The sequence below is a fragment of the Plectropomus leopardus genome, chromosome 3, assembly GCF_026936395.1.
Source record: "Plectropomus leopardus strain MGB_pleo_1.0 chromosome 3, ASM2693639v1, whole genome shotgun sequence".
Classification (NCBI taxonomy): Eukaryota; Metazoa; Chordata; class Actinopteri; order Perciformes; family Serranidae; genus Plectropomus; species Plectropomus leopardus.
Window position 1 is genome coordinate 18,057,337 of NC_142178.1, and position 144,179 is coordinate 18,201,515.

Genomic DNA, 144,179 nt, shown 5'->3' on the forward strand with positions numbered 1-144,179 from the left:
CGCTGATTGTTTTCTATTTACAAAAGTGACTGCACAAAGAAGCTTTGCCTCAAAAAATCCTGCACAGACCACTAAATCAAACCCACCAATTAATTATGAGGGAGAGAGAGGGAGAGGGACACAGCAATTAATTATGCAAGCGAGAGAAAGAGAGAGATGGAGGGAGAAGTATGGCAGAAAATGAGACGGGACACACGGCAACTAGTGTAGAAGTTAATAAACACAAACCATGTCAAAACAACAAAAACTGAGCATGGTTTATTGTACAAGTTCTACGCCACAATTTAAAAACAGTGTCACAACTTCAAAGGTAAATACAACACAAAATGTACTGCTTGTAAAATATACTGACAAGTACACAAAAATGATAATGCATTTGGAGAGTTTAAATAACAAATCAGCAATGAAAAATATATTTCATTTGGACTTGTACTCAGCTGGAAAGACTTAGGGTATTCAGTTATTCATTTCAGTCATTCTTCATACAAAAAATGTCAATCACGCTCTCACTCTCTGGCTGCTCAGACATTTTGCTGCTTTTCTCTGACTTGCATCACTGCGCATTTTTAGGATATTTCATAAATGCCAAGCCTAATTCAAAAATATAATCGTCAGATTAAAGGTCCAGTAAGTAGCCTTTAGGGGCATCTATTGGCATAAACTGAATATTTTAATAATAACTATGCTTTCAATAGTTTATAATAGGGGTCGACTAGTATATAGTACTTAACGAGATCGATTATTTCTATTCGGAGATATATATATATTTACATTAAAAATGAAAATATTTCTGTCAATATTTAGAATTTGGACTATAAAAATCTACAACACAAAACTTTGTTTAAATGCCCTTCGCAAATGCTGAAAACTTTTGACATCATATACAGCCAGTTCCCAACAACATGTTTTTAAAAAGTTCAGTGAAAATATTAATTAAAAAGCTGAATAAATAAAAATAGCTCCCTGAGGTTTGACTAAGTAAAAGTTTCTGCCATGATTACACTTTCTGCGCATGTATTGCAGACCTTCCCTGGTGTTGGTTGAGTGTAATACGCACACTTTTTCATTCTTTTTATCGGTGATCATTAAAATAAAACGCAGATACAGATAATCTGCAAAATGCCAAATATCAGCCTTGATAATCTGCCAGGCCGATAATCTGTTTATAATCTAGTTTATAATCCCCTAAAATTTAAGTACAGTTGTGTTTTTGTTACGTTACAATTAGCCATATGTATATCTACATATGGAGGAAATGCTTTCCCACTGAGTCCGCCATATTGTTCCACGGTAGCCCAGAATGGACAAACTGAACACTGACTCTGGCTAGTTTCAATTCTGCAAGATGCCACTAAATCCTACACACTAGACCTCTAACAGAGTTTTGAGAGATTTACTCTGAGAGGTCTGGAGTTCCCGCTACAGCCTGATCCCACACTGGATTTTTGAGGATGATACCGATATTAATTTTTGAGTTAGAAAAACCTCATAATGACATATCAGCTAGCATTTTTATATGCATACATTTGCAAACTATCTCAAAACATGTTTTGGCATTTCTTTACATCAATTTTTTGTTACGCATTACCTGACCCTAAACAGTGATACCTATGTAACTGTAATAACCAAATATCAGTTTATATATAGTTTCTATCCTGCCAGTTTGGCAGCCTAGCAGTAGTTCCTTTCATGGCAAAGAAGCGCACTAAAAACAACAATAGACAAAAAAATCAATGTCATTTTAGTTAAATAACCTCCTTTGCTTTGATTTCAGATCATTTACTTAAAGTTCTAGTATAAAGGATTTGGTGGCATCTGGCGGTTAGGCTGCAGATTGCACAAACTGAAACTTTTCCCTAGTAACAAGCGTGTAGGAGAGCCATGGGACTGACACAAACACATGAATGGCCCTCTCCAGAGCCGGTGTTTGATTTGTTGGCTCCTGGCTGCTGTAGAAACAACATGGTGGACTCATAGAAGAGGACTCGCTTCATTAGTAAATACAAACAGCTCGATTTAAGGTAACAACAATAACAATTGTAGGTCTTGGAATTACAGTATAATCAAGAAAATGTATTTGTACTACTTTCAGTGTAAGTATTGGGAGAAAATTACTACATGCAATAAAATGCCCTTTGTGACTAATTCACTGTTATATACTATATCATTACATATATATTATTGTATTGTTGTAAAATCAGGATTTTAGCGTAGTAATTGGTTGTGGTGGAGCTCATCTTAAACTGTTTACTAATGATTATTTTCATGTTCTATTATTATTTTATCATTAACTGACAGACTAATACAAAATAATAATGATAAAAATTGTGAGAATGGAGGAAAATGCCATAAAAATTGACCAAAACCCAAAGTGACAACTATCATTTTTGTCTTGTCTGACAGTCAAAACTTCAATATTATTACAATGAATTTAAATTAGCAAAATTAAAAGCAATCCTGAATGTTCTTACAAGTAAAATTACTCAAATGATCTAAATAGTTAATTTTTGGTGAATCAACTAATCAACTGAGTACTTGTTTCGGCTGTACTTGTATTTTCCTTCCATCTTTAATAACAAAATGTCATACTTTATAAGCTCTTTGTATGTGTTGTGTGCAAAAATTCTGGGGTAACTAAAGCTGTCAAATAAATGTAGTGAAGTAAAAAAACACTATATTTCTCTCTGAGATGTGGTGGAGCAGCAGCAAAGTACAAATACATCAAAGTAAAGTACAAATACTTCAAATGTGTACATGAGTACAGCACTACACTGAATTATGGTAAAAAAAACAAACATATAATCTAAATTCAACTTATCCATGTTTTTGCAGAAGTACTGTCTTTTTTTGTAAGATGTTAATTATTTTGTGCACCAAACAGCAGCTGCAGCTGTTACAGTCAGACTCTTTTGTACTGGACAGAAACTAGCCTGAAAAAAAGGACATTTTTCAAGTCTGAGTAATTGATATTAGCTGTTACCGACTATAAATTACATTATTATTGCATTGCATTATTAAAATTGACAGAAATCGTGAATGAGATAACTTTAATTTATGTTTACCATATACAGAGGGTGCTGTTGACCGCAGTAAAACAACAGATGCCGTTAGATAGTTTGATCTGTAAATGGTAGGTGCCTGCGATGGTATACTAAACTTTTTTCAAATTAAATATGACATTCAAATGACTTTTTAGATGTATCTGAGTTTCATGTGTCAGAGGTATAAGCAAATGTCTCTGATTTTGGCAGCTTCCCCTCCGTCTGTCGTGTTATTCTCATAAAACCAGACGGCTTGGTGGCTGTTTTCTCAACTGATCAGTCAAGCTGCTCTATTTAAGCACAAAAGCTGTTCAAAATTTCAGGAGCAAGGACACAGCAGCAAACTATATGGCAAATAACAATATGTGTTGAGTAACGGCTGAAATCTAAAACTAATAAAATATTAATATCTAACTGTTAAGGTGGCATTATCAAAAACACCAGCTACATCAAAAGAAAGTCAGAAGCAGCAGGTTATCCGAGGTCTCGTTATCAAAAACTTGCAGCTTCTGTTTTTGGATATTGCACTTGTCAGAACAGTGCTAATCCAGTACTCTACATATGCACATTATCTTGAATATACGAGGCAGTATTTTCACACTGTTGGACTTTCATTCTGTGTCAGTTAACAAGGAATATTTCTCCCCCTCCTATTAATCTGATTCCTCACCCTCCTCTGAGTCAGGGACCCACAGTCCAGAGTCAATACATTTCCTCAGGATTTGTTTTCCTTCCTGTCAGGAGAAACACAGTGAACAGTTCAAGACAGAATCAATGCAATTAACAGACATTTTTTGCCAAACAAAGACACCTTCTTGCTTTAAATGACTGAAGATTCCTATTTTAGGTAGTTACAAACTCACCTCCAGACCCAGCTTGCTGATAGCTTCCTGCAGCATTTGAATGTTCTTCTCGTCAAAGCTTTTTTGTATTTCCTATAATACAAAACAAAAAAAACCGGCTAACATGGTCAAATAAACACAATGCACTAAACTGAGCACTGATGTCTCAGCACTGAAACTGAGTTAGTTTAGTGAGGGAAATACTTTTATAGTCACATTTGAAAATGTTTACTTCTACAATAATCCATACCTTCACATGCATGTTCCAGTACTCAGTTTTTTACAGTTCTACGGATTTAGGACTTCATTTTACTTTCTTGTATAATAGTAATATTTTTCATGTGACTAAGGAGAAACAGAAACACTACATGTGTAATCATACTGAAAGTAGATAATGCTGTTTACCTCACACACAGCTCATGACTGGCTGACTGGTGGTGTCCACTCCGCTGAGCTGTGTATTGACTTCTCTGATTATCCAAATGGCAACACGCTTCATATCGATAGAATTTGCAAACAATGACTTCAAAGTCTACAAACAGTTTTCAAATCTGTGGAAAAAATGTAGTCTCTTGCACCGACTACACGGCCATGACAGTGAAATGATACTTTCACATAGCTCATGTTAGGAGCTATTAACTGGATGTGAATTATTTATGGAAGAAAAACATATGAATAAATATATACAAATAAAATAAAAATAAAACCAATGTAGAAAACAATAGCGGGCAAGGAGGAGGGGTGGCATGAATCTCAATTCCTTTCTTCTCCTGCTCAGTATAAACAGCATACTTACCACTATGCACACTATTTTATATTAAAAACAAGGTCAAAATAATGTATTTTTCTAACACCCCTAAGTATTAACAATGAACAACATATTAATTTGTGGCCATAACGCTCGGCTTGTACAGGCTGATCTGCAGCAACAAATTTTGGCTTGCAGCTTCAGCTGCTACAGCAAAACAAGACGGCCATTGATGCGGTGTGTAAAGTGGACGAAATGGGAGATGCTCTAACAGGCCTGCTGTTTTCTCTCACAGCCCCGGGGGATGCAAAGCAGGGCAACAACCACTTTTTTAGATGCACTGTAAGGTTATATCAGATATCGCATTGAAAACATCTCAAATGACAGTAAGCATGGAAACCTCCTATTTTCTAAACAGACTTTGTTGGATCTCCAGTCAGGAGTAACTGATTGGGTTGTTTAGAGACCCTTTATTGAATGAACATGATCACTTGGCATCACTGTCACATACTGAAGCAGAGCAATTCGCTCAGTTCTGATAATTTTCTGAAATTCATTCCTAAAACTGATTTCTAAATACTGTCAAAATTAAGCACCAGATATTTAATGCAAATTTATCAAGAGGAAACACAGTGGTAGGAATACCAGGGGCACAGCAAGCAGCAACTATAAAACTGAATGTCATAAAACCTAATTGGAACAATCAGCCTCTCCCATAAAAGGCTCTTAAATGTGCAACCGAAATAAAATTAAAACAGGATATTAGGATTTTTAACAAAAGTGTTAAAAGTTTAAAATAGTCAGTTATTCCACAAGTAAACAAACATTTGCTGATCATCATGATGACTTTCTCCCTGAAATACCCAGGACTTGTGTATGCTTGCGTGTGTGTGTGAATGCTTTACCTTTGGCAGTGATTCATAGACCTCTACAGGGTCTAAACCACCTGGGCCCAGTCTCTTCTGCCTGTCTTCTTCCTCTAGTTCCTTCATAGTGCTCTCAATACGCATCTGCGCACAGCTGCGGATCCGCTCCTTCAGCAACTCCAGCTCATGGTCGAACGCATCTTGGTATGGCTTGTCTGCAGTCTGACATGGAGACAAAAAAATTTAAATGGCCAAATCCCCACAAGTACACCAACACAAATAACTTTCCCTGTGGAAAGTGCTTATATAGATGCAAGAGAGCATGTTTTTTTAACTACGCACCTTGATCTTCGAAAAGAATTGTCTGAAGCAGCCTCTTGGGTCGACCTGAAGCGTCCGAGCCAAATCCAGGATGAACTGCATGACGATGGCCTGGTGGGCCACCTGCTCCATCAGCGCATGTTTCTACAAATACAAGGAGAATTTGCAAGGCTTTACCTGGCTTTTTTTTTAAAAAATTATTGTTGTTATTTCTTAAACCCAGAACATGCATGCACACTTTACTCACAGCACTCACCTCATCAATCTCAAAGTCAATACAGATGACAACCAGGCAGTTAGCCGTCTCTTCACACACCAGGTGTGGGTTGTCTGACAAATACTTCTGACTGTCGTCCCAACGCCGCAACATACCTGGTGCACATACAAACAAGTCCAGTAAAAAGTATAAGGTGTATTTTTGGCATAACATGGATGCTTTACGCACATCTTCATACTGGCAACACAGAAGAACTATACAGTCAAAACAAGTTTTACCAGTTAGTGTCACCAGGTCCGTACCTGATCAAACGTCTCCCATTCTGTTTCTGAGTTATGGCACATTATTATGGAACAGTAAAGTTGACCTTTGACCTTCTGGATATAAAATGTTCTCACTTCATCATATTATGCTATTACACATTTGTGGTAAATCTAGTCAGTTCATCATTGACACCAGGTTGTAAATTGTACCAAATATGAAAAAAAATCCCAGAGATATCAGAGAGAAATCTTGTCCATGACAATGGAACATACATACAGACAGACGGAGAACCCGAAAAACATCATGAAGATTGCAGGTTTCATGTACCACTTCTTAACAATCTTGGTGGTCCATCATTTTTGGAGTTCTACCCATACTAGAGACTTAAAGTCACAATGTGTTTTCTGCTGCTTTGAAAGTTTTTTTTTTTGTTTTTTTTTTTAAATCTGTCTCTTTTGAATCCCCAACAAAATCGGAGCACACCACTCAGTTGCCAGAGTAATCCTTTAAAAACATCAGCATACACCACAACTTATTCATTTGTAGCTGTCAGACTAACAAAGCCATAAATATCCCACCATATAGTAAACTTGAACTCCACTTGAAAAAATACACAATAGACATGTTGAACTCATTTGACCCCTACATTCTTGTGTCCAAAACTGTTGGGTCGTGATCACTGTGATTCACGTCCAATCCTCAGTATATAGTGTGACTGAAGAATCCCACAGTTTCACCTAAAAGCAGTATACAATTTATGAACACTAACCAAGAGCTACTTTCCACTATAAGTTAAATACACAAACAAAAAAGGGAATTTGAATGACTAGAATGGCCAAAGTACTGACCAAAATATTTTTTTCTGATTTTGCCATTTGGCCCCATCAGCATTGAATTATCTGTATAATGAGGGTGGAACAGTGAATGAGCAAGAGCCCACGAGGTGTTTGGTGGCTTTAAAACAATGTGAGGGAGCAGAAAGGCAAAGACAACAAATGCAGTCAGTCACATAAATACTTAAGCATACCAAAGTGTTTGATTTCCTTTGCGTACTTCTCCACAAATGTCTTGTGCTTCTCCACCTTTTCCTCCTGTGTTTCCTCCTTTGTTTCTAGTTTTACGTTGAGTACACTCTATAAAACAAGATAAACAGATAAATCAGGATACAGACAAGTCACCCTGAATCTAGCGTCCTTGATGCCACGCTTTACCTTGCTGAATCCTTCTTTGCTGATAGTGTCGACATTCCAGGCCCGTCTCTTTCCTTCTCGCCGGTGTTCTTCGATCATTTTCTCAAACTCTTTTTCATCTTTCTTCAGTTTTCTCACCTCAGCCCGGACTTTCTTTAGCTCAGCCTCTTTCTCCTCATCCTGCTGTCCATCGTTTATTCCTTCTTCCAACTCTTTGACTCGTCCCCGGGCTTCCTCTAATAGCGTCTTGCATTCTGCTAAGTTACACTCCAGATCTTCTCCTCTCTGCTGAAACTCAGCCATTTTCTCCAGCCGGTTCTGTCATGGCAGGCCAGAGTGAATAAGAGTTAAAAGATGAATGAAAAAGAAACATAAGACACAGATAGGGGGAGTTGAGGAGAGAGTGAAAGGGATAAAGTAAGAAGAAAAAGCTCACAAGTAAAATGAGAAGAAAACTTTGAGACAGAAGTATAAACAAACATGCATGAGGGAAAGAAAATGCACATGCACATGCCTAATTACCACGCAGCTACATTTTTCCGATCTTTTATTTTAAAACAATGATGAACCAGTCCTAGATGTGGGAGAAGGGTCTGAACTCTGGGTCTGGAAAATATTGGCTGAAACCACTAAACCTATTGCCGTTGGGAAATGTAACACATTAAGGGCATAAATCAGAATGATTTCTCCAGTTTCATCTTAACTAAAACATAAGTGGCCAAATCTGAGGTTAAATTAGTATCAAAATACCAAAGTACCAACCCATAACAGTTCAAACACATTAACCAGAGCTATAACTGCAACTCTCCCACACCTTAGCGAGTTCTGATTCCCTACAGATGTCAGATTCAAATAATACTGGCAGTGATAACAGACAAGGTAAGCCAGGGGGATGCTAGCGACAAAAGTCACTGACATTAACTAGTTATGTGACAACTCCAGGCACCAGCTAAGCTCATTACTTACATAAATCCAGAGCCATACAAACAGAGTTTGACTAATGCAACTGGGAGCCAGACTAGTTTAGTAATTCCTTTAATTTCAAGTGACTTGGGATTTTACACCTTACAGTTTGATGTTTATCTGTGGCAGTTGGGTTGGGAACCCTCTAAGGGCTTGCGAGATAAATCTGTGGGGTCGTAAGATGATTAACAGAATGGGAAAAAAGAAAGAAAATGTATGCAAGTGTGGACAGCTCAAAGAGGTCACGAGCCAAAAAGGTTGGGAAAGAACGATCTATGGTGACGTGAATGCTGTTAGTTAATGTTATTTCTAGAGCTTAATTAATACTTAATTTTTGACACTCAATATTTCAGACTTTTTAAAGAAATCTGACATGATATTTCAACCAATATTTATTTTAACTAAACTTCTAGTAAATATTTTATATGGATCCTTTAGGCTTGGTTGTTGTGACTCGGAAATGTGCTGACAGGAAGATTTTACTCTTAAAAAACAAACTTGTCAGTACCGTCTGATGCACAAAGCGTGACGGCAACACAGAACACTTTGACAAAATAATCTCAGCTAAATGTCCACTTATTAGCTTTATCCACAATTTCCATCTGCACTTATGCATTTTCATCAACAGACACCAACAGGAGGATATTTATGTCTTAGAGATGTGGTGGAAAACTCTAGAAAAGGCCCCGCTGATCATGTGATGTGGCTGTGCGTTCTGGAAAGAGCCGGTAAGTGCTTAAATCATTTATTTTTCTTGTGTTTTCCTTGGCATCCCTTCGATTTTACACCTATAGAGATGTCACTTGCACATGTATTTTGTCTCCGCCATCTTCCTCCCGTTTCTTTTCTTAAACCTGTAAATCCTCTTGTTATCTTTGTTTTCAGGGAGATCTGCACGCTACACATGAAATGTTTCAAATTTCTTTAGTTAGCACATCATTTGTCACGAAATCTGAGGGGTCACAGTAACACCTGTTGGTCTCCTCTGGTTGTTGGTTGTAAACTAAAGTGACTTCTACTAGTAAAACTAACCAGGTACACGACTCCAAACGTCACTGCTACCACAAGTTTCACTGCTGACCCGGTGCCTCATCCTGAACAAGCTCGGTGTGTCGACAAACGGACTGGTAACATCTTCATCGTCCGACACGTAGATGTGATCCCAGACGCTGTAGTCGATGCCGGATCTGGTGCTCATATCTGCGGCTCTTTCTGTCTCCAAACTGTGGGTTTTCCGTTTCAGTTGCAGAAGACGGACGCAGCAGATTAAGGAGGGGCACTTCACCGAGAGGGCGGCAGCAAACAAGACAGAAACTGACAGTTGACAATCCTCTTAATCGAGCAGCCACAGCCACAAGCTGTTTACACATGTCCCTGTCAAGTATCTGATCCGTTTCCATGGCTTCGCCTCTACCCGATCTGTTGTGCGCATGCGTAGGCAGTCATTTTGGACAGGTACCTACGGCAGCCTCACTTGGACAAACAGCATTTTTATCATGTTTTATACATGGATGTAGACCCTGCGGGATCCGATCTACGCATGCGTGGTCGAACTACCTACTTCAGCAGAGACTGAGGAAAAACCATCAGACCCTTGGCTTGTTTAAACGTTGTAGTATCCTTTTGAACATTTTGCATGAATTTTGAAAAAAAAAAAACCTAATTGTTAGTTGCAGACACAGAGACAAATGAGACTGAAATATCGTAGGAACTTCTTGCATTGTTCTATTCATGTGTTTATAAATATAGTGCAATTTATAACTGAGTTGAGGTTGTTTCAGTTATTTCAAATAGCCTTCATAATACAGAGTAAGCTACCTGCGTAACGCAGCCAGAATATGCAGACTTCTGGTTTAAAACATAAATTTGGAAAATATCAGAAATGGATTCAGCATCTACAATAACCTCCAAAAGCACCCAAAAATGTCAAAAATTGGTCAAGCAGTTGCTGATGTACTGTCAATATATGATATATAATTCGTATAACAATATGATAATAATAATTATATGTTTTTCTTTTATATATATATATATATATATATATATATATATATATATATATATATATATATTTAATTCCATGGTTCTGTTTCTTGCACTGTTACACTGTTACTTGTGTTACTTGTTTTGTTTTGCACTGCTAGACTCGTCCTTTTTATATTTTATATTTGTATCTTCTATTTTATCTGGTTTTTTTTGTTTGTTTTTTTCTCTATTTATGTTGCACCAACCCACCAGAACAAATTCCTCTTATTGTGGTAACTATACCTGGCAATAAATCTTTTCTGATTCTGATTCTGATATATATATATATGTATGTATATGTATACATACATATATATATATATATATATATATATATATATATATATATATATATATATATATATATATATATATATATATATGTGTGTGTGTGTGTGAGTGTATATATATATATATATATATATATATATATATATGTAAGTGTATATGTATATATATATATTTCTTGTCTGCTTGTTTGTATAGTCATTTCTCTATTTTCTTTCACATGAAATACATATTAAATATAATAATAATAATATGCACTGTGGAATGGAGTGGAGTAAATTTATTAAATTATTGTTTATTGTGTATATATATATATATATATATATATATATATATATATATATATAGCCTTCTTGTACTTCATCTGTTTATTTCTATTTTGTGCTATTTTTTACCCAAATTCTACTCTACTACAATCACTATTTCAGAGAGAAATATTTACTCCACCACATTTATTTAATAGTTTTCCTTAAAATAAACAAAAAGAGAACAACAAAACACTGTTTACATAATATTTATTAACATAATTTATTGCTTTGTCTTGAACAGTTTTTAATCTGATAATCTGTAGAATGATGAACATTTAGGACTATATCTTTAAGAAATCAAATTTAGATTTAGGCAACAATTCTCCACACAAGATGGATGTGTGATGAATAATATTGTTTATTCAGTTTTTAATGGGTACTTAAACACACTGTTATTATGTCACAGCCGGAGTTTATTTGGTCCACTTTTCACATCCAGTTGCCTGTGTGTTGAGGAGCTCTAGAAAAAAATTTCATTGAGTGTAAAATATACAAAAGACATCAAGCGTATGAAACATCACGTTTTCAAAAGTCTGCACTTGTGCAATTGCAAACATGGAAACCATAAACACTGAATTCTGGGCAAGAGCTCCGGACCAGTGTGCACAGGTGTTTCCTCTGGAAGCGTTTTCGGTTTGAGGGGATTGTGATCATGTTGTAAATATGCCCACAAAAAATCTATGCTGCCATTCATTTTCACTTGGGTTGTTATACACATGAATGTAGGGGACTAGTAGACTAAGTATGGGCCTTCTTTTTTGGCCTATAAGCAAAATGCATGCCGTAAAATGAGAAAAATATGCAAAATCCATTAATGCTCATAGTGTGTAGCCTACATGAATAATAACAGAGCGGGTATGATAATGCAGGATGTGTTTTGACCAACCCAGTCTGGTATTTGACGAGTGCAGAGCGAGAATGTGTTGCTTGATCAGTTATGCCAAGGGTACTTCATCAGCCGTTTTTTCAAAGATAAAGATTTTCATTTCCTCCTCATCCTCTTCTTATCTCCTCCAAGTTTCTTTTTCCGTAAGAGAGGAGAAGAGCGGTATGTAAAGGAGGAAAAGAGTGAAACTTTCTGGGATGCATTTACTCACTCTGCCCTAAACAGAATCTTTGCTGTGGAGTTTCTCGTAAAAGCCTCAGAGATCAAAAAGCCTCCAGAGTTCAGAAGGGGATCATGCTAACTCAGCCATAAGGAATCTTATAAACAGGAAATCGACAATTACATTTTTTTAGTTCTTTCAGTATTTTTCAGTAAAGTACAGCAATTTCTTGTCTTTGCCATTTAGTCAAACTTCTATTGAGCTCCTCTGACAGTCCTTACCATATAAAATGAGACAGATTCTTCCACTGGATAACTGGAATGCAGGCCAATCTGTGATTGTAGTACTTCAACATAATTATGAACTATAAAGCTGATAATGTAGTAAAATAAGAGGAAAACTTTTGGCCAAAAAAAAAAAAAATGGCACAAAAAAATCCAAGTCCAGGCACTCAAGTGGGTTTGAAAAATGTAAAAGGCCTTTAATTTAATGGGCTACATTCATTAAAATTACACCAACGCGTATCGGCTTGCGCCGAGTGAATACAAGACAGGAAGTACAAACATGAGATCCTCCCATATGCAACATTTTTTCTCTCTAGCCTCTAGAGGCACCAAACAGAAAACACATAGAGAGAAATATGAAAAAAATAAATATAAGAACAAGATCCCTGTAACAACACAAACCCTGTTAGGGATGGTGTAGGTAAAGGAGGATAAAATCCACACTAGGAATTAAACATTAAAGTACAGCATTTAGCATTAGTGAAGACATTATGGCAGAGATAATGAAAAGTTGCAAAAGTAGTAAAACTGAGGAAACCGCTTCGTAGCACATTTAGAAAAAATGTTGAGAATATCTAATCCTTAAAGGAAAAAGCACATCTATACAATAGGACTGAGGCAATGACTACAAGAAAGATGTGAGATCAAAGTCTTCATTGAGGCCAGGGTAACTGGTGCCTTTAAGGGCATAAATCCAGTATGCCTCCCTTTGTTTAAGGCGTTTGATTTTGTCCCCACCCCTGGCATCAAAGCTGATGGCCTCAATACCTGACACTCTTAGGGTTGCATCACTTCCATGTTTGGCCTCCTTGTAGTGTTTAGCCATTGGATAATTCATGTTTCCACTGCGAATAGCATACCTGTGTTCAGCCACTCTGTCCCTCAGCCTCCTTTTGGTGAGGCCTACATAGAAGCAGCCACAAGTACACTCAAGTCGGTACACAACATGGGCGGTATTACAGTTTATGAAACTAGTGATCGGATAGGTTTTGTTACTGAACACATCTCTAAAGGTGTCTGTTTTCATCATGTTTTCACAGTAGTTGCAATTACCACAGCAGAAATTTCCTTTGGGTCGACGAAGCCATGTGTCCAGTTTAGGAGCAGGGAGATAGCTCCTAACCAGTTTATCCTTAATTGTTGGGGCCCTTCTAAAACTGACCCCCGGGGGTTCAGTGAATATCTCCTGTAAAGAATGATCACTCTCAATGATGTCCCAATTTCTCTTTATGATGTGCTTGATCTGAAGAGCCTCTCTGCTATAGTGTGTAACAAAGTAAGGTTTGTGAGTTTGCTCTTGTTTTGATTTAGGACTGAGCAGTTCCCTCCTTTCAAGTGACAGAGCTCTACTATGAGCCCGAGTGAGAGTCTGGGGTTTGTACCCTCTCTGTTTAAAACGTTGCTGCATATCCATGGATTGAATGTGGAAATCCTGATCAGAATCACATATGCGTCTAGTCTCTGAAACTGTCCATAAGGGATATTCTCAATAAGCCATGGAGGATGAAAGCTGTCTGCATGATGTAATAAGGTATTACGGTCAGTTGCTTTTCTGAAGATGGAGGTATGTAAATATCCCTGGTCATCCTTTGAGATACGTAAGTCCAGAAAATTAATAACTTGTTGATCATATTCCAAACTCAACTTAAGATTTTCATTTAGACTGTTTAAATAGACATGAAAGTCCAAAAGCTCTTTTTCTGTTCCTGAAAAAAACAAAATGATATCATCAATGTATCTGCCCCACCAAACAATTTTTCTTTTAAATGGGTTGTTATCTGAAAAAATATGTTGTTCCTCCCATAGCCCTAAAAACAGATTTGCATCATTAGGGGCAAAACATGCACCCATAGCTGTCCCTTTTTCTTGCTTATACAAATTGCCCTGAAATAGGAAGACATTGTTTTTGAGAGTCCACTCTGTAAGTTGCACAATAAAGTCACTGGGAGGCATAAGGTCATCAGATCTTGACCCCAAATAGTGTCTCAAGGCCTCCAGGCCTTCATCATGTATAATGTTGCTGTATAGGGACTCAACATCCATAGTGGCCATGATGCAAGAACCAATGTTCTGTATTTGTGTTATCTTCTTTAGGACCTGGGTGCTGTCCTGAATGTAAGAAGGTAATTTTTCAACAAAGGATTTAATGTGATAATCAACAAATTTGGAAGTAGGTTCTGTGATGGAATCATTCCCACTGATGATCGGTCTGCCTGGTGGATTTTCCAGGTTTTTGTGGACTTTTGGGAGCATGTAAAAAGAGGGAAAGCGTGGGTGTTGGCATAGTAAATAGTCATATTCTTTCTTAGAGATCCAGTCATTGTTTTTTGACATGTTGAGTAGCATTTCAAGTTCCTTTTTCATAGAATCCGAAGGATTTGATAGGGGCATAGAGTAGTACTGGGAATTTTCTAATTGGCGCAAAGCCTGTGATATATATTTCTCTTTGCCCCATACACAAACTGCACCCCCTTTATCAGCACTTTTTATGATGATATCATCTCTGTCCGATAGCCATTTGAGTGCTGCAGATTCTTTTTTTGTTAAATTATATTGTCTGATCTTTTTTTGTTTATCAAACAACTTTTCTACCTCATAAGACACCTTTTTGGTAAAAGTAGTGAGTGCGGAATTTGTATTAGGGGGTAGAAAGGTGGACTTAAGCCGAAAATGGGAGTTATGGCTTGTGGAGGCAGAGCGAGCAACTGTATTGTGGGTGTTTTGATGATACCAGACCTTTAGATGCAGACTTCTGTAAAACCGAAACAGGTCCACCTTAGTGTCAAAGTCTTTGGCTGAATAGGTGGGAGAGAATGAAAGCCCCCTGGAGAGTACAGAGATGCAGTCATCTGAAAGGGGGAGGTCTGAGATGTTAATCACTGCCGATGTTTTGAATGGCTCCTCGTGGACGGGCACGGAAAAGGACGTCCGTCCTCTCCTGCCCCTCCGCGTTTTCCTCTTCCTCTTCTGTGAGGTTGATTGTACTGCCTGGGATGGGATTCCAAAAAATCTATTTATGGGTGCATGTTTTGCCCCTAATGATGCAAATCTGTTTTTAGGGCTATGGGAGGAACAACATATTTTTTCAGATAACAACCCATTTAAAAGAAAAATTGTTTGGTGGGGCAGATACATTGATGATATCATTTTGTTTTTTTCAGGATCAGAAAAAGAGCTTTTGGACTTTCATGTCTATTTGAACAGTCTAAATGAAAATCTTAAGTTGAGTTTGGAATATGATCAACAAGTTATTAATTTTCTGGACTTACGTATCTCAAAGGATGACCAGGGATATTTACATACCTCCATCTTCAGAAAAGCAACTGACCGTAATACCTTATTACATGCAGACAGCTTTCATCCTCCATGGCTTATTGAGAATATCCCTTATGGACAGTTTCAGAGACTAGACGCATATGTGATTCTGATCAGGATTTCCACATTCAATCCATGGATATGCAGCAATGTTTTAAACAGAGAGGGTACAAACCCCAGACTCTCACTCGGGCTCATAGTAGAGCTCTGTCACTTGAAAGGAGGGAACTGCTCAGTCCTAAATCAAAACAAGAGCAAACTCACAAACCTTACTTTGTTACACACTATAGCAGAGAGGCTCTTCAGATCAAGCACATCATAAAGAGAAATTGGGACATCATTGAGAGTGATCATTCTTTACAGGAGATATTCACTGAACCCCCGGGGCTCAGTTTTAGAAGGGCCCCAACAATTAAGGATAAACTGGTTAGGAGCTATCTCCCTGCTCCTAAACTGGACACATGGCTTCGTCGACCCAAAGGAAATTTCTGCTGTGGTAATTGCAACTACTGTGAAAACATGATGAAAACAGACACCTTTAGAGATGTGTTCAGTAACAAAACCTATCCGATCACTAGTTTCATAAACTGTAATACCGCCCATGTTGTGTACCGACTTGAGTGTACTTGTGGCTGCTTCTATGTAGGCCTCACCAAAAGGAGGCTGAGGGACAGAGTGGCTGAACACAGGTATGCTATTCGCAGTGGAAACATGAATTATCCAATGGCTAAACACTACAAGGAGGCCAAACATGGAAGTGATGCAACCCTAAGAGTGTCAGGTATTGAGGCCATCAGCTTTGATGCCAGGGGTGGGGACAAAATCAAACGCCTTAAACAAAGGGAGGCATACTGGATTTATGCCCTTAAAGGCACCAGTTACCCTGGCCTCAATGAAGACTTTGATCTCACATCTTTCTTGTAGTCATTGCCTCAGTCCTATTGTATAGATGTGCTTTTTCCTTTAAGGATTAGATATTCTCAACATTTTTTCTAAATGTGCTACGAAGTGGTTTCCTCAGTTTTACTACTTTTGCAACTTTTCATTATCTCTGCCATAATGTCTTCACTAATGCTAAATGCTGTACTTTAATGTTGAATTCCTAGTGTGGATTTTATCCTCCTTTGCCTACACCACCCCTAACAGGGTTTGTGTTGTTTCAGGGATCTTGTTCTTATATTTATTTTTTTCATATTTCTTTCTATGTGTTTGCTGTTTGGTGCCTCTAGAGGCTAGAGAGAAAAAATGTTGCATATGGGAGGATCTCATGTTTGTACTTCCTGTCTTGTATTCACTCGGCGCCAAGCCGTCTGGCGTTAAGTGTAATTTTAATGAATGTAGCCCATTAAATTAAAGGCCTTTTACATTTTTCAAACCCCCTTGAGTGCCTGGACTTGGATTTTTTGTGCCATTTTTTTTTTTTTTGTTTTGGCCAAAACCTTTCCTCTTATTTTGGACATTTTTCCCTTCCATGAGCACCGGTGGTTTGAGGGACACCAGCAGCGCTCCAGTCTCCTCTCTCTCTGATAATGTAGTATTTTAACATACTTGTACATTGTGGTGTTTTAACAGTCTCCATTTAATTGACACTACCTTGTTCCATTTATTTGCAACTACTTTAAAATGCAGCAAAAATATCTATGAAAGAGACATAGATGCATCACATTTTATATACAAAGTGATAATTTATTCACATTTTTAAAATAACGGTGGTCAAAGCATTTTCTTCATTAAAGTTCGAATGAGCAGTTCATTTTTATAGTTTTGCTTAAAAATTTTATTTTCAGTGTCACTAAGTTACCATATCAATAGAACACACACACACACACACACAAACACACACACACACACACACACAGACATACACACACAGACATACACACACAGACATACAGTTTATACGCAGATGTACATGACAAATACATGCACACAGAATAAAACAGTAAGTAGCTGTGCGTCAGAACAAAGTCAGGCTCAAACTTTCAGTGGTTTAACACTCTGCTGTGAAGTTCGTTGTAAGCATTTTCACATAATACTAAGTTTTATATATACACAGCACATCTCTAAATGAAGCTATAAAGTCATCTGCAGTAAGACAGACTAAAATACAAAAGAGGCAAACAGTAAAACACTATTATCAACAGCTATACTGGATGTTTCAACCCAGCACCCAAAATAAGCACCTCATTATACTGACTTATTAACATGTATTTAGTTTCTCATTTCCCTTGGCAAATGACAAAATATAAAATTGTTTCTTTTTTTTAAATTTGATTGCTCTAAATTACTATTTTACTTTTGTAAGTAAGAAAGACTTTCTTGCTTATGAACTACTCTCACTTTTTGGCCTTGCATAAATCATTTTACAATATTGTCTGTATACATTTAATATAAATTCATATCCAAATATTAAACAATCAGTATGGAAAATACAATTTTGTCTGATAACCCTTAACACCCATAACCACTAGACTATAATTCTGCAGAAGATTGCCGCTGCACTACAATTGACAACATATTTACAGTGACTGTGACATTTTATATTTGAATATTTGTGTATTTTAGGACTGCACACGTTAATTAACATTTCTGTAAATGTGCCAGAGTTTACAAGGCAGCCAGTTTTCAGCTGCAGTCCTTTGTCAAGATGATTTAAAAAAACAATTCAGTAAAAGTTTAAGAAATGCAAGCAGAGCACAGTGAGACACTGAACTGACAACAATAGCAACAAAATGAATTTGCATGGCAATTATTCTTTGTGTATATCTGGTAAGTTACAAATTTGTTGCATGAAATGTAACAGAAAAGCACAATTACAAAACTAAAGTAGTCCACAGGGTGGCTTACACCCTTTACCAATACTACAAACTATGAAAAAACTTTCAAGAGCTGTACACATGTATCCTGATATAGTGCAGCACTGTGTAAGTCAAATAATGTTTATATCAAATACAAAAAAAATGCAACTAAAATAGTTTCTGTAAGCTATTATGACATGATCTTAGTTTTTGTACAAAACCAGTATTTAACAGCAATTTACTGTAAATGAAGTTTCTACCAGAGCAGTTAGGTGAAAGAGCGAAAGTGACTTGCTCCTTTCAGTATTAAACACACACAAATTAAAACGTGACTTTAACTCCCTTTTTTAAAAAAAAAAAAAAAAGTATAATTTGTGGTGTTTTATGTAATTTTAGTGTCAGCAGGGAGACAACAGGAAATGAGGCAGAGAGATGTAACAGGGGTCCGTACACATTGTATGTCCTCCGGCAGACTTACTCTGCAGTTGGCACCGTGGAGTGTCGTGTGTGCAGACGGAAAACATCCTTCAGGTTGTACTGTCCCATTCGACTAGGCTTGTAAAAATAGAAGTATCCAAGTAGACCCAAGATGAACAGAACAGAAACAGCAACTGCAAATGTCAGCATTAGAATTTTTCCAATGTCAACTGCAGGGAGTGGGGTGAGAGGTAAAAAAAAAAAAAAGAGCAGAGAATATGAGACGTCAGACCAAATACAAAAACAGCCACATAAAATTCCTTGCTAAAGTCAAGTGTGTTAGAATCAATTCTCAAATGCTGTGAGAAAACAACACTGAAAGCAAGGTTGTGGTTGCACTCACATTCCTAAAAAAAGTCACAACCATGAAGACTGGACAATTCTTAAAAACTCACCTTGGACATCTACGACAAACTTCCGTATATCATTCCCTCTGTTGTTATGGACAGAGCAGGTGTACACCCCTTCATCCCCAAAAGTTACGGAGTTGATAGTGAGAATGCTGCCATTGAAGGGGGAAGGGTGATCTGATGGGAGTTCCCAGGTGTAGGACGGGCTGGGGTTTCCTACAGCTGAGCAGTTCAGTTGTAGAGGGTTTCCTTCTGTGACAAATATCGTACTTTGTTGTGCTGATTGTATCTTAGGTGAATCTGTATGTTGATTGAGGAAGAAATACAACACATTATTACAGTAACATGGGAAATTTTTGAAATTTAAACAGATTATTCATTCATGTGAACATACAACACATTGTAAAAGAGAAGAGGTGGAAAGCACCTAACTATTTTCACCACAGTATTGTCCCTAAAAGGCTGACTGTTTCACTTTCAGTTTCTGCTAATATGCACTTCTACTTTAAAACATCAGTGAAACTATTTCATCTTTTAATCCACTATCTTAACGTGCAGGAACAACTGAAGTTATGATAATAATAAAGTTTGTTGCAGATTTATGCCTTAAACTTAAATGTATAGTAAAAATACTAATGAGCTGGGAAATTTTAAAAAACATTGTTATTACTCTCACTGTGTTCAGATAAGTTACACTCACTGAGGCTGTATGTAGGCACAGCGGTGCTTTGAGTTAAATGTAAACATCATTATGCTAACATGGTCACAAGCATATAAATTAATACATAGATTTTAAGGAAATGGGTTACCAAGAAAATTGGGCAAAAGCCACACAAGACAGATTCAGCACAGTGACACATGAAGAGTTCCTGGTCAAAAAAGAAAAACCTCCACAAAACAATAATCTTAGGTGCTCTTTAAAATATTCAGCCCTGGGTAAAGATTTTGAAATGATTATAAAACATTGGCACATTTTGAGCACCAATCCACTTCTCAAAAATAAATAAAGGATCAACCCAAACAACGTTCACCACCAAGTTGGAAACTTTGTTTGTTCTTTGGTGCTGAGCAGGTAGTGAACAGTGAGATTTTTAAGATTTTTTAATGAAAGCGGGCCAAAGAAAGCGATGACACCATGCATGACCCCTCTCAGCGACAAGTAGTCATGTGATATATTACAGATACAAAAATATTCATTAGCTTTAAGTAAAAGATGAAATTACTTCTTCCATCACTGCAAAACTTGACTCAGCTTGACTCAATGCAAATTCAAGGAGTATATCACACTCACAGTACACAGTGGCAGGGATTTTTTTTGACATCACCACTGGAGGGGACTGTGGTCCCTCAGGTCCCAGTTCCAGCTTTGCTTCACACCAGTACTGCACTCCATCATCTTCCTTACTGGACGTTATGTTGAAAAGGAAGTCCTCAGTCACTGGTTTGTACTCTTCGTTGTCTTTGGGCTTAAGGCTACCCAGTGTTGTCTGTCCTTTGTAGAGGGTCACAATGAGGTTTTCAACAGGAGCGACATCCTCGACTTTACACTGCAGAGTGTACCGATGACCCTCAACCATCGGCCCACTGTGATTAACAAAGCTGATGGACACATTATTAGGAGGCTCTGTGGAGACACGGAAGACGATTAGGACAAGCTTGGAGAGGCACACACAACTAAGCAGGTTGTCAACAATTGTTTGTGACTCAGTTGCTTTAATTAGCAGTCGATCTGATTATAAATGATGAACCAAAGAGAACATTTACTTACGGTAGACAGTGATAGGCAGTTTGGTACAACACTGATAATTAGTAGCATTGCTATAAAAGCACGTGGGTAATAGGCGCCATTCAGTCAGGCTGTCAACAGTCCATGAAATTGTGGTTCCATTTCTGACCAACTTTCCCACAGGGCTTTCCACGTCAAATTTGCTGCCTATGGAAGCCTGCTGACTCACAGAGCAGGTGGCGAGGATTGGGTCACGATATTTCACTACCAGTCTGGATGGAGTGAACTCAGGTTTATCTGCACAGTTTGGATCTGTAACACAATGACAAAAAAGTCAGATTTCCATGTCTTTTGTTTTTTTAATATAAAGGAGGTATCGGTGCTATATTAATACCATGAAAGACAGAAGGTGAATACAGGTATATTCAGGCAAACAGCATGAGTAAAATAATGTGTTTTTTGGAACATTAAACCATGTAAAGAAGTTTTGATAGGAACCCATAATATAAATATGAACCTGAATATGAGCATAATATATGAAATAATATTGGACCTTCAAAAGTTGTGATTTTAATTAGCCCAATGCCACCAGGTACAGTTTTAAGTATCTAAAACTGTCATTTATAACACAATGCCAAACCAAAAGTTAATAAGTGCCAAGTTTCTTATAACAGTGCTTTCATGTGCCAATTCAATATATTCTTTTCTCTTTTTTTTAATCTAAATACAAAAACTCTGTCTCACTGTCTCTCCTTAGTTACTGGTCTGTACACATAACATTTATTTCGGCTCATACACTTACAATTTCGTAATTTTTATCATATATATTTGCACATCTACATTTCTAGCCAGTCACTAAATAAATCAATATGGTTAAAGTGTATGAGACTAAATGGTAAAAATCTACACTGTGAGTAAATCAAGTTTGGCTTCTCGAAATTCATATTTACTTTATCGGCATGGCCATAATTATGCACACAACAAACATGATTGTCCCATTTTACCTGAACATGTCATTGGAGTGAGATAGGGGTTCTCATTGTGTTTGAAAGTCTAAAGTTTCTAAATTATTTTACTTGGCAACATATTTTCTTTGTACAAATAAAGCAGAGATGTATAACATGCTCTAAATGTAACACTTAAGACATTAAGAGTATTAGGTGGTTTTCTTGCACCCCGCCCCAAGGCAGAGGGGCCCATACAAAGGTCTTTGCTCCACTGGTGGTGCTGCAGTGGGTGTGATGGGACCAGATTTAGAAAATATGGCCCCCCTGTCAATAGTTTCTATTGGCTGACCACTATCACAGCGTGTGTGTATCACTATCCACTATACAACAGAGGCTATAAGACATACGCCTTTTCTATTACAACTATATTACGATAATACTCTAAACAATAATGAAAGAGGAAAAAATAAGTTTGAGCGAATCTGGGGGTTATTACTGGAGCAATAACTGTCTTTATTTAACGAAGCTGTATCTGATGGCGCATAAATCCCACTAACGATAAAAGTCCTCAACTCAGGGAAGGAGCATAAACCCGCCCATAAAATCACAGACAGAAAAACATGCGGAAAACTCACCACAACCGGACACATGGAAGTCCCGCAGAAAGTTCATCAAAGACACAACCAACACTATGTAAGAGATAGACATGGTCTCCGGTGGGTCTTGACAGCAAACCGAGTTTTCCGGTAATAAAAACGGTTGAGTCGAAAGATGGGCAGAGAAAATACGACCGAAATTAAAAGTACAGCGCAGATAAGCCCGTGTCCACCCTCCTGTTTTCCCTGGGAGAGAGTGAGAGCGGTGGCAGAGACAGCCCGTTTCACGTGGGCTGCTGACGGTTTCCAGTGACTTCATCAGACTGATACCGAAATCGAAAGTTTCGGGAAGGATTTCTGAGGCAGTTTTGGTAAATTCCGTTACTATGTTAATAGAGGATGACTGATGCTCTGTGACCGTGAGTCAACACTAAATGATTCAGCCGCACAACAGCCAGCCATGAAGTTAAGATACCCAACATATACACAAAAACATAAACAGGTAGGCTTCACATAAACAACAGAGCTGCACGATTACCGTGTGTGTGTGTGTGTGTGTGTGTGTGTGTGAGGAATGTGCTCATGAATCAGTCCTCCCTAATCTCCTTCCTGTAAACCCTTTCTCTCTTTAGAAGGGGAAAGTCATGCTGAAGAATCTCCCTTCAAATGCACAGCATGCAGAATTACTGATCACCTTTACTATCACACGTTTCTATTTCCTCACCCCGCCCTCCCTTCCAGATTTCTATTGAATTTCAATGTTTTGTTTTTTATTCCTTTGTCTCCAGTTATTTTTCATTTCTGCAAACCTCTCTAATGCTCCCACCCACTTCCGCTTGTACATTTTTTAGCAGGAGGGAGGCAGGAGTTCATATCAGAGGGCCAGATATTTTAATGGCACTTGTTGAGGTGTGAGGTAAAGAGCAGCAGAAATACAGCTGCAGTGGTGAAAGATATTTTACTCAAGTAGAAGAAGCAATACAACAGCAGAGAAATACTTTGTTAAAAGTAAAAGTCCCGCATTCAAACTTTTACTTCAGGAAGAAAGTAAAAATATATAAGCATTAATTATACTCAAATATACTCAAAGAACAAAAAGTAAAAGTAGTCCTCATTCTGAAAAGCCCATTTCAGAATATTTCATAGGCCACTGGATTTTAACTATTGGTACAGTAAATGGTAACTGGACTTGTATTTTCAAATACTGGTGGCCGAGGCTACCATTCAAGATGCCACCAGCTACTACTTTTTGAACCATTCACGTGCACATACACATCAAGAAATTTCAGCAGTTTGGGGTTCAGTATCTTGCCCAGGAATACTTCAACATGCACACTGGAGGAGCAGGGGATCAAACTACCAACTGACCGATTAGTGGACAGCCAGCTCTACCTCCTGGGCCTCAGTCGTCTCAGGGTACTGTAGATGAATTAATATGAGCATGACTGTAATTTTGCAGCTGGTAAAGGTGGGGCAATTTTTTTAGTATATATACTACTGGTTCACTTTTAAATTTCACCCAGGGAATCAATAACATTTTATCGTTATCCATATAGTACATCATAATTTGTCTGTTGATTCTAGTTTTTTTTAAAATAAATAATCAGAATCTGCAAAGTGACTAAGTACAATACTGGCATCCAAAATGTAGTTGAGTAAAACTATAAAGTATCAAAAAAAAACATCAAATAAAGTGGAGTTATCTCAAAGTTGTACTTAAGTACAGTACTTGAGTAAGTGTGCTTAGTTACTGGAATAGAAAACCACTGCAGAACTGTATTATACTGCATGGCAGCGAACTGAACCCCCACATTTTCATCGACAAAATTTCAAAAAACTTCTCCATGACGTTAAAGATCCCACACTATTTTTATTTTTAGTTTTGATTTGATTTGATTTTAGTTTATTTTTTGCTATACTTGCCTAGTGTTTTTCAGATATATTAGATTCACTCTCTATTCAGACATAACTTCAGCTAGCAGGCTCACATGGAAGGAGAGACAGAGCGTGGGGAGAAGATGAAGAAATGAGCTACATGCATAGACAGCTTCAGAAAATACATTTGCTGATATGTAACATTACATGGAGGTTATCCACAGAAGATTACTGTAGAAATGTCATTACTCACTCAAAAAGAGACAAAAACTTTATCTGATTTTTACTAATTCCATGATGCCTGAAAATTGAATTGAATTTTCATACTGTGGAAATCCTGTTTACAAAAGATTATTGAATAGTTGTGCTTTATAGGTCAGTTATAAGCCATTAATAATTATCTGGGTGTGAAAAATGCCTTTCATTTGTTTGGATTCATTTCTAAAATTAGAAAACACACAAATTCATACTGTAAATAAGCTGTGGTCTTAATAAAGTAGGACTACCGTACAACAGGCAGTTGCTACACAAAACTCCATTGCCAACCTCAGTTTTTGTTATTTCATTGCTAACTGACTTAATTTAGCTTGTCTCAGCATGTCTTTGAAAAGCTAACTGGCTGATGTTTTGGGCAAGTTCCAGTGAACAGTGATGACATAGTCTGAGACAGGGAGCTATAACAGTATGACGCATAACAGACGGAGACGGGCTAAACCTGGACCTGCCCTATGTATGTCTGACTCCATTATCGTCACAATTCTTGTGAATTATACTTCTCTGTGTAATGGCAGTGTTGAATTTGATATAATTGACCTTAACTTTAGTCCTCACAGCGACATAACCGTGTTTATAGATGTCATTTGATATAAAACACACCAAAAATGAATAAATCCACTTGAGATGTATCTACACCACCTCATTCCCTTATGACGTCCACTCTTTATCATAAAAAACCCTGAGCTTATTTAAAGCAAATGTTCCATTCTGCAAAGATGAAGTGAAACACAGAAGTATATCAGCTGAGGTTTACTGAGAGGAAGTTGACCTTAGATATCCCAAAAGGGGAGTTCATTAGAAGTGTTACTAAACTTCATTGTCTGAACTTGACAGGAAAGCAACATCATTCATTGATGTCATATACTTTAGTCATTAGTGCTGCATTTCAAAGCTATACACAGAATCAGTATGTTGAAATTTAATGGGAGTATACAAATACTTTTGTACTATCAGCTCAGTTAGCTTGTTTTTATAAAGCCAGCTGAAAACTCGTTTTCCTGATAGCATTTTAATCTCCAGCTAATGTGGCAATGTACATCTTCTCATGGCTTTTTTAAAGAAATAATCAATGAATGACAGTTTACATGAATTACTCAGGTTACATGATTTTTAATATGATTTGCACTGTGACCATATTGACCTTACCTGAGCACATTTTAGCTGGCGAATCCTCACTACTGCTTTTAGTATGTCTGCCTGCCCACGCACTGTTTTTGCTCAGCATCACAATTTATTGATTATACTCAAGTTTTGGTCCCTCTGGACCTTGACTGAGAGTGTTCAACACAATTCTTTACAACACTGATCTAAACTAGATATGCCCATTTCATGTCCACGGGTGTGTTTGTCAGTGATTAATAATGACAGCAGCATATGTACCATCTTTCACCTTAAATTCCACACATAATAAAGGAGAAAATAAAATAGAAAATGAAAAAACAGCACTGTGCTCCAAAATGACCATTACCAAATGTAATTGTATTGTTATTACTACTAGTATTACAGTGTACTGCAGTTCTACATGTGGTTTGGGCAAGTGGCGTTACCGTACCGAAGCAAAAGTCATTGTGCCAAACACTGTACTGTTTCTATTTCATTGCTATCAAATTTATTAAAATGTGGACAACTGGAATGTGATATTTGTGTTATGCAGCCTATATCACTTATAATTTGTTATAGATTTTGTAATCAACCAAAGAGTCATGAAAAACTCAGGTTGAGGTCACTGTTCCGGTTTATTTTTCTATCAAATGCTTTAAAATGGTCAATTTAGCTGTTAACTTTCCAAAAAAATATTGTCAGTTCCACATCTAGTTTTAAAGGTTATAGCCTTTTGAATGCTTTGAGTTTTGAGATTAACAGTATTTTTCTCTCTTACCTTTCTACTGTTTGTGTAGCTGTTGATCTGAGTGGTGACCTACTGCATACAATTGCCTTTACAAGTCATGACTGGTCAACACTGGCAGTTAAGGGAGGAGGACTCAAACGCAAGTGGGATAAAAGGAACATGTTTTCATGTTGCCAACATTATGAAAGTACAAACAAATCTAGGAGCGCCACCATAACTGAGCAGGTTGGGAAAGTAAAACAGGAACAAACAAGAAAAGAAACAGATCAGGTAAAGGGATGGGTTCAGATGGAGGAAAAACAAAGGCATAAGCATAATGAATTTTTCTTTTACATTTATTCTCTCTCATTTTTCTCTCATGTAACACTATAGTAAAGCATGAAATTGACAATTCGGTCTCAAATCAAAAAGACATATTTTTCTTTTCACCTGTAGGGCTTATCAAGCTAGATTTGTTTTGGTGTGAGTTGCTGAGTGTTGGAGATAGAGATGCCTGCCTTCTCTCCAATATAATAGAACAAGATGACACTTGGCTGTTGGTGCTCAAAGCAAAAACCAAACAAACAAAAAAAGTGTGAAATGCAAACTTTGTGGAAAAAGAAGTTGGTGTTGATTTTTTAAATGTATCTTGCATGTAAATGTATCTGGCACCACAAATCGAGTACAGTCCAGTTCTATTATAATTGGAGCAAAGGCAAATATCTCTACAGCTGATACCTCTATCAGTCTAGATTGTTTTGATGTAAGTGTTAAACAGCACTGCAGCTGAGAGCAGAAATATGCATTTTTGATTTGGGTGTGGACTATTTTCTTTAAAAGTATCTGCACTGCATTTCACTTCATGTAATGCATGTGTATGTAAGAAATAAAACTTTTGAATCCATGAATCATTACATAGCTTATTAATCACTGACTTTATTTTGTGTCAGTCAAGTTTACACAGCTGAGAACTGTGTTACAGGTAAGAGGAGTAAAGTCTGTGCTATTTGCAATCTGCCCATTTTGCATTTTACACTAAATTCACACAGACGTTAATGTCATATGATATTCAAATATGAGGCTAATATTGTTCCAGGCTTTGATATCAAGTCATTTAAGTATCGAACTTGTCAGAAGTTTTTACTTTTTAATAAAAAATGATTTAGTGAGGGAAAGACTCCTTAAAATTAAAAATGTAATTTACAAGTATAGCACACCTCCTTTATTCCTTACTGAAGACATCAGAAAACTGGTAAGTGCGACGCCTCCCAGTGGTTGTCTGAATGAAGACACTGTGACAGACTGCTCTCTGCTGTTTGTGGGGAGGAAGTTATGATATGAACGATGTGTTTACTGATAAACGAATTAAACAGTATGTGCATTAAACTGTGGAACAAGCACAAAATCCTGTTCATTCTCTGTCAAGCCTGTGAATAGTTCAACCTTTCAATGGGAGGAAATTTGCTCGGAGAATTGTGTGACTGCACACAAGTTAGGCCTATGCTTTGCCGGAAATCTTGACTCAAGAGCGGAGATTCATTCACATATAATTCATATTAGCAGTTGATTTACATAAGTGGTTCTTTAACTTTATCTGTCGTGCCCCCTTCAGAATTGTTAAACATTAACAATAATTGGCAGAAATAAATCAATAAAAAAGGAATCTGTGTTGAATTTTACTTGAATAAAAGTCATTGGTATATAGCAAACACTTGTTTATTTATTTTTCCTACATAAATTATATTTATTACATTTTCTTTCACTCCATAGTGTCCCTCTGGTTATCCACCCAAATATAATGTATTAAAAATATTGTTGTAATGTATTGAAATACTGTAAAAAACTAGAAAAAAAAACAAATATGGCAATGATCTATATCCTTTTGTTTATCTAGTTTACTTTAAATTATTTATCCATAAATGTTCTTTCCCAATACAAATGTCTAAATTGTGTTTTTAACATTCTCACTACCGACTGAAATATCTGTTCCAACAAGTATCACAAACAGAATCATATAGATAGTGTATGTCAATAGAGTGATCTTGAATTAAGATTAATATAAATTAAAAGCTTTATTCCAATGAATTATTGAAGTGCATGAGCACAAAATGATCCAAGGGAAAGAAACTGTAATGAAAGCCAGTATGTGTTTTATGTGATTGTAGCATCTTTCAAATTATTGTTAAGGCATAGGTCTTTATTAGTAAAAAAAAAAATTCAAAAAAGAAAAAGAAAAAAAAGCCATTTGTATTTCAATTAAACTACTGGGAGATGCCAAAGCATAAAATTTACTGCATTAAACTTATTTACAACTTTTTAACAACATTATTTTGCCAGGTTAGCTGTGTTGCTTGAGAAATGTTAATCTGTTGTTCGGTTCACCACTTTGGTCACTTTGGACAGAAAATCTCAACTTTTGTATGAACTGCTATGAAATTTGGTACAGACAGATGAATCCTAATCATACTGTGACTTTTCTTTTATATCTAGACATCGATTGGCAAAAAAAATACACACAACCAAAAAAAAAAAAACATACATAATGTCTCCCCCAGAATTGATTGTAGGACTGATTACTTTGGTGAGCCCGTTACTTTTTATCTACCTGCTACATTACAAGGGTCCGTTTCTAGAGTTATCATCAAGTTAAAATTTGCCAGAAAGCCCTTCTTGTTTAGGTTTGGAGAAAAAGATCATGGTTTGGGTTTAACTTTCTGCCCAAATACCTGCAAAAGTAATGACAGTCCTATCAACTTCAATTTTACTTTGTGTCTATTGTTAATTATTATTCTAACACACTAAACTAAGACAATAAACACAGTGAACATCTCTACAACTAAACATTAGCATCTTAACATTGTCACTGTGAGCATGTTAGCATCTAGCTCAAAGCACCACCTGTGCCCAGGTAGCCACATGCAGACTAGCTTACTGGTTTTATTCCATGTCATTAAAACATAGCAACTTTAACTGATCAATTATGAACCTATAATATATTCTGCTTATGCAGAAAAGCAGTAATCATTCAAACACTGCATTTAATCACTTGTCTTCAAGTGGTTAAATATAAGTTGTGCTCTCACACAACAGGCTGCCTTGTCAATGCATTAAGAGAAATGATTGTATTCATGAGCTATAGAGGACATGGGATAAAATACCTTTAATTGCTCATTTATATTCTTTTATGGCAAAGCTATTGCAGGCTACTGTTTTAGAAACAAACCCCTTTTTACGTTCTCTGAATGAGCTCAAACCAAAGTAGAGAATAAAAGCATGAGAGACATCATGAACCCGTGAAGCAGCGTGCTGCTGCTGGTGGCGGCACTGTTTGGGGTGGTTGCTGTCTTGGCCGTTGTTGTGGTTGTAGTTGTGATTGTAGTTGTGGTCGTTTTGCTGGGAGTGGGTGTTGGCAGCAGTTGGGTTGAGGTTAATACTACAGAAAATAGACAGTTGTTTAGATATTCTGTCAATTAACATTTTAATATAAGAAACTGACATCAGCCTCTTTTTTTTTTTTTTTAGATTGTTTGCTTCTGATTGGTCAGTATCCCACTGATGGAATATCTAAGACACATACATATTTACACTTTTTCAGCTGGTTGAAAAAAAAAAACAAGACCTTTTTTCATTGAATGCCTTACGCCAAATCAATTAGGCTAATAACATTTTTTAAAAATAAAACTTTATGTACTATTCCATCTTTACAGATAGTTAATCATTTATCTGATCAGCACATCTAGGTTTCCTAATCACATCTCTTTCTTTTTTTTTATCAGTCCCCGTTTTTCACATACACAGAAACGTTCATTTTATTATCCTTAAAAATTAGAAATCTGGGGAAGTGGGGAAAATTGGAAATACATAAAAGACACACATACAAAAATGTAAAAATAAAATCTCAAAAGTTAGTATTCGAAAGGTAAAACGAGACAGTGAGAGAAAAATCGTCGAAATCAGTTTTATCTCATTATTTTTTTGCATTACTCCATAAAATTATCTAACTAACAGTATTGTTTATTGGTGTATTATATTTTTGAGTCGTGATAATTTTTTACTACCTTTTGTCAACTTTGGTGCTCAATATATGTTCCATATATTGCAAATAAAATCTAAATTCTGAAAGAACTACAGTATTATAACTTAATAATTTAAACAACAAGCAAAAGTTAGCTTTTAGTCTGACTATGACATATGAAGAATATTGCATTTGCATATGGTGATGATGAAGATGAAGATGATGATGATGGTAAAATAAGCATTAAGTTGACTGCAAAAAGAGTCATAGCAGAATTTTCGGTCAAGCAAGAATTAACAGTTTAAGTCTGAACTCACCTTGTACACGCACAATAAACACCACAGTGTCAGTCCCCATGTTGTTGCTGACAGAACAGGTGTACGATCCTTCATCCGCAGAAGCGGCAGAGCTGACAAAGAGAACGCTGCTGTTGGAGGTTGAAGAGCTTCGTGATGGGAGCGTCCAGTTGTAGGAGGGGCTGGGGTTTCCTACAGCTGAGCAGTTCAGTTGTAGAGGTTCTCCCTCTGTGACGGTGATTGTAACTGGATGGGGTGGCTCTTTTATCTGAGGCTTATCTGTGTGATAATTGAGCAAGCAAGAGAGAAATAGGCAACAAACAATTAACAACAACAAAAAACAAACAAGAAATTTTTAATATCTTCATCACACAAATTAGAAATATCATACTGATGCATTGTGTTTGATAATTTAGAGTCTATATCACATAACATTTGCTCAAACCATCCTAAGTGCCATCGGACCTTGTCTGTGTGTTACTTAAGCATTATAATATGTAACTAGGAACCAGTGACATTACACGCAGGACAGAAATGTAATACATCAGTTATCAGTGTTGCAGGACAGCTGCACCCTAGGAGGCAAATTTAGAGAAAGTGCCCTCCTTAGTGTCAGCTGCTGAAACAATTGTTGACAGTCTGAAGGACAGTGATAAGAAATGACCTATTGGGGAAAAACAGCTGAAGAAAGATAAAATCAGCCCTGCAGAAATGTGTAAAAAGCTGCTGGAAGAATGAGACGTGGCTTCCACAGCAGGCATTGTAGTAAAACTGAGGCGGACACTCTTTAACTGTGGGCCTTTTGCTGCTAAACGTTCCACCACAGTCATTAAAAAATACTTTGGCGGGTGTTGAAATGTGCTTACTTGCTTTCTTTCTTATTGTGAAATAAGAGACAAGCAAGCTGTTTCTCCAATTCCAGTCTTTATGTTAATCTAAGATGCCAGCTGCTTGCTGTGAACATGAATATGAGTCTCATATTTACTTTTAGACATGAGTTGGTATGTGGTTTCTCTTTTAACTCTTGGAAAGAAACCAAATGAGCATATTTCCCTAAATGTTTGACTTATCCTTTAATGTGGGTGTTGTAGCGTTTAAGGCCTGGATCTTCAACAGACGGTCCTCAGAGTTTCTGCAGGGGGTTACAAATTTATCTAATAAGTTGGGGTTTTTTTTTCTTCAAAAATTAGAATGTTTCTTAAAGTCTTAAAGTTTCTAGTCCAGGGTTCCTACACATTTTTAGCAATACATTTTAATAATTTCAAAACTTTCCTCGCAGTTTCATGACTGTGGGAAGCCTGCTATTCACTTAAAAAACAAAATAAAACTGTTACCCATAAATCCTTGTGTTATCATGTGAACTGACTAACCATTATGCAGCACTTACCAATAACGGTGAGGTGGACTAATTATATTTATTCACTATTGAAACTATTTGACCAATTGGTTGTATTATTATTCAAAGTATACACACATGCTTGTGAGCCACAATAGATCATTTTGTAACTGTTACAGCAACAGACTTTGACATACTGTCTAACTCAGAAACCACCAACAAAAGTGCAGAAGGTGAAGCTAACACACCTGGCCATGCAATGACTGCCCCTAACTACGCAGCTACAAGGAAGCCCAAATGATATAAGACATGAAAATATTCAGAGAATTATCTCAAGTGCTTCTTAGTTTTATGCAGTAGCGGGTCCCTCTTTCAGCTAAGTGGTCCTTGGTCTTGGTGTTTAAGACCCCTGGTATCAGCAAACAAGGTGACCAAAGATCAACAGTTTGACACTAATGTTTTACTGCGTTTTTTTTTTTTTTTTTTTTCAAACAACAGCAAGATTTCTGCACTTGACTTAATGCAAATTCAAGGTGTGTATCACACTCACAGTACACAGTGGCAGGGATTTTTTGTGACATCACCACTGGAGGGGGCTGTGGTCCTTCACGTCCCAGTTCCAGCTTTGCTTCACACCAGTACTGCACTCCATCATCTTCCTTACTGGGCGTGATGTCGAAAAGGAAGTCCTCAGTCACTGGTTTGTACTCTTCGTTCTCTTTGGGCTTAAGGCTACCCAGTGTTGTCTGTCCTTTGTAGAGGGTCACAGTGAGGTTTTCAACAGGAGCGACATCCTCGACTTTACACTGCAGAGTGTACCGATGACCCTCAACCATCGGCCGACTGTGATTAACAAAGCTGATGGACACATTATTAGGAGGCTCTGCGAAGAAAAACAGACACATTTAGTAACAACATAAGAGAATCTTAACCACCTAAATGAACCATGTTGTTGATTACAAATGATTTTCTTTGTTTACTTACCGTAGACAGTGATAGGCAGTTTGGTACAACACTGATAATTAGTAGCATTGCGATAAAAGCACGTGGGAGACAGGCGCCATTCAGTCAGGCTGTCAACAGTCCATGAAACCACGGTTTCATTTTTGACCAACTTCCATCCCACAGGGCTTTCCACGTCAAATGTTTTGCCTATGCAAGCCTGCTGACACACAGAGCAGGTGGTGAGGATTGGGTCACCATATTTCACTACCAGTCTGGATGGAGTGAACTCAGGTTTATCTGCACAGTTTGGATCTGTAACACAGACATTAAAGGTTATGAATTTAAACAGCTTGATCTAAAATTAGCAAAGCACCTAAATCTACCATAAACCTTTCGTACTACTATTACATACATACTATTACATGCTGTAGTTATGCTGAGTACATTTGTATTTGTACAAGACATCTTCTTGTTTTTTATCAAATAAATAATAACACTTATAATGATGATCAGGGTTGTAAAGTAATGTACTATTTGGGATAAAAAATCCTCTCTCTGGGTAGTTGCATTCGATGTTTACACACACTGTTTACTTTTCCAGTAATGACACTATATTTCATCAGCGTTAAGTGTGAAGTAGGTTTATTGTGAGTCTTCAAAGGTTACAAACAAAAATACCTACATCTGCTTTTATGCTATTCACATACTCAGCCCATCTGTCGTCACAACCTCTGATAAATACTCCCTACTTCTGCCACATTCTGCTGCTCAGAACACACTGTTTATGTAAACCTGTTCCTGGCACCAATGTTTCTCAATTTCTGAGCATGATATCTATCTCTGAGTGCAGATGCAGACACACACACTGACTTGAGTACAGTCCATGAAGGCATATACCATTATTTTTTAGTGCTCATCAAGAGTAACAAAAAATATATGATTAACACTGATTATCTATTTATTAATTCTGCTAATTAATTTTATTGATATATTAAATTAAGTAAAACATGGGTGAATATTTCCCACAACTACATGTTATTAGTAGGAGTTTAATGACATTTTGCAGTACGTCGCCAGTAGTTCACCTACATTAAAATTTACATAATTATTCAAGTAGATTTTTTTTTTTAGTTAACTATTAAAACTCTTAATTTCTGACCCATAAAAGGAGATTTTTTTTTATCAATGCTTCTCTACTGTAGTGGAACCCCTTTCAAATACAATTAGTCATAAACATTGATTATTGCTATTTATAACAGGGTTCTTACAGTTAAGGCAAGTTAGAATTACAACTTTTTAAGACTTTTTAATGACAGTGAGAATGAACTTTGGGGACTAAAAACATCAACCAAAAACCTAGGGTTATGTACAATTTTGCCCAAATCTTTATTGTTATACAAAACATGACTCTTTTGGCTGAGAAAAAAAACATGATCTTCTAGAAATGCTGAAAAAAGATCCTTTTTTTTTAAAGTTTAGTAGGAGTTTAAACTGTTTTTTTTTTAAAAGTAGCATTAGTTAACCAAACTAGATTTCTTTTGAGGGTATCTTTGCTGTAGTTAAACCTCTTTCACTGTTCAGTAATTTGTAGCTTGAACTGCTATGCTTTTAAAGTAACTCCCCCAACACTGATAATGATAACAGTCATAACAACCTCATCTGTTCTGCGTTGGACAAGAACAAAATGAACAAGTACTTATCAAAAGTCAAATATGCTTTAGAAATAAAGGCACTGGGCAGTAAATGTAAAACATAATAAAACACCAGAAAACCCTTTCATATTTAACTACGTTCTGAAATATAAGGGTGCTTCGGAGTTTGTAACATAAGGATTTGCAGAGTTCAACAGTAAAGTAAATTGCTATGAAACAACCAGTACAGCAATCATAATCATAACATATTCAGGGAATAGTCTGATGACAGTAAATTCCTTTTTTGGAAAACTCTTCACTCACCACAAGTGGATACAAGGAAGTCACGCATAAAACTCATCAAGGACACAGCCAGAAGAATAAAATGGAAAAACATTATTCCAAGCTTTTTGTGAGATCAGTAATAAAAACTGTTGAACATAAAACCCAAAGGTGGTCAGTAGGCAAGTGAGTCCATTGTGTCGGAGTCTTTGGGTTTTCAACAGTCAACAATGTTGGAAGTTCAGCCTGTTTTGACACCTCACATCCTCTCTAAATTTTCCAGCCATCCTGTCAGACTTTAAAGTGAAAGTGTGGGATTGCACAGTCAACGGTCTTCAGGGGTGGTCCAGGTTTTATACAGCCCCCCTCCCTACAACACCCTAGATTCATTTCAAAGGGAATTTACATTATCCAAGTGATTCATCTATTGTAATTATTGACTGCTCTGACTCATCTCTTATTCAAGCCTATTACAAAAATAAAATGTATCTAAAATGAGCCCTTTACTTAGCTCATATTAGTTACGCATCAGTAATAAATTGGCAGCGCAACCCGGAAAAACAGGGTAACGGCCGTAGAATAAAACGTCATTACACACATTGGAGAAAGAATCCACAGCATGCAAATCTATATCTACAACTACTACTTCAACTCTATATTTAGAGTCAAATAAAGAAAGCATATGGTTTTAATTGTGAGTAAGTAAAACTCCATTCACCTTCATTATAGCCTGTTGAGGAGACAGCAAAAATCTGGAAAAAATTGTGTATTTAAATTTGGAAAACAGACCCTTAAAGCCAAAGTTTTAAAGGGATAGATCATTTTTGTTAAAGTGAGGTTTTATGGGGTTCTGGTCCATCATCAGCATAATACATAGATTACGCATCACTTGACACGCCCCCAGTTTGGAGAAGCGGGCTTAACTCCAACACAGAAGCTAAGCAATGCATTGATGTGGAATGAGGTCAGCAATAAAACATGTTTTTGCCACCTAAAAAAAAACAATATCAGTGTAAACGTATCCTATTCTGAGAGTATTTCCACTGCCTAACTTGCGGTCAGATAGCTCGCTCCAACAGCAAATCCCTTAACAGCTTTAGTTCCCCATCTATGCTCTCATTAAAGCCACCAGACTCCACTGAAAAAAACTGTAACTTTAGCTCGCTGATCACTGAATCTGCTGGTGTACTACTACTTTAATCACTTAGGTACTTTAGTGTTATTGTGTGCCCTTGGTGAAACCAAACTAACCCATTTAAACACTGAAGTCACACATTCACACAATCAAACAGTTTGAAGCAAGGGTAGACCAGCAGCTTCCATGTTCAGTGATGGTAAATTTTTCTTAATAGAGCCTGCCTTTGAGGAAAGCAATATAACAGCTTCAACCATTGAAACCATTGTCTGAAAGCAAGGTAAAGTGCAAATATTTTTAATGATACGTACAGTTATACTGATATTGATTATTTTTTAGGAGAGACTTTTTTAGTAGGATACAATTCGTCCTGCTGCTGGCCTTGCCCACAGCAGTACAATACATAGCTGTCCTGTCGGACTCCAGCCTGCTTCTCCAAACTGGGTGCGAGCCGTCTGACATACTGTATATATTATACAATGTATGGATAAGTAACATATGGAATCCCACTTCAAAATATCTGAACTTCCCCTTTAATTTGTTTCAGTAACCCTTCATGCTTTTTTTCTAAGGAGGGTGGAGAGTACAAAAGCAATCTGCAACACCCTTCCGCACTTTTCACTACGGGTAATTGTGAAACTTAGGACCATTGTCTGAGTTAGTAACTAAATCCCACATGTACAGACATGTTGATCTTCACACGTAATATTTGTAGGCCTTACCATGAGGAACAAAACTCGATGTTTACAACTTCAAACAGGCTAGAGGAAGTCTTGTACTCACAGTTCATTTGGAGACAGTCTTGAAAGCAGAACTGGAAGCAAACGTTCCTCTACTTCCTGATGATCTTATCACCCAGTTTTCCTGAAAACACTGCCACAATATTAGGGCCTGTTCAAGTACCGCTCTACAGGTCTCTCATTTACACTTTATTAGTGGTAATACACTATCAACTGCATTATTTTATTGTTTTGTTTTTTTTTTTAATTTTTTATCCCTGTTCTCTGTGTTCTTCCCTGAATGCAGAACCCCACATCACAGGAACAAATTTGGAGACATTTAGGTGTGAGTCCTTGAAAAGAGTAGCAGAGCAACACAATTGAAACAATAAGACGTGTCATACAGAGTCTGACTACAACTAACTTAATAAGTCATCAGGGAATTGGAGGATATTGCTGTGTGTCTGTGATTACAAAGGCAACCTGGCTATGAAAACAAGCTCTGCAGACATTAACAACCAAACATCCTTTTTCCCTTTTACACACAAAGGGAATTGATTTATAAAACAGAACTCATGCTACGCAATTTTAGCTCTTCCTTTGGCCAAATTTGGCCCTGCTCCTTTTACCAAGTCACTGTATATGTAAACCGATTAGCGAGACAACTGTTTAAAGTTTAAATGTGTTTAACCCTCTTTCCTTGTGCATAAAGTAGCAAATATATTACCAAGACTAAATTTGGAGCCAGAAGTGACCATTTTGCGGATGAGAGAGTGGAGCTAAACCTAACACCAGCTGCTAGCATGATTAGCACGGTGTTTTTACAGCTATGGTTAACTGTGGTAATGCTAAGCCTGATTTTTTTTGTGAAATAAAGGTGTCGAACCATTAAAACGAAATGCAGTTACTCGAAAAACTGAACATCTGACTCTTTAGAGGGTGTTTTGGTTCAACCAGTGGAAACAATGCACCTATGCATGAGCTAATGGGAGGCCATTAATTTCTTAAATGTGTCAGCAATTTGGGTGCAATATTTACTTGTAATACATGACGCTGCTCTTGAATCTGAAGTGGAATAATCAGGCAGAGATTCCTTTCTGGCACACTGACAACTGTTTTAATACCTTAACGCCGTTCTTCTCACTGTAGTTAATTTTTTTACCAAACATGCCCACTGATCTGCAAGACAAATATAAGCCAGTAATTTAGAACATATTTTATTAATTTTAGCATAGAGAAAGGTACAACAAAACTACATTTCGTGCAAAGACAAAAAAAAAAAACATGAGGAAAACACGTACAGAGAAATCCCTGTACTATAAAAAAAATCAAAAGGGAAATCTGTCAAAGAATATCATTGCAACAACTTTTTAGGCTAAAACTTAAATAGCCTTATTATGTACCTGATGTGATACCAGGTCAGGTCAGGCCAGGTAAGCTCTGCGATCATTTTTCAAGGTAGGCAACAGTTCCAGTGACGTTCGTTGGGTAACATCTGACAGAGCCGAAGGCAGCAGCTGATGGTGGGCTCATAATACACCGCATCCGGTTCCTCAGTCTTCACTTTTGTCTCACTGCTTGTCTGATGCACAGAGCGGCCAAAAAGTGAGGGTTTAGGAGTTTTAACCAAAGTCTTCTTTGTGACACAGCCAATGTCAATGAGTGCCTGTGGACGAAAGAGAGAGAAAGAGAGAATCATGGTAATAAATCAGCTGCAAAAAAAAAAAAGAAATCTTAAAACCTACCTTTAAATTACACACTATTATACTGCATTAATTGCCTTTATTTATTGCCTTTAAATAAATAAATAAATGATGGCTATGCAGCTCCATCAGTCCCCACAGGAGCTAAAGAGGGGAGGATTGTGTTAAATGATCGGCAGGTATGGCTGCGGAGAAAGCAGGTCCCCTCTGCTGTGTGACTGTGCCTACGTGTTATGCTCTTCATTTCAACATGTATTTACATACATTTTTGGACTGTACCACAAAAACATGGCAAAGTACGTTGACTGTGTACATGCCACCACTTTAAGTTTAAAATAATTAAAAACCTTTCAAACATGGCCCAGCCATATTCTTGGTTTTGACCTAACCTTGTTTTAATTCATGTAGTCGTCTATGGGCCCATAGTTGAGTACAGTCTCACTGGTGTGAGTTTATCAACTAATAAAAGACCACCCAATGAGCCAGCTTTTTCTTTTTCTGTACGGTCATTTGTCTGGCATCATTGCATGAATTGCATTTTGCATTTCCCATTTTCTGTTTACCTGCACCAGGTCCAGCACGGCCATTGGCTGCAGCACATCTTTGTAATGCTCCACCAGCGACTGCTGAGTGAGTCCGGGTCTGAACATGATGTGGTACAGAATGGCTTCCAACATGCCTTTACACACTTGCCGGTTCAGATTGCCATCAACCATGCGCCACGGCCGGCTGATGAAACTCACATTTTCACTGTGAGGATTAGAGGTTGGAACAGAAAGAAGACAGAGATGATGAACAAGAAAAGGAAATTCATAATTACCTGCAGAACGAGAGTCAGTACTTACTCATTATCAAATGCAACTGGTGTTGGAGAGTGTGCTTCTTTATCTCTTTCATTGTCTCTAATGTCTGCTCTAGCTTCATTATCTTTCTTTTCTTCCTGTCTTTTACCAGTTTCCAACTTCTCCTGTCCTGCCTCTTTCTCTCTTCCCTCTTCAGGGTGTTTCTGCTTTCCTCCCTCCTCTTCCAAGTTCAACAATTTGTCTCCACTTCCCTCATCTGCGCTCTCTCTCTGCCTTTCCATCTGTTCCTTCCCATGCTGTTTCTCTCTCATTACATCACTCGATGACTCCTCGATGTCCTGTCCGTCCACACTCTCTTGTCTGTCCAGAGCTTGTTTTTTTGCTGCCGGTTCCTCCGGGTCCCGTCGGTACTCTCGTCTGGTTCTTATGCGCATGAAGGGGATTTTGTGCTGTTTCTCCAAAAAGGGGAGTTTGTTAGATGTGAGCCTTGACTGGGACCACTGCTTGGAGTTCACAGTCAGTAGCCACGGATCAGCGTGCTGCATGAGCACCAAACGGGCGCCCATACTCCCAACTCGTAACACCTGGCCTTCTTCTTGTAACTCCTGGGGCGAAAAAGAAAAATTAAACATCAGATAGAAACAGAAGAAGATCAAACTAGAATAAGAGAACCGATTGCCAAATAGCAAATGTACAACCATTGATTATAACTGTAACTGGGTTTTGCCGGGCTTCAAACTCTCAAGCACTGACCGACATGTAACAGCTTCTGTTTTACCTTTATGTACTGCATTAGGCTCCTGGTGCGTCCGGACTGTGGCTCCTCCAGCTGTGTGTGAGTCTGACGGAGATCATGTACATCCAAGCCGCTCTCACCAGCTGCATCTAAGCTCCGCCTGAGCTGAGCACAAGCTTCGATGTCCTGAGGAGTGTAACCTCTCTGCTCAATCAAACGGCTGTCACACTCATTCACACTGTTTGGAGAGGAGCTGATGGAGTAGGTGAGGATGGAGGGCAGCAGGGACGGACCACATTTAGTCAAGTCCAGTGGTGGAGAGTCTAAATATTGACAAAAAAAGGAAATGACTATCTGTAGATGAAGATGAAGTGTGTGTGCGTGTCTTACTTAAGCTGATACTTACTCTCAATGCTGAACACGTGGTGAGCAGGTGTGTTGCGCAGCTGCAAACTCATAATACACGACTCCACCACGATGTTATCATTGGTGTTCAGGTTACGTACTTTTACTAGAAACAAAAGAAAAATCATTTTGCAAATCCGTATCGGGCTGCAGCTAATTATTATTTTCATTATGGATGAAACTTCATTTTATCAAATAATTAATTGTCTGATTAATAGTCCTAAAAACAGAGATTACATCTATAATAACATAAAAGAGAGATAAGCATTGATAAATGACGGTTGACTAATTAATTCATATTTAATTAATTTGCTATTTGTTTGAAAAAAGTATGTAAGTAAAAAAAAAAAACTGACTCTACCTATGCCAGGAGAGCAGTATCCTCGCATCATCAGGTAGTTGGTGTGAGACGCTTGACTTGCCTTCACCTCCAGTCTTTTTCTCCCCTCACACTCTTCACCGTCGTCATCGTCGTCGTCCTCTTCTTCCAAAGCTGCCATACTGAAAAGTCACAGTTTACCTCAACATTATCATAGCATAAAATTATCAACTAAAGCACTATACTTGAGTACAATTTTGATGTACTCCTATTAACTTCAGTATTTCCATTTTAATTTTATTTATATATTCAATATTGTACTTTGTTGGGTTTGATTCTGGCCTCGGCCCATTGCTGCGTGCCTGATAATCTGTCGACCCCTACTTTGGCTGATCTCCTCTACACAGTGGACACAATGACATGTGGTGATGTGTGTACACTCACCTCTTGACAACATCGTTGTCCACCAGGGTGCTGTCCACCACCACCATCTGTTTAGGTATGGAGATGTAAACACTCAGCAGTCCCAGAGACATCAGGCTGAGAGAGACGACACAGGCTCCACCAGGAGAGTTCATAGTGAACCGCATCATGTCCGACGCATCTGGAGGCTCCTCTGAAGCTTGAGGTGTTGCGTTTGAGTTCGCGGCCACACCTGATGTCAGATGATTGTCTGTCTGCGCTCTGCTGGACAGATCTTCACTGGAACCAGCTGTGAGACAGTCTTCTGGGTTTTTCTGTTCATTTGCTTTGTTTGTCGCCTCAGTTTTGTCGTTGCTCACCTCCATCGACAACTCTTCTCCTTCCTTTTGACTTTGTTCGATCTCTCCTTCCTTTGCAGAGGCACAGTGTGCTTTCTCTGGTTCACTCACTGCTCTTCCTCCATCTTCCTTACTTTCGCCTTGCCTCTTTTTCCTCTCTGATCCCGTTCTTTTTACTGTCATTTCCTCCCCGTTCTCTGACCTGTTCTCGGTTTCATGGTGGAATGCAGTCATGGGTCTGTCGTCACTCGTCCCGTTATTGATTAGACCCCTCAAGAAGCGGAAGGAATCGGTGCACAGCGAGTGAGGAAAACGCCATGAAAAACACCTGTCAGGAGAGGCGTGGTTAAAAACAATCTAACAGTAACAGTGAGGAAACAAATAAAACACAGGCTACTAACAACAGACCAAAGATTTTGACTAAATATTCCCATGAATAAAACTCATGTTTGTGTTTACATCTCATCTTTGCATGCAAAGACAAAACAATATAATGGCAAGGCTGGGAGGCTTGAATCAATATTATAAAAGAGAGAGTTGCAACAAGAGTTTGAAAATACCAGGAAGGCATGTAGCACACTTCAAAAACAAGAAAGATCTATGTGTCTTTGGTTTACTTGGTATTCTTCTTCTTTCATACATCTGTTTGAAAAGTTGGCTACATAAACTAATGTTTGAAAAATAAACAGCCCTAAAATAAACTCCCATCCCTAGTCCTTATAATGCTACAAGAAAAATCTGGTACTTCGCAGTTTGAATGTATAGACCAGTGAGCAGTGAGCAATGACTGAATAGTATGTGATCAGTTCTGCTAATGGACTGTAAATTTAAAGTAGATCTAATCTACAGTAACTCTGGCACAACACACCTTCAATATAAATTATAATAGCCCAAATACAAATTTCTAAAAACAATTATTAGTACAGCAGTCTTTTGAAAGCTACAGTGATACATTTCGGCAAGGCATGCTCTGTAAATATGATCATGTATGAATACATAAAATAATAAAATATATGTAATCTGAGTATTCAAAGTAGTCGGTGTACCTGTAGTAGGACTGGGACAGCTGGTAGGACATGGGCAGGATGGGCAGCGCTCGGTTCTTCTTCGGCCCAAATGGCTGATTGATACGACGGCGGTTGACCAGACCCCTCTTCCTGCACTGTATGAACACTTGGCACAGCAGCTCCTGGTTATACTTACTGTACATGTGGAAGGTCTGAGAAAGAGGACAGGTGGACAATCAAGAAATGTTTGCGTCTTCTGTATCTGTGAACGTCATTTTGTACAAAAGGCACTGTGTAGACACCGTTACAAAGTAGCTCGAGACCCTGCTGTTTAGACTTGCTTTTGTGTTATTTTTATTGATTTATACTTTATGGTGTTTTTACACTTGTATTTTCATGTCTGCTGTCTTTTTTAAAAATTATTATTGTGACACTTTGTGAGGTTCTGTTCATGAATGTGTATACAAATTCATTTAATATACAAAAGGAAGTAAATTAAAGCTCAGATAGGCAGTTTTCTGGCAAAGGCTAACTAAATAAATAAATAAGTAAACAAACTTGAGGAATTTTAGAATACAGCCTTCCTCTCTCTACCCTCTACATGCTTCATACAGTGACCCAAACAAGTAATTACTTTAAATCATCATGAGCATGATTTAGATCCTGATGTTTTTATGTAGCGACAATGTTAGGAGATGTACCGCCTGTCTCCATTTTTTGGATTATTCTGCAGTGCAGGACTCTCCACCATCAAATCAGGCGCACGTGTGCATTCGTAGAACAGCCAATAGGAACGCCCTCTCTCTGAAATAACCTTTAATTTGCCAAAGTTACTTGTAACAAATACATTTTCTAGAGACTTAAAACAGAGCTAAGGTGTAGAAATCTTGTGCTCCCCCAGACCATTTGAATTACAATAAGTTTAAAGTTATTTTATGGTATTGTTGCCAGGGAAAATAAAGCCGACTACCCCAGCTTTAATGACAGCCATACCTGAAAGGATCTGGATGACTTCATCTGATTGTTGGTCATGGCCAGAGTGCTTTGGATCAAGTTATGTAACACTATGGCATGAATATCATCAGTGCTGTAATGGACATAAACAAACAGTTAACTGCTACCGTAAAAACTGTAAGTTATTCAATAGATGAAAACCTAACTGAAGCCTCACCAGCTGAGAGCGTCTCTCAGTGACAGCTGCCTGGCATTCTCTATTGCCGAGACCTTAAACCTGTAACACACACATACAGAGTCATTTTAAAGTCTGCACTCAGCCATCACTGCTTGCTTTAGCAAGCACCTCAAATATCTTTCTTTTGTTACCGTGAGAACAGCTGCTGTTTTGTGTCAGGAATGATCGCTTCATGAGTGCTCAGGAGAACAGTGCTGAACTTCTGTCTGAGCAGCCTGGCGTACTCCGAGAACGATTTACCACAATCCTAAAACAACACAGGCAAATAAATAAGAAATGATAATAAGTCAACTTCAGCCTTTCATAACAAAAAAAGAGCAAAAATAACACAACAACAAAAAACAAAAACAAACCTCTGCATTGTCTGGATCAGCAGGTTTCTTCTCCTCCAGCAGCTTCATCAGAGGTTTGTCCTGGTACACCTCGGCCAGACAGATCCTGCAACACACCGCTGATGATTAAAACTGCAGCTTTGTGTTTGATAAAATGTGTGCGTTTTCATCATTTATACCCACCTGTAGTTCAGAAGTGTCTGAGGATTTTTGAGGATGTATCGTGTACGACGCCCGACGGCGACAGATGTTTTATCCATCGAGATCTCAAACTCTGCCTGGAGCAGGTCTCTTACCACACAGTAAGGTACGAACGGTCTTTTTAACTGCAACAAATCAACAACACAGTGAGTATGTTTACATAAACTAAAAATTCTAGTTTTTGCCCTTATTCCAGATAATAAGATAATGCTCCTTCTTCGCTGTTCATCTCCATACAAACAAAACTTAAAAAGGATTCAATGTCTACTACTGATCCCTTGTCTCAGGTTATGCTTTCATCTGGACATGACTTTACAGAATGTTTCCTTTTGAACGATTTTCAGAGGCCTGAAAAGATAAAATTATCCAGTATTTCATTTTTTTAAAAACTGTTAAAAAATAAGAAAAGTACAAGTACACAGACACACATTTGTGAAGCATAAATCTGTATATATTTCTTTCCAATTCGTTTGTGATCGCTCAGATGTACGTACCTTGCTGTTGAGCAGGTGTGCGGCTACACTGCAGAGCATCATCAGCGAATCTTCCTGTATAGACCAGTAGACTCTCTGTCGGGTCATTCTCTTCAGAGCTCGGTGGTCTGCCTCGTCGTGGGCAGGGGTGCGTTTTTTTGGCTCTTTTAAGAAGCAATTGCCAGAACTTTAGTTTAAAACATTCAAAAATTACCCTACATTAATTACAAGAACTTACAATTTTGACATTATGTCATTTGCAATGTGTTGCAGAGAAGAAGAAGAAGCATCAGAACCCTATGATTAATTAAGGAACTAAATACAATCCCTTTGCGCCTTACTCTGTGCCCAGATTATGCGTCATTCAACTAGCAAAAGTGGAATTGGACAGGCACTAAATACACTTGTGCCATGCCTTTAGACCATGCTACAGATCTTTTCACTGTCATCCATTTTTTTTTAACATCAGACACGTGCATGAATTTAAGCTCATGTAGTACCTTTCTTTTTCTTGCGTGGGGCCTTGACAACCTCCTTTTTGCCTCTCTTCCTCTTCTGTCTCTTTCCGCCAACCACCTGCATGTTTCTGGAAGCAGACTCAACACCCACCTGGTTACAAACATACACCAAAAGGAAACTTTGTTTGGAGCTGAACTCTTTGCTCTCAGCAGAAATGTTGACCACAACATCACAAACACCTGAGTCTAAACTAGATTTAAGAATCAGTGAAGTGTATCAGCAAGCAACGTTTTATACTGATCGATGGGACAATCAGCTGTGCTTGTTATTGTGCGGTACTGATCGTAATGCAGATATGAGGTGATTGTGTCAGATGTTTGACTGAAAGAAGCATTTTGACAATCATATCAAAAGCTCCAATGACATCATCAGTGTGAGGGATGTAAATCACAAGTTTCATTACAAAATGATGTTAGATAAACTATTTGTACAACATTTGCTTTCAGTTTGATATATGATCAATATGAGTTGTTAGCAGTAAATATCCTCATTGTTTTTTCTAGGTGATTGTCTGCCTGACACTATGCCGCTAACAGTAGTAGTAGTTAAAGAATGAGGTGTGCTTAGATGGAAATGGCGACACAAACGTGCCATAGGAATTTCAAAAACACCTACTGCTGACAGTAGGCATTGGGTATTTTCACTTTGCATCAATGATACTGGATTATTGATTACTGAATAAGATATATTGATCCAGATCGATGTAACATCACACCACTAGTCGTTGTTTAATTAATATATATAATATAATATTAATATCTAATACAAATGTATTAGGTGCTAAAGCTTGTGCAGTCTAATACAGGTGTTTCTATTATTTTGTCCAGCCCATTTACATCAGTGAGGGTAGGCTAAGTAACAACCAACATCTCTATGTGAAACAGCATCACAAACCACATCCTCTAAATGATCACGCATTGAATCAAACATCATAACTTGTATATCGTGTATATAAAGACAATAAAATAAAAAGAAATGGACACACCTCAACAGTTTCTACTGTCAGTGGTCGCTTTGACGTCAGGTAATGAGGTTTAGTAGTTGCACCTGTTACACACAGATATAAAGTTTATGTTAATTCTGGAGGAAACAGAAGGTAGTCAGGCCCTAAAAGCTACAACATATGTCAAAACTGACAGCAACTACATCACAGGGACTCATATAATATACCCATATCCTTTCACTTGTTTGAAAGGGATTGTTAATACTGAACAAAAACAAGAAAAATAAATAAATAAATGTATTTTGTTCCAAGCAGCAGCTCACCAGCTTTAAATGCAATCCTAAGAGCATTTTTACTCAGCAGGCTATTCAGCCTGATTTTGTTCTCCTTTGCTTCTAAACCACTTGGGACCTAAAAAAGACAACAACATCACAGACACAAACATTAAGCCACATTTTATATCAACACACAGAAAAAAGGAGCACACTCTAAACCGCAACTGAAAAACTTTTTCAGGTGCATGACTCAAAAAGCAATGTACGAAAAAACCTGTGTCATATGTTGTGTTGGAAAAACAAAGAGATTTGAAAATTTGTATTTCTGAGCACAAAAGCAGCATTAGAAATAAGGATGAAAAATCATCAGTAGCGAGGCATTTTAATGCTAAGGGACACAAAGTTTTCTCAACATAAGTCCTAAAGGACCTAATGAGGAGCTACTATTGGAGTTATGTTTTGCGAGTAACTTTTTTCATGATGTATTTATTCTGATATATTTTTGCGTTTTATTGAATTTTTTACTAATGGTGTATATTTTTTGGTATTTATTTGTATTGAATGTATGGTCTATCTGGTCGGAACCCCCACCTTGCGAGACGTTTTTGAAATGGTGTTGAATGTTAAATGTGTTTTATTTTGAAAGAACACTTCCTGTATGTAAGGGGGTCGTTTCTGCCTGTTACGACGCTGAAGAAAACTGTTGGTTGAGACGCATTCATCGTGTTGCTGTCACAGGCCCAGAATTAAAAGCGTCTAAAAGTCACATTTTTTATCATCCTTAATTTAATGCACTTACATGCTGTTACATACCGTTTTGACAGAAAGAAGGTGACTGGTCCACAACCAGTTGCGTTTAAGATGAGCAAAGAACTCAGAGTCCAGCCCTCCTGCTCCTTTACCGTCTCCTGGTATCTTCCCATCATCACACACTTCTCGACTGCCCCTGTGTGTGTGAGCATATAAATATACATGTGTGCTATTTTAACACATTCATGAATTGCTCATGTTTTTCTAGTCTGTTTTTTTCCCGTTTTAGTAAAAGCTTATATTTTTATTTGATTTTTCAAAAGAGTTGTTTAAAAAGAAATCTTTTTAAACAACTCTTTTCAATGTCCGGTACGTAAGATTGTCAAACATCCGAGTGCTCATGAATCCCTGAGCTTTCCAAACTGCCCACTCGCTGGAATCACAAGGTACTGCTCACACTGCCTGCTATGGTACGTGAACGAGAAGCCATTGAATCAGACACGAGTCAAGACCACCAGCCGAGGCCTCTGATCCTCCTCTGATGTTTGTTATTCTGACTTGGGTGTGTTCATGAGTTTAAGTTGTAGGTGGAAACAACACAGATGCTACAAAGAATATGACTTGTTTTTAAATTGCTCTAAGCATTTAAACAACATGTTGATGACAAAAAGCAAAAAATAAATAAATAAATAAATAAACCATCAGGAGAGCCATGAATTATGACTGTTTCTTCAGATTATTTCAACACCACACCAATGCAGCATAAGGCTGCAGAGATAACCGGGACATCTGCTTCCTGCCTCTCAAAAAATGACTTATTGTTGGTCAGAGACATTTCTTTAACACCATGTTGAGCTTCCATAGCACAGACAAATTAAATGCTGAATCAATGCATCAAAAAATTATATTTTGAGGGTTGAAAACCACAGGAGTGTAAGCAACATTTTGGGCAAAAATGAGTTATAAATCAAATGAAGGTACTTGAGAAGCTCTTTCTAATGCCAAAATGGTACTTGTAAATTATAAACCAATCCAAAATGACTGACCAAAAACCAAAGGACTAAAAACCTAACTTTTTGGGGCCAAAAAAGGGTATTAGTAAACTTTTACAATCAATAAATGTTGAAATATTGTTTAATAAGTATATGCCATCTAGCAAGATGTTGAAACATCTTGCAAACAAACACAAAAACAAAAGCAAAAAAGTATTTAAAAAGGTATATTGTCATCTACATGTTCATGAAGTTCAAATATTAAAGACTAAAATCGGCCAAAATTGGCCAGCACGTACTATTTGTTCATACATCTTGTGCTGTAGCTGCACTGTAAATTTTTATTCTATTTCTGTATTTGTCTTTTTTTTTTATTTGAGCATATTTTATGTTAGTTTAAAGTCTATTTATGAGTGCCTTTTTATACTGGCTTGTGTTTGTTTTATGCCTTTCTGTCTTGCTAAAGAACTCTGAATTGCTTCATTATAAATGTCCTGTACAAATTAACCTGCTTTGTCGTACAGAGAAATCATACTCCACTTACTTTAGCAGGTATGACAGTCCTGCAAACACGTAGCGTTCTTGCACAAAGGGAGGAGCATTTTCCTCATCTGAGACATTTCTCTTATTGCGGATTACACCTAAAAAATGAAACCAAAAACAAACAGCACCTTTAATAAAAAGTATGAAATATACTTTTTCATATGATTGCCTGTGCAGTGAGTTATTCTGCTTTTATGAGTGTGTTTGTGTGTGAGTGTGTACCCAGCGGTGTATTGAGGCAGACACACATAAGGTCAAACCAGTAGTTTTCTACGTCTTCAGCAGTGTTAAATGTGTACTGGCGTCGATCAAATGGTTTGTCGGGTGACTCTGAGACCAGCCAGTAGTGAGGCTCAGCGCTGGTGGTGTCAACAATTGTGGCATTGTGCCTCAGGAACACAAACACCTGGATCAGTGCAAATATGGAGAGGAAATATGAGATATGAAAAACAAATGTATTCATTTTTAACCTTTGTTTCCTGGTATGACATTCATGCTTTATGGAAAACTCATTCATAGCTACATTGAAAAGGGACCGCCTCGTCTACTCCCCCTACTCATTTGTTGTTGTTTTTTTTAACCTGTAAGGTACCATTTTTTATTTGCAATTTTGCTTCTAGGTGGATTTATTTTATTCGGTCTGAAACTTTGCTTAACTCCATGCCGCTTGTTTGTCTATGTTTACTAACAAAAGGGGAAAAACATATAACACATGATCTGTACCATGGCATTATAGGTGTGTAAAAAGAAAGTCTGGCCTGTGGGGTGTTACGTAGTCAACCCATCTTTCCCAGCGTGAAATGAATAATTCCAAGTTATTATTAACATGCGCTGTGATCTTTTCCATTTTATAAATCCATATATTTAAGGTTGGGCTCTCCTACAATAGCCATTTCCTTGTAAGGGCCTTTTTACTTGCTACAAGCAATATATTAAATAAGTATTTGTCTCTTTTTGCCCATTTTTGAGGCATGAGTCCAAAAAAAAAAAGAGTTTTACTCTCCAGGGTTAGTTGACATCTGAAAATATCTTGTATTGCATTATGTATCTCTTCCCACATTTTCTTAATAACAGGGCAATCCCACAGAACATGACAGTGATCTGCATTTAGGTTTCCACATTTTTTCCAGCAGGCTGTTGAGTCATTGTTTCAGTGGGATTTCTGGGATGGTGTAATGAAAAACCTTGTCAGACATTTCCAACTAAACTCCCTCCTCCTTACCCTCTTTTAAACACACACACACACACACACACACACACACACACACACACACACACACACACACACACACACACACACACACAGAGAGTTTATTGAGGTCACTGGCACTGACAGACTTGACTGTGGTTACTGTGTACCTGGTCTTTCTCCTTGAATTTCTCCACAGGACCAAACTGCAGCACACCCATATAGACCAACCTCTGCAGGTTCTCATGAAACGAGAAGATATATCTCCTGATAATAAAGCACACATAAACACTTCATTTAGTATAACATGTACAAGGAGACAGAGAGAGAGAGAGAGAGAGAGAGAGAGAGAGAGAGAGAGAGAGAGAGAGAGAGAGAGAGAGAGAGAGAATCACCGTTTAAAAAGCAGCTGTCGTCTCATTTTGGCAGGCAGCGCTCTGATGAGATGATGCTGTTTCACAGGGTCGTTTAGATATTCCTCCAGTCCGTCCACCTGTGGACACAAAAAACACTTAAGTGTTTTTTTTATGCACAACATGTGTCTTTATTTGTGTTTTACAAGTTGAGCTGTAAGAAACAGGACATCAACAAGATCTCACAAATGTCCACATGTACCAGTAATGAGACATCATGGCATCTACGCTCTGTTGGCAGCTTATCAGCTCCACCTAAAGTCAGGGCTCCCACACATTTTTACTGCGCTCATTCAAAGACTAGTTGTTTTTTTTGTCGATGTGAGTATCTTTATTTTATCAAATATGTATATTTGATTGGATCACCGGGTATTGTAGGTTTATTGCTGTCTGTAAATAAACTCACCTGTCAATGGCCAACTGTTACATCTTGACTGATATTTAGTGTAAGATGACATTCTGATGCTGTTTTACTGTATGGTTGTACTGCTGCAGCTTCCTACTGTTAGCTTTCTGTCAGTAGTAATTCTCACCAGCATAATTTAGAGATTAACCACACTGACATATATTATGCTCTTTATGCTTCACATCTCAATGTGAAAGCCTCAGTCAACTAGTGATGTTTCAATGGCCATGCAGTGAAGAAATAAGTTACTAGATCAGTGATTCTGGAGGTGTATTTCATGTTAAACACATCTGTGATTTTTCTGAACATTATAAACAACAGCCAGAAATAAAGGTAGATTCAAAATTTAAGTTAACAACACCACATTGCACAGAAGGATGGACTGCATTAATCCTTTTATACAAAACTCTGTTTTCTCACCTTATAATTGATCTGTATGACCTGAATGAAGATAGAGAGGGGCAGGCAGAGGAGCAGGTCGCCGACCATCGCCCAGCCACTGCCGAACTCCTTGCGCACACGGACAGGAGGCATAAACCTCCTCCACGACTCCTCGTCAGCATACACTATCAGAGACAGGCAGAAGATAAGAGAAATATACTGTAAATGTGGTTAGTTGGGAAACTGTTTATAGAACCTTCCCTGAAGGAGCAATCTCATCCCTATAATTAAACAACAACAATACGCATACCTATATTCACTAACAGCATGCAGAAATCATGCACGCATTTTGGCACAAACAAGTCAACTAATTAAGAAAAAAAACATGCACAGATGACACACACACGATGCTCTCTCACCTTTAAAGTCAGACTGAGAGTGGCCAGGCGTTGATTTATCCTTCAGCCCCTCCTCCTCTTCATCACCTGACGACGATGTCGCATCCAAGTTAGTCAAAGCAGAATCTGCAGTTTGAGGATCCGCAGAGTCTTTAGGATTAGTATTAGCACTGTTCAGGTCTGCTGGTGTTTGACTGGCCAGGTGAGAGTCGGGGCAGTTGTTTCGGAGCGGATGCCCGTACATCAGGTACCAGAGGAAGTTATGAACAAGACGGAGACGATGCATCTTGGGCTGGAAGCCAAAAGTCTTCCCCAATCCTCGAACTGTAAAGACAGAAATAGAGAAAGGACAAAGAGCGAAACAAGGAAAAGTGGACAAAGATTCAGAGAAGAACCAAGTCTGATCTTGAGGATATCAATACAGAGCATAAACTGTTACTTAAATAGAGCAGCAGGGGGCAAAGTTGCACAATCAGAAAGCATTTTTCCAACTGTGAATTCAAACTCAAGAGCGCTCTTTTTAACTGGCAACAGTTTGGTGTTATATCCCATTCTGCTGCTTTTCTAATATTCAGTGAAACTGAACCTGGTGTGGGCTTAAACTCGGTGGCGTCACTGCCCATTCTCCTCTTGTCCTTCCTTGGAAATATGCCAGTCATCTCCTCCCACTCTGTTCCTTGTTCTCTGGCTTTCTCTTCAGCAAGCTGCAGACTGAGAGACATTGGGGGAAGACCAAAGTGCCAGACGGAAAGACAAAAGATGTATAAAAACATACTGTAAGGTCACCAGATGTGTCAGAGCGATCTAATGAATTGAATCCAACAGTAAGTATTTGGTTTGTTCTCACCGTACAGCCGTGTAAGAGCTGGAGATTCTGAAGCGGACCTGTTCAATGACTCGGCTCACTATGTCATCGTTGGGCTGAACGGACGGATGAACGACCATCTCAACCTGCATGAACAAGAACATCAGAAAGAGAGAGAGAGGTAAGTAATAGTGTGGGGGTATCAAAAATTAACAAACATTTGTATCTTTATTTTCCAGTTTGTCCACTTGTTTTCCTTAAGCCTAAAAAAAACCCTATTTGATCAGTGTTTCTGGGTCTTCTGTTTCTCTGCGTCTCTTTGCAGCTGAGAAATGACTGCAGCAGATAGTAGCAGCACTTTTTCCCATGAAAAATCGGGAATGAAATCTTCCAACACACTGGACAAGTTTTGGTAGTAATATCCAAAATCAAGGAGAAATTTACAACACCAGCAACCAAGTTTACATGTGTTCCTGATATTGGCATGTAACTACATGTTGCAGTGTAGGCTACATAATGTGAACACTTGAAGTAATGTATCTGGAGAACCCCAGTAATGAGTCCTAAAATCCAGAATTCAGTTAGCGTTTCAGCACCTCTGGTTCCCTGTCTCAAAGTCAATGTTTTTTTTTTTAATGGATTTTTGGTTAAACTCCTGAAGTAACATCTATGGTTAACACAGGCTTAAGAGACTTTTATGTTTGCTCTCTACGGCATAAAATATGTCAGTAAAATAAGTCTGAGAACTTTGAAGCTTTTACGTGTCTTAAAAAAAGCAGCTGCTAACAAGTGGCTAAATGAGACTAAAGAGTATTATCACGCCACTTAGCACCAAACACGGCTTTACAGCCTTGTTGTGGGGGCAACGTTAAGTTGTGCGACTGTGGTTTAGTTAGTTTATAGCCAAATGTTAGCTTTTTACTTTTAGCCATTACATTTAGGCTTCAAAAATCCTGAAAGTGGTGTTAATTTATGAAGAAAAGATGTAAGTAACATAAGCGTTTGTTTGCCACAGAGTTTATTTTTTGCAGTGATTCTAAACCCAATGGAAAAATCCCATAGACCTTTTGACCACACATTATTTTGAAACTGCCAAAAGCATAATAGGTCCACTTCATAAATTTGAACAAGACTATATGGGGGCTTCCCTATAAAATATCAAACAGTTCATTATGTGTGGTAAGTAGTTTTATTTAAGCAGTGGATGAAATGAGGCTTGAAAACAAGCATCAGGGTGTGATGTGTGTCACTTACATTCTTGGTGATCCCATCCTGTACGACGGTGGTCCTGTAAAGCTTCAGTAAGCCTTCTCTGGACAGACTGTCGACGAGACGTAAAATAGTCTTCCTGCAACACTTTGAGCTGCTTCCGTCCTGCTTCTCCTCATCATTGATGATCTTTTGTAGCCTGGAGAAACACAGCGTGTTGACCTCATTGTTACCTCTCTTACTGTGCAATAAAATGCTTTGAAATTAATGAATGACATCCGTGACAAACTGACGGGAAAAGACCCTCAATGATTTTTAAGCTTTGGACCGCCTCTACGATCAGGTTCTTCCTCCTCAGCAGGCGGTATGTCTCATGAGACCTCTCCGAAGCCCTTTGCGATTTTTTACGAGGTGGGCCCTGAAAATGGTGGATTGTGTTACCTTCGATACTCATCTCGAATAGCTGGAAAAACACAGTGAAAAAAAAAACCCCTAAAACCAACTTCTTAGACTGACCTGCAGTTTGCAAACCTCTTCAACAACCACAATGTTGTTGTCCACTGGCTTACTGGCTGCATTGAATGACTCACTCTGAGGCAGAGTGCTCGCAGGATTTGAGTTTGAGTCCCCCTCCTGAACTCGAGCTTGTTCTGATAGAAGAGATTTTGGACAGAATAAAGGGTGGGAATCTCTAGGCATCTCACAATTGGATAATACAATACAATACAATACTGAGGGATATGATGTGATTATAAAATGAGCGTACTGTGGACAGCATGAGAGAAAACAAAATGCAAACTTACCTGCTCTGGTAGTGGACACACTGGTCATGGATTTACTGCAGGTTGGGGTTTCACCTGACGTAAGATCACAACAAATATTGCAAATTCAGCCAGTGAATTCTGCATGTCCTTACAATTTCTTCCAGTATTCACTATTTAAAACAAGCAAAATCTCACTGCATAATAGAGCTGCATGCAGTGAAAGGATTGTTAACTTTTGCTAACTGGGCAGAGGAAGCAGGAGGAGAGCGGCTAATAGAGGTGGTCCTTATGCGCTATATTGAATGGCAGCAACTGTTGATTGACTCTGATAATCTGTTAAGAATCTGAAGAAATATCACAACTATTACTGCATTTTGACTCCCCCCTTCCCCCAATTTTATTGCAAAAGAAATCCACGTATAAACACTGCAACATGCATCCCAATGTCTTACAAAAGCTGCCATGAAATCAGCCATTTCAGGCTGCAACAGTGACAAAACAGCCAGCGAAATTCTGGGGGACAGCCTATTAAACCAATACAGTTGCACGCACACAGTCCGTTGAACACTATATGGCACTGTCCAGTGGCCCAACACTAGTTAAGAATGTTCATTTTGGTTATTTTCAAACATGAGAAGATATGGAAAAAAATGTAAAACTACAAAAATGTTATCTTTTAACCTTACTCCCATTATACTTTTTTTGTAAATGAAAAACTTAACAAAAATCACATCTACTTGACCTGGATACACACGATCCCTATGAGCAGTTTCCGCTGTATTTTAGTTATCAAATGTCACAGTTGGGATGTGAATTTTAGCTTCTTTTTTTTGGCTGTTTTAAGTAATGTCTGTTGTGAAATGTGCAAAGTTTTAATAAGTACTCACTTTTTGCTGGTGTGGGTTGTACGACGGGGACATCAGGCTGTATCTGATTAGTTTCCACACAGCTTTTCTTCCTTGCTGTTATTCTTTTTACTCCATCTTCTGCATCTACTTTTCCATCACCACACGTCTGCCCAGCCTTCTCTGCATCTTTGTTTCCTCCTCCACCTGCTTTCCGAACCTTTGTTGCTGCAGGAGTTGTGGTGTTTTCTTTGGCTGTCTGTGTTGAGGTTGATGGTGTTGTGATGTCTGCATCTGATGTCTGAGGTGCAGAGGAGAAAAGAATCTTCTGCCGTTCCTGCTCCTTAGCAAACAGCTGGAGCTGATCACTCACACCAACGCACCTGAGCAGAGACGCAAGCAGAGTTATGGGATTTGTTATGATAAGGTATTTTAGTAAGAATTTAGAAAGCTACACTTGTTTAAAAATACATACTTATGGCTTATATATTTTGTAGTCCTCTGTCGCCCCTCGTCCTCCATAAATCCCTGCAGGGTGGAAGACATCACGCATATTAAACTATTGGACAGAAAAATAGAAAATACCTTTCCAAAGCAACATAATATGCTATAAAATGACCATGAATCTAGATATCTTTATATATTTTAATCATCCAAATTTGGCTGAGTGGTTGATAAAATATTTTTTCTGTCCAGTGATTAACTCAGAATATATATTTATTTTGTATTACTCGGAAAGAACATCTGGTTAGTCAGTATGTTAGCATCAGCAGCCTTAATGAAGATTAAAATGTTACTGGTGCATGTGTGTTGACCAAACTTCACCACAAAAAAACAACAATACAATTTTCCACAAAAAAAAAAAAACATATCCATATCCATATCATATCATCATCATCTCTGGTCATCACAGCCTTTCAAAGAGGAAATGTTTTCTTTGTTGTTGCTGACCTCTGCTGGAGGTTATGTGGGTGGGAGGCCAAAACATATCCGACAATTGAGAATGTTCTGCTGAGGTAACTGCATTCACAACACAACATCCCATTATGTAAGACAATTTTCCAAACTCTCTAATTGCACATTAATGATTCAAACAGACTTCACTGGATTAAATTTAATTGCATTTTCAAACAGGATTTGAAAGGAAGAGGTAATACTAGGGATGCATCGTCTTAAAATTCAACAACTGGATTTCTTCAAGGTAACATCTGAACACGTCGTTATAAAATTATTATGTACCTTATATTAATACTCATTTTTACAAAACAGTTTGTATGGCCAATAAATCTGTGCATTCCTAAGTAATAACTACAAAAAAAGTATTTTTGGTCGGGAGGAAATTTATGTTGCTGGCAAAACAAATGTCTCTATTTGGGAAATGTTGAATCTAGAGTGTAAGTCTTACCTTTATTGCGCCATCCCTCTCAAGCCTTCGGCAAAGCATACGTGCCTCCAGCTTACCGACGTTCATCCTGGATGCGATACCACGCTGAGGGATTCCCTTTGTGCCAGCAGATAACACTGCATAACGACAAAAAGACACAGGCAAAAAAAAAAAAATGTAAGTGAGAAAATCTCCTATCAGGTAGTTAGAGTGCAGTCAACAACTTCTCAGACTTTTTTTTGTCGTCTGTGTCCTCCAAATCACTGGATCTAAACAGCAGGAATATATATATAAACAAAAACATCAGACTTTACAGAATTCACTAAGACACTTCACACACTGTAGGATAAAAACAGGCAGTAAACTCTTTAATAAAGACTGAGAAAGGAGCTCTCTGGACTGCAGTGGAGTGCTACGAACTCATTTCAATATCTTTATACAAAAACAGCAGAATGTATCCATGTTATTAACCTGACACACAAAATCTATGAAATCTGTTTGGACAGTGATGAAACGTACCAAGATGATAGGCTTGTGTAAGGACATCGGTCTCCATGATTCGCCCCTCCGGAGGGAGAGCTCTTCCTCTCGCTCCAGTGTCATCTTCATCGTCATCATCGTCATCGTCATCATCCTCAGTGACACCTTTCTTTGTGTACGGCTTTAATAGTTTCAGACAGCGCACCATCACTTTCTTTCCTGGAGGACAAAGTGAAACGATGAAGTGCAGCTGTTGGGCGTGCGACTAATACAGAGTTGAATATCTTCACCACAACATTAAAACATACAGCAGCTAAATGTGATTTTTGCAATGACAAAAACATCTTTTGAATACGTCACTTAATATCTGTTTTAAGAAGCTTTTAGCCACTTTGTGGAATTTGGACTGTGAGTTGAAAGCTCTGGAGAAAGCTAGGAAGTGGTCATTGAAATAATACTTTTTTTTGTCAAGATACTATTTTCATGTCAATTCATGTCATGTCATGTTATGTTATGTCATGTCAAATTTTCAACAGTTCATTGGACAAAACAAACTATTCAAAGATGCAATATTGGGCTCTGTGAAATTGTGAAAGGCAATATGGACAATTTCATAGTCTGTTTTTAAACAATTAATCAAGAAAACAATGAGCAGAGTAATCAGTAATAAAAAAAAAAAAGCGTCCATGTTTATGTTCAAGTAAATTATAACATGATAATAAGATGATGAATTTTATAAATAATCACTTTTGTTTTTGGTATTTTACCAAATTTTCTGACTAAAATATTAACAAACTTTTTAAAAATAGTTTTAATATACTCTTTATTTAAGATGTTCGGTCAGTAGCTTCATTTAGCAATTGAGATGAAACATTAGAGCTAAACTAATACATCAAATTATTTAAGCAGCAGGAACTTGGTAAATGTAAAACAAAAAATGCTTACTATAACAATCACTAATACTGTTAATAAAACCAGAAAATAAATGCATTGTTATATATCATTTCAATTAAATTCTGATACTGTAATGACATACTGTTCTAATACCATATTGTTATTTGGACATATCATATTTATGTGTGTAATGTACACATTTACTTTCATGTTGTGTATATATGTGCTGAAACTTACGTGGCACATTACCTTTTTTGTTGATGCAGGGACCGGCGTCAGGATCCAAGTCCTCCAGAGGAAACTGGCAAAACTCAACCAGCTTGGCAGATCTCATGTATTGAAAAACCCGTTTTCCAGTACCGTCATCCACATTCTGCAAGAAAACCCACATTGAAAACAACAAACGGGTAGACAAACACTGATGAACACTCACAGAGAGATACTCACAAGGTGGTCTCTGATTGTGGCCAAAGTGGCAAACTGACCAGGTGACTGCTGGAGGAGGTTGGACACGTACTCCATCAATATGTCATACTTAGTCCTCCTGAGAGAGCAGGACAGGTTAAAGAGGAGTTTCTCCAACAGAGAGACAAAGACAGAGAGTGACAGAGGCTACAGACTAAAGATGCTCCTGCATCTTTAGATTTGTAAAATCACAAACATTGTCTGTGTTCCTCAAAAAATAAATAGAAATAATATCCTAAAAATATAAAAAGATTATGCTGAGTGGAGTAGCATGTTTATGATAGAGAAAAGACACCTTAAACTGAAAACTTAACTAAAAGTTGTCGTCAGCATTTTCACACAGTGCTAACTGGATATTTATTATGTTCACCAACTCTGTATATCAAAAATACTTTAATGATGCCTTGAGGGAATTGGGATAAGTATAGGATAGTATAGCACAGTACAGTACAGTACAGTACAGTACAGTATAGTATAGTATAGTATAGTATAGAGGTAGAACCAGGGCATTGTTTTGCCAGTCACTTGTAAGTGTCAAGTCTTTTTAGACTCAAGTCCTAAACTTTGAGTGTCCGGTTCTAAACAAGTCAAAATTAACTTTTCATGAAATGTAGTGCCATTTCAACAATAGAGTAATAATATGTTCTTTAAAAAAAAAAAAAAAAGATGGGTGCTTTTTAACATTTGTATTTTTTGTTAAAACAAGTTTGCTGGAAGTTTTTGCATCTCTGTTTTTACAACCTGCATTTTTTCCATACTGCAGGTTGTTTTTTTATGCAAACAAAAACATCTTTGGTATAATTTATTTTTCCTGTAACATCATGTTATTTCTTAATGTTTCTTTCCTGCAACTTTACTGGATGCTGATGGACTGGTTCAAACAAAAGTGGATCTGCAGAACTAAATGTGGACTTGCTGGGAATATTAGTTGCCTCAGGAAATGAAGAGACAGGAATTGATTTGTAGCACATTAATCTTTGGGCTTGAGGAAAGGTATCAAGTATTTACTCTATAAAAGGCTCAAATCCTAGTGAAATCTCACATCACTGTTGTTAAACTCCTAGTCAAGTTACGAGCTACTTTTAAGTCTAAAGTCATCATATTTGTGACTGGAGTCTTATTCAAGTCTACATCATGTGACTTGAATCCGCACCTTTAAAGTATATGTGTAGTGTATAGTATGTATAGCATGTAAGCTTGCTGACATCTTCTTATCAACTCTAAACACGAAGTACAGCTTAAGATGATGCTATTAGTTTTGCAGGCACTTAGTCATAAACCAAAGTATTAGGTAATTTTAAGTTTTGACTTGATGGCAGTAAATTAAGAGTTAAGGGATCAACAAAGTCAGAATAAAATACGTCCTCTGGACACTATAGATCTGAACCAAATTTCATGGCTATCCATTCTATAGTTTTGAGATACCCGTATGTCACTGAAAACCACAAATGTCAACCCCATGGTGGAAAAGTCTAGGAATCATCATTAGGCTTCATCCTGTGGGAACCATAATGCAAACCATCTAATATCTGTTGAGGTGTTGCAGTCTGGATCAAGGTTGTGGAGTGACAGACAGATCACACACAGACCTGTTTACATGGAAGCGATTGAGCATCAGGAGAATTGAGTGTTGCTGTTGTCCTGACTTCATTCGCATGCAATGGGACTGCATGCTGACGAGTCCATGTCTGACAAGAGCCTTCCTCATGTAGTGCAACTTTCGGGCATCGGTCCTGTTACAGCACAGCAATGACTGTCACACAGTGAACATCTTAAGTGCAGCTTGTGACACAGTTAACACAGAGCAGCAACAGGACTGTGCTAAATGAACATGTATGCATACTTGAAAGAGCTGCCATGCAGATCTCTTTGTAGCTCTCCTTGCCATCGCGCTCGGCCCACTCGTTCCAACACACAGTAAGAGTCGTCATTCAGTTTCAAATCAGGGTCACTCTCAATACCAATCAGGGTTCTGAATCGCAGCACCTGAGATGCCACGACAACAAGCTTTCGGCCATACCTGAACAGATTCGGGTAAAGAAGGGGGAAAATTATACAAATGTAGAGCTGCACTAAAATCTTCTAAAATAAAGTCGAATCACTTTTGTGATTCAAGCACAAATATTCGTTTTAGTTTTGAAGTGAAAAACACAGCAAATATGTGTTGAATAAATAGTATCAAACAGACTTTACGCACCTTTCAAGAGCCTCCTGCAGGTTGAGTAATGGAGTGAGGGTCTTGGAGCGGACACGTTCAGTGATGTCTTTCCTCTCTTTGAAGAACACACATGAGCCTTGTATACCATTCTTGTTTTCTAGAATAATATGCACCGGGTAGATGTCTTTCCGTGTGTCAGTAAACTTCTGTGTTTTTTCAATGCCCGTGTCTGGGTCGATATCTTTAAATCTGAAAACACAGACATGCACAGACACTTAAAATCTACACCACGGCATCAAAACTCTAAAATAAGAGACACGTGTGTTGGAAGTTCCTTTATTTCTTATGTTGCAATTTGGAACATAAGAAATACTCGACAAAGTCCTCATTGACTCTCCTTAACTTGAACTCTCAAATCAAGAAAAGGTGCAATTCAAGAGCAGCACACACTGCAAAATCAAAACTTTTATTGAGGTATGTTTTATTGCAGGTTCGTTTATCAGACTGCAATAATTTTAGCTGAATGATCCTTGTACATGCCTTTTATTAACGCGTAGAGCCCCTTAGTGGTTAGGGTTACGGGTTTAACAGGGTCTTCGACATCACATTTTTGTATGCATACACACTTTCACAGCTACTTCACGATAAGCAGCGGGATGGACGCACCTGTCAAACAGCACAACATCTTCTCTCTCCTTCGGGAGTTCATAGACTCTCAGCTCTGTGTTGTTGATAATTGACCTCCAGATGAGCTCCTTGGTGCAGTCGTCGAGCTTGAGGGGAAACTTGGGCTTTCTACTTTCTAGTCGTATCCACAGAGAGGGAATAGTTATTCCGTCCAGTCCCTCCAAAGCCACTTCATCCGCGACTATACTCAGCGGATCCATATCATGTCTCAAACTGGGCTAACGCTCCCAGCTAGCTCACATGCTAACTTAACAACAACCGGCTAACCTAGTAAATAGTGTGTGGTTGTTCCGGGTCATGAATTTACCGAATACAAAAAAATGTTGTTCGCGTACTAAAGCTCTTTGGGATAAGATAAAGGTATTACTTGACCAATTGAGGAAATTAAGACAAACTTGTTGACAAAATGCTTTCTCCAAATATGTTTTTGCAACTAGCGTGTCCTGTATACGTGCTTACGTCATATCTCTACTTTGACCTCACGGCGTGGTTACGTTTATTCACCAAAAAAACCACAAGGTGGAGTCCCGGTACAGTTTCTGAATTAAATTCGTATATTAAACCTTTGAAATCTGAGCAAATTTGCCTGTTTTCTTTCAAAACCATGGGAGTAGGGCAATGACCAACGAAAAAGGAAATTAGTAAGAAATTACTTAAACAAAAAACAAACAAAAAAAAAACCCAAAACAAAGTATTTAAAAATGCAAACGACTAGAAATGTGCTTTTACAACGTGATAATAATTCTGGAAAATAATTTCAAGTATGTAATTACAGTAAATTTAACTATTACTTTTTCCCTAGACATTTTCTGTTGAATTTTTTCATCTTTTCCATCTTCTGTTTAAAAATACTTTTCTAAATCTAATAATTTCTTGGAATTTGTGAAACATTTCTTACCAATTGGCTCATAATTTCCATGTTTTTGAATGAAATTGCACTAATTTGCTCAGGGTTCAAAGGTTTAAATACTTTTAATTGGATCTATGCAGATTTAATGTAGTAAATGTTTGGGATCAACATTTGTTTGTTTGTTTTGTATTTAAACAGTATTTTTTCTTTTTGTTTGCTTGTTTGTTTAGTTTAGTTAAGTTTAATTTAGTTTAGTTAAGTTTTGTTTCTGATGTTTTGTTATTGTTTGGGCTCCCTCTCACAAGATTTAGTTAGCTTTTTTTGGGTGTCCCTTTCACATGTTTATTCTATTGTATTTTATTTTGAGTCACCATTTTTTTGACGTGAATAAAATGATGATAATGATGATAATAAAAGGCGCCTAAAGCAGCATAAGAAAAGTGACTTCAGTCCAGATTTCAAAGGGTTAAAATAGATCATTTTGTTGGTTTGAATAAACATGGAAGTATTGAAAGTAAAGTAAATACTCAGCTAAAAGGCAAAAGTAAAAACATATAAACCTATTGTTAAATGACATTCAGATCTACATCTTTAAGTATGCATCCTGGCCAGTGGTAGAAAGTACTAATATCCCTTACTTAAGTAAAAGTAGTAATACTACAATTTCAAAATAGTTCAAGTAACTATGAGTCCTGCCTTCAAAATTTGACTTAACTAAAAGTATAGAAGTATTAACAGCAAAATGTGCTGGAAAAGTTTGTTTTCTGCTGCCCTTTGCATGTGGAATGGCACAAATGATTGTTTAGTAACCTAAAAAACAAATATAAACGAAATATAAACATATTTCGAACATATGGATGATGCAGATTAAGGTGGTACAAAACGTTTAGATCAGCTCATTATCTGGAGAAAGCTTGCGAGATGAGAAAATAAGCTCTCTGTCTCAAGATAAACCGTAGATTTGTAAAATAATTTTTTCCCAGATCAATTTAAAAGAATAAAAAGAATATTGGTTATTTGTAACACCTGTGTTATTCCAACAACGAAAAGTCAAAATGTCTGCTGAGATCTATGGTGTTTTAAACCGTCTTAATTTACAGCAAACAGAGAGGGTTAAAAGACGGGCAGTATTATATGTATGAGTGAGTATGTGAATAAGGAAAATTAGGTGAACACATGAAATTGAGCCTTAATAATAAAAGAGAGTGAAGATTTATTCAACATCTTTATTATGAAGTACCTTTTTAAAAGAAATGTACAAGTGGAACCAGCACAGTGACATCTTGGCGTTTACCTTTGAAAAACAGAAACACCATGGACGTGGTGCGGGTCTGAAGACACATATGAAATGATAATGTACATATTTACAGCAGAGGATCTATCAGAACAGAAGTGAGCAAGCATGACTGCAGCTAAAAATACAACGGGACTGACTTAAAATAAAATCTTACATTAAAAGCATGGATTGGTTCAATAAAGATATTTCCAAAGATAACATGATAAAGGCACTGTGTTTCACACAAATTGACAACACAACAGACGCAAGTTGTTTGTTTTGTCCATTGAATCACAATCACAAGAAACAACTCATTCAACTGTCCCTGGGCGATCTTTCTAACAAAACAGATAAAATATGTCAGAGGGCCGTAGCAGTTCGCACATAACATTAAAACAAAATAGATAATTCAACTCATCAGGAAAACATTCCTTATAAAGAACATGCTTGGTGATTATTAAAATTACATTTTTTTTAATAAACAAATACATATCTAAATTTAAAATTTCATACTGAAGGCATAATGGGTTGAAGTGAGGACAAATGTTTCAGGATCCTATGTTTCCCTTGCTGGGCAGAAACCCAGGACAAATTGTATTTGACATTCCTGCGAAACATACGGAAGGACCTCTTTTTTGATGAACACATTCAATTAACTACCAGCATAGATAACACACAACAGTCAGGCCAACAGCTTGAGATCAATACTGAAGACAGACTTGATGACAGGAGCAATGAAGGGATTCCCATAGTGGGTAAAAAGGTAAAAAAGTCAAATTACATTCAGCTTACATAGCTGGTGTGTGGTCAGTGCACTGTCTGCACGCTGCTTTATGATATTCTGGCCTCAAGGCCTTACTGCAGTACTGTACTGTTGATATGAAGTCTGAAGGAATAGTTTGACATTTGGGAAAATATGCTCATTTCACACTGATTTACACTGATACAACTCTGATGTTTGAAGTGACAGCCAGTTAGCTTAGCATAAAGACTGGAAACAGAGCCAAACAGCTAGCCTGGTTCTGTCCAAAAGGAACAAATCCCACAAACCAGCACCTTGAAGGCTCAACTTTCACATTTAGTGTGTTTTATAGCTGAAAGTTAAATCAGCTTCTTAGAAAATTTCAAGGCTTGACAATAAGGTTACGTGATTGATTGGGTCAGGTCAAATTCCACGTCAGATCAGGAAATCTAGCATCTCGCTCGCCCGATTGGGTAGTGTAAAATAATAAATGAAACACTTTGTTTTGTCTGGAGCTGATGGTGGAAGTAGACAAGAAGTGAGTCTTCTCACTTACTTTTTGTCTCTGTTGAGAGTTACACATGCCCAGTACCAATCAGGCACCTGCGCAAAAATAGCAAGGTAAAGACAAAGTTTTTGACCTCAAGCGCAAGCGAGCGTTTCAATTTTCCTGTAAACAGAAGTTTGAGTAGCATTAGAGGATGTGAGTAAAACTAAAACCTATTATGTATTGCACACTTATCCCTAAATTTGAGAGCAACGCCGATTTAACAGGGCCATTTTTCTTGACAATTAACTTACATTTTTGTTATCTGATAACTGCAAATATATTTAAAAAATATGTAAGGGCAAGTAAAAGTGGCTTTGGGTGAGTAGATTTCTGATCTATGACTAGGCAAGCGAAAATAAAAACATTAACGCGGAACCCTAAATTGACAAAAAAACCCCAACTTTTTGGTTATTAACTATTTTTCAAACAGAAATGGCAAATATTCTCCAGTTCCAGTTTCTGAATTGTGCAGACATTGCTGCTTTTTTAAAATTATTTTTAAAGTAAAGCAAATATCTGCCTTTTTAACTGCTGTTTGGACAATGCAAGCAATTTATAGAAATCTCAGATTATAATTTATATACCAATAAATTAGTTGTGTTAATTGGCAGATTAATAAATAGAAATAAACCGTCGTTGCAGCTTTAGTTTGTTTAGTCTGTATAAAAAGGCAGGCTAACACTTTCTCTTTTCTTTATGCTAAGCTTAGATAACCACGTGCTGGCTGCAGCTTTATATTTACTGTAAAGACATAAGAAATGCATCAATGTTGTCACCTAACTTTTGGCAAAGATAGGAAACAATTCCCAAAATGTCATACTATTCTCTGAAGGTAAACTGCAGATTTTGAACTCAGTGTTAAGCTACAATGTATAGAGTTTGGGAATCTGCAAGAGGAAGAAGATTCCCTTCTGCTTGTGATGAAAAAAAGTACATTTCATGCTTGTGGACTCGGACAGCACAGACACACGCGTGTAGGCATACGGGACGCACGATATGCTCTTTGGCTGAGTTCAGGCGTACATGACACAGGCTTTCACGCTCACCAACGCGCTTCAGAATAAGCATTGTAGATAGTAATAATGGCACTGGCCGGGCAGGCAGGCACCTAGACTGAGTTCTCAGTGTAGCAGAAAAATATGACGTTACGTGAGGTGTGACCTGTTAAAAACAACAGATACTGTGGTCAAAGACCTTTAGTGTGCACTGCGCCTTTTCATGATCATTTCTGAGGATGGGGGGGAAAAAAAAAAGCCTGTAATTACAATGCATGGCGCAGAATAACAGAACTACACACTCAAAGGTAAACAGTACAGAACTGAGGTGCAGGGATGCATTATGGGAGGAGGGGGAGACAAACAAAAAGGCTGCCCTGAAATGACTAATGAACTAGCTTCAAAACATACACAATAATACGACATTAAGTTGAGATATAACGAAATTAGGCTGCATTAATAAGTAATAGTACCTGCCTTGTACATACACAATTCAAATAAAATGAAACAAGTAGCTAGGATACTTGTCTTATCAAAAATATGTAGCTTTGGTAAACAAGTTATGTAGAGAACTGTCTTCTGAACATGTTGATGTGAGAGATCACTACATGACATCTAGGAATCAACGGGTGAGAAAGTTTCTGTTTTGAGGCTATGAAGTCAACGAGAGGAGAAGCAGGCTAAAGTTCCACTCCCCCAAATCCTCTGTCCTCTCCCCTTGTCACCAGCTGATGAGGAACAGAGACAGCAAAAGGCAGCGAGACTCCCGAATGGAACAAAACTGCTTTCTTTAATGTCCCGAGCACCGATTGAAGAGTTTCCGTGGTAATGTAGCAGCATCGTAATGGTCTGCGGAGGACAGACTCCTCCAGAGCAGAAGTGGAAGACTACTTTGTCCTCTCTCCTTCCAGCAGTCCCCCCTCACCCTTTTCCATCCATCGCAGTGGAAGTGGAAGACTGGTCAGACATCAGATTTTAACAGCGCTCCTCGAATATCCACAGTGGAGACAAGACAGGTGAAATAATTTATGTTCCTTTCCTCCGCGCTGGCCAAGCTTCTTCGCTTTATGTGGGTTTGATCCTGGCATGACGCCGACATCCAGGTAGTCCATAAAAACAACCACCTCCGTAATACTCGACCTTCTGCCATGCAGCGCAACCTCCCTTCTGTCACACATCGCTCCTTCCATCTTTCCACTTTCTTTTGTTCGTTTTCCCGCAGCTGAATTTCTATCCAACCCCAATGTTCTCTTCCTCCTTGTTCAAATGATCTTTTTTTCCCCCCAATTCTGTGTCGTCTTCCTGTTCCCAAATTTCAGTCAACCTTCTCCACCTTCCCGATGATCTTCTCCTCAAAGATGGGCAAGATGGCGTCATCGTCACGAACCTCTTCGAACACTACACCACAGTCAAACTCGTCGCTCACTTTCTTAAAGTAGAACCTGTACACACCAAAAAAAAACCCAAAACCCAAAAACAGACATGCTGGATTACTTAATCAAAGACAGAAAAAGGTTTCTTTAAAAATGGGACTTTCTCACTCATATATTTTAAGCACATGCATCAGATGCTCTCACCTGTAATGGCCCTTTTTGGTAAGCAGCTCCTTGAACTGGCCCAAAGTCACCACGCGGCCTTTAACCGATGTTCGGTATGGGATTGGTTCTCCACAAAAGTAGTAAGCGACCGTCATGTTCTCACACGCTTGGCGCTTACCGGACTTGTGCCTTCCAGAGAGTAAGATTTGCGTCATGACACTTCAATAGGAACACATGTAAACACAGACACAAGCCAAAGTGTGATTCTGGTTACACAAAAAAGATGACTTGACACCTACCTCTGCTTGGCCTGCTGTAGTGCGTTCCTCCTTCTCTCCTCCTCCAGTCTCCTCCTAGCCTCCTCTAGCTGGGTGAGGGGGTTGGGAGCTGGGTTTGGAGGCATAGCTGGGTCCTGGATGAAAGGGTGCGAGGGCTGGACCTGGGTGGACGACGAGCAGGGGATGGCGGGGGACACTGAGGAGGGGTTGTTCCGCAGCTGGGCAGAGACCCAGGGGTGCACGGCTCCGGGCCGCTCCACTGATGTAGGACGCGGTGACTCGCTGCTGGTTCCCGTCCTCCTGGAGCTACTGGTACTGCCGCTGGGGAGGAAAAAAAACAGAGAGGGAGACAAGATGAATGTCAAAGGACTGAAAATACACAAATTAGATTGTTGTTACCATTGAGACTGATGGCCAATTTACAGCTCTACAACAGTCAAATAACCAAAGTGGGACTAACATGATTCCAATCAGTCCTCCTTCCTGATGGAAATGTAACTAGTAAAATGGTAGAAACAGCAAGGTGCAGTAAGAATATCTACATGGAGAAAATGATTTTATGAGCAGCCTCATGTGAAGGTGTGGTGTAAGTGTGTGTAGAGTTTCTAGAGGAGACTGCATTCTGGTCTGAAAACATTTAAAATACAACATTTTATTTGTTATAATTGATATTTTTAGATTTACTATGGATGTGCGGTGCGGTTGGAGGTCACAATAAACCTAGAGAAAATTATCATCTCACTCATGATACACGTATAGCTTCTTTCAAGTTCATTGCTTTGGGTTTCCGGCCTGCAACCTGACTGTTGTGGTTTTCACTCTCAGCGCTCTTAATGTTCCAGTGAAGGGGAAGTTATGGCATCTTTAGCTCCTGCACTGTGACATACCACTTTCAGCAGTGTGCAGTTACAAAAGAAAAATAAATGAAATTCTTCGCACTTGACTGAAAACATATAAAGTGGGCGGGCAGAGTTTACCCCGCTTTTTTTTTTGTTTGTTTTTTACCAGATTACACAGGAAGAGAAAAGATGGTGATTTATTTTTACAAAGATTTCACTGATAAACATTTATGTATTTGACATATAACAAGAGATAATAAACCGGAGATCAATAAACACAGGACTTAAACTGAGTGAATGTATTTTTCATTTCATTGTGTCTTTAAAGCACTATTTTCTTGGCAAAAGTCTCTAAAAAATCTGTAAAAAAATCCACTGTGCACTACCTGTCCAGAACCAAACAGCAGACAGTGAAAGTTGGCATCTAGCTAGTAAACACTGTGGAACATTAAGTAGCTAAAGAGACAGATATTTGGGAGGTGCCACCAAGTGCAACAAAATATCACTGATGTCAATTTTACGTTACATAATTTTTATAGATTTATTGATCTAGTGAAGCCTTTATCGTTCTGCATGTTAACTGCTACCGATAGTGTGATACAAGCTTTCATAATCTTAGACTTTAAGCCTGGTACAGCAGTTTGGACTGGCCAATCATCACAACCATAATAAAACATTTCAAATGTTTTAGCAAGTAAAAGCATCTCAAGGTATAAATCATGAGTAATACATGTAATATTACTCACCCATGTGAGGTCTTTCTTTGTCTGTCTCCCTCCATCATCCACTGTAGGATCTTCTGGTTTCTCTCCAGATCCTCCAGTGGTACCTGGCCCTCCACGCCACGCCCACTCTCATCCCCTTTGCCTGACGTCTCTGATGTCTTCTTACACCCTCGCCGTGATAGCGTGCTACCTTTACTACTGCAGAGAAACACAAAGAAAACACACGCTAATCAGCAGAGGTCATCTGAACAAAAGGCAGCACATACAGTTTGCCGTGCACTGCGCGAACGTCACACACATTCACCCAACCGGCCTACCTGTAACCCATGCCCTCAAGTGTGCTGGCTCCAGCCCCGTCGGCGTAGTTACGACTTCTCCCTGCGTACTGGTTGGCCGGGTCTCCGTTCCACATGAAGTTGGCCTGAGACCTAGAGCCCACCTCCTCCTGCCCTTCTCTTCCTCTGTGGTGATACAGCTGCTTGTGGTGATGCATACCTGAGACAGACGTCACACAGCGAGACTAATTAGAGCCTTCAATACATCATACACACAAAAACACACTCCATTTGAAAAATGCCCAAACAGAATTTGAATGGTAAATGGACTGCAATTGTATAGCGTCTAGTCTTCTAACCACTCAAGGCGCTTTTAGACCACACTTCACACATGCATTCACACACTGGTTGCCAAGGTTACTGTACAAGGTGCTACCTGCTACTCAGTTTTACCATCCACACACACACACACTCACACACCGCTGGCACAGCCGCGTATTAATAGGAAACAGTGCCCTAGATTTAGGACTATTTAAATTATATTCTGTCACATAATATAAAAGCCAATCTTTCCAGCTATGGCTCGCCATTTTTTAAAAATACTAATAAGAGGGGACTTTTTCACTAAATGCTGGTGATAGTCAATCATTTCCTCACAGTCAATAAATCCCACAAAAAGACCAAAACCTACAATAAATTGATATCAGAGAAACATGTCCTGCTGTTGTTAACATTCACTACTGCACCAAATATGTATTAATCCATTGCTGGAAACAGTCCCCAACAAGCACAAGTCCTCTTGTTTGACTAACACTTGCCAAAATTTAGTGTCCAGCAGTTTTAGGAGCTCAGCTGTAATGAGACTTAAAAAAATGGTGTATTTGTCATCTGTTTTTAAGAAGATTTTTTAAATCTTCAAAAGAAACCAATGGCCTTGGGATTAAATACCACAGGCAGGCAATGGATAGGGGTTGACAGATTAGTGGCCTGGTCAATTATCAGAGCCAATATTTGGCATTTTGCCGATTATCTTGGCATTTTATTTGAACAAGGACAGATAAAATTAATAAATAAAAAAGTGTGTATTACACTCAACCAACACCAGGCAAGGCAGTCTGCAATGCATGCAAATAAAGTGTCAACATGGTAGGAACTTATAACCTGTAAAACCTCAGGGAGCTGTGTTTATTCATTTTTCATAAAAATTATCAAAAATTATCACATTAGTTTATAAAAATAAAGTTTCAGGGAACTATATACTATAACTATAACTTTCTATATATGATGTTGAAAGAGTTTTTGATTAAACAAGGCATTAAACAAAGTTTTGTGTTGGGTTATATGGGTTATCAGTCTTATTAAGTACTAATAATTGGTATCGGTATTGGCCTTGAAAAAACAATATTGGTTGACCTTAGTAACAGAAGTCAGAAAATAAGATAAAGATGGAGGAATAATGCATTATTGGTTTGAGTGTTTTCATGGGATAACATCACAATAAGAAAAATATTGATACTTTGTGACAGCTGCACAATCACGGAAGATTATGTGGTATCATCTGACGAGATACGGCGAGATATCAGAACGAGTTACGATGCAAAAGACGGGATGTGCCACGCTGTAGATCAAATCTTTGGAAAAATCATTTGCAGCAGGTTGGTTTACACAGAAAATAACACCCTTTTTGCGAGTTCTTCTTCCCCTCCACAGGCTCTTACCTTTGACCCCTGCAGGAGGAAGACTGTGACCTCCCCCTCGGTGTGGGGGGTAGTGAGGCGGTCCAATCCCCCCGTCAGGTGAACGTGATGATTTGGGAGGAGTGTGTCGACCCCCTCCTCCTAAGGTGCTGTTGGTTGCCCCTGGCGATTGGCAGCCTGGCGTTTTCATCACGCGCTGTACGTGCTCATCCAAAATAGATTCCGGGTCGTCGTCATGGGAATCCTCCATGGCAACCAGGCCACCGTAAGTGGCGACTGTTGCCGTGTTAGCAGTGGTCTCTGAATAGCGGGCGCCGTAAAGAGGTGGAAACGATGAGGGGAGGGGGAGTGGTATGCTATGAGAAGACATGGAGGTTGTCACGGAGATATCAGCATCATCACCCTCTTCTTCCTGTTGGGAGAAGAAGAAAAATATTAAATCCCTCACTAGACATTGAATAGATACACACATCGACAAGGATCGCACTGCATTAAATTAGATAAGTGCCCTTATTAAACTTGTATGTGCAAGTAAATTTCAGAAATATAATGTAAAATTTATTTGATAATGATGTTGTCATTTTAACTTTTGTTTTACTGCACAGTTCAGAGCATGAGCAATGGTGGCATCTCAGGACGTGCGGTGTCAAGTAGACCAAACTGGCTCAAACAAATCAAGTCAGGCAGCAACTTTTTTGCTGCTTGATACAAAAGGAAAAGTCATTATTTTCTCGTTTTCCATGACTAATGTTACTGGCCAAACCTTCCCATTTAAGACAGGTTTCGTGTGCATGTGATGTGGTCTGGAGGCGTTTTGTTATAGGAAATGTGACTCTCTTGCACATGTGTGAAAAAGTCCAGAAACTGGGGTGGCAAGTGCCACAGACACAGTGAAGCGCATGCTTTTTCATAGCTAGAGTACTCAGCAAAAAAAGCCTCGATAAGCATCTGTTTAATGCAACATTATCACAACATTTCCCAGCCAATCTCTATTGAACTGCAAGAGCTAGTTTCCTATGAGCCAGGCTAAAGGTGACTGAGTCAGCCTGATACCAGAGGTCGACCAACTATATTTATGTCTATGCATTATGTTTATGCATCAATATGACATGACATGCTAGATCTGACTTTAGCCTGGATTGATAGAGCATATTAAATGAAAACAACAGTGTCATGGTGAGTCAACCGCTGTATTAAACTGCCTAATGTCCTCCTCCTACCCCCCAGAAAGGTCATCAGAGCAAAAGGCATTTTTCAACTTTGATTATAATTTGCTTTCTATAAAGATGCACTCCCCTACAAAAATCACACCTATAATGTTAAAGTGAATAATTATTTCAGGGTAGAGCTATTCAGCTCATCTGGTGAAAATTCCTGTATTTTTTCATATTGCGAAACATACGTTGCAGAGAGAAATATAATTTCTATAAAAGTTATATAATATAATATATGTCAGTTTTTCTGTTTTTTGCAATATTGTACAGCTCTGTTTTGAATATGACTGTTTTTTTGTCATGTTCTTGTGTTCCCTGTTATTTCAATACACTTGTCTTTAATAATAATCTGTGATTTAGAAACATCAGATTTCTCGCTGTCAAGGAAAATAAAAAGTGTGCATCCTTGATGTTGTTCAGTTATAAAATCCTAGCACAGCATTGGTGCCGCTCCTGTGACAATTCGCTGACTGCACCACAGTTTCTCATTAATAAATATAAATGTCTCAGTTTACAGTGAATTTCACTCATAATTAAAGAGAATTTTGAAGAAAAGACAACCTCACCACTAAATAACTAATGATCTTAATTCAGTGTCAGAACCACAACAGGATGAGCACAAACACAGTAATACACTCACCAGTCGTACTCTCTTCAGCCTCTCTTCGAGTCTTTCCTGAGCCTCTCTCTCTCTGAGAACTGTCTCCAGCCTGCTGATTAGCTCCGCTGCAAACCTCTCAGGTTCTACGTGGATGTCCTTTGGCATGCGGTACGTGCGCTGTATATAAACACAAACATTACATGTTACATTACAATTCCTGGTTAACATCTGCAGCTAAAATTCATATGACATTTAAGTAAATTAGCATGTAAATTATTAATTCATTTATTCAGGAAAAGTAATAAAGAAATGGCACAAAAGCAGAGTGGCAAACTGAGAAGAAACACATCGACAAAATAAACAAAGAAAATAACTATGAAAGCTTATAATTGTTGTCAGTCTCAGTATCTGCACATCAGTATAACACATAATTGTTTGACAAAGTAACTCACCTTCAGTTATTTTTTGTTGTTTGCTACAGTAATGATTTACAATACAATAGCCATGTTGATAAACAAAATTCTTGCTGATATATAAATTAGATCACCAGGGTTCATGTTACTGTTAATGAACACAGCTAAAACTTTGTCTGTTGTGACAGAAAATCGTCTTAGATGTGGCTCAGCGTACAACATACAATGCAAAACATGCTCAGACAATAAACAAATAAGGCTTAAAACTTGAGGCTTAAAGAGAGGCGTTCATATAACTCACAGGTATATGAGGTAGGGGCACGCGTCCATTGGCTTTGGCACTTTCATGCATCTCCTTACGATGCTGCTTCCGATATCTGTATGGAGGAATACCATCTCTGCACACACAAACACAGAAAGAAGAATCAAACACAGATCTGAGCAACTCATCCATTCTGAAAACCAGCGCTGTCATTAAACGCGTTTAAATTCAGGAACTGAATTAATAATCGTCTGCAGAGATTCTGTGTTCATCTGTGTACTTACACACTGCTGTCGGTCAGTGACAGTGTGTCTGCATCGCTCGACATGCTCTGTTGCTCACTGTCATTGGCACTGGTTGCTGGAGCACGAGCGTAGCCCATGTTTGCGTAGTATGGGTTTACCGGCTCCCTCCATGGCCTGAGGAGGAGTACAGAGATTATGATGCAGTGAGTTCACATTCAAATGTTGATACATGTGCATATTTATGCACACACAGTCAACGGTCAGTATGATGTATGCCAATGTGGACATGTCTCACATGTCTCGGTTTTAACTTTCTAATTAGGACTTAATCTTTATTTTTTAACAATATTCAGATAGTATTTATGTCATTTTACGCAATCATTTATAAAACGCAACATTTTATTCATATAAAAGCTTAGGTGCAAAGAGTCAACTATTGTTCAAGTTGATAAAAGATGAGATTAATGTTGCCATGAAATGAACGAAACATTTATTTTCCCAGTTATAATCCTGTGTCACTGTTAACTGATCATTTATCTCTTGTTAAATGTCAGATTTCTGTCAAAAACTGTGTGAGAGCATTTTAACACCGAAATCATTTTCTTGTCTTTCCAATATTTGATCAATCATCCTGCACTCAGGGGCGTTCACAGATGTTTCTTCAATCAAATGCAGAAGAAGCAAGAGAGAGAGAGTGAAGAAGAGATATGTGCTTGGATATAAGTGGGCAAAACCTACGTTTTCTTTTCCAAAGCAATGTGAGGAAGGTCTAATTCAGTCATCACTCCTTCATCCTCCTCATAATATAATGATGATGGAGAGGTGTGCAGCGTCAAAAGTCCACTGAATCACACTTAACTCCTAGTCTGTCAGTTTCTTTGTGGTCCAATCAAATGTGAAGGATTTGACTTTAGTCTCTCGTTTTGTGATCAAATGTTTCTTTTACTGACATTCGTTGTACAGTATAAAGCGATAGAAAAGAACATTCTCAGTACACTGGTATCATCACCCATCTGTGATGTTAAAAAAAAAGCCAATATCCCAGATCAGGATAGAAAATAACAAACTAAGACATTATCTTCTTAATGTATCTAGGAACCTTGAGACACAGACACACACACACACACACACACACACACACCTGTACTCCCTGCTATCCGGCCTCCTCCTGCTGGCCGAGGATCTCTGCGGTGCTGTCTGCATCAGCAGGCTGTGAGTCAGCCTACCAGCTGGTGTGTCTCCACACTCCTCCTCATCCTTCTCTTCCTCCACCTCCCTCACTCCTCCTCCTCCACACCTAAGATCAATTTAAATTAGATCTGTTAGTCAAACATCAGATACATTCATTATTTCGACTTAGCAACTCAGAGAAGTCAGTGAAATTCATTGTTGAATTATTCTAGATGACAACTATGGATCCTGTGCAATGTAAGACAATAATTCTGCATCATCTCACCTCCACTCCTCATCCTCAGCGAGTGTGGGTAAGTACCCAGGCACAGGTTTGGCTGGCCCCGATGAAGGGCTCTGATCACTGGGGTTAGGCTTGGGGCTCTCTCCACCTGTCCGCGTGTACTCCAGGTACAGATCTGACTTCAGGAACAAAGGGTATGTGTTCTCCTCCATCATGCCCTGGATCTCTGTCTGGGCCTGGAAGACACAAACACAGCAGTCACATTTCTGCAAACAGTATCACCACAAAACGTATTTAAGTACATAAAAAGACACACCTACAAAAACAATAAATAATGGTGCTATGCTGTATTTGGATTTTTTTCACTGTTGTGTGTTACACATTAAATGATTAAGGCAATGGAAGACAAGCAACACTTAAAATAAAAAAGTAGAAATACTGCTTTTGTCAATGTCTGTGGTCTCAAAGATAACTGCATCAGTTGCAGATTTTTTTTTTATAGGTGGGCCTCTGCTTAGGTGACTAAAAAACTAACCAATTGAGGAAGCTTTTCTTCAGCGCTGTCTCATTTTATGTGTCTGGCATGAAGGTTTTCTAAGTGGAAGTAATTGTAAACAAACACTGTGAAACCAGTACCGACTCCAGACCAGCAAAGTAACACAGGGTAAACCCACATTTATATAACTGACTACCTAGATAGTCAGGCTTTATCCAGACTGACACAGAGTGGTGTATTATGCCCTCAGGGAGATCAATCTCAGTCATTTGATGTGATTTTGTGTCAGCTCTCCTGTCTTCCTAAAGGCTGGTACAGACAAGAGGATTTTCAAATCTCAACTGATTTTTTAAACGTGGGAGACCACACACATAACGACAGATTTTAAACGATTTCGTCAGAACGCACACACTAGATGATTCGGCCAGATCGTGAGACCACACACTTGCTGTTTGTAGTTAAAATGTCACAGTGGCGATCCCACAGACTTGGGATCTCATAAAATTGTGTGTGATTAAATGTGACATCAGAAGAAAACAAATATGGAGGAGGTTCGTCGTCATCAGCTGACTTCACTTGCGGGTGTCTTGTTTTGCAGCGAAAAACGTTTGCAGCGGTCTCCTCGCTCTCATTGGCTATTGTGGTTTTTCCGCTCAGTATTCCATTACAGACGATCGTAAATATCAAACATGTTTGATATTTACACTTCGAGATCGGAGAGGCTCCGACACAATTGGTTAAATCGAGATTATTTAGATAACCCCTCATAATTACAGATTATTTGGGGAGATAATCGTTCCGACCAGCCCCGACTGTAATGTGTACTAGCCTTAACCTCCTAAAAGTCTGAATGTAAGTTGCACACACAGTGCTCGGCTTTTGTGAACCAGCATTTTCATTAGGACTGGAAATGTATTTACTGATGTTTTTAACAACATTCAGCTGATAGAAAAGAAAGTAGGGAGAGTGTGCGGGAAAACAGTCTCAGCAGAGAAAACCAAAACTGAAACTACCCTCATTTGGTTTATCACGGTAATTATGTCATTTCATTCTGTGTAATTTGGTTGTTTAGCGGTACAGTCACAGACTTGTCATGTGTGTGGTCAGATGCACATCCAATAAAAAAATACTGATAAAGACATTAAGAATGAAGGAGATCAAGGGTCGAGAGTGGACAGCGGTGGGCAAGTGAGCAAAAAACTAACCTGAAACTATAACTTAACTTGATTTCATCTTTTGTTGTGATTTACTTACTTGAGTAAAAATAATAATAACAACAAAAATAAATATATATAGAGAGAGTGTGTGTGTGTGTGTGTGTGAAACTATAGGTATACATTTTAAAATGCTATAATGTTATTGAAGTTTTACCTCAAGGCTGTAAAAGCTCATACTAACCACAAAACATGTTTAGGGAAACCCAAGAACCTTTTGAGGTAATCAGGGTCTTACAACTGCATTCTCACTGCAAGACCCAGGACCAGTTTTAGTTCCTGTCCCCTAAATGTCTTTTGAGTGGAGCAGGAGTGAAATGTGGCTGACAGATTCATCTCAGCCCTAAAACCTGCAACAACTGCAATCATCTCCCCATCCATGTGATTTATCTTTCAAAACTATCTATTCAAAACATACACAAAACTACTCTTTAAAAAAAGAGAGAAAAAAGAGAAATACAATTTGGCATTTTCTTAACTGAATATACCCGTCACAACTTCTGGCCTGTTCAAAGGCCGGCTGCAAGCTATGATGGAAGCAGACCTGGCTGTCAAGTTCCTCAAATCTAGATGTAAACATTGACATACGCCTAAGATGGCTTCACAGGCATAGGCCAAAAACAGCTGGCCATTTACTGTGTACCAGGACAATGTGATTAAAAGATAAAGTTCTCAGCACCAGTGTGCAGACAGCACTGCAATCAAAGCTAGCTGTGGTATTTTTTTGGGTGTCGCACATTATCTTGGTGTATACTGTCAGCCTGCACAGAATTGCTGGTTTACAGACAAATGCTGTTTTCTATTAGCCAATTCCCAAACAGCCTAAAATCTAATTCCCTTAGTTTGCCTTAACCATTTCAAATAACTGAGATGGACAAAACACAGCCTGTGAGCCATTACCAACATCTTCCACTGACCCGTGCACCCAACCTGTCTCGCTCTTCTTAGAAACCATGACAAAAATTAAAATAAGTGTTTTAATTACCTGTTCAAACATTGCAGGGTCTGGATGCGGCCTCCCAACACAGTCTCTGATGAAGCTCTTGGTGGCTGTTTTGATCTGCCTGGAGACAATCCCACTTCCGTCTACAATGTACTTCCTGTAGATGGCCTTGGCCAGCTTTGCCCTCTTCTCCTGGCTGGTCTTCCTGAACCCCGAGCAAGCAAACCAGAAGTCGAGAAGGTCTGCACACCCTTCCTGGCACAGGAAGTTGCGGAACAGCTGGATGCCTTCTTGGTCGTCTAAGAGAGAGTGAAGCGACTCTGCCCACTTCAGGTAAGGTGGAGTTGGTGAAGCTGAGCCCTCAGGTTCATACCCCAGGTCCAGATCTGGCCGCCGTGGGGTTGCAGATGACGAGGAGGGTGTGTAGCTTGATGGATCCCCCATTTTAGATGACGAAGATGACGGGGGATAGCCGAGGGTTTGGGAAAGGGTGTTTGGACGGGTGTTGGCTGACTGGACAGGGTGGTCCACATCAGATCCCTCCTCACCAGGAACTGGGGGTCGTGGAGCATCCTCTGTAAAGTGGGTAGGGCCGCTCAGAGAGGCCACAACCCCACCACCGCCCCTGTACCCAATCCCATGTAATTCTCTGACAACACTCATGTCTCTGATTGCACAAAGCAGAGGTCAGATCTTCCCCTCTGGCAATGATTTTGCTGGCAAACAATTCACCCTACGATGAAAAAAAGAAAAGAAAAGCAGTTAGTTGAAACAGTCGGAGATGACACAAAGGAACATTATCAGCAGTTAAGATGATAAAGAGGACAGACTCATCTCTCACTGCCTTCAATTTGTCAGACCCCACACAAACATGCATGCATTACACTGTGCTACCGTCTTATGACCTTAAACTTTGTTATTTTAGCAAGATTATAATGATCATACATATTTCTCAGTAATCGCTTTACAAAAGTACAACCAGAACATACAGGAAATATATACGCAGTATTAGAAATGCAAATATTTCAGAATAAAACAACTTCAACAGGCTCAACTTTCAAGTATTTAGTGTGACCTCCCTTTCCACTTATCATGTGTTGAACTCTCTTGGGTAGACAATATGAGATTTACAACACTTATCTTCTGGTGTATTTACACCAGGTTGCAATCAAGACATGTCCAAGCTCAATACTGACTGACAATTAATGAAAAGCATCTCCAATGCTTTTGATATGGTTGTCAAGTTCCATGTTTCACTCCAAATACTGACTTTAGCATGAAGAAGCTATTCGTTCTCACTTGTTTAGGTGTTTTAATGTGTTGTACATGTTCTCTGTATTCTTTCGTTTGATTATATCTTGTGCTATATATATATATACACACATAGTGAGAGAGATAGCCTCATTACAACTTTGCTAAAACAACAAATGTATGGCGGCCTAAGACGTTTGAACAGTACTATATGTAGCAATATAAACAAGCTAGAAAATGAGATGATGAGCAAAAATACATAAAAACATAACAGAGCAGATTATAAACAAGTGTGAGTAAGAATGAGGAGAATTTAACACAAAAAAGTAACACTCCTACAATGCTAACATGGCATGAAAGCTTGCTAACCAATAAATGTTAGTCTACGGTGCTAATACTTGCATTACAAGCTACTATAACTCAGTCTCATCAACAGCCATGTAGTGTAGTGAGCGTAAAATTTCAAGCTGAAGTTCACCATTAAGTTTCTGTCCTCAGTTTAACAGCTAGCTTGAATGCTAACGCCAACAGTTGTCAAAACAAAGCTAACACTTCGTGTAACTAGATATAATTTTCTAAATAACCAACTACTGTTAACAAGCTAAGACAGCTAGCTAGCCTTGTAGCAATGCCACCACCAATGCCAGTGCTTTGAAGTGAGAATCTCATTCATCTTGGCCTGCAAAGACGGTGGGGGATGGGTACAGAAACAAACTCTACAACCACACAAGACGGGCCTGCGTGCAAAAACACTCCAACACCAGCGTACTTAATAATTTCATTCTTGTCAAGCAAACTCCTACAGAAGTACCTACAACTTTCCCAATGATTATCGCCAACAAATCAACCGATCTAAGATCAAACAAAACAAGAAAGCGAGGGCACGTTTTCCACTCTACTGGCTGCAGCGCCAGCTAGCTTGGTATGTTAGCTAGTTTTGGTTAGCTTGTTAGCTTAGCTAGCTACGTTAACGTCCCGTGTTTTCCACCAAAGTGTCCGTCCTACCGTCTCTGAAAGCCCGATCCCCGTAATCCGCTGCATTGGGGATACTGGCGCGAACTGTGTGCTCCAAAACGCAGCATATGGAAAGCTTTCTGATATTAAATATTAACGAAAATGACCCGTCGACTGCCCCCTTAACTCCCCATGGTGGCTGGTTTCTGAGCAATAATACAGAGCGAGAGAATACGTGCGTGCACGCAGACGCCGTGTAGTACGTTTGTAGAACTGCAACGAGCAGAAGCGACACATAGCGCGCCATAAGTTTGGTAGAAGGAAAAGAAGTATTTACATTAGTTACTTCAGTTAAATTAGAAATACAACGATGTGCAAATACTCAGTTGAGAGTATATCAATATCACCCTGTACTCAAATTAAGAATAAATATCATCAAAATGTACTTAAGTAAGACAGTAAATTACTCTATGTGCAGGCAGTACCTACACAGCATGGATATTAAATATTACATTATTGGATAATTGTTACTGATGCATTATACTGTAACAAGTTGCTGTAAAAATACAGCCTCATTCTAACAGTAATACACCGCTTTTCTTCAAAATACAGTAAAACACTGTAAATCCGGGTGCTTTTTGCTGCTAATACTACACTGTAAATGTCATATTCTACTGTAAAATACTGTAATAAATTTAACAGCAATATAATATAAAGTAATTTACGGTATTGGCATTGTAAAATAACGGAAGAATGCTGGCAACTACAGTTTCAAGTAGTTCACGGTAATTTTACAGGGAAATGTGTTACAATGTATGTAAACAGTATTTGAATGTTGTATCTGGTTGAAGGGGAGCTGAATGTAACCAACGTACTTTATTTTTTAGGGTTGTTTTAATTTACTGTGAAACAAAGCAGTGTATTTTAGAGGCTCATTATATATTTTTAAAAACTCAGTCTGCAAAGTAACTATTTGGGTTGCAATTTGTTTCCATTATTGATTAATCTAGCCATTATTCTCTTGTTTAATCGTTTTGTCAATACATTATCAGAAAATAGTGAAACCTGCCCTGTGTAATTTCCCAGAGCCCAAGGGGACATTGTCAAGTGGTATCTTTCTCAACCAAAATGTGAAGATTTACTGAGTTTTTTAAAATTTTGTATAAATTTACACACACTTAAAAAGCATGAAACCAGATAATGTTTGGCTTTTTTGCTTAAAAAAAATCACTAAAATTTTTATTTGATTATCAGCATAGTTGCCAAATAATATTCTGTCAATTGACTAATCAAGTAATCAAAGTAAGCGTTGGGATTCTATTAACTCTAGCTGTTACATAAATTTAATGTAGTAAAAAGTACAACGTTTACCTTGAAATGTAGTGCAGTAGAAATGGCACAATATTGAAATAACAAAATGCAAGAACTGCAGACCTGTTACAGTAGTAAGTAAATGTATGCATCACTGCGGTTTACTGAGCTCAGACATTTTGATGACAGTAAAATGGTAAAATACAGTGACTGCGGGAACAGTGGCGTATAGTGTTAATGGTAAATATAAAGGTTGCAGTATTCAGATTATTATTAAAAATAATGCAAACTATGTCCTGAGACTTTTTTTTTTTTAAATTTCAGACACTATGAATCCTGTGCTACATAATCTTAAAACAACTGTGTCCTTCCACTGAGACGTATTTAATGGTATGTATGTATTTGATATATAATTATTACTGATATCTGATGCATCACTAGATAAGATTTGTGTTTTTGGTAAATGTAAAATTTTACACAATCATTTTAAAAATATTTTGTGTTTAAATCTTTGAAGCAATTTATGAAAGCTATGCATCGTATCTCAGAACGTTCAAGTCAAGTAAAAGAACCTCATAATCGTGCAGCAATTAAGCAAACGCACTTACTTTCCACCTCTGACATTGCATTATATAAATTGCAGCAAATATCTCATAGATCATAATGGTTCTAACTTCCGCAGTTCTATGCCAGAGTAGCGAAATTATGCCCAACAGCGCCCCCGCCGACACAACAGGTCATCACACAAATCCACAACATAATATTAATTGCAATACAAACACTCACCGTCTAATAGGCTCTAATTAGGAGTTATTGTAGGACTTATGATAAGTTGTTTGTTTTTTTTACCACAAATTTCCATTTACATTATTAAAAGGCAGAATGCATTGAAACTGTAAAAAAAAAACCAAAAAAAAAAAACAGAGCCAGACACGGGAACAGCACCACAGACAATATAAGCAGGTACAGCTTAGGCTACTTTGCTCTGGGCAATCAGCCGGTCCTCTATGCGAGACAAATCTAAGACACCCCACATACAGCTGAGAAACACTGACAATCGACAGCTAAGCACGGATTTTGTTACCTCTGGACAGGTGTTCAGTTAACGGAGTCCACCTCCTCTGGAAGGGAGACTGACAGGACCGAGAGCACACCGCCGCCACCTGAGCATCCTGCTTGTCACTCGCCTCCGCCGGGCTGTCAGTCAGGAGCACCGAGCTGCCACCGGTATATGTGTGTGTATGTGTGTGTATGTGTGTGTGTGTGTGTGTGTGTGTGTGTGTGTGAGAGAGAGAGAGAGAGAGAGAGAGAGAGAGAAAGAGAGATTAAACCACTGTTAACAGTCATTCATTTCCTCATAATGTTACCAATAGCTTAATACCCCTCACCCCTAAAAAAAAATCACATTTTGAATAGGCTATTTAGTGAAATTACAACCCAGTCCGAGTATTAACTGTGAAACTGATGGGTTTTTTTTGTTTGTTTATTTCTTTTTTTTTTTAACAGAAGATGCTTCACATTTTGCATGATAAATATCTGAAAATCATATGAGCTCAAACATGATTTTATGAGTGGTTTAATGTAACCAAGTACATTTACTTGAGTACTGTACGTAGTATTGTGACATGTAACATGTCCATTTTATGCCACTTTATACTTACACGCTATTTTTCAGAGGTAAATATTACACTTTTTAATCCACTTCATTTGTTTTAACACAAAAACCTATGCCTTAATGTTTAAATGATGTGTTGTAGTTATTCACTTACTACTTATTTTAAAACACTTACATATCTTCATTAGTGATAAAATAATATATTTGATATATAACATATTGAAAGGAACCATTATGCATAATTAATATGTTTACTTCTGATTTGATTTGAGTGTATTTTGCTGATAATACTTCTGAATACAGGACTTTTACATGTAATGGAGTATCTTAAGGCCATGGTATGCCTTCTTTTACTGTATATAAATAAGAGCTCTGATTACCTCTTCCAAAACTGGGTTTTATCACATGAAATGGTCTCTTCCATATGACGTGATGAATATGTAATAAATTCTCTTTTGTAAAAGATCACTTTTGTGGCTGTTGTGAGGCTTTTCATCGCATCATGTGACCATCATCAGCAGATTGTGTTCGCCACAGTTGTCATGGCTGTTCACTATCTCTTTACAAGGTGAGATTTGCTCAAGGTCAAGAATGATCTCTGAACCTCAGCTAATAACAATACTTATAGAAATGAATATGACTCATTTTCTTTAATAATAACAATAGTAATTTCTCTAGAAAAATCAATAATAGCAGCACAAGTTAAAGGTAAAACCAAACCAAGGAGTCTTCAACTTCCCATTTAAACTGAGCTGTACAACATTATAGACAAAAAATACAAAAAAAGACTTTATTTTCTGTTTTGAATGAATGAAGAAGACGTCGTGGTTAACAAAGTTATTTACCATGCCTCCTGTAAGCCTTGCAGGCTAGCTGTCCCATGTGGAGAGGGTAGGGTCAGGTGGCTCAGGCGAGGTCCAGACACCTGTCCTCATCTCTGTCCACTCCTGGACGGACAGTTCTTTCATAGTAATCTGAACCTGGGCAACAGAAAAAAACAAACAAACTGAGCTCTAGACATCTTTTCATATCCATGCTGTAGCTCTATCAAGTTTTGTAACATTTCTGTTACATTTGAAATCAGCCTCAGAAAAGATCAGGTGTACAATAAGATAAGTGCACGATAAGAATAGACATTTTCTGAGATTTAGGTCTTCTTAATAACATAGTTTTAAAATGTAAAAGACCAATTAGGGCTAAAGCCATGCATTATTCTGGGGCACTTGAATTGTTACACTTGATTGATATGAACAACTGTTGCCTTTATTTGGTCATATCCACGTTATAAGTTCTTTAGGATTTTCTTTTGTGTTAATATCTTGGCGAGTGCCTGTGTTCACCGCAAAACTTTGATGTTTTGCATAGAGGTATTGAGGATGTCAATACAGTATTTTGGTTTTTTTTAGTATTTCCCACACATGACACATAGCCTGGAAACAGCATTAGTGCCTTTGAACAGATATTCAGTGACATTGTTCAGTAAGAGATCTGGAGAAGCCTTGCAGCGGGCACTTATGAAGACAGCCAGAGTTGTTTGAGAAAATTATGATGAAATGTGTATTGGTGTGTTTGATTGGCAGGCTTTACATGCCAAGCTAAACACGCTTCATTATGGAAATGTATTCATATCACTTTGGCTTATATCCTCACCAGTCAACAAATGCACACACACACACACTCTCTCTCTCACACACACACACACACACATGCATGCACAGGTTCCTGCTGCAACAGGCTGGTGTTGTTATGGCTGCTTCAGTGCCCCCTGAGACAATGAGGAGAGAGGGAGGGGAGACAAAGACAGAATACTGAGGAAGATGAACTTGACCTTTATGATGTCTTGGTGAGGAGGGGTTGGGGGCATGTTGGTACTTATGAATCTATAATGAATCTCAACTATGTATGTGTGTGTGTGTGTGTGCATGTATAGTAGAGGTCTTAACTCTAGCTGAAGAAAGGTCATCCCACAGGGGGGCCTCTAATACACCTGGCTGCATGCTCCCCTCCCTTACTCTGTCTTTCTATCTAACTATCTATGAATCTGTTAGAGCTTGGCGATGTGTTGAAATACGGTCATTTGCTTTCTTGCCAAGAGTTAAAAGAGAGTGTCAATGCCACTTATACCATCATCAAATGCTCAGGGCATTATCATATTAGTCATGATTGATTTGTACCGTGCCTGAGTATGATTGCTCCCCCTCCCTCCACTTACCCGCTGCTCAGCTTTCACATCAGTGATGTTCTGTACCCAAATACACTTGTGTCAGCATCTATGTGAAATCTGTCTACAACAATGTAGAAAAGTGATACCTTCTTATGCTGTGTTCTCCCTACAAGCAACAATAGAGCAGCACAACCACCTACATTATTTCCAAGTCGCTGTTTAAGTGTTGCTTAAGCGCTCATTAATGTAGTTATGCCGTCATGGACTTGTGTGTGGCTGCTACTTGCAATAAAGCACCTCCAATGAAGGTCAAGTTATAATTTTGTCAAAAAAATATATATGGTTTTCATCAATGTCTGTGCCCCATTTTAACATCACATTTTGCCGCCCAATTGTATCCTCGTGTGCACCATAATTCACATTATACTCGCCTAATGTCAGCTAAGCTAAATAACAAAGCTATAAACAAACTCATATGATTGGTTGATGCTTCACTGTTTCATCGTAGCCTTAGAAAATGTTGAGGCAAGCCTAACTGTGATTTATAATGTGTCCTGCATGTCCGTAGCCTCAAGTGTGACCATAGCAATGGCTTAGCATGAAGACTAGATGCAGGGAGCCAGCTAGCCTAGCTCTGTCCAAGCGAAAGTAACAAAATCCACCTAGCAGCAAATCCAAAGCTTACTTATTAAAATGCTATAGCTCATTTAATCCATACAAAAATTGAAGAGTAAAACCAGCTTGATGACAGGACCCTAAAGCTGAAGCAGTTAAATGGAATTCAACCAGAATTATTATTTATTATTCAGCTATTTATTATTATTATTATTATTATTATTATTATTATTATTATTATTATTATTATTCACTGTATGCTTCCAACTGTGACATATCAAAATTCCTTTTGTTCAATAGCCTATTAGAAGGTAGAAGGTAGATTTATTGGCAAATCAATGAATGGGACTGCTTTGAGTCCATATTGGACTTCTAAAAAAACTTTGCATCAGTGTACATAATGAATTACTTTGATCATATTATTCAGTTTCTCAACTGAATTTCCAGAGAATGTATAATATCAAAAACATATACATTGATATCGCACTACAAGAAGTCATATACTGTGGTAATAGATTTGATCCATATCATCCACTCTTCCATATTTCAAGGTTTTATTAATTTGGACTGCTACTAATATAAATAATAATAATACACAGGACTGCACAATGAAAGGTTGCTCTTAGTATTACTTTCTGCGCCTTGCGACACATTCTAGGCGACTGACTGCTTTGGCTAATAAATCCGTGTAGCAGAAAATGGAAATTAAGCAGCACAATGCAACTGGCACTGATTAATTAAAATGTCAATGATGAATGATCTATATCCATCAGCTAATGACCCTTGCTACCTAGTTTTAATTATTTGCACAGTCTCAATAACAAGACAAAGAGTCCCATGAATTACTCTCCAAATATTGTCAAGTAAGTGATGAAAACAACCATCTCCAGTGAAGATAAAAGTGGATTATTAATTCTTAAATTGAGGCAGCCCCCTTGGACTAGTGAGATGGAGCTTTTTGTCAGTGTGTTGGTCCAGCTCAGGGGTCCCTTTGTTCCAGCTGCCACAGCAGATTTGGGCGTCTGTACGGAGGCCTGTCAGAAACAGGCTTATCTCTTGGGGGCCTCCCAGCACAAAGACCCATTTAGATGCTCGTGGAGAGTGAAATCTTCATTATATACCTCTTGAAAGAGAAACAGACCTCTGCTCTTTAAGAAAATTAATTGGAGACAAGTATTTTGTTTGGCTGCTATGATTTCACCAAAACAAGGGATAAGGAGAAAGTAGTACAGTAAACCCTTTTATTACGTTGGACATAAAGTGTGTTAGGAGATATTGATGTTTCAGGTCTGTTTGTGTTCATATTTACTTTAAATTTAGACACAGTCACAGAGCTATCAAGGACACTGACAGTCGAAGCTTATGTCCATCACCTGTATTTTTGTCTCAGTCCTACAGTTTTCCGAAAATAATCAAAATTACACTAGAGGACTGGACAATATGTGAAATAAAGAATGCGCAGCATCATTATCGAGGTTTTCCACCCATCCATGCAACGGTCTATTCACGTATCTCTATATCATCCATCCTTCCATCCACCTATCCATCCATCTGCTGGCCTTTCCCAGCCATGCCTGTAGTAAGAGTGTCAGTATATCTGCCATGGCGTCCTGCTGATGTGTATTGTGATGGGGCTGAATACTCCAGCTACCAATATGGCCTGCACCAATACTGGATTAGCCACAGTGGATTAGCTGCCTGCCCTCCTGCTGCTTATTCAAATATTGTTTCACGTATTGTCATCATTGGGGCAGAGCTCTGGCCCAGTAGCCTGCAAGCTACAGAATATTCTCAAAGAAAAACAGAAAAAAATGTCTTTGCTTTCCCCCTATTTCCCCACAAAAGCATCTGATTTCATTTTTCAGCGAACGTGGAATTTGGACCACTTAGGGTTTGGGAGGAAACGGCGATGGGTTCGGAGAGCATCTGTAGCCCTAAAATGGGGAGAAAAAGGAGGATGGAAAGATGATGGAAAGGAAAACCCAACCAGGGCCAAAATCAGGCATGAAAGCGTGCCTTGATCTTTGATACATGGTGTTCTTCTTTTTTTCTCCTCTCTCCCTTTCTCTCTTTCACCCTCACACATACACTTGGGAGTCAAGGCAATTGATGTGCTGCCTTTGATGGCAAAGAGAGGCCTATATTAACAGCCAAAAGACCATGATGAAAGGGGCTGAGAAAAAGGAAGAAAATGGGTAGAAAATGTGATATTAGAAAGAATGGCAACTCATGATAAATACTTGGGATGAAGTGATGGTAACCAGACATCGGTGCGTTGTGGGCTTGATGGTTTAATGGCAGCGGAGGAGAGGCTAAGGTAGACGGAAAGCTTACCGTGCTAGCCTGGCGGTAGTGGTGGCTGAGGTTGGCTTGGTGGTTCCAGTATGTCATGCTGGTGGTCATCCTGTTAGAATAAGGGAAGTGAATGCACTTGCCGCACAGCCAGGGTTCCTCCTGGGGATTCGGAGGTCTGGACGCCAGTGGACGTCCCATAGTAGAAGCAGTCGCCATCTTTGTCCCGTTGTTGTCTTGGTTATCCTCTCCTGCGTCTTCATCCCTCCCTCTCTCCTTTGATCATGCCTCCCTCCCTTGCTCTCTGCCGTATGACATCATCACGCAGCGGTATCGACAAGCATCAAAGAACCTCTGGGCAGGACTGTGTATCTGTCGGTCTGTGCATTTGAAAGGGGTGTAAATATGGAGCATAAAGAGTCCTGTAACCCCCCCACCCGCTCCCCGCATCCACTGTTCTCCTTTCCCTGCAGATGGATGGTTTATTGGACCAATACAAAACTATACACACACATGCACACACCCACACCACCCATCTCTCAGACGGCTGTATCCCGAGGCCCCCTGCTGTGCCTGTAGCGTTTGATGATGTGTTGAACGGCTTCATTCATCCCAAAGCTTGTTCCTTTTGCCCAACATTGTTTTCACCCTCCTTATCCATCTCTCCAAGCTGTTGCGGCAAACACAAACGTGTCCTTTAGTCAACTTTGTAGCTAAATGACAGTTAATTCCTTCTCAAACTGATCTAGCAAAACTCCTCCTTGAGTCGCCACCCCTCCTTCCTCCCACTTTGACTCTCATCCCCTGCTCTTTCTCTCTTACCTCTTAAAGCTGGTCGGTACCATTTCCAATCCTGTTAAAGTTGTATGTCCTCTGGAGGAGCCCTTCTGTCTGTCTGTCATCTGCCTGAAAATCACATATACATGTTTCACTGTCACACTCTCAATCCTGTGCGGCAGCTGTTATCCAATCCAGTGAGATCTTATCCCCCCAAAACACACGCAATTAGCAACAGAATGGGAAGCATTTGACCAAACATTCATGTACCAGCAAACAGAGTAAAGCCAATCAACTCTTTGACATACATTGCATTCAAACAACAGTTAACAAACAGTATCTGACCTACAAAGAGAAAAGTACATAAGTAGTGCCGCTGAGGAAAAATTGTTTTAAGTTTTCAGGCTGGCTGACAAAATGTGTAGCAGAAAGGTTTTAATGTATCATTACAAGTATTTTAAGGCTGAAAAGCTCAACCACATCACACAAAAATACAAGACTCCATGCTTACAAGAAGTAAGCATGGCACTTACTGCTTTTAGCTACATCTGGTTGGTTATCTTTTAGCCAAACTAATTCAATTTTTATTTCTTGATCATGACTAGATTTAGCAACATTAACTTCATTAAGTTACGTGGAATAAAATCTGAATTATGGAGATGTCAGTTTATCAAATTTGACATTTTTCAATGACAAAGAGAGCTTTGGGGGGAAAAAAAGTAAATTTAGATTTAGCTAAGACTCGTGTCGGCGTGTTTAGCTAAGACTCGTCCCCAGCCTGCTAGCACTTGATATAGTTAGCTATCTTTTTTAGCTGTCTTGTTAGCCAGTTTCTTATTTAGCTTTATTTTGTAGTTACTAAACCGTTGTTTCAACGTCTATACATTGTTTCATGGTAAAACCATGCTAAAAAATCTGCTAATAATTCAATTTTAACCAAAAAGATATGCTAACTTTATTTGACTTTGCAATGCAGTAGTTCAAACTTAACATTTAGGTCTAGGCAAATATCTTAGTTATGTAATTAAATATAGCCAAACAAATGTACTCTCTTTACCATTTTTAATTAACATTATCTTTCTAATTGCATTCTTGTTGCTCATTTTTTCCAGACTAGTTAAATCCAATAACGTCATTGCCTACTGTGCTTATTTTTGCTGGCTAACACAAGGTAGCAATTATTTACACCCAACCCAACAATAACTAATAATACTGCAGCTAAAATGTTATACTATGTAATTACAACCAAATAATTCCTGCACATGCTTGAGAGGTTTTGAAAAAATGCATAGCCCACAGGAGTTGTTTCACAGGCTCGTGTTTACGATATGGGAAGTCTTGAAGCCATGAAGCTGGAGCTCTCAGAATATTTCCAATTACCAGATTGTCAATACCAAAACATATGTTCATATGAACTCAGCTCTTACTCAAACACGGTAAACACAACACTTTTTGAACACAGCAACATTTCAGTTTCTAATGCATCACATATGAAAAGCTGATGTACTTGCAAAGTAGCCTAAAGTGTTTAACTAAGAGGATGGGCTTGCAAGATCAAATTCAGCGACCACCTTAGTAGGTAGGCTACAATGCAGATAAATAGGACAGTCATACCATACATTCTGCCTTTACAAAGTTTGTAATGTTCAGTTTTTGGTAAAATTAACATAAATGTGTGAATGAAATTAGCCTATACATTATATTGTGCCTCTTTAATGTATGTAAATGTTAAGGAAAAACGATTATGAAAATCTCCTGTGCAACACCATCTATTTAACTATGACCTACATAATAAAGACAGAATTGAACTCAACTCACACATTTACAACAATGTCACCAAAAAACTGACTGATATACATTTTGTGAATGTAGAATTTATGGCAGGGCTTTTGTATAAGACTGAATTACACTGTAAAGGTGTACCTAATAAAGTGGTCACTGAGTTTACATTGCCTGTCTAAACAACTATATTGACTTCATGGTGCCATTCAAATGCTGAGTTCTTTCTTTGTTCTTTGTCTATTCATACATCCAAGTCTCATTACTAAAATAGGGCTTTGATCCACTTCTTCTTAGCACTTATCAGTGGAAAATTAAAAGAATAAAAAGTAATTAAAGCTTTCTAAAGTCACGCGGCTAGTGTACCAGTTCCACCTCCTTTCCATAGCCTCCTGTTTTTCTATTTTCCCCAGCTTTTCATTCACGTCTTTACTCTGCGCGCTGCCCTGCTGCCACTGTGCCCCCACGTCCCCTCCTGTCTAACTAATTGTCAAGGTTCTTGTTAGCATTATGCTAAAATGCGTCTCTCGGCAGCAAAAGCCACCCAGTGATATGGAAAGCACCCTCAGCAAGGATTATACAGCTGATGAGAATGAGCGAGTCAATGTGAGTGTGTGTGGACAGGAATAACACATGGTCTGTCCTCTCTCCATCTTAGCTCCACTAACTGTTTCTCAGCTCTCCTAAAAATCAAGCCTTCTTCCTCTCGTCCACCTTCCAATCACATAAACAGTGATTTACATTCAAACAGCAACGTCATCCCAGGTATTAAGAAAACTAATTTCACAACATTAATAGAGCCCCTTAAAAATGCCCACTTATTTCCTGCACAAATTACTTCCCATAATCCTAATCAACTAAATCCGTCTGCTGATTGCTCCCGTCCTGTGGGGACAAATAGGAATGTTTGGAATCAATATGAGCACTCTTGGCCTACCTGTAGGATTGTTGGGGTAACGGCTAATAGCAGTGAGCTGACAGGCTGTAGAGGGTTGATAAGCATTTCTCATTATTGAACCCCATTCACATAGCTGGCTGCCACACACATATAACACATACACACACAGAATCTCTCAGAGAAATAGATGTCCTCCAAACCATATTCCCATCACAACAATAGATATAAATAAATAAATCATTGGTGTATGCATCTATTGACTATGCATGTGTTTGACAAAAGAGAGAGCATCTGGAAAGCTACAAACTGACACCTAGGAAAGGAAAGAAATAACAGAAAAACCACCATATACAATAGCTCTGCGGTAAATACCAGTTTGACAAACCTCGTAATAGCTTTTTGTTGTGGTTGTCAGACATTGGGGTTCAACTCAGTGGTCATTTTCCATAATTTATTATTAAACAAAGACCACATTCAACGTCCATCTGTTGTTGCAGTGTCCCTGTTGGTCGACTTGTGACAACTTTGTGAGTTGCCATAAGTGAACGTAGCTTTGCTTCTTCGTGATTTTGAGACTTGTTCCTTTGCTAAATATTTGCAGTTTTTCTGCTTGATGCACCAGAAAGTTATGCAGTCTAATGTAAATCACAACTGCAAATGCAAACACGTACAAGTTTCTCAGCTTCAGGAGGCCTGCAATCTTGTATTTGGCAATTTTTTTGGTATTTTCAGACTACGGGAGAACAAGTAGCTCTGGTTTATCTAGCCCAGTCTCCAGAAGTAAATGTTGCCATTGTACTTTTCTGCAAAATACACAACAATTCCAAATTTCATACATATGATATCAACGTTTCTAAAGTGAGTTGCGACCTGGCCCTTATGTTTTACCTAGTGGAGATGCCTGCCACGGTGCAGACCACTGTTCCAGAGTAATAAACAACAAAACAGATTGTAACATAGCGAGTCATTGCTTTGTTTCCAGCTGTTTTTAGGCACCAGACACGCATGCATTTTAGCGACCTGTAACCGTGTTCCCAGCAGCATCTTAGGCTCCACACATGATGTTTTGTAGTGACCCCTCCCTGTTTTTTCAGTGGGGATAGTGTCATGAAAAGCAGTTGTTTGTTACATCGAAGCTTTTCCAGGGGGAACTGTGCAGCCAAAAAACAGGTATTTTAAGCCAAAAAAATGACCTTCTCCTCACCATAGCTACATGGTTTTTGTGGCTAAATCATCACACATTGACTCAAGCCATGATAAAACATAAAGTTTCCGTGTACCCCCTAAATAATAACATGCAAATGTAAGGTATCCATGGTTTTCAGAACAATACCAACATTTTTTTCTGGCAGTTGGGTTGTTCTCCTCTAACATAAGTCATGATGTTGGCTGATAAGAGTGTCAGCATAGCTACAGGGTGTGATACAATTTCCCTTTTTTCCATTCCAAATAAAAATCTGTATTTATCACTGTGAGGAACTAGCCGGGTCCCAGACCTCTAAATCACAGCTCACATCTCTAAAATCTAAACTGAAACTAAATCTAAATGGAATTCAGCCATCACTAATGTTAGAATTTACACCTGTGCTTTTCCCACTGTGACATGTCAAAATACATCAATGAAAAAGGCCTTTAAAGGACTTGTGCTTGAGCGATTCTTGTAAGGTCAGTAAAGGTAATTGTACGGTAATATACAGTGAAAAAGTACACATTAACTGAAAGTGGGAATAATAAAACACCAACCTAAGTTGGAACAGTTTTAGTTATTCAACATGACAGCTTTCTGGATTTGTGTTTTTGATTATGCTCTTCGATCTGGTTTGCAGTGAGAGGGGCTCTGCTAGAAAGGGTAATACCATGTGCACCAATCACATTTAGGCAACATCTGGATCAAAATGTGATGACAGTTGTGGGGTTGTTTGCTTGTGTTGTAAGGCCACTGACAATCAAATGAAATGAAACCACACAGATACAATTCTGATGAAGCCGAGACTTTAAGCAATAAACTCATAATAAGTAACAATTAAAGATGTTTTTTTCAGTCTTTTTAATTATCATTATTAGCCTATTTAGTCATAAACATGGAAGATTATAATGTGACGCTTAAACTAAAATTTCTGGGGCTTTAACTGTTATTTTAACCATATTTAAGTAAGTGAAAGTAGTCCTTGAAAATCCCCGAAGCTCAACAATTGTTGAGAAATGTTCTTTCTGCACTGCTTGAGAGAAGGCTTCAGTTGTGAGGGGGCTGAGACCGTTGTTCGGGTAAAGTGAGACAAATGAGACCCTGGAGAGTACTACTTAGCCACTCATAAAGGTCAGATATGGAGCCACACCAATGGATGCTAATCCTGACCCCGGGGACTGTGTGCACATGCGCCTGTGGATTCAATTGTTTCACAGGCCTGTGACATTTAAACCTGAATGAGCATACAATCCTGGGTGACAGAACGGTGTGTACGTGCTTTTGTGCTTATTTGGCTGGAAAGCAGTGGGCTTTAGTGCCAACTGAGGTTTAATTAGAAATGGCCTTGGGGGCAATTAAAACATCAGAGGCTATATTCTCATGTAGCTGTTAGTGCTGTAAATATTTGCTTCATTTGATTATGTTGTTAAACATTTAAATCTGTCAGAATGCTTTTTATGCATTGAATAAATCATTTCAATTACCTTAATTTGCTATACATTTTTCTAAAAACCTTTAAGCAATCATAACAACAATCTTGGCATCTGTAGAAATTATGCTTTTATTACTATTAAGATTTCACCCGACAGCAGAGGTATCATTAAAATGCCTCCACTGTGATATCATTATGAGGCATCACTGTACGTTTGCCATTATGTAGGCTAGTCACACAGTCTAATTGGTATTGCACTAATAACACACTGGCAGGCTGAAAACATCCAGTCCTTTCCCCTTGTGTCGGAGCTATAAGCTTGTCAGCAGGTCACACTGATTGGGGCACCTGAGAGCCAGTGAAAACACAATTTGTGAGTTTAAGCTGGATGTTGTTGAGATAACGACTGACAGGTCACAGCAAGAGTTCAGCTCAAGTGTAATGAGCAGAGAGAAATTCACAGTTCTGTTAATGCATGTGTGTGTGTTATGTCTGTGTGAAAAAGATAGAAAACAGCAGAAGTCCTTAATTGTGATTAATGTCCATCACTGAATGCAAGCACTGTATACGCGCTGCTGGTTACAGTGTGCCAGATTTGATTAAGAGAATATTTTTAAGTTTCTCTTAAATTTAGATTTAAAGATTTAAATTTTAATTTTGATTTGTCTACCCTCAAAGCTACAAAAATCTCCTGGTAATATATTCAAAAGACAAACGATGAAACTGGTTATGACCTTTGCAGAAAGGCTCACAGGACACAGAGGAGAGACCCAGGACGATTCTACAGAAATATGAGCACACAAAATCTGTAAAGCAAATAGTTTTGAAACTCATGCAAGAGTCACAGTTGCAAGACCTCTGCAAACAAACAAACAAAAAAAAAAAAATGAAAGCTGCTTTTATACTTAATCATTTTTACCTCTTTGGTAAAAGACTAAAATATTGCAATAACTATTTGATCGATTGCCATAAAATTTTGTATTGGCAGTCTTGATCTCCAGAGGATAAATCCAGCAGAATTATTGGATGAATTATCATAACATTTGCTTACCAACATGCATGTTTACTTTAGAAAGAACTGTAATAACGTGATAGTGATCCCCTGACTTTTCTTCCTGCACTGACAACTTGTTAGATAGTAGAGCTAAACAGTACATGTACAGAATGCTAAGAGGCTAAAACTAAAATAGTGAGCCTGGTAATTCTGCTATACTTACAATGGCTGAAAGTGACTATGTCAGTTTACCTCTGTTTAAATACAATTTATTTCAGTATTTCCATTTTAGGCTACGATTTATTTCTACTTCACTACAATTCATATTTCATCACATTCAGTATTGCACTATTTATTCCACATTTATTTGACTGCTTTACTTTGCAGATTCAGATTAATATTTCAGAATGAAATTAACTCATATGTTATCTTTCAATACAGGTTAAGCTTCCCAGCAGTATTTAGATTAATTAAAATGAGCCCCACCTTTAACAACTGCAACATAAACAATATAAGTGATAAACACATTAATGCATCAATAATAACAATCCATGAATCTATACTTTAGTACATTTTTATGCCAGTACTTTTGTAGCCTACTTTTACTTAAGTTAAATTTTGACTGCAGGACTTTTACTTGTGACAGAGTATTTTTACTGTTATTTTAGGACTTTTAATTGAGTAGAAGATCTGAATACTTCTTCCATCATTGGCATGTTAGCATGTAGTCATTAGGACAAAGCATCAGTATGTAGTCTTGTCACTTTTTTGATACGTTCTCATTTCATTTTGAGAGTGATTATCCTGGACGTTTCTCACAAAAATCTTTGATGAATGATAAAATATAACAAATTGTGAGGTGTGTTGTGAGATTATAGTGGTTACTGATCCAGATAATTACTTTTCTGCTCTCAAATACATGTAAATTCACATAAGTACAGACACCTGCAAGACTTAGAAACTAACTGAAAACTGATATTTACAGCAGAAGGTGATGCAGCAAAGAATATTAGTAGATCGTATCACAGATTTTGATAAATTATAGATCCTTGAGCAAAAATCACATTATACCTGTCACACAGATGACCATGTCTCTACAAATGAGGGATTAACTCCATCTTGTGGTGCAGAGAATAAGTGCCAGTTCAGTGACGGTGTAAACATTACACAATGTCAAACGCTTAACTGCATGTGAACGGACATCTTTCAGATGCAAATTACTTATTTCATTATGTTCATTTTGATGCCTCTTACCTCTCATCTACTTTCACCCCCTATAGTGTCAATCACAGAAGCATTATGTACCATAAAATGAGGATATGCAGCAAAAACAGTCAAACACGGGTAACTTTATTTTAGGAACTGCTTCAGATAATAACAGTTACAAAAACCAGAGATTACTAAATGTAACATATAAGTTAACCTGAATAAAACCCCTTTCTTTCAGTAAAAATGGCAAAAAATAATGAAAAATCAAATTCAGCATTAAAAAGTGAGCTGATGGCAGTTTTGCTGCAGAATGGTGATATGTATGGTTAATTCAGAATCATTTACTTAAAAATGGACATCTCAATGAAGCTGGTACCAACGTATCATAGTTATGTTTATGAATACTGAAAATGACATTAAATTATTCTTACAAATCTTTGTCAAATCATAAAATCCATCATGAAAAATAAAACTGACTTCGCTGTGAACCTTTAATTTCAAACAAAAAGCACTACAATATAACAGAACTTGAGATGTTTTCTTTTTTTTCCTTTTTTTAGAAATTTAAAATCTGACAATCAGCCTCTCTAAATGTGAGCTCCTACTCCCCGCCACCGTCTCTCTTATCAGCCTCCTTGTTGTCTTGTGGCACACTGTCGTCATTGTCTTCGACGCCTTTCTTCTCGTCTTTGTTCGTGTCCCCTGCGTCCTGTTTCTCCTTCTGCTCAGCTGCATTAGTCTCTGTTTTTGCTGCTGTCACATCAGGCTTTGGTGTGTCCTCTTTCACTACCTCCTGAACATTGTACTTTCTATACAGTGTATAGTCTTTTACCACACTGATGCAGCACACTGCTTTGATGACCTCCACAATGATTGTCAGTTCTGGGTTGGTCAAATCAACCTTGTTCTTGGGGTTCAGCTTCCCCACGAGACCTACGAATAAAAAAATATTCATGGTCAATCAAAAAGGTGAAATTCACTTTTGATTTCCTTTGCTTCTCTGTCTGTCCACAGACTCTCATACTGGTTGGTTTTTATATATAAGAGTCTACTTGGGCTGGCTCCTTCTTATTTGTGTAAATATACAGTATGTTTAAACACAAAAATCAATATGGGCTGCACTCTCACAGTATTGTCTTGATGTTGGTCCCCAAAGTTCGCACAGAACTTGGCAAAAAACGTTTAAATATGCCGCCCCCTCTACTTGGAATAACTTACAGAAGGACCTGAAACTATCTGATCTAATCACTATCGAGGAATTTGAGTCATTTTTAAAAGATCAAGAAAATAGCACTTTTGGTCAGTGTGTCTGCTACTCTAATATTCACCGAATAGATAATTGCACATATTAATGTATTTGATTGTTTTGTGTTGCATTTTAACTGAAGGTTGTGCTCAGTCTTTGAAATGTGTGATAGCTGTATTTGTTTGTATTTATTGTTGTAACAATGTTTAAAGCTGCCCTATTGGCCAGGTTGCTCTTAGAAAAGATATTTTAAATCTCAGTGAGTCTTTTGCCTGGTTAAATAAAGAATATAGAGGGTTTTTTTCACTTAACAATATTATCAGGCTTTAATAGCTTGATTCCATAACTACCTGCGATTGACTTGATGATGTCATCTCTCTTGTTGTGGCTGCTGTTGCGAGCCTTGAAGGCGATCTGGTAGGTGCCACAGTTTGGAGTTTTGAACCAAGGCTCCAGGAAAGTAGTCAGGTACTTCACCATGTCATCCTGGAAGGCCTTGCATGTTCCAGTTACCTGGATGCGGAGAAAAACAAGGATAAAGACACTGCAGAAGACAGCAGGAAGCTGTAAACTGTTTGTGTTGATTTATACTCTAACATTACATTTGAGTGTTATGACAGATGATTAAACAATGACAATTCATTTCAACAAACTCTATACTATTCTTGCATTTATATATCAAACATCTTGTAAAATTATACACATATTTGTACATATTTCTTATTTTTATATGGAGATACTGTGTTATAGGTTGTCACATAAAGCACTTTTTTAAAATATATTTTTACATACTCCTTATTTTCTTATAATCCTCTATGCTTACACATAGGAGCAACTGTAACAAACGATAATTCAATGAATGAAATAACTCTGTTTCTGAACATCTCTTCATGCTGCATCTATTATATAACGAATGTTGACGAATGTAAATTTTAGCTTCTCACCGGTAGCATCCGAAGAATCACACGTGACTTTTTCTTCTTGGTGGTGTAGAGATCAGACAGGATGTGATGCACCAACTTGTCAGACTCTAGAGGAGGAAAAACAAAAAAACAAAAATTGCGACAACAATACTTATAAATGGCTGCAAATCACATTAATGACTTGTTCAGTAAAGTGACTTACCCAGATTGTGAGTTTTGATGAAGATGACATTGTTTGCTCCGCTGTCCAAAGCCTGGAAGCGCCCCTCCTGTTTCGCTCCAGATGCTTTCAACTGTGCCACTTCTTTCTTCAGCGCTTCATCAACATCTTCTTCTTCACTGCTGCTTTCATTATTTTCCTGCAACTGTGATCACGAGAGCAGCTTTTTGTTAAAGCAACTTCAATGAATTAATTAGTCCATAGTTAAGTACTAAAAAATGCCTCATACACTTTGAATGCAATTTGATGTAATTTAAATTACTTTTTTGTCAAAATAAATAAATAAATACAATACAATTACAATAATTCAGGGCTGGCCGATATGGAGAAAATCAATTATTGTTTGGACAACAATTTGGACCAAAAGACCTCAATACTGATAGAGGCCTTTTTGATAATCATCAATAATGCGGATATAATGTCTGGTAAGTTCAGACATTTAGATCACTTTACTTTAATATCAGGGAAAGACAGCACTCATATTAATTTGCTATTACAGCAATTCCTCACATTTGGTAAGTTGGAATTCATCTAGACACTTTTGTTGGAAAAATAACTTAAACAATTCAAACATTACTCAAACTTGTCGATGAGTTGTTTAAGCATTATATCAGGTTTTAGGTATTTCGAAACCCCTGGCTAAGAAACACGTGTCAAAACCAACTTGACCAGTTTAATTCAAGTCCATAATAAAGGGAAAGTGTAAACTTAGAAGCTTTTACTCTGGCTACCTTTATGCACTACACAGGAGCGATATGCAATTAAGAATAGTATTAAACATGGTTAAATATGCACTTTAGTCTGCACTTGTTCCAACTTGCACAGTGATTTAAATGTGTAAAATGCTAAGTAAATAACTAACAAATACAGAGATGTATTGTTTTTCACAAATTAAAGTGAGCCGGACTGACCTTCTCGGGCCCATAGAGCTCGTCTGCGTATTCATTGAGCAGATTTAAGGCCTCCAAAGTGCACTTCCTCTCGTTCATGTTGCATGTGATGAGGATCCCCTGCATGCCCACCTCCAGCTCCCGGGAGCCCTTCCACCGCTTGTTGTGGTGTCCGGCCGCGTACCGCTTCTTGCTTCGTTTCCTCGAGTCGTTGGACACGGCCGACATGTTAGCAGATGAGCTTTCGTACTAACAGAAACCTGCGTTTAAACTCAACACCAGCGGGCTACCGTGTTGTTTTGGTTACTCCCCCTCAGCGTTATTAGCCGTTAGCTTAACAGTTAAGGCTAAGTTTTCAGGGATTTTAAAGCTGCAGCGACTACAATGTAAGATGCATAAGCAGTTTAAAAGACGACACCGCCTGCCCGCCTAAACGTGTGTTAAAGTCGAGACTGTAGATGTTTCACGGAGCAATGTCTCATTCAGTCACAACATAGCACGTTTTTGCTTGCCCTGTACGGTGCGTCAGGAGGGACAAACGTCCTCGGATGTTTTCGCGAAACATTGTGCACCTTTGGATAATTTGCAATGATTGCTGTAAGGTTATACACAAGCATAAGGGACATATAAAACGGGGTTTTTATGCTGTTTTATTAAACCCCTTCATTTTCTGGTGAATCTCTTCCTGCACTAATTTTCCGCATTGATTAATGTGCATAATGAGTACTTTTACTTCTGGTATTGTAACAATATTTTAATGCACATACTTTTGCATACTTATGATTTTGAATGCAAAGTGGTATTGCTAAGATATGAAAACCAACCGCAAATAAAAACCGTATAGCCAGAGAGCGAAATCAAAAGATGAATACATGAAATAAAGTCAGGATTAAAACAGTCTTGTATTATTTATGTAACATTTCATTTGATCTCCAATGCACTTTTCCAATATAGTATAATTACTGTACAAAACATAGAAAATTTAATTTAGTATCAGTGCTCATTATTGGTTGAAAAATATCCACATCATGCAATTATTTTTTTTACTCATTTCATTAGTTGTATTACTTTTATGTCCTACAAAATAAGTTTAACATTCAAAAATATTTACTTTCCAATCAGGTGAAATCCAAAAATAAATGAAATTGATTTATGGGGGCTTTTTACATGATAAAAGAAAATTAATTGTCCAGACTGGTATTAGTAAATCAAATTGACCACTCACTAAGTCAATAAACACGACGGCTTTGATTTGTACTGCTGTAGGAAGCTGATAAAAGGAGATCGACTTGGTGGTTGTTGGTTTGACTGAAACAAATTAACAAACAAACTACACTGAGGATCTTTTGGAGAAAACTTTTCACAGTGAGTCGTCTATGTGACTGAGACATAACACTCCCGGCTTTACTTTTCCTCCACAGTGAGTCAGCAGCTCTTTCTCAGTGCTGACCTCTGTGACGGCCGACAGCTCTGGTTCATCTGACAGAGCGAGACAGAGGAGCCGACAGCAGGCGAGCCGCTCTGCATCAGAGCAGACTCCCACTGAAAGAACTCACAGCCCCTCTGGATCCTGCCCCCGCCGCCAGACCGGCGGACCGGACAGCAGTAAAACCCTCGCCCGTGGTTTGGCCCACCATTGGATACGACCTGACGCTTTGCACGACGTCCACATGAACACAGTGGGGATGTGACCCTCTGTCCTCCTTTCGTCGTCATAGAAACGGAGGAGCGGCTCATGAACGAGGAGAGCGTGTTGGTGGACAGGGAGTTAAGGACGCTGTTGGAAAAAGAGCCACATGAGGAGGGACGGGGGGGTTTTGCTGGGTCAGTGTAGATGGTAAAGGAAGATTTTGGAGTCTGTTTAAGCTTTGTGTGCTGTGTGATGACTGCTTTGGGTCTGGTAAATGAGTTATTAGGGGTGGAGGTCTTTTCTGGGATGAAGGGTTTGTGCCTGAACAGAAAGGGTGTGTTTGTTTCAGAGTTTTTACAAGGCCCGTCTGACTTGAGTCCTGTTTTGCGCTGATTTGATTTGCAATCCCGAGTTACAGTTTTAGGCACAGCAAAACAATTTTTGGGCTCTGAAACTGTTGAATGCTGCCTGTTATTATTTAAGTGATTATACACATTAACTTGGGATCTCATCTTTGTAGGCAGAGACGTCATTGATGATCCCCCAGTTATCTTTTGAGTTTTAAAGTGGTTTTCAACGCTCACTGTTGCTCTTATATCATCCCGATCGCCTGTTAAATGTGTACCATTAGGCTCCTTCCACACATGACATCCACCGTCAAAATCTGACGCATAATCAACAGCAAATTCTCTTTCTGTTTCACTGATCACATCATCATCACCCATCAGCACCACATCATCGTATGATCCACACCTTTCCTCTGTTTCCACGAAAATTTCAGCATCCTCTTCTTCTTCCACACCCTTTACTGTTGCTCCTGAGTTGGAGGGCTGGTTCGGCGGAGGCTGATTTAAAATGCAACCCACAGTCGTTGAACACAGAACAAGGCTGCTGCTGTTGTTGTTGTTATTGGAAGCTGAAGAATGATTTAACAGGACTGAAGAGGACATATTAGCGACAGCAGCTGCTGACCTCTTGCTGCGTCCCCAGGGTGGTGTAGTTGTACCATTCAGCACAGTCTTTGGTGCAATCAGGCTTTGACAGATTTGAACAGAACTTGAGTTCTCCTTTGTGTCTAAATCCCTTGTGATTTTCTCTGAACATGATTTAGGGGGATTCTTGAATGATGCGGGTTTATTTGTGGTAAGTGTGTTTTCCTCTTTATTGTCATTGGATTTTTCTTTTTTGCTGTCTGCAGCTGTATTTCCAAACATGGGTCTGACCATTGACGGGGTCTACGAGAAGAAGATAAGATTAGAGTTATAATCAGGGATTCATGAAATATCACTCATCTCTGATTATTCTTGAACCTCAATTAAATTCTGTCAGCAGTCACTGGTGCTACACGTTGTGTTCATTTATCTTGCTCCTTTTTTTCTCTTGTGAAAGTTCAAACACAACTGTCTAAAAGCTAATCATGTAAAGGTCATGAATATCAGCATTTATGATTTGCAGCTCAGTTATGTATTTATGTATTTATTTATTAATCAAAAAAAAGTCTCTCTACAATCATAAATATTACATGTTGGATCTTTTTGAACTAAACAAGCTCCATCCTTAAAAATTTCCATTTGGCCATCATCCAAGACAGTTTGTGCCCGGGGAGATAGAAGGGGGGGGGGCTCATGGGATTTAGGTGTTGGGATGCATCGTTGGACGACGGCCACTCACCCTCTCTAGACTTCTAGTTATCTTCATCACACACCCATCCGACATCATTCTCGCTGCCAAATGAGCTGTGTTTCGGGAGTCATCCAAACCTGAGAAAAGAGGAAAGACAAAGCACAAAGGATTAGACTGAGTATTAACTACGTTGATATACAGCATTTTGATGAAATAACTTGCTTTTTTATACCAGAATGTTCTCTCCCTGAAAACTGTATTCCCAGATCTTGTAGCGCTCCGTTTAGACCTTTGGGTTTCCTGTCATAAAACAGCTGAAAAATACACAAAAAATGGGGGTTAATCTCAGCATGAGTAGCGCCGAGACAATTAGGTCTAGCCCAAGTACTTAGTTAATTTATTTAAAGTTTTATCAGTAAATATTAAGTTACAAGTACTTTTTTCTAGTCACAGTTTATTAAACGTAAACACTTGCTGCTTTTCCTGGTTACTTGTCAATATTATTTGAATACCTTTCAGTTTTTGGACTGGCAGGCAGACCAAACAAGCAAATCAAATACTTAACTTTGGTAACTTACAATGGGAATTTGCCCTAACTATAAAATGCATTTCATTTTAAAGACCAAACAATCCTAAAAATGTTTGGCACACATTACAATTGCTAAAACATTGGTTAGGTGCAGCCATAAGCACAAGAAAGAAAAAGCAACAGAAAGAGAGATTTAAAGATGAAGCAGCTGAGCTTCTGCTTACCCTGTAGGTGCTTCTCAGGTCTATCCAGCTGTTGAGCACATCAGGTTTGTGGAGCTGCTTGCGTTTACATTCGTACTGCAAACAAACTCCAAGATCCCAGTCTGATACGCAACGCAGGTGGAGGCACGTTCAAATTAATCATTTGTGTTTTTGTCAAAATTCATTACTTCATTTGAAAATAAATAAAAAATCCAACACAGTAAAAATAGAACACTATTGTGGTAAGGCAGCTTTTTTCACAGCACATAATGCAACAGAGCCACAGAGCCAGATGAGTCAGTGCTCTTATTCAAGATTTGTAGTGTTTGAAGATAAAAAAAATTGCACTCTAATTGATATTTAGTGTGCGCTTGTCTTCAGTCCAAGTAACTAGGCAGAGACCGACGGTGATGAGTTTTTAGTAACAGAGTTGTAGAGAAATGTAACTGACTTTTACCTGACCATGTGAGGAAAGTACACAGCTTTTGAGAAGGTGAAGGTGTAGAAGATCTCTGTTGTCTGTTGGGAAAGACCACACCCTTCTCGAGCTGCAGGTTTTGCAGCCAGCGGCTGAACCGAGAAAGACAGATCTGAAGGGGGATCCCTGCCTCAACTTGCATCTGTGAGACAGAACAATGAAACTGTTAGATGTTGTGTAAAAGAATAGTCAGTATACTGCAGCAGAAGTGTACTGGTTTGTTTGAGCAGTGTATTTACGCCTGCACAGTCACCTGTGTAATCCCGGTCAGCTCAGTGCAGAACCCGGACAGAATGGGATGCTCTTGAGGTTGGACATAATTATGAAACTCGGACTCGACCTCCCCTGTGGACGTGTTCAGCAGAACAGCAGGAAACTCAACTGTGCAGAGGGAAGAAAGAGGGACATGTATGTTATCAGCAATAAAGGTGAAAAAGAACAAATCACACTGCATGTAACATATTAAATGACTACTTACTTATTTCCTGGCTGTAGTTGTTTTTTTCTCTCCAGCAAGTGGACTCAAAATCAATCACAATCAGATATGAAAATATTTGACCTGAAAGAAATCAGACAGTGTTGTAAAGCCACAGGTGCAATAGTGTAAAAATGTACAGACAGTGGGGGTCGAGATAACACAACATTAACGAAAAGAATTCTACTTACTTGATAATAATGATTTCTTTGACCCATTAGAGGACCGCTGCCTCAATAATCCCAATTCTCTGTGGAGGCAGGAAGGATTCAAGAGCCTCTGTTAGAAACGCAGTAATGTTACTCGCCTACTACCAGCGTTACCTGAATGAAATGTGTATGGGCTAATACTGTTAATCCGTTTCAAAACAGATGTTAGTTTTTCATGTTTAAGTTATATTAAGCACTCAGTTTAACACAAATTTAGAACCTAGCTAACGCTGGTTGTTAAAAACTTTCAATAGCTCGCGTTTCTTTGTGCTCCTAGTAGCTAACGCTAAACACAAACGGAAACAGTTACTTACTTGGCCAGTTTCTTTGTAGACATAACGTTGGCTTTGACTTCAGTTAACTCCGCAAAAACAGTTAAACTAAAGAAAGGGTCTAAGTTAGAAAACGCAGCAAAAGTCGCGCTGTTTTTTAAAAGCTCATCCTTCCGTCTAGGCTTGATTAATTACGGCTGCTAAGTCAGTGAAATCGCACGCGGAAACATGTAATCGATCACAGAAAAATCGGAAAGTTGGAATGTTGCGCATTTCCGGTTTTACTGTTTTTCCATCAAAACAAAAGCATTAATTTCTTTAGACAACATTACACGAACCGAATTCAACTTTTTTTATGCCGATACAGCGTCCGTGTGATTCTGTTATGTAGAAATTATAATACATATGTCAAAATATACGCAGTTTTAACTACACTTACAGACGTAAAGACACTACAACAGGCTATACATTACTTTATTTTTAAAGCCACAAACCAGAAGTAGCGCTTTTATTATTTGTGTCTTTATATCAGTATTGTAACCGTAGGGTTTCTGTTCTTTAGCCATGTGTTTATACCGGTGGTAGAAAAACATGTACGTGGAGTCCGCAGTACGAATAACATCTGGTATATACATTTTTTTCTAATTACTTATATCCAAATAATATATCATCTCAAATTATAATTTTATACGTGTAAATGTGTATTTTTAATGTTTTAGCTAGCAAGTAAGTCTGTAGTGTTTCCTGTGTAACTGTTACTCTTATTTCTGACTTAAGTTCTTTGTGCATCTGTAACATGTCATATTCCCTGTATGTGGATTGTAACAGACACTGCAATGAGTTCACTTGCGTCTGCAGATATATAGCTGAAACTTACTTTATTTACCTGGAAGTTTCAGCACAAATAAAACAAGCCACTTATGTAGTAAGTAGATGTGCTTTTAATGCAAATATCCCTCTCATAATAGGATAAAATACGACAAAGACAACAATATATAATCTACTTATCCTGATAACCACTCTGTTAACAGCTAGTATAATCTAGTAAGTAACTCAATCAGCATTATGATCTATTCTATAATTTCTAAAAGATATTCAGTCTCACCAGGTGAAGGATGAAGTTGTTCCAGAATATCAGTTATCCAAATAATTGCCAATTGGGGTAGCCTATCTTTTGAAAAGTTTAAATATTGATGCCAATATGATACTTATACTAAAACACATCTTGTCTCAGTGCCTCATACTGTCAAGATGTGTTTCTACAAACCCATTTCTCTTTTTCGTCTCAGACATGATGATGTATGATGGCGTTTACCGGCAGAATTACTTCAACTACATTAAATCAATTGTAGTTTCCTGAAACGGGAGTTCGAAAGACATAAGAGAGATGTTTTTTTTTTTTTTTTTTAATTAATGAAAGCATGAAACTATTTTCATAATTTATTTTGTCTTTGCACAATGCAGCTGCACTCTAAAATACAGTCGAAAATTATGATTTAAATTAGGGAATATCTGATCAGAGAATACAACACTTACAGCATGACTGGCAGTATTTGACATTCAAAGTTACAAACACGCAAACCCTATTGAGCTTTAACATCCAGCTCTAGTTGACTAAACACAGTTAACTCCCCTGTTCTACCTTCACAAATAAAAAACAAGGCACATTTCAAGAGGAATATGTGTAGATCTTAGACATAGATAACCTTTTGCTGAAATGATACAATTTCTTAAGTTGATTGCCATGAGACAATGTCATTTCAAATAACTTAAAAAAATCTCCCAGTAGGAACATCAGCTTAAACATGGAGCCTTCGTCATCATCATCAGCAGCAGCAGCAGGAGCAACATGCAACAGAAAGAAAAGAAAGAACAACTCCCCCACAGCACACGAGGATGCCAAAAGATTAAAAACTGGTCAGGAAAGCGAGGAGACACTGGAGTGTGGACCTTCCTCCTGCTCACCGAGGATCTCTGTACTGCTCGACCGCCTTCGACAACCCATTACACAGAATGAGCTGACAGAGCTGCTGCATTATGCAGCTCTCGGGAAAACAGGTGGCATTAAACAGCCCAGGTAATGACTATGGCAATAAGATGTGATCTACTTCATCAGCTCTCATCAAATAACTCTCTGTAATGCACTTTTAGTGTGTCCCTGTGCTCTCACAATAATCTAAATGATCCCTTAATAGTCTGCACCACTTATACTCTTCAAGTCATCTCATCTTTGTCCCCCCTGTGTCTCTTGTAGTTGGTGTCGTCTCCACCATCAGAAGAGCATTAAAGCTGTAAATGTGGTGATCATTGAGGGCCTGACCCAGGGCCACTTTTACAAACATTACCTCACCCTGCGACACCTCAGGACCAACTACACCACTGTAAGTAACCAGAGGTGATGGAAATGTACTGACAGAACAGGAACGTGTAAGGAATGAGGTCATTTTGGGGCCGGATGCCTGTCCTCTGTGTCTATGTTGGTTGGTGTTTGCCCTTAACTAAACTCTGATCATGTGACCTGTTACATTTTAAACTTTGCAATAAATCTTACATAAAGAGCACTTAATTTCTAAAATGTTTTAAGGGTGGTATATTTGAGAAACATTTTCATCATTTTACCCCTTTATCCTCTTATCTATTACATTTTTAATCACTTATAATGACTGTATAAACTCAAAAAATCATGAATTTATGACAGAAACATATAGGCTAAACATGTCAATGAAACGTGTCTCTGACACGGTCACAGCAGTGTCAATGTCTTGGGTAAACACGGGTTTTCTTGTAATTTTTCTGTCTTGATTAGAGGATGACTTTTACTCCATCATCTACTGATGTGGTGTCAGGAATTTTCAGCAGTGAAGTTCCTAAATCAGATGGTCTGTTTCATTCCCAAAGACACAGTGAAAGCAGTGAATTGCACAAAGGTGAGTATTATGTGTAGACCTGAGCAATATATGAATGCATCATCGGTATGACATGATTCTACATATTATCTTAGACTGTAAATTTCACCCGTGCCCTGTTTTAAATGGGTGCTATAGAGTTAAATGTTCGGATATGCTCTGAAATTAATGAATTGTTATAGGTATTAAGATAAACAATGAATGTCTCATATCCACATTATATTTGAATGTCAAAATAATCATCTTGTGTGCAATGAATTATCCTCTGAATGCTCTAATATTCATCCAAACACATTTTTCCATTCGGACATTTTTTCATTCGGGCATCTAGTCAAAAATACTGCACTGTTTAGTTACTGGCTCTGTTTTCAATGTAGTTTTTAAGTGTGTGTGTGTGTGTGTGTGTGTGTGTGTGTGTGTGTGTGTGTGTGTGCGTGTGTGTGTGTTATTGCATACTGTTTCAGCACTGACAATTCATCCAATAATCACCAAGTTTGGGACAAAGAGGAGAGGACTGACTGCTTATGTTCTTACCCAGGAGGAGATGATCAAGAGACACTACCCTGTCAAAGGTGAGTCTCTCTCTCTGTTTACATCCATACTAAATTTTTTTGTGTCACGGCTTTTCCTCAGAGCCACTCTGCTCCAGACTAAATCTTAGCAGGCATACTGTATGTTACAGACCAGTGATTTTCGATTTTTCTTAAGCTCGGTTTTTGGGCGTGAAAACTTCAGCTGGGTTAGCGTGGTCTCAAACTCTGTGGGTTGCTGTCTCTTTCACCGTTCTCACTTTTCGTTTCTGTTGACTCAGGAATGCCAGGCTTTGAGGACTTTGTGTGCACAGAGAGTGTTGACTGCGTGACCGACAGCAGCCCTCTGTATGGGCTCGACTGTGAAATGGTGAGATGCTCTCAGTTATATACTTCATTACCAGTTATGTATTTTCAGAAAATCAATGCTGCAGAACATTTTGACAAATCCATATGAACGACGTACATCTCTGAAAGACAGGTGCCGTTATTGTGACAGTTTCTCGAGCTACGATACACCAATTTTACACATTTATTTTTAGCAATATGATATAAATACACCTGCTGAATTTTGGTTATTCTAGATACGATTTTATAATTTGTTGTCTTTTATATTAAATGTGACACTGTAATACTGTAAGAACTATAAATATGCTTTAGTTTAAAAAATGTGTTTGCCGTTTTTATAAGGTAAGCGCAACCAGTTGCAGTTCACAGAATGCTATTTTAATTTTAAGCATATTTATGTTAGTCGCAGTCCAGTTTGACAGATATTTACCACCTGACATATTATGCCACATCACATCACTACATCACAATATTTTATTTATCATTTGGTTTCTGCTCTCTAGCGCCATCTCGTCTATTCAGCATCTCTCCACCCCATGTAATGGTGATATTATCACTTTTGTGGGCAAGATGTTGATAGAATTTTGTGTCGTAAATTATTCTAAGGTTTCCAGCAGTTAATCAGTGTGTTCTTGTTGTGTTTCAGTGTCTAACAAAGACGGGAAATGAGTTGGCTCGTGTCTCTCTGGTGGACAGTGATGGGAACTGTGTGATGGATGAGCTGGTCAAACCTCAGAACCAAATCCTCAACTACCTCACCAGGTACACAAATATGCATAATTTAACTCAAATGTTATTTGTGAAAATATTTTTCGCTTGGTATAACTAGCGTTAATGGAGGCTAATAATGCTATAATTAATGCTTTAGATCACCTGTAAAGTGGAGCAATACATGCATAGTTAAAAGTCTCAGTGATGTACTCACCATCAGCACTCATCTGGTGCCTCTTGTCCAATCAAATTACTTGAATTACAAAACTAGAACTAGTTTTGGATAACCATCAATCACAGTATTAAAATAATAAAACACATTTTTGTTCCCTGTGTTGCTGGCTGCCCTCTGATAGGTTCTCTGGTATAACTGCAGCAATGTTGCGACCAATCACAACCACCCTGCGGGACGTTCAGGTGAAGCTCAGGACGCTGTTGCCGAAGGATGCGGTTCTAGTGGGGCATTCACTTGACAATGACCTCATGGCTCTGAAAGTGAGTTAATACTGTCTGAAAAAAGTGATTTTCTTCATGCCAGCTATTATTTTGAAGTTACATTTTTCAGATATAGATAGATATTTTAAGTTTGCAGTGTCTCTCTCAAATACAGAACCGTTTTTCTTATAAGAAGTTTGAAGTTGTGACCTGTATTGTGTTTGCGTCCTCCCTGCAGCTGATCCACCAGCATGTCATCGACACCTCGCTGCTGTATAGGAGAGAGTTCGGACAGAGGTTTAAGCTGAAGGTCCTGGCTGAGACAGTGCTGAAGTGAGTTGTCGCTCTTTCTCTCTGTCTCCCTGCCTCCCTGTCTCTCTGTCTCTGTCACCTACCACAGCTTATAATTAAATTTCCCACTTGTGTCCCAGGAGGCAAATACAAACTGAAGAAAAGAGTGGACATAATCCCATTGAGGATGCTGTGGCAGCACTGGAGCTGGCTCAGTACTTTATTAGAACAGGACCTCGTCAGGTAACACGTCGCTTTTTTAACACACGCACTAATACACACACGCACAAATTTATCTAACATTTTCTGTGTATGCTCACTGTCAGGTTGTAGAACTTCATCTGGAGGAGCTATGGGGATATACGATCACAGAGGAGTGCACTGATTGTGCACCTGCACCCACACCGAGTCACAGGTGCAATATGTTATACAATCTGCAAACCTCTCTCTATTCTTTACATCTGACTACAGCTGCTTATACCATGTCCATGCCTGGTTGGGTAAACCTTATCGTTCCTATAGGTATTTTGCTTCTATGATAAATTATAGACTAGTTAGAAAAATATTTCTTCTATCTCTAATGAAAATATTAAAAACCTATCAATACGTCTATAGAAGAATTCTGTTCTTCATTGACAAAGTGAAACCCATCTCAGCGCACAGTCTGCTGAAGCAAAATCTCACAGACTCTCTGTCTTTGTCTCTTGTTCAGGTTTTCCGACATCCTACAGACACTTGGCCGGTCTGTAGCCTTTATAGGAAAACGCTCTGAAATCACCCTGGATCTGTCCAATCAGCTGTGGTACAACTCTGATAAAGAGGTGAGACATTAGGGGTGCTGGAGCTGGAAGTACAGCTGCTGCTCATTCGTGTCCAAATGGGCCAGTTGAGGTGGTTTGGGCATCTGATAAGGACGTCTCCTGGGTGCCTCCCATTAGAGTTTTTCCTGGCATGTCCCAACTGGAAGGAGGCTCTGGGGTGGACCCATAACATGCTGGAGGGATTATATATCTCTCAGGCCTGGGAACACCTGAGCATCCCTTAGGAGGAGCTAGAAAAGGTTTCTGGGGAGAGGGATGTCTGGAATGCTTTGCTCAGCCTTCTGTTATCGTGACCCGGCCCCAAAAAAGCAGAAGATGAAAAACCTGTTATTGACTGCTGATTCCTCACTCCTCTTACTAGCTTGTAGGGGCCATATATGATCAACAAAAGCACCTAACAAAAGGCATTTTTGGAAATCAGCGAGGTGAAAAACAAGCCCTCAGGCCTCATTTTAGCCTTTGTTATGGCTCAAAAACTGATGTTAATAGAGGAGTTTTGTTTTATTTTGAACTTGAGCATACAGTATGAGAATACTGTCATACCTGATATGTTATGATCCACAAATGTTAGGTAAGATACAAGATTAATAAATTCACGTTCCCCCTATGAGAGGGGACATCATGTTCAAAGTTTGTCTCCATACAGCCTGTCTACACTGGTTACACCTTGATAATGTAAACTGGATATTGTCTCCTGTCACGGTGCTGTCATGTATAAATGCTGGACACACAGCCTGCCCTGCGGTCCCTGTCCCCTGCCCACTTCCCCCCAAACACATCTGTTACTATGTTCTAGGTCAATATACGTGTATTGTAGCCCTTATCCTCTTTTACCTCCACTCACTATAAAACCTGTGTCTTTCTTTTTTTCCTTTCCTTTCCTTTAACTCCCCCTTTTCCTTTTCTCTGCCTCTGTTACTTTATCTCGTCTCCTTCAGGTGATGGCCTCTTTCAGAAGACAGTCCAAGTGTCCGTTCCTCTCAGTGCTCCAGTTTTCCTCCCTCTCAGACCATCTTAAAAAGTGCCTCCCTTATCAGGAGCAGCAGAACCACAGGGTGAGGCATTTATTCAGAAGTTTTAAGTGTCTAAGCGTGGTTTAAATGCAATACTTGATGTTTTTGTTTATCCTGCAGGTGTGTGCAAACCTTCGAGATATGTGTGTAGTGTTTGCCGGCCCGTTCCCTGCAGGTTTCTCGGAGAGAGAAGTGAGGCGGCTGTTTTGTTGCTGTGGACCGGTTCGGAAAACCAAAATACTTAACACAGCTGTCAGGGTATATTTCACCTTTACTTTGCATTTATTAAACTTCTCTTTGTGTTTTTGTTACAGATTAACACAACAACTGAATACCTCTGAAGACATGGTGATAATTACTGCTGTAAATGCTGTTTTTCCTCCTTTTGGATGTACTTTATCTCAACTATATTTTCTGACAATGTTTGGTCACCAGGTTCATGCAGAGGTAGAGTTTGAGCTGCTTGAGGGAGCTATGCTGGCTTTAAAAATTCTGAATGGAGTTAATGTGCAAGGACAGTCTATCAAAGTATGTCTTTTCCCCTTTTTCTATCACTTATTCCCTTTACATTACAGTTAAAGTTATTCCAAAACTTTTGTAGACTGCTGTATCTCCAGCGTGTTTCTCTTGTGTGTACCTTTTTTAGGTCCAGAGGCCTGTTTACGAGTCAATGCTGGACTTGGATCTGACTCTTGATGCTTTGATGGATGACAGTTTTAACGCCAGTCAACTCTATGCAGTCAAAGTAAAGCCCAGTATGATTGAGAGGATGCACATTCCTGCGAGGGTCAATGGACACACGTCAGATGGAAAATGCTCAGGCGTTACTTCTGTTACAACAGTGGACAGTTTTCCCTCAGCTCAAGTAAACGGTCAACAGTTGCAGCCCGCGACTACCACAAAGTCCAAACTGTCTGAGGAGACGGTCAGAGAGACATTCTGTCACTTTGGTACGGTGGAGAGAGTCGTCCTCCCTGCCGAACATGGAAAACATGCAAAACATGCATACATAAGTGAGTTACAAATGATTAGTTATCCCTTGTTGGACTGTATGTGTGGAGTTCAAAGCTTCTAACACAAGTGTCTGTGGTTGACAGAGTTTGAGAGCTCAGAGGGCAAACACATGGCCCTCAGCTCCTCTAAGAGTCTTCTTAAGGAAAAATACCTCATCTGTCCATCTCTAACTCCAACCCATTTACCCTCATGGGTTGCCATGACAACACCAATGAAAACAGTGGATCCTGACGAGGAAGCAGCAGAGGATGAAGACAGGACCCACATGCATACCAGTTCTCAGGTAAAGACAGTGTAAGACAGTTCAGTGTATTGACTCCAGGTGGTTGTCACACAGTCGTAAAGTCACTGCTTAGAAAAAGGATTTCATGTCCGTGAAAATGGAAGTTGTATCCGTCTGCCAGTGTCTTTTCTTTGTTAGAATGCCAACATGTTTCACTATAGCGGAGCCTTACAAAGTACAGCTTTGACTGGTGAAAGTTGAGCAAAGTCTGACTAAATCGCCCTTTACCTGACAGACTGGCAAATGGAAAATGGACCTGCATGTGTAACACTTTCACACTACAAATCACATTTACCCATTCACACACACACACACATTCACACACTGGTGGCTACCACACAAGGTGCCACCTGCTACTCAGTTTTTAACCATTCATACACATTTACACACCAATGGAACAGCCATCGGGAGAAATTTGGGGTTCAGTATCTTGCCCAAGGATACATAGACATGTTGACTGGGATTGAACCCCCAACCTTGCAATTAAAGGATGACCCACTCTGCCACCTGAACCACAGCTCAGTTGTCAAAGTTTTTCTTTTGCCCCATTAGCGTCATGGATGCTCTTAAGAATAATTGTCTATTTTCATCCATTCAGAAATGTTGTTTTTGGCGTGAGCATTACAGCTAAGTCAGGGTACAAGTGTAGCTATAGTCTTGTGTACTGACTTCTACACGGCTGCTTGAACATCAGTTCTCTGATTATTCTGCCTTTCAGCTTGCAGGCTCAGTCAATCCTCAGTAGATACTTTCTAGACTAAAATCTCAGAGAGAAAACTAAGCTTTTGATGTGAAGGCTGGCTTTGTGTGTCTAATGTTGACATGTCTCACTTCTTTGATGAAAACATTTCAATCTGAAAGTTAATCCAGCTGACTGCATACAGACAGCACAGTGAATATGCTTTTGGACTCATTGGACTCAAACACAACGCAAAAAAACTGTAAAGTGCACATGAGACATTAGTATGTTTGTGATTTCAGATCTGTACAGTTTATGATTTACTGAACACATCAATTTTTGATCCATGCAGGACCACGAAATGGGTCTCATGATGGGGAAGTTGGACCGCCGCCTGCGGACGCTCTTTAGATCTCTCCCAGACGGCACCTTGTCTGTGGTCGTGCTGCTCGGACACACCAGGTGAGGACTCTGACAGTCCGAGAAAAGTCTGCCTCAAAATGAAGTATTATTAACCTTAATTTTTCTCTTACGCAGTGCTCACAGCCAACTTCCTGGTTTGTGCCTTATGGAGGTCAAGCAAAGCAGCTGAGGACAGAGAGCTGGTCCTCTGTGAATGGCTGCTGCCTAGTTTGGCAGTAATTTACAAGCAGTGATTGACATGATTGACAGCTGCTTTTAGAGACTCTTCGGTTCAGATTGAATGTTTTCCTTCAGCTACGTGGATTCTTTTTTTTTACAGATTATATCAATGTGTGGATATTGATTGTTCGGATATAGTGACAGTTTCAGCAAATATGACAAAAGATCATTTTGATAAAAGTACCCAACTGTACCTTTTATGATGGCTCTGTAGTTTTCTGCTCTGAAGTAGCTGTCCCAGTAAGCCAGCATGGACAACAGAACGGTGAAGTAATGATTCCGAAATACGGAAGTCCGTTAGCCTTTTAGCACTTCCGGTTCCCGCGTTTTAAATTCGAAGGGGTATTTGAATGAGTTTTCGGTAAAATGCCTTAAATAAGGTCTGTGGTTAACACTGGCTAAAGATATTAGACGTTTTGTTCTATAACATCAAATACGTCCGCTTAAACCCGATTTTCGAACTTTTGAGATTTTACTTGTCTTAAAAAAGGCAGTTGCTAACAAATGGCTTAATGGGACTACAATGTTTGTCGGGGACGTTAGCCGTCATCACAACAGACACAGAAACTCATTAAACCCACTTATCCACCTTTACAGCTTCACAGAGTCGCAATCAAGCTTGTAGATTTATCTGTTTATGATATTTTTCGATTGTGTTTTAAAGTGTTTTTACAGTGTTTGTAGTTGTGACGTTGAAGTTGCGCGAACGGTAGCTTTTTACTTCTGGTAATTTCATTCCCGCTTCAAAACACACAAAAGTATTGTTCATCTATGAAGATTATTATGCTGAAGAAAGCATGTAAGTCTCAGAAACTCATGTTCGTCACAGAGCTTATTTTTGGCGATAATCAAAAATCCCCTAAGGTTTTTGACGAGGGAACCAGCGCGATGCTAACTTCCTGGTTGGCCTACAAAAATATGTCAAACCTTCACCACTATACCAGGATACTGAAGTTGAAGCAGCCATATGGAATCAACCACATTTAGTTTTAATTTTTTTAATGCCTATGGTATTTTTTTAACATGGAATTCTGACTGTTAAGACTAATTTGGGGACCTATTAGGTTTACTGAAATATATCCATAATTACTTAAAATACTTAATTCAATTTTATTTCATGATTTCAACAGGAATTCGGTTTCATACTGTGCTCCAGGAAACCCTGGTCACTTATTTTTAAAAAAAGAACAATTTAGAAATTACAAATATTTTGAGAAAAAATGTCATCAAACTGAGATCAAATGTTCTGTGTTAAATGTCTGTTGTGTAGGATTTAGCGGCATCTAACAGGTGAGGTCTCAGATGTCAACCAACTGAAACTTCTCCCATGTGCTAATGGTGAAGTAGTGAACCATGCTGGTCGACGCAAAATTACAAATGGCACTATCTACAACCAGTGTTTGGTTTGTCTGTTGTGGGCTACTTTAGAAACAACATAGCGGGCTCTGTGGAAGAGAACCTGCTCCGTATGTGGATATAAACAGCTCATTCTAAGGTAATGAAAACACAATTCTTATTTTCAGATCTAAAGAAAACACTTATATTTCATTTGTGCAAATATATCCCCCTAAATCTGACACACTGGACCTTTAACAGGACCTGTAAATACTGTAAGGGCATTTGATGCGCAGGTCTTAATATTTTTGTCTGTAACATTTGTGTTCTAAAGTGACATGTACTGTGCAATTACTGACGTTTGGTGAGCTTGAGAACAGGGAAGACAAGACACAAATACTAAGAAACATTCTTTAATTTTTTCCCCTGTTCCAAGGAAATATTTAAGTATTTTTAAACTATCTCATACAAAAATGTATACGTCTTCTTAACGTTTACACCTTTTGCATTAGAACATACTTTGACATTGTTGCAGGTTGACACAGTTACAAAACATTAAACACAAAAAAGGTAAAGAAATCAATTCTGTACAAAAAGAAAACAAGCACCTCTCATGAAGGATCAAAATGCCACCAATAATAAACATCACATTATCATTGATAAGCTTATATATGTTTGATAAAACTGGGGAAGTTGACAGAACTTATACATTAATTTAAAATGGGAAAAATATTTGACTGCATTAAAATACTAAATCAGCCAGACATTGTAAACTACAGGACCTGTCTGGTGGTATTTTATCTCTCACAAATTATTAAACAGATTCACAGGGATACAAAGACCGGAGAAAATGAACATCTCCCTCACATGCACAAACTCGCACACAACTCACACTCACAAAATATAAGACTAATTGGAGGTGATGGTGTCCTTAAAAATGATGAATGGTTTCAAAGTGACAGCATGGCTGTGGTGGCAGATTCCAGTCTTAACAACACATCAGAAAATAAATGAACATTTCTGGAGTTTAGCTTTTAAGATTCTAGTGAAGAGTGTGTCTGTGTGTTTACCCGGAAGAGTTGCCTGCTCCTCTGATATAAGATCAAAATATGGCAGCTGTCGTTATGGCTTGTGTTCTCTCTTTCAATAGTCAAGTCAAATAGCTTGGCTGGTAGCTTTGGACACGGTATCCACAGCTGTTGAGTGAACGCATGAATTTAGGGCGAGCACCACTCCCAGTGAAGTACGACCCTACAGGAGAGCGTCCCTAGTGCTTAAAGAAGAGACTGAGCAGGAGCTCATTGTGGGACAGTGGCCTCTCCACCCCTCACCTCTCGCTACCAAACTTCTGGGACCTCAAACAGTGATGTTGTGGATTCAGCACCTGCATGAGAGAGGGACAGACATGCAAAGATAAGAGCAAGAACCACACCTTAGCTATCACACTGAAATCTCATTGGGTACATTTTAGTGTTTGAACTCTAGGCTTTTTGGATAAGTTGGCCTACTCAGAAAGGGTTTCCGCTACCAGGGTTTCATTGACAAAATTTCCAAACTTTTCCATGACTTTTCAAGGACCCAAAATAAAATGTAATAACTATTCATAGCACATATAACAAAGCTGTATTGTAAACTGAGAACCAAAGTGACTTGCTGCCACACCAGAACCACCTGAAGTTACAAGGAGCATTTCATGTACAATTTCTCAGACATCGACCCTGTTATTTACCATTTGAACGGTGCGGAGCTGATTCAAAGTGCTATCAAGCTCTCGCACTGACAAACACACCTTCAGACTTCTTTTTCTTGTTCTTTTGACTTTTCCTCCCCCGGACTGTCGGGGCTTGTTGCCAGGTGACCGTCCCCTCAGCATCATTGCCTTCAGGACTCTGCTTCTCATCATCATCATCATCATCATCATCATCACAATCATCGTCATCAGGAAGTGGACTTGACCCTGCTGAATCTGATGCATCTCTGCAGGGAACAGCGACCGTTGAGAGACTTGCATCACAGCAAACAGAATAACAGTGACAGCATAAATGACAATCTCCGTTTTTACTTACGCCGTCTTCAACCATCCTTCTGAGGTCTTGCTCTCGATAGCTTCTGCATTTGCCTGTCCACTTTTGTCTAGTAAACAAAATGACAACCAGTGCATTAGAGCTTGAATTAGACTTCTTAATACAGCTTTATACTTTAACTAAATTAGGACGGATACATTTGATGTCTACCACCAAGCATAAGAAGGCTTGGGCTGGCACAGAAACTTTAAAACCAAGACATATGGTTTTATATAAATATAAAAAACAATTCTGGAAGAAAACTATAAATATTACGATGATTTAAGATGCATGACTACATCAGAGTAGAGCTGCAAATGACCCCATCAAATGTATTGAATGGATGACATTGTAACTATTGTTCCTGTTTAATGATGCACAATTCTTACCTACGAGAAAAAGATATGTGCATATTTTTAAATACTTTTTCTAGTTTTCTCTCTGCTTCCTCAGTTGGAATGCTTTACTTTACATGGGAAAAAAAAACACTGAATGTTACAACACACTGCAGCAGGAGAGCACCTCTGCATGCATGCGTTTACACACCATCAGTTTTCATCTTCTTGCTGCCTGTGCTATCCGGGTATGAGTAGTGACTCCAGCCGTCAGTAGCTGGAGCGTCTCTGCCCCCCTGCTCTCCATGAACAGGACTGATGCTGCGTTTCCTCAAACCCCTTGGACAAAAATAAAAAATACATGCATCACTATAATTAGATGCAGTGCGTACCTGCAGAAAACTCTCAAACTGAGACGTAACTATATTGAATGTCAAGTTAAAAATGCAGTGTGTGTTAGCTCAGGTGTACCTGGGATATCCAAAACCAGCAGAAGCAGAGGTGTAGTGAGGTTTCACCCAGTCGTCCTCTCCCCAAGATTTGGGCGTCTGGCCGAGCTTCTCCTTGTCCTGCTGCTTACCCTGGATGTACTCTGCATATGTCTGGATCCTGTAACTCTCTGCATAGCGGCTGGTGTTCATAGCTGCATGAGCAGACAAAGACATTATAATGTAGCATCAAAATGATTTTGTCCTGTCTGGTGTGTGTATTCAGTGAGGATCTGAAACTCACCTATCTGCACCTGGTCTGTCTGACTTAGGGACACAAATGCTGACGTGTCGTCTATCCATGAAACCTGGATGTTTCCTGAGTGGACAGAGGAGGTAGAAAGTGAGTGATAAACAATGGGTCATACCTATGTGGAGGCAAAATTATCAGGCAAGATCACATCTTACCAAAGGCACTAAAGAGCTGGTAGAGGTCACTCGTCTTCCATTCTTTTGGGAAGGTGACATACAGGACATGGTCTCTTTTAGGTTGCACTGAGAGAAAAGAGGGAAAAACAGCAACAGGTGAGGTGAAGGAGTAGTGACAGTTTTTAATTTAAAGCTAAGGTTAACAAGTGGCTGGTTGATAAATTCAAGCACATGGCAGGGACAAACACAGTTACGTTGATTGTATATTAGGCCTGTGATTTTGTTTTGGTGTTGTCCTGTCCCTTAGGGGTCAAAAATCATTTGATGCAGCTTTAAAAAAAAAAAAAAAAAAAAGGTTCCCTGTGGAGCTCTCTTCTAAACAAACCAATTTGTGTTTACGTTTTATAATTTACATTTACATTAGTCATTAGTTGATTTGATCATTTAAAACAACTTTATATCAGGATTTAGTGGCATTTAGCAGTAAGATAGCAGAGCTGAAACCTCACCCGCATGCCAAGTGTGTACAAATACTACAGTAGCAGACGCAAATTGCCCCTTCTAGAGGCAATATATGTTTTGTCCATTTTTGGTTACTGTAGAACACGGTGGACTCAATGGAAGAGGAGCCGCTGTATGTAGATCAAAACTGCTCTTTTTAAGGTAACAAATACATGACTCTTAGTTTTAGGTGATTGTTGTGAATATTACTTTCTATTTCTGCTCAAAAATCCCCCTAAATGCTATGCACTGGACCTTTAATGTGCATTAACGCCACCAACTGTCATTCAGCTCAACAGCACAGATGCGGCAGCAAGAATGCATATCGTGTGCACAACGCAAACAAGACAGACCTTGCAAAAACACTGCACCATGGTGCTACTAGTGTTCAAAAACTCCACAGGGTACCTTAAAATTTGTGGCAAAACTTCTTAGTATGTAGTTAATGCATCAGTTCTGACATATAGGCATCCGTCATCTTACTCACAATCTGGTCCTGTGATGTTGAGGTAGGGAATGTCTATTATCCTCATCAGGAAAAGCCTTGAGAATAAGAGAATAAGCATTACATATTAAAAACCCCAAACCTTTATAGCAGTTAATAAAAGGAGCAGCAAATACAATACATTTAAGTCCATCTCTTACTTGTTGAAGAAAGGCTCAATTAGTTTGGAGCGAGCAGAGATGTACGCTTTGGGTGGAGTCAAAAAAGAGCCTGTAATGAGAGTGTTGAGCAGACCAAGTCAGACCACATGTATTTAGAGTTTTTATTTTACATTTGCACACAGTATCGGTTTGATTGTGTGTATTACCCAGGTAGTTGGCCATGGAGATGAAACAGAGGCCAGTGATGTAGGCGTCGTACCCCGCCTCGTGGAGCTGTTCCTGGGCTGTGTCATAACTGTGGAAGCCCTCTGCCGTTTCTGAAAGGAACGGTGAAAAGAACAAAAGAAAGTGTTGGCAGGATTTTTTAAAAGTGGTTCAGGAAAATGTTAGTGTATATACTTACCAACTTGTGGTGACTTGAAGGGGCTTTCCTTCAGCTGTTTCTCCAACTCTGCCAGAGAGGTGTTTGTTATCATCTCCTGAAACACAAAGGTAAAATAAAACTCATCTGCTTTAGATTTTCGTAATAGATCTCAGGAGACACAAAATCTTTAACAGTATTCTGGAGGTACTTTAGAGCTACTTGTTTGCTTGGTGCTCTGATCAGTGATGCAACTTGACCAAAGATTCTGCCGCTGCTTTTGGGGTTATCTTATCAAAAAGCCCTAACCAGTTTCCACCTTAAAATGGTTGAGTACCTTTGCATTTTAACTATAACAATGTCCAAATCAGTTAACCTGTAAAGTTTTTTTTTTTTAAACTGAAGATCATTTACCTTAAAAGGTTGAGTTGAAGCCATCAACTTTGTGTCCAGAAGTCTGCAAGTGGATGGATGATCAATAACATGTTGAATAATGAGCAGAAAAGCATCTTTTGTATAAACAAATTTAGCAAAGTAAAGTAATAAATACCTTGGGAAGACACACATTGTGACCTCTTTAAAGTCTTGCAGATCCTGAAGAAAAGAGCATTGACAGAAATAATTCATACATCACATTACTTACTAGCAATAAACTACAATTTCATGAAGCTCAAAATACTCATGTTAGGTATTACCTCTGGCAGAGGGCAGTAGAATTGGTGGATGGTGTGCATCACATCCAACAGCATGTTGTGGCCGACCACAAGTTTACCCTGTGTGACAGATGAAATGGGTTAACGGTACAATTTTTCAAAGCCAAATTATTATAACATAAAAACATGAATTAGCATCAGAGGGATGCAATGTTAATGCAGGCATGTCCAGTAATGAAGCAATGAAACCTGCGTAATGCATTCCAACTGCTAATTAACTGATTTGAAGTATAATTCTAAGGATTATAATGACATTTAACATTTGAAACTTCGAGAAGATTTACAGTTTGAACTAAATTTAAGGAAACTCACAGATTTAGAGATGGCGTGGATAACCCTGGAGAAGCCAACAGCATCATTTAACTCCTCCTGTTTAGGGCAAGAATATTAGAGTAAAAAAACATAGCATCCTTATAGGGAAACGTTGCTGATTTTCAACCATTTTTTTTAAATGAATGTCCATCTTGATCTGATTTTGAAACTCACCTGCTCTCTCTCTTGTTTCTGCTGCTCCCTCTTCTTCCTCTCCTCTTCATCTACTTTGCTGACCTGGATGTAGCGCTCCTTCTGCACACGCAGAGAACTTGTATCAATATTGAACATATTTCACAGAAAAACAAAGGGCAAAATTGGTTGACATAAAATGTGTTTGTACCTTCTCTGTTTCCACAGTTTCCACATGAAGCCCCTTGGGAAACCTGCGAAAACAAGACAAATGTTAATCTTCTTCAATCCAACACAAAAGAACAACAGCAGCAAATGTGTTGCAGGACACTTACTTCCAGTTCAGTGTCTGGTATATTAGCTTTCTCTGAAACCTGGTGAGGAAATATAAGTAGAGATTTAGGAAAAAAAAAATAAATCAAAAAGTACATGATAAATACACATTCTGTGTATTTTGAGAGAGGCGGAAGCTTACCCAGTACATGGCTCCAAGTCCAAAGTCTTATCTGAGTTAGTGAAGAGGGCCTCAACTTTCTCTCTGTGGGGAAACAAAAATGATCAAAACATATAAGGGCACACACTTATGATACCGTCTCCTTCCAGTTTGCACAGAAAACAAGGCTGCCGCCACCATACACAGTCCTAATACACAGCCCTGTCACAACCCACAACTCTTCATACCATCACGGTCTGAAACAAGACCCACAGTACTGCCTTTAGTTTACATGCTTTACACAAAAAGTACTCCTCATGTACTGTAGCACTCACATCACCCTGTTGATGAAGTCTTTATGTTCGTCAGGTACGTGTGCAGGTCCTTTGGAGGAGGATGGGGAGACGTAGGATGGCGTCCCTACACCGTTGGCGTGTTGATTTCTCCTCTCCTCCGTCTGTTCCCTCAGCTGGGCTTCCTCCTCTTGATTTAGGTAAGGGATTCCTTCAAAAACAGTCTCTATGTTATGTCCATGTATTGACCTGAAGATATATGGCAACTCTACACATTCACTGACCTAGATAACTGTTTCATAGTTAATTGCATTAAGTTAGTCCATCACATTAAACTTTGTCATATTTTAAGTCCTCGCTCTGACAAACTACTGAAGATTACAGCAAGACAAGAAAAAAAAATGTTGAGCAGCAGTTAAAGCAATCTGCATTTTTTATAACACAAACATTACCAGCATAAGGAAAAGGTTGAGAGCGACCCGCAACCGTTTCAGCTCTTGCAGGTTCTGCTAAACCTGCATAACCTTTATGTGTACTGTTATGTGGAGGGGTATATGCAAGCAACATCATAACCCTCTACCTACAGCAGACACTGCCATGTTGAAAATAAAGACTGCCAAAGTGTAAAAGTCACATACGTTTCTATAAAGACTAGCCTAATAATCAGACTAAATCACCATTTCATGGGCAGCAATTCAGAAGTCTGGACCCAAGCGAACAAAGACCCACTATCACGAGTCTGAGGGAAGAGCGAGCGGCCCGGAGCCAGCTGTTCGAGTATGTCAGGTGATGACAGCTTTCCTAAACCCAACATTGAGGGTGAGGGACTCTTCACAAGTTTGAGATTCTGGTGCCAAAATGAATCTGTACTGAATTAAAGATGTTTTTTGTACAAAAACAAGTAAAAGTTCAAGTGTTTAATATTATCCTAAGAACATATTCATGCACTGCCTAAATTAACTACAGCATGTAATTAATCAAAGGATATACTAAATAACTGACCATTCACAACAGACTTTCCATAGGTTGAAGTTTGATATGTGGTGCTATGCTATACATCATAAGACAAAAAGTATATTTCACTGTAGTGTACTCACCATGGCAGAACACCTTGTTGAAGTCAAATCCCTGACTAGCCAGGAAGTCAATACTCGAACTCTGAAATTACAAAGATGTTCTTGCATTTTCACAACTTTCAAACAAAAAGCCAACAGACGCATCAACTTTTTACACATGCACAGGTATTTTGAGGAACAATCATCTTTAAACCATCTCATTTCCTGACTGATTGTCAACACTGAAAATGAAATTTCTGTAAATCTTGCCCCTGGACAGAATTTTACAAAGATCTGTTTTCAGAAACTTAAGACACAGACTGTGTGTGTGTGTGTGTGTGTGTGTATATATATATATATATATATGTGTGTGTGTGTGTGTGTGTGTGTGTGTGTGTGTGTGAGAATAAGGTCTTGTCGCCACTAAAAACTCATTTTTCCTCAGTCCACACTGAAGCAATCCGATGACCCCAAGAAGCAACACTGACTTACTTGACAGATGAATTTTACGTCTGGTGATGTCCTGTTGAACGGTTTCGGGAATATGTAAAAATTAAAAGGCTTTGTGATATACCTGAAGAGAGGGGAAAGCAAGAAAGGAGGATTAGTGAAATCACTGCAGCCGCAGGGAATTTATTTTATATAACCTGCTTGCAAGTCATACAAAAGCTAGATCACTTCTGTTAGTTGACAAATGTTTTTGCATCCGACAAAGTTATGCAGGAAGTCTATACAAGCTGTTGCATGTTTGGAACATTTTAAAATGAAATTAAAATATATGTTGTTTCCCATCAAGACATAAATAGGCTGGATTAACCTGATTACTACCTGGCCCTAGTTTATTGTGGGGTACTTGATTAAACCCACAATTTAAGTATAAATCTGGACAAACAATAGCGCAAGGCTAGAGTTTGATGAGGACGGGGCCTCAAATTCTGCTAATAACACAGAGCCCTCCTTTAGGCCTTTAATATGTCAGTTGTGTAATGTGATTGAGTATTGAATGTTTTTATTTAATTAATTAAAATTAGTTACTCCAGGGCTGTTGCATTGCCTATCTGGTAATTCAGCCCTGCTTAAGTCAGGGCATAGTACTTAAAACTAGCACTTTTGATTTGTCAGTGTGAAAGCACATTTATTTTGTCCAGATGCTGAGTCCAAAAACTGTCTCCCAAAGAAATCACAAAAAGTTAGATTCCCTCTGTCCCTGACAATGAACTAAAAATGTCTCAAATGTTACCTTCTTTATATAATAAAGACACCACCTTCATGTGATTACACTCATACTGTACCTGCATCATTTGCCATTTTGATTGTATCCACTAATGTTGTTTATTTGTGTTATGCTTTATTTGTACATGTTTAACTGTACTATATGTATTTTTGCCACAGCGCTGCATTTTTTTAAGCATTGTACATGCTGTAATATTTTATATTTCAGGGTGCCTATTTACATCAGGCAAAGGGACTTCTGGTGAAAACTAGCTCATCAGCTGAGTCTGGTGCATTTTCATTTGTCTAAAAGTGGATTAATGTACATCCCTTCTTAAAAAAAATAAATGAATAAATATGAGCAATGAAGGTGTTGGGAGTCCTTTGGGGGATGATGCGAAAAAGGAAGTCAGGTGAAGAAAGGTTGGCCATTTGTATGTGTATCTACAGCAGCTTCTGTTATTAGTTAAAAAAAGGTGCAGGTATAAAGAGTTTTTCTTCTTCCTGCTTCTGTTTGTTCATGGAATGTGTGATAGTATTATGAGAAAAAAAGTTGTTTTTGTTACCGTTTTGGAAATTACAAACTGAAATCAGCACATAAACCAAAGATGAATATGTATTTGTTTCTCAAATACTCACTTTGACTTTGTCTGGTCGTACTTGAATGTGCATAATCCAAACTGGAACAGCAGAAAGTCCATGGAGTGCTGGTGGACACAGAGATTAAATGAGACAAACAGGAAAGTGGGCTATGGAGGGAAAGCATGGTGCACTGGTGCAGTAATCCATCTATTCTGCTGACCTTTTTTAGCTTCGTGTATCGCTCCTCAGGTGTGTCCAGTCCGTTGGTGAGTGCACTGACATTAGGACCATCGCTTATCCCTAAAAAAAACCCCCAAAAAAACACGTAACGCCTGCCACAATAAACTCGCAACGTTTATTATTTCAACATCAATTCCTGTTAAAACCCTCAACGTTACCTGAAAATTCTCCGTCGATGGCAAGGAAGTCAGCCTCCTCTATTGCGCTGTACACCGTGTTTAAACTGTCTTTATAATCTGAAGAAGAAAGGTAAAGTGTGTTAACATCAGCGTTAGCGTGATGAGAGACGCGTGCTAGCCAGCGGAGGAGCACATAAACCCGCAGCCCTGCAGCTACCTAGCTAGCTACATAGCAACACCAAAAGCAGAGGAACCGGAGAGGCTAGTCCGTTTTAAATACATCTCAGGTCTCTGCTCTGTTGGGCGTTATTAAGATGCTCACAGCGAGATAAAAATAAAGTGAGTAAAATGTAGCTGGCTACTTACTCTGGCGTGTCACCTCCATCCCTGCACAATGACTGAACCCGGCTGACAGCTAACGTTAGCTAGCATACGTCAACTGGCTTTTAACCGTTTTACAAACACTTCCGGTGCCAAAAGACACGAGTGTTTTTGTACAAGCTTTGGCGTTTTAATTGAGATATTTTATATTTATTATTAAAAGTAGCATCCCTTAAAACAAGTATATTAGGTTATTTATTATATTACGCGTTGACTGCGATGTTTGAGAGAGAGAAAGCTGATTTTGAGGTATGTTTTACTTCTCTTCCTTTTGTTGTACTTGATATTTTTGGTTGAAAGTTTGGGTCTAAGTTGCCAAAAATTTATATAAAACCACTCATTCAACTACGCTCACAGAAAAGTTCACCTACAGTAAGAACATGAAAATAAATAAGAAATAAAAAATATACCTTTTCCCGTTTAAATACTGGTTCATATCAATTAATGTCATAAAAGTCATCAAATTATGGAGAACAAACATTTGTGGAAAAAACTGTATTCCTCCTTTCAGTGGCGAAGGAAGTATTTAGGTCCTTTAATCAGGTAAAAGTACTAATATCACAGTGTGAAAATACTCTGTTACAAGTTAAAGTCCTGCATTGTAAAAGTGACTCAAGTAAAAGTAAGTTTATTTGGGAAATTGTACGTTAAGTATTAAAAGTACAAAGTCTGAAAGCAGAAAATCTAAAATAAATAAACAAATAAAAACACCCCCCCTCCAAAAAAAAAAAAAACCCCATAAAAATTATTCATTCTTTATCAAAATAGTTGCCAATTAATTTTCTTTCAATAAACTCATTGATTAATCAACTAATTGTTTCAGCTGTACTTATATAAACTGTTTGGAAGTTTCATTTATAACACAGTATCATTTTTTATAGGCTTCTTCCTGCGTTTTTTCATGCAAAAACCTTAATCCACAAAATAACCAGTGACTAAAGCTTTCAGATAAATGTAGTGAATTAAAAAGCACAATATATCCATCTGAAATGCAATAGAGTAAAAGTGTAAAGTGGCATGAGAAGAAAAGACTCAAGTAAAGTATATGTAGCTCAAATTTGTTCTTAAGTACAGTTGTTACGTTGTAAATGAACGTACTTTTAAAAAAAATGTATTTGTTTTTTACTTGTCTCAGTTGTCTTATGATTTATTGTACTTGGCTGCTGCAAGTTTCCTTTGGACATCAGTGGTAGATGAAGCGGTCTACCGAGATAGGCTATACAGCAAAACTATATCAAAAAATCCATTTACAAACTCTCACACAGCACATGCAGTATAAACCAAGTCTTATTTATCCAGTTGTTTGTTAAGTACTTCCCAAACACATTAACTTTCACTAAAACTGTACAAGCTGATAAAAAAACAGAAATGAAAGCAAAGTGTACCTATACTCTTATCAAAGCCAGATGCTAAATGATTTTTGTGTGGGTTTTTTTCCTCTTTCTTTTCTCTTCGTTTTTTTTTTTTGCAAAAATGCAGGTTTGGGATGTACAGAAGATTTACAAATGGTCATTTTGTGGGTGAAGTATTCCCCTACATAAAAGTAGAATTGCCACAAATACTTCATTGCAACTAAAAGGTAGTTATTAAAAATAAAAGTAATTATTGTGCAAATGTCTCCTTAAATTGTTGGAATATTACAGCATAGTATATTATTCTGCTTTTATCACTGTCAAATATGCCTACATGTTAGAGTATTTTAATGTTGTAGTTTGTCAATGTGGAGACAACTTAAGATACTTTGTATACTACTAGCTAGTTTTATGGGCTAGCAGGCTGTAGCACAGCATCTTATCATAAGCACCATGCTTTTTATGTAAAAAAAAAAAAAAGTAGCTCTTAACTATAAGTGTGAAATAAATGTCGTGGAGTAAGAAGTGCAATATTAACCTTTAAAATGTAGTGGAGTCTATACAGTTATTAGTAGAAGTATCAAGTATAAAATAGAAATAGTACACCAAAACTGTACCCTACAGTACTCAAGTAAATCTGTTTCGTTAAAGTCTATCCAAACTCACTCTGTCTAAGTGTTACGTGCTCTTGTTTTGTGTCATACTTTAATAGCTACATCAAGGCTGAGCAAAACTGAGGAAACATGATGTTTTTAAATGCAAATGTACTGTGACCTCATGCAGGGACAAGAGCTTAAATTTTTAGTCACAAGGGGTAATCTAGAGAAAGAAGGCTACATCAAGAGACCCAGCACATTGATCCTTATACTTCCCATATACACATAATAAAACACATTTATTAATTAATGGTCTCTGCTTTTTATATTCAGGGTCAGAGGAGGCCAGAGCCATCAAATCTGAGACGAAACCAATGAAACAAGGAACAGATGGACAAAATCCATCACAGTCTACCACAATGTAATGTACCTCCACAAACACCATCTTACATATGAGCAGGATTTTTGGCTCTTCCTGCGGATCATGGTTGGATCTGTTGCATTTATGAGTTTAAGTTCTGATGTAATTTAAGGCAGTGTTTCTAAAGTCAGGCTGGCAATCCAGCTGCCACTGAGCAGCAGAGCAGTCCCCGCTATTATTATCTACAGTTTGTATGCTCAGATGAACATAAAAAAGTATTTTTCATTAGAGGATGTCTTCACTGTAATGCAGGGGCGAGACGTTCCCTCCACCAAAATGCAGAGATCGAATTTTAAAAAAGGAGGGACAGGAGGGCTTTTTCTTTTCTTTAATGAAGGGAAACAAGAAAAGCCTTCAGATTTTATGTCTGACGTTTTCTCCTGGGGTGTAATTTTGTAGAATTATATGTTATTTTTTTGACAGTATTTTTACGAATATACAATATAAATTCTTTTCTATAGCCCTCAGATTTACTGTATGTCAATTATAGTGCAACGAACTGCATTCAGTATGCCTTTGTTTTTCATTACTTTGATTATTATTTATTAGTTTATTATCTTGTGGGCTTGGATGTAGACAGGATATGCGCTCCCCCTAGATTATTATGATTATACTCTTTTATGATGACAGGAAGCAGAGAAGAATATAATTACAAAATCTACATCTGAGATCAAAATCATTCCATAAAAGCATCTCACTTTAGAACAGTTTTAGAAAAAAAAAGAAAAAAAATGACGAGAGAGGAAACAAACATCAGGATGACAAAAATATGAGTGACATGGAAAAAAATAGATTATAGCAGAGCACAATGTGGTGACAAACGCTTACATAAGTGATAAATGACGAGGCAAATTAAACAGATTTAATTAAATACGGCTGATGAGTGGAAGTGAGAGTGGGAGGCAGCATTTGTGTGTGTGTGTGTGTGTGTGTGTTTATATGTGTGTGTGTGCTGAACTTTAACAGAGGGCACTTGAATCACAATTGATCCATGGGATGCCTTTATTTTTGAATGACCTTTAGGGTGTCGTTTCACATTTACTGCTGTTGTGGGGTTTTTTTCAGCCCACACACTCGGCGCCACAATCTCAGATGTGTTGCTGAAAACCTGCAAACATATTTAGACAACTTCCTCCTGCTTGTGGTTTTGAGGTCTGTTACACATGTGAACGGACATTTCATAAGCTGAGCTAAACCTGAATGAGTTTATAATTTTTGTGAAAAGCACATCCCCTAAAAGGTTTCCGGCTCTTTTCACCATCAGACATCAGTGTGCTCTTCTTGCGAGTGAGTCAGAGATGAGACACTCACTCTTCCGTGACTCCACATATCCACTATCAGTCTCAGAAAATCAATTTTCCTGTCTGACTTGGGCTCTTTGTTGAGTAGTGTAATTTATATTAACTGAAAAAACTTTAAAACTTTTTAAAGATAGGTGCATTTTATGCCTTTAATGGAGAGGTTCACCTGATTTTGAAGTCTGTCTTAAAGGTCTAGTGTGTAGGATTTAGTGGCATCTAGTGTAACGGTTGCATAACTGAAACTTTTACCTTGTGCCAAGCGTGTAAGAAAACAGTGGTCAGTGCAAAATACAAACGGCCCATTCTTGAGCCATTTTGTGGTTGTCTGTTCTCCGTTAATGTAGAACAACATTGCACAGTCTGTGGAAGAAGACCGGTCCCAATCCCTTCTTCAGACATGTCTGAAGAAAACCTCACACGTGTGGAGGCAATGAATGTTCATGGGAGCCTTCTCTAATGTGCAGACTTTATTTGTTCTTTTGCATCTATTTTGGTTCTGTCCAGCACCTTGTTTTTACGGCTTTTGGATGTGCGCGCTGCTAGAACGTTTTTCAGCAAGATAATCTTCCCAAATCAACATCGCTTTTGAATTTTTAGAGGCCTAAATTCAAATGCCAGAAGTAAAAAGCTAATGAAGAACAACCAACACCACAGTCATATGAGTTTGTGCCACCAGCGTGTGATGACGTTCTGTAGTCTCATTTAGCCACTCGTTCACATCCGCCGTTTTACGACCCACAAAAGCGTCAAACTCTGTGAGTTGGCATTTTTTGTCGTTGAACAACAACAACATGCAAGTCTCCTAAACTTGTGTTAACCGCAGATGTTACTTCAGGCATTTAACCAAAAAAAACATTTAAAAAACCCACTGACTTCGAGAAGAGGGAACCTGGGAGTGCTAAAATGCTAACTCATTGTGAGTTTTCTTTGATTCTTCTGTCACTGATTTTTGCCTAATGTCCATTGTGGATGCATAGCGGTTTCAATTTAAGCATTGGGGTTCAAAATCCAAAGTCTTTATTCTGTGTACATTATATCTTATCATAACTGTTTGTCTGCTGCATTTTAGCAAGGAATCACTGTCTGTGGAAACACAATTTCTTTTTGCACAGAACGCGGACAATAGCTTTTGTCCCCGTCATTTAAATTGAATTTGCTTTAGGAAGGGATCTCTTTGCTGCCAGTATGGACAGCAGGATTCATTACAGCAACCAAAAACGATTTTAACACACATATGGTCATGTCGGTGTAATTTGAAGACAGACTAAAGGATGTGAATCTATCTTTTAATGGACAGTGACAGTGGAGCGATGACAGGAAGTGAGAGAAGAGAGAGAGATGAGGAATGACATTTGAACAAAGGTCCCCAGCTGGACACGAACTAATGCTATCAAAAACACTTTGGCACTAGGAATTAACGTCAGTGTTGTATAGTTAGCACCGTAATATGTGTATATATAGTTTGGTAATATGATGTGCTTTATATAGTTACAACCATTTACCAACCTAGCTCTCATCCAGATTAACCCGCGATGGCTTCGGGGCAAAATGAGCTGTGTGTATGTAGTCATTCCTGTTACAGCTGTCAATCAAGTTCTGTGCACACACCTCATATGACAGTGTCATTATATTTAGCCTGGAGTCCCAACCTGTCCTGCCATGTTGAAATTTAATTGGCCACAGGTTTGTGGTGTTCCTCAAATTATTTTGTGGTGATTTTTATTGCAAACAAATGCATTTAAGAATATGCATTAGGCTTCAAACTGAATTAACATTTTGTTACCTTTGATTATTCAGTCTTACAAAGTGCTCCTGTGAGCCATTTTCTGTCAACCCTAACCTAATCAGTTGTGATGACACCAACTATTCCTCCTACACTTGTAGGCCACACTAAAGTTGTGGTAGCAATTATTATGAGCAATTCTTATCTTATATGTCAGTGAAACAAACATGCTAATTTAAGATTTGCTATTTCTATATCTCTCAAATCTCATCCACATTTTTGAGAAACATTAGCAAATACTGTTGTGTTGTACATATTTTAAATACTTAAGGCAAATTTTAACATCAGACATACTGTCGCTCACCATCATCAAGCATGTATCCCCCTGCTGCCTGGTTTTATTTGCTGTAACACCAGTGTTGGGAAGGTTACTTTTGAAGTGTAGTAGACAGATTACCATGTTAAAAATGTAACATGGATACAAGTTATTTAAATATTTTAATTACTTCATCAAAATAATGTAACTCATTTCATTTGAATACTAAGTGATCACTTTTATAACATTTAAAAAACAAAACAAAACATGGTAATAAGAGTGAAAAATAAATAGGAAATAGGCCAAAAAAAAATTCCTTCACAGTTAGAAGATACAAAGCAACAGAATGACTGTTATGTTCAAGGTATTACATGTTCTTACAATAGGAATATATTTGTAAGTAACTTCTTTGTAATCACCAACATTTTCATTAGTAACTGGTATTTAATTGCATATTTTTTCTCAGTTACTGTAACTGATTACATTAAATTTTTTTTGTAATTTAATTACATGTAAGTTACTCCCCGACACTGTGTGACACAATGCACCATAAACTTTGTTTATTGTGTGTGTTTTTTAAAAAATAAGTCATACAGAACTATATGATACGTTCAATATTTAAAGTGCAGTATAGTATATTATGTACTATAAAAACAAGAAAAACAGAACATGGTGATTAAGAAAAAAACATATAATAATAAAATAAAGAAACCCCCCCAGTAATAAAAAATACATAAAAAACAAAAATAGCATGGTATCAGATAAATGTTTGTAAACACTTAAAAAGACAATTTGCTGGGCAGGGAGAGCTGTATTAAGTGAACATGTCTTATTTTGACTTTTCCTTTTTACGGAACAATGGGCAACTGGATTTTCTCTTTAATGTGATTTTAAAAAGGATTATGTACTTTATAAAAGGTCTTTGGGGAGCTTCTTAATGAGTATTTTATTTTCTCCAATTTGTGAGAGCTGAGTACATCTTTGATCTAGTGAGCAAACGTAGGTGGGTATGCATCTTTCCATTTAAGTAGAGTTCGGTGCCTAATTTGAATGTCACATTGCACCTTTTGAACAAAGCATGTAGCTATGGCATTACAAAATCAGGGTAAGAACCACACAATTTCTAGAACATCATGTTCTTCACACACCCCTTTGTGGAGTGTGGAGTTTTAATGCAAGAAATTTACACCTGAAGATGATATTAACATACAATTATACATCTGTCCATGTGAATACTGAAGTTTAAAAAACTAAATAAATAAAAAAGCAAAACTTCGTAAAGTGTCCATCAGAGTTGAAAATAATCTTTGGTTTAAACATGAATAGCCACCACATGAGGGCGCTTCACGCCACAATTTCTCCATGAGTTGTTATCTGGCTTTTAGACAGCCCCTCCCCTCTCCCCTTTAATACACACACACACACACACACACACACACACACACACACACACACACACACACACACACACACACACACACAAAATGCACACACGTGGATGCTTGAGCTCACTATAAAGGCTCTCTGCTCCCTCATTTTTTTTTCCTTTTTCATCAAAGCACCTCATAGCTTTTACACTCAAAAGTAGCACAATGGGGAAGTCACACACAGGGCCGAGTCAGGAAGTGAATGAAAGAATAAAATTCAGTCAGGGTGAGAGATGAGTGGTGGGATAGAAAGCCAGTAGGTGTGGAGAGGAAAAGGGGGAGCTGCAGTTTATGGTAAGAGCAGACTGAGGGGAAAACCATTATAAGAGAGTGCTCATGTGTGTGTTTGTTTACCGATCTAACAAGTGGGCATATCTGCAATCAGCCTTTTTTTCGAGCACAAAAACATTTTGAAGAGAGGCCGCAGGGGGATAGATTTAGTAAAGAAGGAAAACATGTAAGTAAAAGAGGCAATCAGGAAGGTTGGATGAAGGTCAAAGGGGGCGAGAGGTTTAGAGGCTTATTATGCAGCAGGTGTTTTCAAAAAAAGGACACTTAAAACTGAAGTAGCACGAGTGGAAAAAAGCAAGGAGTGTGGTTGTAATGTGACAGTTAGTGGTTCAATAAACATTTTCTAGGCTGTCACACACATAAAAGCATAGACATACACACACTGAGAGGGGAGCTCACATTTTTTGTTACCAGACAGTCGTGTTATTGCTCTCCTAATCATGCGTGAGATTAGGTGGCAGCACACAAGCAAAAACCTGCTGTTGACACATCGTATTCCATTTCATCACACACATGCGCACACACGCTCTCTGTTTTAACTGGTCCTCAAGTGAATAGAAACTGATTTGCTTTCGGGCCAGATAGAGGAATGAATAAGTGTAGTTTATCACTCTATAATTGTGGGGTGGGGATGGGAAAGGAACAGAGACGTGGCGGTGAACAGGATAAAAGTTTTTCAGAGTTGTGGAAGTGCAACAGATAAGTAAGAACAAAGAATAAATTGATGGCAATTTAGGAAGAGGAGCTTTGCTGGCTGCCTCTCTCTGGTCTGGTTCTTTGTTTAAAAAGAACTTGTGGGAGGATGAGGGGTTTGACTTGGATGAAAGGGAAGCTGGAGTGAATCTCAGCTGTAGAGACAAGGAGGAGGAAGTCTCTCTCTCAGAGGTGAGGCTCATAGAATGTGTGCCCACCATTTTCCGTCACTAGTGTACAGAAATGGCTTTGCTTTATACTTCTGGGACTCTAAATTTATCTCACATGATCAGAGAAGTGCTGCTAATTCTGAAAATGACTCTTCATCTTCCAGCTATTTCTGGGTTCCCCGTTGTTTGCTGCAGATGCAATTGAGATCTCAAGCCAAACACATATGTGCAGATCCAGAGTCCACGTTTAACTTGGCGAGTTTGGTGCACTGCTCACAGGCACACGAGGATAACAGAGACTCAGCATTAAGTACAAAGGCAGAACACAGGGTGCACAAGAGAGAGCAGACAGTTTATATCACCTCATATAAACTATATACACACAATAAAAAAAAAATACAACATGTGCATCTGAGTTAAAAGGATGAACAAAAAAAATGCAGACTTGAAAAAATACAGGAATATAGATTAAGTAAGATTAATTAAGTAGCAGGTCTGTATGTGACAGTCAGAGCAGTGGCCCTGTAAAGCCTGGAGCGACATCACTTTTCTTGTGCTGCTTTCAGACACCTTGCATAAGCATTTAACCCTTTGAACCTTGACCAAATTGGTGCAATTTCTTTTTAAAACATGGGGAAATTATTAGAATTATTTTTAAAAGTCAGAAAACATAAGGTAGGAAAAAACAATAATTTTAGTTATTATAATTACATTTAAAATTTTGTTACAAATTTACTATAATTTTTAAGCTTTTTTTCCAGGTCATTTCTCAGCTAGCTGCCAGCTCAGCTACCTCCAGAGAACCATGTTGAGAACTGTGTCCACACAACTTATAAACTCTGAACTTCACATACAGCCCCTTTTACAAATAGTTAAATATCAATGTTTAATACAACAGGAGTTTCACGTATTGGTGAACCTTCAGACAATTAACACCTGACTCTGTAGTTCCCTTCAGCTCTACATAGCATTTTAGCAGCCTTCAGCTCATTGGTTTGGTTTTATGGCCCGCATCTTTACTGCTTTGGTTCAGTCTCATCAACGCTGTATCCAGGTGCAGCGGTTTACAGTGAATGATCTCTGAAAACTCAAAAAAAAAACCCACTAGGTAGTACCCCGGACAGATGTCTGGACTACACCCCTAATGTCCTTGGATCCTAGAAACACCCTGCATACATCAGAACTGTGCTGAGCTGTGAATGGATTTTTACTGGAGCCCCCTGACCGTTAGTTATTTTGCAAAAGTGTATATATATATATATATATATATATATATATATATATATATATATCTGAGTTCTGGCAGTGCGACTTCAGTGTCAAGTCTCAAGTCATTCGAGACCTACAATGTGGTGTTAAACCCTAAAATTATTCACAGTCTGGCTTCATTGCGAGAAAGACCCACAGTGACATAACAGGGCCACAGGAGAATTTGACTGCAATATCAAAGCCAAATTAAGAGCCTCACAACTATCTTCAGAAGCAATAGATGTGGCTGGATAACATTTTCTACTGAGCTGTTAAATGCAACATATCAGCTATGGACCACTAAAGCTGTGGTTGTGATGTGTTATGATGCCATATGAGAATAAAGTTTGTTGCCTTTCTGGCATTTAGGTTTTAGCAGTTGTTCTCTCCCTGTGCTACATATGACACAGACGTCGACATGGGGATTTTATTGACTATAACTTCTAATAGAACACATACACAGATGAGCATTTGCACACACACACACACACACACACACACACACACACACACACACACACACACACACACACACACACACACGCAGACCGAGCTGAGCATTGGGTGATGATAATCTCAGCCTGTGATGGCACTCACTGCCACAGTAATTTTATGAATCACTTCCAATTTCCCAGGCCTCTGACTCTGCAAGATAGGAGGCAGTTACCATACAGTTTTCTTAAAAATTGCCTGTGTTATCCTCAATATAATGTCCAATACTATCTCTAGCTGCAAGATACTGTGGGTAGATAAATAGACAGATAGATAGATAGATAGATAGATAGATAGATAGATAGATAGAAAATGAAGCCCATACCCATTTCAAACAGTGACGTATTGCTGTTACACTGTCTTTCATCATTCAGCTGAGACAGAAGGAATGCACTCATGGTTGCTGTCTCTCTTTCACACTTTTTGTATCTTGCACGTACAGGTACACTCACACTGATGCACAGGGTTGGGGAGTAACGGTGTACAAGTAACTAAGTTACATATTTAAAATACAAAAATAGAGTCAGTTTCATTGCACTGTTTTCTTTTGGAATGTTCCAACGAGTCACCATTCTGAGTTTTGAGACTTTTGTTGGACGCCCTATTTCTATTTATTCCTGTCACTTGCTTTGAGAGTACTGTGTCAGGATGTGGAACAAATGATACATGAAGTTGAAATGAGGAGTTTTCTTAACAATACCTCCTAATTCAACCACAGAAAAACCTAAATACGGTGGCAACTGGCTGGAGGGAGATTGGAAGGAAGCTGAAAGTGTCTCTAAATGACCGTCGCTAATAATAGGCTACCTGCTGTTGGCTATATAATATGACAATTCCAGTAAATATCACCATATAAAACATGTGTTTTCTGTTTAAAAAATCCAAATGTAGAGAGACAGAAAGTATGCCCCCTCCTTTTAAGTTGACATGTCTCCAGTTGAGCACACAGCTGAATGGTGGTTTACAATTTTTTTGTTTACGCGACATAACAAAGGTGTGTGTTTAATGGATTCAGTGTGGACAGAGAGCATCACTCACTTGCTGTGATTTCTGTGAAGAACACATTTCCCTTGAACAGATTTATAAAAATCATCACATGACTGGCAGAAGAGATTTAGCCAGGACACTGCTGTGTGTTTTTCGCATGAAAATATAAGACCCAAACAAATGAGCTCAGCATGTTGATTTTGAAGTATCCCAAATGAAACCCAAAGTATTTAGAATATATTAGTTACTTTGAGTAATCTAATGGAATATGTTACAAATTACATTTTAGGGCATATATTCAATAGTCTGTAATGAAATACATTGACCCCCCTCTGTCCTGCAGAGTCCTCTAACTGTTAAATCTGCACTACCGATTCTATCTCGTGTAAAAACAAAAAGATTATCTGAAGTGATTTCAACAAAAACTGGTTGGATAATTCTTTTATTAAAGATAAAATTAATATTGAAAATCGAAACTTAACACAGCCTAATAAAGAACTCGAATCAGCCCAACATGTCAGTCTTTACTGGACTGGATTCTTGTCAGTCATCCTGACAGACGCATTAAAGCTGGTGTTTTGTCAGACTGCTTCAGTAACTACTCAGTTATATGTACTGTGTCTGGAAGATGAAAATTACGAAGTCGTCACCAAAGTTAATTAAAATTAGACAGCCTAAGAAAATGACCTTAGATCTATTTATATATAATTTAATTTCTATCAGTGGGATATGTACCAATTAATACCCTATGTTTAGGATTCCTGGGACTTTTTACTTTATGAATTCACTTGGGTTATTGACAAACATGCTCCCTGGAAAATTTCAAAGGTCAAGGATAGACACCTACACTGGATAAATGCTGAGCTTGTAATACTCTTTAGGCAGAGGAAGCACGCTTGGGCTGAATTCCAGTGTACAAGGGAAAATGCTGATTGGGAAACCTACAGGAAATTAAGAAACATCTCCAAGACCATTAATAACCAGTAATGCTAAATGTGATTAAGACGGTTGAAATATAGACTGTGAAGCTACGATGCGTGTGTGCTTTGGACTGAGATACAAGAGCAGTGGGCCTTGCTTGTTCTTTCACTTCCCTGTTGAGAAAAAGACCAGGAGTCACTAGCTAGCTGCTGTTGGTGACATATATCGTTCAAGATGAGAAATACAGTTCACTGAGAGATTTCACTCAAGACTAAATGTTACTATGACAAACTGTGACTTTCTTGACTCGTAAAATTATCGTGTGATTCATGGCACAATTCTCGCTGTTGACTACCGTATTTTTTTCCCCCTAAAATAAGGTCCCACGGCAGGAAACTGAGAGGCCCTTACTTCACATCTCTATAAAATCCATAACATTCAGGTGTTGTAATCTTGAGACAGCAAACAATAACAGCAAACAAACAAACAATATTTTAGCACTCAGGGGAGGCAGTGATATTTTAAATATATCAGTCCAGCAGTTTTCAAAAGAGTGTGTGGTTTAAAACTGTTGATAAAATTATTACAGTTACACCCTCTGCTTCTGACTCTGCAGCCAAGATTCAAAGTTTAAATGGAGAGCTTTTTTAAGACTATTTCCACTGAGATGAAGTAAAAAAAAGTGTTGCCACTTCATTTAACTGAAAAATGGCTTTCAGGCACCGCTGGATTTAGATTTCTTTCTTGTTCTGACTGGATAGACTTGATGAATTAATCAATTTTTCATCCAAACACAACATTTGAGACAAATTGTAAAATGTAAAAGAACTCCTTTTTTTTAAGCTCATCTCCAGTGATCCATGTTTGTTTAAAAAACAACAGACCCTTTTTTATTTTTCTGAATGAACATATGTATGTGCCACATATATCAGTTCATTTGTATGAATATGTGCAATGATATGTCTGCATTCAGTTTGAATTAATATCTCTAGAAGATATAAGATGCACATTCAAGGAAGTATTAAATGTAGTCTGCGTAGGTTTTTGGGGGGTTCCAATGGACACATTCCCCTAAATATTCAGAACGCGAGCAGATTTAGAGCAGATTTGATTGGCTGACGAGCTTCACATGAGATGCATGAAACTGATCTGTGAGTTTGCACTAGTGTTTAACAGGTTTTTAAATAGAAACACTCCTTCAAAATGTAATAATTCTCAATAATTAATGTGTTAATCTGCCTGGGTCCAGACTCAGGGGGATAGAGTGAAGTTGTAGTGCTAACGCTAGGTTTATACTGGACGCTAAACAGCCAATTTTCCATGGAGCACTGGCTGCTTGCCTTAGGCACCCATGTTGAGCAGTCAGACCATTAACACTGGACACGCCTTGGCCCCGAGCTCCACGGCAGGCTTACGATGTGCAGAGATAGTTTCGGCGCACACTCAGACACACAACCAGAGACACCCAAGCAAGTAGGGACAGAGACACAGGGACACAGCTCTTTGTGTGTTTAGAAAGGAGCAGAGAAGGAGAATCGATTGCTGTCCAGTGCAGAGGAATGTGCTCCCGGTGTGAACGGCCAGGCAACTGCTAACATTAACATACTGGGGCACTTTCACATCCAGTGTGAACCCAGTGTAAGAAAGGGGATGCTATTTAGTCATTTTGCTAACAAAGGAGATGGTATCCCCCACAAATATGTGAACCAGCTAAAATAGCTCTTTAAGCTATCTGGCTCACTTACATAGCTAGATAGCTTTCTTAACAATAGGGCACTACGTTGACACACTTTATTAAGAGGATGTTGACTCCTTCCCTCAAAGGTCATCCCTGTCATAAGAGAGTGGCACAGAAGCTCAAAAAAGAACTGATTAAGAACATGACAAATCCAGATTTTTTTTGTAAGTTATCTGTTGCATTAGATTGCAAAGGTTACCAACTTTTCCTGCAGTTGTGGGCCCAATAACATCCCTTATCCATTTACTACACTTTACCATAAAAAGTCTGACTCCAAATACTCAGCATAAAAGCTTGGACAAATCCCACAGACTGGGAACAACTGGAAACTAACAGTTACTGACTGTATTTACTTTCATGCCCTTCCCATGGCTATATATGAAAGTTGATTCATGCACAGTCGCAGCTCATGCATCATCAAGCTACTGGATATCTGTATGTGATGTAAAATGCCATAAAACTGCTATGAGTCATAGTTTGATAAAGGTACATTCATGTCTAAAGTGCCCCTCAATAATGAGATTCACATCTTTAATTCAAGCCTATGACCTTATTTGGGTTAAGCTAACTTGACCCAGACATTTCCATTGCAGTTTCCTACTCAGAGTATGTTGTTTAATTGGGTAAATGTCAGAATATTGCTTCAAACATCATCACTTTGTCCATTATATGTTCACATTGTGGGGGAGGAAAGTAACCAACTAATCAAGGTGGGTGGGTTTGTGTATGTGTTTGTCAAGAAAAGAGTGACTACACTTTAATGAGTGTATTTGAGCGGTGGTTTAATGAAGCTGGTGTGTACTGACACTCATAAATGTAGAAGTGTACCTTGTGTATGCGATGTTGCTCAATTATCTTCAGCAAGTGCGTGGGCAAAGCATGGGAGTGACACTGACATGAAAACACAGTGCATTATTTATAAAGAACCAGTTGTTGCAGGGAGCTGTATATGAACACACACACATGCTCACACAAGTATGGATGAGTACCTTCCCACACAGTGCATTAGTTGGCCCTCAGGTCTGATACCAGTCAGTCCATCAGTCAGTCACTCAGTTAAAGAGTCACTTTGATGTCAGTCGCTGTCTCAGTTAGCAGTCATACTCACTCGAATGCTTATTTTTTAGCCATCCACGGCTCAAGGGATGGCAGTGTCAGTTGGTCAGCTTGTTGGTCCAGACTCATATCTTAAAAACTAATGGGTGAATTGCTATGAAATTTGGCAAACAGGTGCATGGTCCCAAGAGGATGAATCTTAACAACTTCTGTGATTTCCCTGACTTTAACTCTAGAGCCACCAGCAGGTCAAAGTTTCCATGTATCTTGTGAAATAGCTTACCATCCACATCATGCATTAGAACAAAAAAATTGAAGAGACAAATCATGTTCGTGATCCCCAGAAGATGAATCCTTACAACTTTAGTAAATCCCTGACTTTGCCTCTGACTTTGTCTCTTGCTCTGACTTGTGGTTTCGACTAAAATGACTCAGCTATTTATGGACTGCCATGATATTTTGTGCAGACATTTAAATATTCCTCAGGATGAAATGTAATCACTTTGGTGATCTTTAAACTTGTTCCCTGGCATCATCATTAAAAAAAGTGTTTAGTACATGCCCTACATTCATGCGGTGTAAGAAAAACCAGAAAAACATATTTTCTGACAAGGAAAATTCACGTGAATGTCCCAGTTTGGAAAAACTACTTGTAAGGGTGGCAAAAAATGTATTACAATAGTCATCTTTTATTTAGAAACACGGCAGAACCTAATGCATGGTTGGTTAAATGTAATAAACTTGTTATTAATTTTCATATTGCATGTCAAAATTTTGATTACATGTAACTTGTAATATGGTATTAGATTACAACTGTTAGTTGCTGTCCATGAAGAGTGACCTAGATTAGTTAAATGAGCTACTTATTAGCGTTAGTCAGGTCAAAAAAAATATTGTATACATTTTAGAGAATGAACTGGTGCAGTAATGTAATATAATGCTTGAAACTGTTGTTTAAATGCCCTTAGCAATAAAATACACACATCTTCACACAAAACAAATCTTCTTTGTAGCTACCATGTTGTTTGTTGTGTCGTGTAATGACATGCCAAAGTCGAAAGAACAACCTCCAAACTTTGGAAAAGGGGCTATATGAAGAGCATGTGAATGCAGCATTGATACATGAAAAACAAATGATATTCCTATCATCCTCAATTGTAGTTTGTTTGGTGCTAACTGGCAAATTGTAGCATTCAACAAAGAAAATGTGTTAGCACCAAGCACCACTGTGCCGACATGGCCTGAAGGCACACATTTTTGTGCTTGGAAATTACACAACACCACCGAAAATTGTTGTCAATAAGAGGAAACAGACCAAAAGAGAAACTCAAACCTGCAGTATTAAATGTACTGTGTGAATGCTAAGTCATCTGTAATAAGTGCAGGAAAGAAACACCAAAGCAGTGATTACTTATCATACTTATCATGAGGTAGGAATTAAATAATAATGTGCAACATTACTAGATCACAGAGTACTCATAAATTTGTCAAGTACCATGTGAGACACAGTGATTTAAAAATTCTCGGGTCTTATTACTCCACTTGCAGTTCATGTTTTCTTCACCTCCTCTGCTTCTTTCTCTTCCTCTCTTGCTTTGTCCTCACTCGTGTTGTCAACTTCTCTTGTATCAATCACAGTCCACCTTTTCACGTTGTCTTTTAACTCCAAATCGGTCTGAGTTAGCATCCTCAACTGTCCCCGTGCAAACAGCTTAAACAGCAGTTAAAGCCTGAATCATATGTCTGCATCATGATCATGGTGTATGCTGGTCCCATAGTGAAAATGCATTCTTATAAAGCGAAGGAATTTACATTCTTTCACTTTATGAAAGATAGAGAGTGTGATATAGAGTGGTAATCAGTGTAAGCAGGGGGCTTGCTGTAGAAATGGTCTTGGTCTTCAACTTGCTTGATGAAACTTGACATTTTTCATTTTGATCAAAGAAATACACTGATCAAAGAGTTTTTATTTTTGTAAATCCATTTACAAAAACCTTTGTGGATCTCATCCACGCTTGTCAACATTTTGCATGTAGCTAGGTATATGTATGAAGACAACACCCCCATTTATAATCCCATCTATTCAGCTCTGATTGGTGAATTGTTTCTTCAGCCATAAAAATAAGAGGTCTGGAACCATATAAGCAGTCAGTAACACTTTTGATGAACTTCAAAACAATCAGCAAACGTATGCTGCTTTGTGCCATATTCAGCAGTTTGTGCCATATTCATCTCTAATCATTATAAAACGAAATCCTGTATTGTACTATGATTTCATGATGCACTTTTCAGTATGCAATAGATTAGAAGAGGCATTTCTTAAGTGCCCTATTGTTCAAGGGGTAGATCACCCTCAAACTCAGATACATATTTTTCCTCTTACCTGTAGTGCTGTTTATCAGTCTACATTGTTTTAGTGTGAGTTGTGGGTGTTGGAGATAGAGATGTCTGCCTCCTTAAATATAATGGAACTATATGGCACTCGGCTTGTGGAGCTTAAAGTGGCGATAAATACGTTTGAGCAATGTCTCTTTCCAGAAATCATGACGTGGTTACTCAAGATAATTCACAGACCTTTTTGTGAGCAGTTTAATGTACGACCTATTTTCTATCTACGAAACTTCATCTGCCAACCATATCACTGCGCAAAAGGAAAGGTGCATCGACTAATTGCTCACATAGCACCACTGAGCTAGCTAACGTTACAGCTCAGTCAAGGATGTTTACATCCCGTGCTGTCACATGCACAAGCCTCTCACCCGTGATGAGATGCACGCTTCCTTTTACACTGTGATATGTAATGGAGTTGAAATAGATCATTTCCTTTTCATGGTTCTTTAATTGATATTGTCAGCAAGTAAAATAAGCAAAGAATAAAAGCCAGTGATTAACTGTGGCGTGTTTTCTGTCTCATGGTGGTGTCATCGTGAGCCATCATTGTACCAGTCTGTAAACACCGTGTGTGTCCCTGCATGCATGCACTGTATGCATTCAACCATCATCTCTAGATTGGGCAATAAAAATGTGGTTGACTGGATTATTGCCATTGTCCATCACTTAACACAACCAAGACTACAAGAGCTACAGATACGGTTGGCAGGTGTAGTTTGATAGAAAAAA

The 144,179-nt window shown here is 38.4% G+C and overlaps 8 protein-coding genes across 11 annotated transcripts; 1 reads left to right on the forward strand and 7 right to left on the reverse strand.

Moving 5' to 3' along the window:
* Positions 1-232: 232 nt before the first annotated feature.
* LOC121942701 (hsp90 co-chaperone Cdc37) lies at positions 233-10,200 on the reverse strand. 2 transcript variants are annotated; one of them, XM_042485984.2, is made up of 8 exons: positions 9,534-10,200; positions 7,511-7,807; positions 7,327-7,432; positions 6,075-6,190; positions 5,840-5,962; positions 5,537-5,719; positions 3,905-3,976; positions 233-3,775 (listed from the first exon to the last, which is right to left on the reverse strand). In XM_042485984.2, exons 1-8 carry the CDS (start codon positions 9,648-9,650, stop codon positions 3,695-3,697), a joined length of 1,095 nt encoding a protein of 364 aa, XP_042341918.2. In that variant the 5' UTR covers positions 9,651-10,200; the 3' UTR covers positions 233-3,694. The 2 variants fall into 2 exon arrangements, with proteins under 2 accessions (XP_042341918.2, XP_087931930.1); XM_088075804.1 differs by having other exon boundaries at positions 9,485-9,626.
* Positions 10,201-17,383: 7,183 nt separating this feature from the next.
* LOC121941641 (vascular cell adhesion protein 1-like) lies at positions 17,384-35,383 on the reverse strand. Of its 2 annotated transcripts, XM_088075806.1 has the most exons (8): positions 35,139-35,383; positions 33,223-33,495; positions 32,789-33,121; positions 30,924-31,181; positions 21,112-21,381; positions 20,635-20,967; positions 19,389-19,643; positions 17,384-19,163 (listed from the first exon to the last, which is right to left on the reverse strand). In XM_088075806.1, exons 1-8 carry the CDS (start codon positions 35,209-35,211, stop codon positions 18,991-18,993), a joined length of 1,968 nt encoding a protein of 655 aa, XP_087931932.1. In that variant the 5' UTR covers positions 35,212-35,383; the 3' UTR covers positions 17,384-18,990. The 2 variants fall into 2 exon arrangements, with proteins under 2 accessions (XP_087931932.1, XP_087931931.1); XM_088075805.1 differs by lacking the exons at positions 30,924-31,181; positions 32,789-33,121; positions 33,223-33,495; positions 35,139-35,383 and adding an exon at positions 22,652-23,167.
* A 2,768-nt stretch (positions 35,384-38,151) lies between these two features.
* gtf3c1 (general transcription factor IIIC subunit 1) lies at positions 38,152-61,925 on the reverse strand. Its single transcript, XM_042485269.2, has 40 exons — positions 61,362-61,925; positions 60,735-60,944; positions 60,381-60,557; positions 60,127-60,270; positions 58,520-58,616; positions 58,322-58,445; positions 57,218-57,397; positions 56,720-56,835; positions 55,790-55,842; positions 55,357-55,697; positions 54,509-54,562; positions 54,222-54,355; positions 53,999-54,123; positions 53,751-53,904; positions 52,539-52,642; positions 52,278-52,402; positions 51,713-52,015; positions 51,333-51,478; positions 50,489-50,586; positions 50,264-50,360; positions 49,127-49,310; positions 48,906-49,002; positions 47,433-47,565; positions 46,668-46,755; positions 46,387-46,448; positions 45,383-45,491; positions 44,904-45,046; positions 44,392-44,534; positions 44,230-44,314; positions 44,008-44,123; positions 43,856-43,915; positions 43,678-43,771; positions 42,724-42,896; positions 41,361-42,005; positions 40,959-41,098; positions 40,599-40,703; positions 40,235-40,515; positions 39,499-40,061; positions 39,217-39,403; positions 38,152-38,616 (listed from the first exon to the last, which is right to left on the reverse strand). The coding sequence occupies exons 1-40, from the start codon at positions 61,580-61,582 to the stop codon at positions 38,404-38,406; spliced, it is 6,624 nt and encodes a 2,207-aa protein (XP_042341203.2). The 5' UTR covers positions 61,583-61,925; the 3' UTR covers positions 38,152-38,403.
* A 1,519-nt stretch (positions 61,926-63,444) lies between these two features.
* On the reverse strand, positions 63,445-80,389 carry LOC121941928 (axin-1-like). The gene is made up of 13 exons (XM_042484940.2): positions 80,206-80,389; positions 77,992-78,682; positions 75,339-75,532; positions 75,024-75,179; positions 73,922-74,056; positions 73,677-73,773; positions 73,002-73,139; positions 71,169-71,559; positions 69,493-69,670; positions 69,197-69,373; positions 67,633-67,932; positions 67,373-67,522; positions 63,445-67,237 (listed from the first exon to the last, which is right to left on the reverse strand). Exons 2-13 carry the CDS (start codon positions 78,610-78,612, stop codon positions 67,111-67,113), a joined length of 2,664 nt encoding a protein of 887 aa, XP_042340874.1. The 5' UTR covers positions 78,613-78,682; positions 80,206-80,389; the 3' UTR covers positions 63,445-67,110.
* Positions 80,390-96,546: 16,157 nt separating this feature from the next.
* Positions 96,547-100,198, reverse strand: thumpd1 (THUMP domain containing 1). Its single transcript, XM_042485478.2, has 5 exons — positions 99,727-100,198; positions 98,798-98,960; positions 98,617-98,702; positions 98,023-98,185; positions 96,547-97,359 (listed from the first exon to the last, which is right to left on the reverse strand). The coding sequence occupies exons 1-5, from the start codon at positions 99,931-99,933 to the stop codon at positions 97,028-97,030; spliced, it is 951 nt and encodes a 316-aa protein (XP_042341412.1). The 5' UTR covers positions 99,934-100,198; the 3' UTR covers positions 96,547-97,027.
* A 182-nt stretch (positions 100,199-100,380) lies between these two features.
* eri2 (ERI1 exoribonuclease family member 2) lies at positions 100,381-105,355 on the reverse strand. Its single transcript, XM_042485565.2, has 9 exons — positions 105,167-105,355; positions 104,835-104,893; positions 104,647-104,727; positions 104,422-104,549; positions 104,148-104,310; positions 103,712-103,812; positions 103,191-103,272; positions 103,007-103,095; positions 100,381-102,570 (listed from the first exon to the last, which is right to left on the reverse strand). Exons 1-9 carry the CDS (start codon positions 105,187-105,189, stop codon positions 101,131-101,133), a joined length of 2,166 nt encoding a protein of 721 aa, XP_042341499.2. The 5' UTR covers positions 105,190-105,355; the 3' UTR covers positions 100,381-101,130.
* A 288-nt stretch (positions 105,356-105,643) lies between these two features.
* rexo5 (RNA exonuclease 5) lies at positions 105,644-115,275 on the forward strand. Of its 2 annotated transcripts, none has more exons than XM_042485714.2 (19): positions 105,644-105,749; positions 106,911-107,201; positions 107,379-107,505; positions 107,931-108,051; positions 108,495-108,602; positions 108,842-108,930; positions 109,555-109,670; positions 109,976-110,114; positions 110,293-110,387; positions 110,486-110,588; positions 110,672-110,760; positions 111,058-111,166; positions 112,105-112,221; positions 112,300-112,437; positions 112,615-112,707; positions 112,826-113,192; positions 113,277-113,476; positions 114,508-114,617; positions 114,693-115,275. In XM_042485714.2, exons 2-19 carry the CDS (start codon positions 106,930-106,932, stop codon positions 114,745-114,747), a joined length of 2,448 nt encoding a protein of 815 aa, XP_042341648.2. In that variant the 5' UTR covers positions 105,644-105,749; positions 106,911-106,929; the 3' UTR covers positions 114,748-115,275. The 2 variants fall into 2 exon arrangements, with proteins under 2 accessions (XP_042341648.2, XP_042341649.2); XM_042485715.2 differs by having other exon boundaries at positions 105,655-105,749; positions 106,914-107,201.
* A 1,254-nt stretch (positions 115,276-116,529) lies between these two features.
* Positions 116,530-126,452, reverse strand: parn (poly(A)-specific ribonuclease (deadenylation nuclease)). The gene is made up of 26 exons (XM_042485802.2): positions 126,313-126,452; positions 125,986-126,063; positions 125,808-125,887; positions 125,645-125,712; positions 124,286-124,367; positions 123,836-123,896; positions 122,781-122,949; positions 122,488-122,550; positions 122,348-122,386; positions 122,224-122,266; positions 122,055-122,135; positions 121,881-121,937; positions 121,551-121,628; positions 121,406-121,449; positions 121,270-121,312; positions 120,898-120,973; positions 120,701-120,811; positions 120,534-120,603; positions 120,376-120,431; positions 119,427-119,513; positions 119,263-119,337; positions 119,002-119,173; positions 118,742-118,869; positions 118,199-118,265; positions 117,922-118,109; positions 116,530-117,516 (listed from the first exon to the last, which is right to left on the reverse strand). Exons 1-26 carry the CDS (start codon positions 126,329-126,331, stop codon positions 117,470-117,472), a joined length of 2,082 nt encoding a protein of 693 aa, XP_042341736.2. The 5' UTR covers positions 126,332-126,452; the 3' UTR covers positions 116,530-117,469.
* Positions 126,453-144,179: the final 17,727 nt, after the last annotated feature.

Excerpts from the sequence above, each read along its gene's own strand:
- LOC121941641 (XM_088075806.1), bottom strand. The coding sequence starts at position 35,211 with ATGTTTTTCCATTTTATTCTTCTGGCTGTGTCCTTGATGAGTTTTATG. Across the intron at positions 33,496-35,138 it reads CTTCCTTGTATCCACTTGTG|ATCCAAACTGTGCAGATAAA; the intron begins GTGAGTGAAGAG and ends TCTGTGTTACAG. Across the intron at positions 33,122-33,222 it reads ACTGCCTATCACTGTCTACG|AGCCTCCTAATAATGTGTCC; the intron begins GTAAGTAAACAA and ends TTTTCTTCGCAG.
- rexo5 (XM_042485714.2), top strand. The coding sequence starts at position 106,930 with ATGGAGCCTTCGTCATCATCATCAGCAGCAGCAGCAGGAGCAACATGC. Across the intron at positions 108,052-108,494 it reads AAGCAGTGAATTGCACAAAG|CACTGACAATTCATCCAATA; the intron begins GTGAGTATTATG and ends ATACTGTTTCAG. Across the intron at positions 111,167-112,104 it reads GGTACAACTCTGATAAAGAG|GTGATGGCCTCTTTCAGAAG; the intron begins GTGAGACATTAG and ends CGTCTCCTTCAG.
- parn (XM_042485802.2), bottom strand. Across the intron at positions 122,267-122,347 it reads TACCAGACACTGAACTGGAA|GTTTCCCAAGGGGCTTCATG; the intron begins GTAAGTGTCCTG and ends TTGTTTTCGCAG. Across the intron at positions 117,517-117,921 it reads CAAGAAAAAGAAGTCTGAAG|GTGCTGAATCCACAACATCA; the intron begins GTGTGTTTGTCA and ends TCTCTCATGCAG.
- thumpd1 (XM_042485478.2), bottom strand. The coding sequence starts at position 99,933 with ATGTCGGCCGTGTCCAACGACTCGAGGAAACGAAGCAAGAAGCGGTAC. Across the intron at positions 98,961-99,726 it reads AGCTCTATGGGCCCGAGAAG|TTGCAGGAAAATAATGAAAG; the intron begins GTCAGTCCGGCT and ends TCGTGATCACAG. Across the intron at positions 98,703-98,797 it reads CATCAAAACTCACAATCTGG|AGTCTGACAAGTTGGTGCAT; the intron begins GTAAGTCACTTT and ends TTCCTCCTCTAG.
- LOC121942701 (XM_042485984.2), bottom strand. The coding sequence starts at position 9,650 with ATGAGCACCAGATCCGGCATCGACTACAGCGTCTGGGATCACATCTAC. Across the intron at positions 7,808-9,533 it reads TGTTCAGGATGAGGCACCGG|AACCGGCTGGAGAAAATGGC; the intron begins GTCAGCAGTGAA and ends CTGCCATGACAG. Across the intron at positions 5,963-6,074 it reads TTGACTTTGAGATTGATGAG|AAACATGCGCTGATGGAGCA; the intron begins GTGAGTGCTGTG and ends TTGTATTTGTAG.
- eri2 (XM_042485565.2), bottom strand. The coding sequence starts at position 105,189 with ATGTCTACAAAGAAACTGGCCAA. Across the intron at positions 104,311-104,421 it reads AGCTGACCGGGATTACACAG|ATGCAAGTTGAGGCAGGGAT; the intron begins GTGACTGTGCAG and ends TCTGTCTCACAG. Across the intron at positions 103,096-103,190 it reads TTCAGGGAGAGAACATTCTG|GTTTGGATGACTCCCGAAAC; the intron begins GTATAAAAAAGC and ends CTCTTTTCTCAG.
- LOC121941928 (XM_042484940.2), bottom strand. The coding sequence starts at position 78,612 with ATGAGTGTTGTCAGAGAATTACATGGGATTGGGTACAGGGGCGGTGGT. Across the intron at positions 71,560-73,001 it reads GGCTGAAGAGAGTACGACTG|GAAGAAGAGGGTGATGATGC; the intron begins GTGAGTGTATTA and ends TTCTCCCAACAG. Across the intron at positions 67,238-67,372 it reads ACCAAAAAGGGCCATTACAG|GTTCTACTTTAAGAAAGTGA; the intron begins GTGAGAGCATCT and ends TGGTGTGTACAG.
- gtf3c1 (XM_042485269.2), bottom strand. The coding sequence starts at position 61,582 with ATGGATCCGCTGAGTATAGTCGCGGATGAAGTGGCTTTGGAGGGACTG. Across the intron at positions 56,836-57,217 it reads TACACAAGCCTATCATCTTG|TGTTATCTGCTGGCACAAAG; the intron begins GTACGTTTCATC and ends GTCGTTATGCAG. Across the intron at positions 39,404-39,498 it reads CCAGTTGCATTTGATAATGA|TGAAAATGTGAGTTTCATCA; the intron begins GTAAGTACTGAC and ends TAATCCTCACAG.